Source organism: Rhamphochromis longiceps, linkage group LG23 (assembly GCF_057381845.1).
Source record: "Rhamphochromis longiceps isolate RC_006_pf linkage group LG23, R_longiceps_female_GT1.1, whole genome shotgun sequence".
Lineage (NCBI taxonomy): Eukaryota > Metazoa > Chordata > Actinopteri > Cichliformes > Cichlidae > Rhamphochromis > Rhamphochromis longiceps.
The window spans coordinates 43,183,298-43,327,476 of record NC_140578.1 but is presented as its reverse complement, the minus strand read 5'-3'; the positions used below and the strand labels follow the sequence as shown (position 1 = coordinate 43,327,476).

Genomic DNA, 144,179 nt, shown 5'->3' with positions numbered 1-144,179 from the left:
CGAACTTAAGAACTATAACTTTAATGCATCCTAATGTATTTCCGGAGCCCTATCCCGAACGATTATCGCCAGAAAACAGGTCAGTAGAAATGTTAAATACTATTTGTGATAAGGAAAGTAGGCTGATTAAAAAGTCCTGTAAAAAATATATGATAGAATGTCGTGATGTGACCAATCGCATGCTACCACTATGGAAAAAAGGACCCGAGCCAGACGTAAATGCTTTAAATCAAGCCAGTGTAGGCTCTAGTAAATCCACTGCAGAAAAAACTAGCCTTATATGCCCATCCGTTCAACCTACGGCTCCGCCGCCTTATGATGAAAAAACAGAATTAATAGCTGCTGCGGCGGCTGCACGTCATCAGCGCGTATATCCTGATATAACAGCAAAATCCCAAAGGAGTGAGGAAGGCACTGAAATGACACCTAAATCAGAAGAAGATGACTGGTTTAACCTAGATCAAAGACAGGAACGAGAAAACACTGAACGAGAAAGAGAGTTACAGGAACATAAAAAGCAAACAAAACAGTTAATGGCAGAGTGTGAGGAAATCATGAAAGATCCTTTAACTGAACGTACGGAAGCTGAACTGCAGCAAGCCGTTTCCGTCATAGATAATCATGTTCAGCGCCACACTAGAGTAGCGAATGGTTTGACTGTGCCAAAAGCAATAACTAACACCAGAAATTTAATAAGGAACTACTTAAAGCAGAAAAAAGAGGAAAAAACTCAAGAGGGCCCCCACAAAAACACCCGTTATAAAGAAAAGCAGGGATCACAATTTAATGACGTCAGCACCTCCCTCCCGTTCATGATAATAGGGGACATGTGTTGCATTCAACCCCCTAAAATTTCAGAGTTAGCAGCAACCATTAAAGAACTTCCCGATCCTCTACAAAATCCTACAGCCTTTGTTTCTGCATTACAGAGAAGTACCAGATACCACCACTTGGGTGGGCCTGACTATAGATATATATTATGTCAACGAATTCCAGGTGTGACTGAATCTCAGCTTATTGAAGAAGTAGAGGAACTAGACCCTAAAAATGACCAAGCAGCCAACACCACCTCGTTTTTGTGGATAAATGATGACAAAATCACAGCCTTTTTTCAAAATCTAAAGAGATTTCTGCTCACAATGTCTAGAGATAAAATTGATTTAAATGCAGTAACCATGTGTAAGCAAAAGCCAGATGAATCCATTCTAGTTTTTATGAAACGTTTCACACACTGCTGGACTAATGAGGCATGCATGCCTGAAGGAGGAAATGATCAGATTTTCATAACAACATTCTTAAACAATATTCATCCAGAATGTTCACAACTATTGAAGCTGACTGCCACTGATAATCTCTATGACATGAAAATAAAGAACTTTATCACACTTGTCAAAACAAAAGCTGGTGCAGATCTTTTCCCCAACAGCACGAAGGCTAAAAGTGTTAAGATGATGTTGAATTTTGATGTTGAAGGCTCAGAGGAAAGTGAAAAAATGATGTATGCAGGGGCCCCGTCCCCTCAACAAGCGCAGCAGGGAGATTTCAGAAGGAAAGATAGGAGTGGAGACGTATGTTTTTATTGTGGAAAAATAGGACACTGGAGGAGGGAATGCAAATCAGCAGCACATAGGTCTCAACCACAAAACACAGGACCAGCTCCTGCCACTAGGCGTCAGCAGAGCTCTTACAGACAAGGTAACTGGCAACGCAGACAGGAATCACATCAAAATAATGGCCCCTTTGCACTTAGGGAGCAACCTTATAATCCACATTTTAATCCCCACCCATATGATAACGAAAGACTGGACCAACCATAGGGAGGCCCAGGTGAAGATGAGGGACAGTGTGAAGCACTACACACGATGCTGCATTTGCAATTGTCCCGTAACACAGAAAGCTTGCCCATGTTAGATATAGAGATAGGTGAAAAGACTTATTCCTTTTTAGTTGACAGTGGAGCCACTAAAAGTTCACTGTCTGGAAAATTCTATAGTGGGCCTGTTTCCTCTGTGTGCATCAACACCATGGGAATAAACGGAACTCTAGTGCAATGCCCCAAAACTCATTCTCTAAAAACACGCTGGGGCCCAAAACCAGATGAAATTACATATCATCCATTCATAATTATTCCAAACTCGCCTGTGAATCTATTAGGCAGAGATTTAATGGCAAAAATGAACTTGTGTATTTCATTTAACACAAAGGGTGAAATGTTTGCAGATACTGATAACAGCTATGTTTTCTCTGCCCTATGCACCGACACCATGGAGAAGGAACAGCCTCTGTGTCAGCTGGACGCCTCAGCGGAGAATGAACTCAATATCCATCTGACTGGTATCCCACGTCACACTCTGTGTCAAAAACATGTGCAAACACCGTTACCAGGTAGCCCCATGCCTGCACTGCAAATTATCTGGTGCTTGCCATGATTTAAAATCTTATTTTTAGACAGGCCAGATTATTTGCCTTGTTTTAAAAAAGATTTACTTGTTTCTAAGTCTGGATTTTAGATAATAAACTTAAATCGAGAATAACCATATAATTGTGTCTATATTAGTACAGAAATCCAGAAATGGGAAGAATAACTCTTAAAATAGCCTACATTAGGTCTCTCACCAGATGTCTCTCAAAATATCACTTGTTTCAAGATAGAGTGACAAACTCAATTTGCTTGATTTAGGAAATTCACACAAGGCATCTGTTGAAAATATTATTTATTCAAAATCATGTCTGACTTCAAAGTTGTACATATAAAGGAAAGAAATTAACCACAATTTATGATACAAATCACATTTCAAAGACAGCTGTTTGTCACAGCATGCCAGCATTATGTGGTACAACATTGACATTGGTTTAGGGAACATTTAATGACTGTCAACTGATATCATCACAAACTACACTAAGCCAATACTTGGTGCAACCCTAATCTTAAGGGTGATTTCTATGGGAAATAATATCAGAAAGACTGTATTTGATTGGAACAAACACACTGTCCTTAAAACTAATAGAAAAGTATGAAGTGTAATCAATGAGCTCATGGGCTAATTCTGTAGCTTGAGCAACAATGGGCACAGTTACTTCATATGCCAATAAGTCTTCATTTAAATTCAAAGTTTCATAGCGTTGGTACTCAAAAGCAATAAAAGATGAGTCAATCAAAAAGATATCCTTTATCAGTCCAAACACAGGGAAAGTGCCATCCACATCTGCAATAATCATGGACTTCCCAGCAATGTATTTATTGCCATTTAGAACATACCATTTCACTGAGACAACAGACTGCATGACATCTATTCCAAAAAATTCTTTAATTTTTTTCCTAACATATTCATTATTTTTAACAGCTGATACTGGCCCGGATTCCTTTTCTTTCGCAAAAATAGGATGTTCAGTGCCTATTTCATTTTGACAACACTCAAGAAATTGATTGTGGTTTGCTAGGGATTTACAAACATTTTTAAAATTTAACTTAGAAGCCCACTGTTTAAAATAGGAGTGCTTTGCCTCAAAGCGCATGCACATACTCCTTATTAAAGGTCCAAGGGATAAGATTTGACTGGGAAGATGCAACATATAATGTTGCTTAGGTATTATATTGGCTTCGGGAAAAAGTTGCTTGAACTGATACAGGTGTTCTTCAATCATATTTCTCAGTTGCAATACAGTTTGTAAAGAAATAATGGGAGCAAGAACTATTTGAACTATCATAATTAACTTTCTAATAAATACAACATACTCACTCTCCACACCATACAAAAGAAAAAGTAATATTTTTAAAAGAATTAGCATCTGTCCACAAGACTGTTTCAATTTGTTGTCGTTAGCCGCTAAAGTGCCAAAGCTAATAGGACATGGTTTATCCCGTATTTCAAGAGGTGAGTAAGGAAAATTTTGAATGTCTGAATTAAACTTGTCTAATTCCAATTGTCCTGAGAGAATTAGGTGTTTTAATACAAATTTAACTTCCATTGATGCAACACCTTCAAAAATAACATGCATTATGTCCTGTGGAGTTTGTTTGATCAGGTCAAATGCAGGAACATCAACTAGTCTGCTTCTTCTATTAATTCCATAAGTAGTTTTGAGGGACGCTTTCAATAAATCTGTGCTTGCTTTATCTATTTCAAAACACTGCCTGATATGTTTCTCCAGAGTTCTTTGAACAAACTTCTTCTCCTCAAAAACACTTTGCATATCATCAAAGTTGCATTCACAGTGTCTACATTTGCTATAAGCAAAACCAATCCCTTCTTTAAAGCCAGCAATCTCATGCTGGGCTAGCGTGTCTCCGCAAATGGCTATAACAGCACCAAACAATTCAATTTCACCATTTGACATTTCAATCCTTACACCATTGTAAAGCAGTGATAGATCTTGAAGTATTCTTTTCAGTACAACATCAATACCCCACTGAGAAATGTCACTTGCTTTAGCAATAGCAAGAAGTCGTATTGCAGCTAACTTTGACCTAAATTTTGGATCAATATTTCCTAAAGTATAATAAAACATGACCAATTTGTTTGCAGAAGCATGGGACCCTAAGGGGTTACATATTTCAATTTCATCTGTGTACAGTATTAATTGCAATGCATTTGGCCTCTGAGAAAACAAGGGGTGAGATGTAAAGAGGGACCCGTCTCTAAAATCATAGAAGAATCCCTCTCTGCTTCTTTGTGGTGCAGTGTTCAACATGGTAAAGATTCTCTCATTAGTCATTAACTGCTTTAGACTTTCAATTAATGGTACATAGTAAAAACTTTTGTTCCTTAAGGACATGACCCTTGAAAGACCTTGCTTTACCCAACATATCTTCTGGGATACTACTACTTCCTCTGCGTTGACTGGACAGAACATTTCCCCTATGGCTCTACACTGTCCATATGCAATGGTGGAGAAAGGATCCATGAATTTATCAAATGTAGCCAAAGCCTCATCTTGAAGCTGAGTGGTTCCCTCGGCATTATCTTCAAACACTGTCTTCATTCTTTCCTTGAGCGTATCCAAAAGAACAGCCTGATACTGTTGCACTCCTGAGATGATATGTTTGACCGTTCTCTGTGAAAACATTTGAAACAAAAGTAACTTATTCTGCATTTATATTAAAAAAAAAATTCTGAATTCCATTATGAACAAGTAAGACATTGATTGCCTTATGTAATGTATTGATCCATTAAGACTATAACATACCTGTGATAAGTGGCACTGTTCTTGAACACTGATAGCAAAAGCTGCAGCAGATCTGGTAATATCGTGTCTGGTAAAGGATGTTTTAGCAACAGCTTCTTCCTTTAGAGCAGAAAAACAAAGTTAGTCCAAACTCCTGGCCAATTATAGAAATTCTTACATAACAGGTATAATCAGTTACACCTAATGATTGGTCCATTAAAAAACAAAGTGCATGACAGTGATTAGTGTTACAGTTGTGAATATTCAATATAATATAAGATAATATAATATTCATTCTTTGGAATAAAGAAAAAAAATGGAAAAGAAATCAAAGACAAAGAAACAATAAAAAAGGGGTTGTCCATTGTTTTGATGAGGCTAGGGATTGGATTCATGAGAATGAGATTTTATCTTTTTAAATAATGAATTTTTGTTCGCACTTAGATATTAGTTTCTTTACATGTTTGTTGTATTTATTAAATTATTTATGTATTTTTAAATCACGTAATTTAGATTTGCACTTAGAATTTATGTTAGTATTAGTATATGGATATATTTTATTGTATGCATTTATTAATTTATTTAATTTTCAAAAAAATCATTCTTATCCATGTTTTGGCAGTATTTCTGACCAACAGATTTTTTTACAGTGCTTCCAAATACTCTGTGTCTTACCTGAAACTGTAATTCCTACGAGATACCCAAATTGCTGTCACATTGAACGATTTAAACGCGCTGAGAGTGTCTTTGATGCAAACTTCACCAGGAGACATGCCAGCCGCAGAGTGTGTGCCTTCTCCGGCTGCAGCATAGCCTGTACTATCTACACTGAACTGCTATTCTGTTTATTTGTTTTTCATTTCATCCTGCAGGATGAAATTGTGATTTAAAATCCAACCATGGTGGAAATCGCTTGTAACAGTTTGAAGAACAATATCTAGCGGTATAATATCGCGAGATCTCGTTAAATTTCTCTTGATTAAAAATGGAGAAAATGATTAAAAGTAATATAGGACCAAATACGAGGAGTTAGACATAGCTAAATTTGTCATCAGAAGCCACACTACATTTTATTTAGTTTAACACTTACCGCGCTCGGGCTGTCAACAACCTGAGGCTCCTGCACTTCAGGCCAAGATCCACCAGTTGATATTTCCACGGTGCTGGTTGTTGTTGCAGTACTACAGTTGGCAAAGACTGAAACACCAAAATTTTCCGATCCTAAAGAGTGGGATGTTGGGGGGATCCTCCATCCTCTTGGTGGGCTTCCATTCGTCAAATACAGAGGGTGCGTCCGTTTAATGTGGCGAAAGAATGAGTTAAAAACTCTGAAATCTTGTTCACAGCCATCTATTCCACAGTAAACCCAAAAATCCTGCCTTCGACCATGAGCTGCATTTATGTGGCTAAGGAGCACCTTCAGAGTTAAAGAAACAAAGATAAAACAGATCATACATCTCCAGAGCGCCATGGTGAACTGTTTTCGCGCAGTAGCAATGCAGCTTTACTTTACCGCTCTCCACTGAAGGCCACAGATGAGAGTGTGGGACCATGGGAAAGGTAGGCAATTTTAAAAATATATGCATCCTTAATTATCCAATTTTTCAGGTTTAAATTACATCAGTTATATTTATTTTTAGGCAATAAGTGTTTAAGACTGAATTTATATTTTTATTTTCTTTTTTTTTTACTTAAAAAAAATTAAATATAAATAATTTTCTGCATGCGCATTCTCAGTTCCTGTCGTGAAGTTACTTTCACGCGGGACAAACTCTTTTCCCCTGCTTTGTTAACCATCAGGACCGTTAGGAAGATCAAAATTATTTATCTAAACAAAGTGAACAGTAATTTAAGGATGGTAACATTAAGTTGATTTGAAAAATACTATGGTACAACGGTGTTATTAAGATAAAGTCGTGTTTTGTGAGGGCTGCTGCTAGTTAGCAATCTAGCTAATGTGTTAACTTTAGCTAAATGTTCTTATTTAAGCCGTAGGATATTTCCAGGTACTGTGAGTGGAGGCTTTGGAACCGAACTAGAGAACTGCTGTCACGGCATGGACAACTTTGACGATGCCATACTGTCTGTGTTGCAGGGTAAGTCTTATTTTTCAGTTATTTTGGTACGTTAGCTAAGCAGCCTTAGCATCTGTTAGCATCATTTCTGAAACTTGGAGCTAGGATTGCACTCTACTCTGAACTTTATCCACATTATAGCCTTGAGCTGTCTTTGCCAAAATAGACTTGGAACATCATTCTTGAAGACACCCAAAAATAGTTTTATTGCATTCCCAAATATTTGATAAACTGTTTTAAGTTTGACATTTTATCCTGTTAATATTACTTATTGCTAAAATACATTTATTGACAAAAAATGACCTCAATATGTAATAAGCCACGCCCAGGAAAAGAGAAATAAATATCACTTTTGAAGTTGTTTTTCTCTTTTACAGCTGCGAATATTGATGAGGAAACTTTGAGGAGCTTTACCCGGGATGACCTAAAGGATCTTTTTCCGGGCCATGAAAATTTCTTCCGTAGAAAGAAGATTTGGGATTTTATCAGCCAAAAGGTAAATACACATTATACCACTAAGAAGATGATTACTGTCCATATTGTCTAGCATTAATTTGCCTAATTGTGTATTTTTGTTTATATCCCACAACTGTTATAGTTTAAGAGTACTGACCAAGATGCCAACACTTTCCATCGAAGCGAGAGTAACCCCTTAGGCTTTGATGTGTCACAATGTCAGCCTCAAACTTCCACTCCCATTTCCTACACTGCTGACAAAAAAATGAAAATGCCAGACCCACCAGAGTATGTGGTGTATACAGATTCAGAGTTGGACATGGTGCGCAGTCAGTACTTTGCATTGCTCCACAGTGGAAAGGAAAAGGACTGTAGGATGTCGAAGGAGCTATGTTGCAGACTTGTAAGGAACACCGTCACCAGCATGGTTGCAATCCTCCGTGCTAGTCCCATGGGGAAAGAAGTAACATACCCCTCCAAACTCGAAATGAGAGCAATGTCGCAGAAGATTGTCGACTATTACCCCATGTTACGTGATGCTGACACACACATGCCATACGTAAGTCATTCTTTACCCACTACAATATCTAAAATTGAGTGAGATAATAAAATGATGTACAAAAATATATTATTTTACCACAGCTGACCATCTACACCAAACTGTACAAACGACTCCAAAATATGAAGTCTCCAAGGAAGAGGCAGGGCTCCATGCCACAACGAGGCAGGCCCAGGAAGACTCTTTTCAGCTCAGATGACACAGACTATGGGACTGAAGGTGACCTAAGTGGTGAAGCAAGTGGTTCAAGTGACTATACCATACTTCTTGAGAGCAATGATGACCTCAGTGAGGATAACTCAAATGCAGGTGTGTACTTTGGTCTGCTGTACTAATGACTTTTGGACATCTAAAACTTCAAAGAGACCACCTGCCCTCAGTTTTCTGTTCAGAGTGCATCACAAGATTTATACAGTGTTGAGTATTTTCCTTAACTTTCTAGGTATTCCCTGTTATTACATTCTGTTCATCTTCTGTTTTTTCCTCAGAGAAAGAATCCCAATTGCCGCTACCCTCCACTGTACCAACTACGTCAAACAATACTACCCTGGCTTTACCACTATTATCCAAGTCAGCCTCATGCTCTGCACCCAGGGCTGATAGTGGTTTGGCATTAACTCGAGTTGGTGTGTAAAATCAACATATGATAGATCCCTCATTCCAGTTTGCCAGTTAGCCATAGTAAGTATTTTAACACTTTGTGTTGTAATGGGTGTTACTCAGTGCTGATTATTTACACATGTAAATCCTCATGCTGGTCACATCTATCATGCCTTATCACAGTGTTTCTGTCATAGATCAAATTACCTAAAATATTTTTATCCATCAGCTCATAATCACTGTTCACACTGATGTGAACGATATACACAGTAAACAACCTTTACCTTATTTTCACCACAGTTTTATTCACGGGCATCTTAAACTGTCGTTTTAATATTTGATTCTGTTCAAACTAACAATTAACATAAATCCATGATCATTATAAGAAAAGGACACAAAGGGAAATGATCAGGACATATAGGGTCAGTTAATTACTCAAACATATTTAACCTAAACATTAATTCTCAGAAATATTATACTTAAAAACAACCATGCAACTAGAAATGACTGATTAGAAAAATCTGAATTTTGTGAAGTCTAGTTACACCATGTCTTACAATTGCTCTTTGCTTTCCCTAGCAGACCATGACAGCCTGAAGATGCAGGCAAGACATTACAAAACCTTGAGCAACATGTACAGGAAACCCAATGCAAAACCCAACCAAAGTGACGTTGCTCAAATTTTGGACCTGGAGTTTGAGGCCAGACGAACTTTTATTGACGCAGATATTACAAGGGAAGAAGACAGGCCCAGAAAAATATTTGAAGCATACCCATGCTTCAAAGACATACAAAATGTAAGTTCAACTACCTTCAGTTAAATTCCTTGCTTTCTCTGGATAGGTTTAGTTAGTTCTTGACTAACTGAGCACAACTTTGTCATAGGCGATGGATGAACTGCGTCGCATCATTGGTGGCTCCAACTGCAAATACATAGATCAAATGAAGGGTCGATGGGCAGAGTTTTGTTCGAAAGTGCAGTTCTATGGCATTTGGAAGAAGGTCCTGAAACCTCCTCTCCCCTTGGATGTACGTGGAGGTAAGTGGCCTTTTCATACATTAAATCCACACATCAGATATGTTCGGATTGCTTTGTTGAGATACTTTTCTCTGTTCACAGTGGATTTTACTGTCACTCTCTTCAATGCACTTCCATCTCTTTTTCCTTCAAAAACTACACCACCAAAGCGGCTGGGAAGTGCCAGTGAGGCTCTCCTTCATATCCTCAAGGTGAGAACAGCTGCAATACCAGCCACTGTAACTTGTACTCCATTTACTTGTATTGTTATTATTAATATTATTATTTTGCTTTTCCTGCTTAATAAGAGTAGGTCGAAGTTCAATTCAGCAGGGATTAAATTACTCCTTATTCAGGATTTCTTAATTGTTATTCAAAACCTACTCCAGAGAGGCAGCACAGAGCAAAAGCACATTGCAGTTAGGATACAAGTAGAAGCAGTAAAATGATATATTTAAAAAGGCCTTCAAAAACTAGAATATGTAACAAAGTTAAAAGAAATTGTTTTAAAAAACAAATGAGAAAAAAAGCACAAATAGACATGATAAAAATGCTGCAAATTAGAGAAAATTCATGCTCAGAATTAATACATTTCCAAAATTTCATATTTATGTAAGTCAGATATTTTACATTTATTTCTTCTATTCCAACAGTAAATCAGTTGGAGCATTCTAAACTCTTGATATTGCTATTTGTGTCTTAAGCTGTTTGGATGCACAGCAACCCTTTCATTTAAAATCTTGAAGAATTTGTCCTTTTTTTGTGCTTTTCTAGCCGGGTGAAGATGCAATGCTATACCTGGAGAAGCGGCCTCTCTCCTCCCCAGTGCTGCTTTTTGATGGAACAACCAGCATTGTTGCTGTAGGAAACATACCAGTGACCACTCTCCCCTTGGAGGATTTCTGGGAAGGAATGTTGGTGTTGATGGCATATTACTACACCTTGCACTTAACATACCCAAAATGTGTTGCAACGGTCCTCTCTGTCATACAAACTGAGGTAATCACTGATGCCATCCATGATCAAGATGCCACTAGTGCATATAAGAAAGCAATAGCTGAGTGGAAGTCGTTCTTTGAAAAATAGGTGAATACCAAGCAGGATTTTATCAGGTCATTTGCAGTTTGTTTAGTTTTGTAGTACGTTTGTACAACTTTGTTCCTAATTTGCCTAGCAATGTCCTGAGAAACGGCTTTACTTAAGATGCTTTACAAATGAAAGTTGTTGTTTTTTTTTCTTAGTGACACTTTACCTGAGGCATGTAAAGTTTTAAGTCAGTAATGCCATTATTTATAACATTGTGAGACTATGTGACTGTCACAAAAGTTTAAGGCCAAAACTGTAATTTTTTTTCTGTGTTTAGGCCTTTTAAAGGGTTGATTTAGACTTTTAGGGATTGTGCAGCAGCCCTATTTTGTTTAAAAAAAAAAGGATTTTGTTCTCATGAGAGAAATAAATGTTGGCATATCACTCTTGTCCTGGTTGTGATTTCAGTAGAAGCCAAGGAGTAGGAAAAAGGTCTGTTTTAAGGTTTTTTTGCCTGGATTTAATATTGATTCGGCTCTATTTTAAGATAAGCCAACCTGAATCAAGAAACAAATTAATCATATTTCACTAATATTGAGTAGTTTTTCATAGTATTAGAACTATTTTTCTCGTTGCAGTGCATTCATTTGCTGCAAGTAAGAATTCAAAACATAAAAAAAGACTGTAATTTAGCATATTTAACTAATATTTGGGACTTGATATCAAGTAATTTTATCTTAAATTGAGCTCTTTAAAGCTTATTTTAACCCTCTTCAATTCTCAAATGTGTTCTTTTATTTCTGGATTAAAAAATCTTATTTCAAGATTTCTTATTAAGTAAAATAAACTTGCTGCATGGACAGATAATTTCACTTGTTTTCAGTGCTTTTTGTATCAAATGTAGTATTTTTTTCCTAAATATAGACTAGCCATTTTTGCAGTGTGGAAGCCACATATTTGTTTCTCTCACACTGTTCAACAACATGATAACTGCTCACACCAGTGAAGGCCAAACAGTGGTTTTGTCACATAACTCAGACATAGGCTATGACATCACTGCACCATGTCGACACATAGATCTAACCTACCCCATACACTGTACTATCTCTGCTGTCACATTGCCAGCTGAATATCAAAACATGACATTATGGTCAAGAGGTGAGAATGATGTAGGATTTATTGACTGTACACCTTATCATGCTCAGCTGAAAAACAACAAGCCGGTATATGTCAAGCAATATCCCATTTCCGCTGAAAAAGCCGCAGCCTTAGACATCATCATAGGAGATTTATTGACAGCTGGAGTAATAAAGCCCACAGTATCTCCATATAACACTCCTGTCAATCCTGTGCCAAAGCCTAACAAACCTGGCGTATGGCGTTTCACACAAGACTTAAGGCAAGTTAATGCAGTCATTATGCCTCTACCTCCTCTTGTCCCAGATGTTCCCAGCATACTGACAGGTATTCCAGCAACAGCTACACATTTTACTGTGGTGGATTTGTGCTCCGCCTTTTTCTCAGTACCTGTGCATGAAGACACACAGCCGATATTTGCTTTTACACATAGAGATAAGCAGTACACATGGACTCGCTTACCCCAAGGCATGGTAGACAGCCCTGCGGCTTTCTCAATGGTGGTACGTGCTACCCTGGATGGCTTCACTCCTCCAGAGGGCTGTACTCTGATCCAGTATGTAGATGATCTCCTCCTCTGTGCTGAAAGTGAAAAACTATGTCAAACTGCCACACACATGCTACTCCAGCACCTCCAACAGACTGGCCACAAAGCATCAGCAAAGAAAATGCAGTACTGTCAGACTTCTGTTCAATATTTGGGATTTACACTGTCTCACGGACAACGTTCTATGACTACAGACAGGGTCAAAGCTGTGACCTCTGTCCCTAAGCCCACTACACAGAAGGAAATGCTGTCCTTCCTAGGCATGGTGAACTATTGCAGACAGTGGATACCAGACTGTTCTTTTCATGACCACATTCTGCGTGAATGCTGCAAAAAAGACAAGCCTCCTCGAATACTGTGGTCCACAGAAATGACTGCCTCTTTCAATGCATTACAGGGAGCGCTGACCTCCGCCCCTTGTTTGGGTCTGCCTGACTACCACTTACCGTTCCACCTGTACGTCACAGAGAACGGCACAACCTGCGCAGGTGTATTGGCCCAAGAGCATGGCTGTGGCTACCGTCCAGTAGCCTTCTACTCAAAGGTGCTGCCAGCAGTAGTTCAGGGGATGCCGGCCTGCCTGAGAGCAGTAGCAGCTTGCTCTATCATGATAAGGGACTGCGAGAAGCTCACACTCTCACATGACACTATTCTACACACCAATCACCAGGTCACGACCATTCTAGCAAACATAACTACACAACACATGACCGCACAACGTCGCTCAGGTTATGAAGCTACACTGACTTCAACAGCAAATCTCACTATAAAAGCAAGCAGCACACCCAATTCGCCAGCACACTTACTCATTCGTATGCTGTGTTCCTCTGACCGACAGGATGGTTCAGACGACCCTGACGATCATGATTGTATGACACGTATACAGGAATCCACAGCACCACGCCCAGACTTAGAGCAGACACCAATCCCAGACTCAGTCATTGTTTATGTGGACGGGTCCTGTTCAAAACCAAATGACAACTCATTTCTTTGTGGCTATTCGGTGGTGACATTGCCTGACATCATACTAGAGGCTCACTCATTACCATTTCACTCAGCACAAAAAGCAGAGCTCATGGCTTTAATACGCGCCTGTGAGTTACATGTGGATAAGCGGGTAACAATTTACACTGATAGCCGTTATGCATTCGGTGTGGTGCATGACTTTGGCACATTGTGGAGACAAAGAGGATTTAGATCTGCTGATGGAAAATCGATCGCTAATTCTGACCTTGTTCAAAGACTTTTGCAGGCTATACAGCTGCCATCGGCAATTGCAGTTGTTAAAACGAAGGGGCACAGCACGGCTGACACAGACGAAGCAGTGGGAAATGCTCTTGCAGACGTAACCGCGAAAGCAGCTGCTGCCTCACAGCAACCACCCAGAAGGGAAGTATTATCTTTGCCTTTACAGCTGCCACTTGTCACGCTCCCAGACTATTTAGAAACAAATGTTGATCTAAAATTCATACAAGAGCAAGCCTCTGCCTTAGATTACACTTACTGGGAAAGTAATGATTGTACCTTAGATAACAGAGACGGCTTATACAAAAACCTTGAGGGTTTGATTGCCCTCCCATCTTCACTACTGCCAATCCTTGTCCGCCATTTTCACGGTGTGAGTCATGTCGGACAAAGAGGGGTAATAGGAGCAATAAAATCAAGATTTGTAATCGAGAAAACATCACACGCAGTAAAACGCATATTAGCAACCTGTCTAACATGTGCACGAACTAATGTAGGAAAACCAAAAGCAAAACATCAGCATTTACCACAACCAGATTTCCCATTTCATACATTACAAATTGATTTTACACACATGCCAGCACAAGGAAGCATCAAGTACTTACTGGTAATAGTGGACCAATTTAGTAAATGGGTAGAAGCTTACCCAACATCAAAAGAAACTGCAGAAGTAGTCTGTCAAAAGTTGTGCAATGAAATAATACCCAGATTTGGAATACCTCACCAAATTAACAGTGATAGAGGACCTTCATTCACATCAGAAGTAATTCAAAAGTGTGCTAAAACTCTAGCAATAGACTGGAAATATCATGTGCCATACCATCCTCAGAGTTCAGGAGTTGTAGAAAGAATGAATAGGACCATAAAAAATCGCCTGACTAAAGCAATGATAGAAACAGGAATGACCTGGATCAAACTACTTCCTCAAATCCTCTGCGAGATTAGAATGACTCCATCCGCAGCAACCAAATTATCTCCATTTGAAATAATCATGGGAAGACCGTTTCCAACACCATGGTCAGCCTCCAGAGGGGCACCGCTATTGGAAGGGGACATAGACACTGCATTGTCTGACTATGTTCATAACCTGGTAGAAACACTGAATAATAACTATCAGAAAGTTTGTCTCTCTCAGCCTCTCCCTTCCATAGATCCAACCCATCCGTGGAAACCAGGAGATGCGGTATTGGTAAAGTTGCTAAAACCAAGGGCACTCGGGGAGGCCGCGTGTTCCAGCCCCCAGACTGTACTTGCAGTGACGAGAACCAGCATCCTAACAGACGGACAACCTCAGTGGATTCATGCCAGCAGGGTTAAGACCAGCCCCACCAAACCACCTAAGGCGTCGGATCAAGTAGATGACGTCTCCGGCGAGCCAGCGCCCGGATTCAATACACCTACAGATGACGACTCAGGCGAGCCAGCGCCCGGATTCAATACACCTACACACACACAATCACTGATTAACACACAACGCCGGAAAGAGCCAAGACTCAGAAAGCCCTTTGATCCCCCACCTGAACAACAACAAGGTACTCGAACATCCAGCAGGAACAGAAAGCCTAGAGTACCACACAATGTCTAACCTGATAAAGATAGACTCGTTTCATCCTGATAATGGAGAAAATGAAATGCCCATTGTCATCACACGACGCTTATACGGTGTCTCTCGAACCTGGGACCAGGCCAGGAGACGACTAAAGAACTGTCTTTTTTATATATTTAGGTTATTAATCATATCTACTGCATTAACCTTAGGATTTTTATTTACTATTTCGTATTGTAAAGTGCAACCCTGTTCACATTTCTGCAAGCCACATTTTGCTGACAATACCTCATGCTCCACTTGGCAAGACACCCACCTAGTACTAGAGATGGACCGATCCGATATTACGTATCGGTATCGGTCCGATACTGACCTAAATTACTGGATCGGATATCGGAGAAAAATAAAAAATGTAATCCGATCCATTAAATATCACGAAAGCACCTCACAAAACTTGCAACACACCGTAACTCACCTCAGGTTAGCACGTCGGAGCAGTATGCATCACGTGATAGAGCGGCTGTGGCATGCGGGACCTGTGGTGGTCTGGATAGCATGTGGAGCTTCGCTAGCAACCCGGCATTTCATCTCCGACAAAGTTATCCCGAGAGAAGTAAAGCAAGTGTGTAAGTCCATCTCTGAATGTTTGTAAAGCATTCCTGCGTTAAGCTTAACAAGCGACTGCCTCTTCTTGCTGCTACTTCAATCATGAAACTGCTTAACGATCAGCTGATCGGCTTTTCTGTCGTGAGTCCGTGTCTCTAGTTTGCTTTTGGCCCACTTTGCACCAGAAAGAGGAAACCAGCGGCTGAACAACAGCAGCACGTTTAAGCTTGATCAGCTGTTGTTAGAATTTATTTAATATTACTTTCTACTCGAGGATCTTTTTCTACGTAGCTGACGGCTGGTAACTGTGCAGGGGCGGATCTAGCAAAGTTTAGCCAGGGGGGCCGATAGGGCATTAACAGGGAAAAGGGGGCACAAAGACATACTTTTCTTTCTTATGCTCATTTAAAATGTCTAGCTTTTAATAAATAATTATCTGACAGCCAAAGTTTTAATTTGATGCAAAATGAATAGAAGTCAATTACTGTATATAGTAACTATTAAGTCTAATATATATACCCTAGTAAGCTATAGTACTTTTTCCTTTGGGAAGGTACCATCTGTGCAGTCTGCAATTTTGTTGAAGAAAGATGTTGAATCTATTTAATATTTCTTGAAAAAGAATTTATTTCTGTGCATTTTTTTTCACACTGCATCAAATTAAGGTTGATTATGTCGATTAAGCATCATGAGGTGGAGTGTGAGGGGTGGTTCCCTATTTTTTATTTATTTATTTTTGTTGTTGCTGGGAGTTGGAACCCTATTAGTTAGGTTGCTTAATATTTATGCTAAGTACTCTTTAAAATACCAGAATAGGGAGGATGGTGTAGGTTTAAGTTTATTAGATTGATCAGTATTGCTGTACTATGAAATATATTTTTTTGCATATAGGTATAACAGAATAGCTTTAGTGTAGTTGTTGTTTTAAACTTGAGTATGAACTTATACAAAATGCAGCAAGATATTTAAAAAACAGTTTTGTTGATTAAAAAACACTATATCGGATTCATATCGGTATCGGCAGATATCCAAATTTATGATATCGGTATCGGTATCGGACATAAAAAAGTGGTATCGTGCCATCTCTACCTAGTACACTCGTCACGTTCTCTAAAATCAGTAGAAAGCAACACAGACACCACCAATAAACCATCTTATGCACCCCCTAGAACAGGAACTAACGCCTGGTATGACAATGCCAGAATAGCCGCTCGTGACTTAGTAAACAGTAACTGTTATGTCTGTTCAAAGGGTAATCCAGAACAGGTCATAGTGGGATATCCAATTTCAGGTTTTCCCTTAACAAAGATGCTATTCAAAAATGATAAAAAGGGGCCCTTAACAGTAACCCTGATTGAAGCGGTGCAAGTAGAACTAAGTCCTTTAGATTGTTTATTCATATACACAGGACAAGTCTCTAGTAAGGATGTTAGCATGATTAATGATTCTACCCACCCCTGCAACCAAATGAAGCGCCCCGAAGACCGCACTGAACCTCTTTCGCCCCCAACACAGGTGCGCCATCACCCAAATATCTTGATGACATGCATACACCGACCAAAACTTGAAAACATAAATTATGACACACAAAACTATACGTTCTTTTCTGACTCTCCAGGAGCACGCTGTAACGAAACATGGCTAGCAGCGAGTGTTGACAGGACACAATATAAACATATGTTTTCTTATATATATGCATATATAAGTACGCATTCAGATAACTCAACAATCCTGCATTCGCCCAACACACTAAACGACTCGTACTGGGGAGGCATATTAAAAGGCTTTACAGCTTCGCGCCTGACCAGACCAATCCCACATGCTTATTGGATGTGCAATAATACTCTTAGATTAGCCTTACCTGTTAATTGGACCGGTACCTGCGGTCTAGTAACTTTAGCTCAAGAACTACTGATACAACAAACCTCGGATCTGCCTGTATCCAGCAGACGGACGGAACGCTCCGCTTATTCACATAACGTTTACATAGATGCTATAGGAGTTCCACGCGGGATACCAAATGAATTAAAGGCACAAGGAGAAATATCAGCAGGGTTTGTCTCAATACTACCGTGGATACAGGTAAACAAAAATGTAGGCTGGATCAATTATGTTTATTACAATCAGCAAAGACTTACTAATTTGACCAATACGGCCCTTAAAGCCCTAGGAGAACAGATGTCTGCTGCCTCCTTAATGACCATGCAAAATAGAATGGCCTTAGATATGCTGTTAGCTGAGAAAGGAGGTGTTTGTGCTATGTTTGAAGATGTTTGTTGTACTTTTATTCCCAATAATACCGCCCCTGACGGTTCATTTACACAAGCTATGAATAAACTTGAAGCATTGCAGATAGAATTAAGAGCCAATACAGGTCACGGTCAGTGGCTAGACAAGTGGATGCAGGACACGTTTGGAAAATGGAAGGAACTCATTGTAGCCTTTGTAACAGTTGTAGCATGTATTATTTTGTTTTTGATGATTATTGCCTGTTGTGTGATACCCTGTGTACGCTCAATGATAACCCGTATAGCTACTAGTACAGCTACTTCAATGTATTTGCAATTAGCACAAATTGATCCTGAGGATGTGCCAGATGTTACCAATGATGTTCCTGATGTGTATATTGAACATTAGGTTGTGAACTATTACATTTTATGATTTGCTTTTTATATTATGTTATTACATTTGTGATTTTTCCTTTCTATTTGAGTTATTATTTTTTTTAAAAATAATAATAAAAAAAGAGTGGAACTGTTAGGTATTTTAGTACCATGGGAGCATTTACTGGATATTGTTTTATAGTGACATTATACAGGAAAACTCTGTCATTCAACAAGGTTGAAATACCACAGAGATCACTCCCTCAGCTACATTAGTTTCTTAATCTTTTAGACGCCTGTTGAAGGCCAAATGGTTTGTTTCAGATTTCACTAATGAAAGAACTCTTCGTTTTGTGCCTTGAAAATATGTCGCTGAGATAATCACAATTGTAGCTGAACTAATAAACTACACAAAGGATGCTTCTTCACCCAAGGGCAGGAAGACGCTGCCTTATCTTGGTCTGTACTGGTTTAAACTGATAAATCTGCTGTCTCATGAATTTTACCCTCTATATAAACTGTTGTACTTGTGAATAAAGTTGAGTCACTTTGGGAAGACAATCTAAAGCAGTCTCTGTTTTCTTGTTCTCCCAAGCTGCTCCCGAGCTGCTCGTACTAACACGCTGAATGGCATGCTTGAATATTACTTGAGAATATATTTGACTGTGTTACAGACTAAGGGACATTCTCTGCTGATAGGTGAAGGTACATTCTCTGCTGATAGACGTCCACGCCTCGGAGGAAGCCGATCCACGGAGTAGGCCCTGGAAACAGTTTCCTTCAGAGACTATTTTTGCTGTAGTAATTCAAAGATGATATAGATGTAGAGAAAGTAAAAGGAAACATCACATTTCAATAAATGAGAATTCGCTGTATGTTAAACATCATGTCTAGAATGAACACTTTTTATCCTTCCAAAAATAATTATCATTATTAAGAGAGAAGATAATATAAATGTAGATGTTCTTACTTGATTTTTCTCTGTTTGAATGTGAATAGTGTTACACTAATGCTGACATCCTTTCTTATCAACGTGGCTGCTTAAGGTCAGGAACATCTGGAGTGTCTGTACCTGAAAATCCCAACGGTTTGGTGAGCAATTTATTGCTACGATCTACAGCAGCTAGTTAAAAGTTTGCAGAAATGTAGTTTTTTACCATCAGGGCCTTATGAGCCTTTGACTTTATGACTTTCTGTGTCGTTTCTGGGATGCTTAGAACTCAAATTGCACTGCTGGAAATAGTTTATTTTGATGATTAATTTTGCATTATAATATTTATTTTTGTTTTTCCTGCATTATATAAAAATTGGTGTATTTCAGAAATAAAACTATGAAGACACTCAAAATAAATTTCCTGTGGTGGGAAACTATTTTGTGCAACTATTTTGTATTTACAGTTTTGAGAGATAAGCCTCTTAAATTTCTCTAACTAGAAATATATGTTCAAAAACAAAAACGATTTTCAATTTTTTGGTAGTTTATTGCATTTTTTTGCAATTTATGTAATTACTGTGCACTTAATGCAGACATATTATTAGAATTTGGGCTATAATGGTTGTATTGATGTATATCAACTTGAAATGCTCCCAAAAATGGCACTACAGCATGTAAAAATATAATATGAGCTCTGGCAGACTTGGTAAAACATGTACATTTATGTTTTAGGATGTTAACTACTTATATAGATAATTACAGATTAGTGTTATAATACTATTAGTGCCAACTTCAGTGTCCTTTATTTTGTGAAGAAGCTCTTACAGAAATGAGCAGAAACATTAAATAATCCAGGCAACAGATGGAGAGATTTAAAGATCAATAGAGTGTGTGGGTAGACCGGGTTGAACTTGATTAATACCTAAAATATTTCACTTTTCTAAAGGATGACGATGAGCCAGATCAGCCCTATACAAACCTTCAGCAGCCATCGAGTGATTCCTACCAGACTATCATCTCAGTGAACCATCAACACGACAACAAGACACGCTCAGCAAGAAGCACAGGAACTGTGGGAGTGGATAATAAAGCTCTATGAAACATTTTAAAGTATATAAAACTTTAGGTGACATACTAATATAATAATATTCATATATTATAATAAACGTCCATCTTTTCACACTGGATAGTTGTTTCCCAGTAATGGAGACCATTCAGTCATAATACTCCAACTCAGGCTCTCAGATTTAATACAATACAAACACAATAAACTGTGGCAAACATGACTCTTTGTATCAGACTAGTTTTGTTTTTGAACAAACATCTCATCATAATTTGAACACAATGTCCATCCAGATAAACAGAGAGATCAGTCTGGCTTAAACAATGTTGGTGGTTTACCTTCTACTGTCCTTCCACTTTTATGCACTTCTATTTTAGACATAGTAAAAGTTTCAGTGTAGACACAAGAGGTGAAATAAGGAGGGTGCAAGTCTTCCTGCTTTCACTATAGTCTACCTCACACTGTCAGCCACAGTTACTTCCTCACCAGCATGACTGCACGGAAACTCTGCTTTCTCCTGCTTCTGCTTGTGGTTTTTAGCAGTGAAGGTAAATATATATAATTAAAAAAGAAAAGCTGTAAAGCCAGGTGTTTAAGAAGAAAGCTTTAGTTAGGTTAGTGAAATAATATATGTGATTGATTTTCCCACAACAACAAATATATAGAAACTATAATCCCGATTTTGTTTCATTTTAACTGGAACAATTTATAGAGACTCTTGTGAAGACAATTGGAAAGAAACCCGATTCCACTCAAATATGCAGCAAAACAACTCTGAATATTACTGTGATGATACTGTGTGAGATCAGCACAGAGAGGAGCCGAGGAGAACAGCGTCGTCTGCTCTATCGTTACGACCGAGGCTTTATTCATGGCTGTGACTCCAGGTTCACACTGATCAAAGAAAATGAGACTGTGTTTCTCCACCTGCTCAACTTAACATCTGAAGACAGTGGGAACTACACCTGTGAGTGTGGATTTCGTGGTGGATTGTATGTTCTCCATCTCAGTGTGACTGTGAGAGGTAAAAACATTTTCTATTTATACCCACACCGCAGATTCAAGGTGGATGTTTGGAACTGCGTTAACACTTTCTTTTCTGTCATACATGGTTTGAGGTCGTCATTCCCGCCTGCAGCGGATTAATGAAAGGTTTCAGTCAGGAGATGAACATCTGGAATGTTTTTAAGCTCTTCTTCTGGCTAATTTGTTTAAAATTTCATTATAAAACTGCTCCAATCACAACTTTGGTGTTATTTCATCAGTGAAATGTTTGAATGATGCAATTGTAACTCTAATGTAATGAAAAGATAAACATGTTTTCCACTTTAATATAACAGGCTAATGCAAATTTCGTGACTTTTCATGTTTTCAAAATGAAGTTTTTTTGTGTGTGTGGCAACATTCAACAGACGATGGAGATTCTTCTGGCATGAAGTTCATGGCTACAGTTCCCATCATTTCTGCTGCTGCTTCACTCATCAGTGTGGCTGTGATAACCTGTGGTTACAGCCTGAGGAGAAATCCTCGCAGGTGAAAACTTTTACTGACGCACTTAAACTCATGAAATGACCCTTTGAAATCACTTGAGCACATTACTGCATACAGCAGCCACTGTGGTGTTCAAAGTATCTCATAGGTTCTTTTCAAACACCACACATTAGTTGTAGACATAGCTAGTCTTGTTTTTGAGGTATTTTTCACCCCATGACCTCTGATGTTTTTATCCTAACAGAGAAAACAGATCAGGTCTAACTAACTTAACAGGATCTGAAACTCGCCAGATGTTTGTGAGTTTTCCATAGTTCTGTTTTACACTTAATTGTGCCGAGGCTGCAGTGCATTATGTCTGTGTTTTAAGCTGCACTTTAATTAAATGTAAATGACAGTGTAAATTGTTGTTTAGGACAAAGAGGACCGCTACATGAGCCTTCATCGGCAAAACATCGATGTCTACCAAACTATCTCCTCCGGTCGCCTTCATCATGATGCTGAGGCCGCTGCATGTCACAGTCATGTACAATAATAATCAGAGATGGAGTTTTTACCCTGACTACGTGATCTATAAAACTATGATGCTAGACATGCTATCTATAAAAGACACTGACATTTTAACTTGCCAGCATCATGTGTACTGTTAGTTTGTTTTGCACTGAAAAAAGAGAAAAATATTAACGTCCAGTAAAACTTGTAATGATGTTGTGAATGAATTGCCTTAATTCATGGCTTTTAACACCATTTAATTTCTGTTTTTTATCTGGTTTGAACGTTGAAAATCCTGCCACTTGGCTCTGTGGCCTCTGCCACCATTATGGTTTTTGCTATACTGGTCCACTTGATAGTCATATTTGATGATGATTTTACTTTATTTTGAGTCATTAGAATCAGAACGGGGGTCAGGAAAGAAGAAAAAAGATAAGCTGGGGAGAAAGTTAACAGAAGAAGAGGGAAAAATAGAGAAGAAGAGAAATAGATGGAGAGGAAGAGAGAAAAAATACTGAAAATCTATTTCATCATCTGCTGAAAAACACAAGGAAAAACCAACACAGTGGGGAACCCACAGCAACAACCAATAATATGCAGTAAGTAGGCTAGTAAGTAGTAGTAAATAATAGATATTAAATGTTACTGAGCAGCAAATGGGCCCAGAGGGCCGAGACCTGAGGGCACCCCACCCGCAGCACAGGCCCAACAGAGCCAGGGGGCCGGGCCCCACCGAGCAGCCGCCCAGAGTGAGCCACTAAACACAGAGAACCACTAATGCACTGTGGGTGGGGGCACCAGCTACTGGCAGGAAGTGTGGTGGGGGGAAATAATACGTGACTATTTTTATGTGGAGTGGAATTAAACTGCCATAGAATATGCTTGTGGTGGATTTGACTCAACACAAGCGTATTGTCAAAGTGTTCTTTGGCATGCATCGAGACAGTTTCTCAGATACTGAAGTGACTTGAGCAGAGCCAGTTAAAGCCTACTGTGCTTGAGTGGGCAGCTCAAGTTTCCACGTGGAAGGTTTAGTGAGACAAAGACAGGAAGTTAAAGCTGCTGACTAATAATCTGCAGGTTCCTGATTTGAGTCTCTGTTAAGAGGATGGTGTCTCTGAGATAATTGCTTTTGTGCATCGATAAATAAACAGGGAAATAAATGAATAGAAAAAAGCATCCGAGCGGATGTGCACCGATGGTGTGCCCACTGGTCTTAAAGTGCCTTTGCGCCCCTTACCATTTATGGAGGTCCCATTTGGGCACATTGGCATGGACCTATAGTGTACATGGATGTTGCTTTGTATTAGTTCTGGTATATTATACAACACAATAACATGATGCAGTGCTGCTGTGCACCATTTCTGCAAAGAGTGTGGTGCAAGCAAGGAAGATAAGATAACTCTTGCACAGTCATACCTAGTACAATAATACAACAAATTTGGAAACTGTCCCACCATAACACAATCATTTAGATACAATATTGGACTTTGTTTACATGTAACTGCACAAATAGAATTTAGAAATGTAATTATTGACAAGAGTGAACAACCACTTATAATGTAATCTACAGCTGTGACCAAACAGCTAGATAGAGAATCAGAAGTGTTGTGTTTTCTACAAAGTTTGCTGTTTCAGTGAGAGTCATATGTCATATCATTTCAAACAGTGGCGATCCAGAAATGTTGTACAAACGAGTAAGACTAACTATAGACTTTAGCCAAAGTTGTTAAGTTAGCTAAAGTGTTGGGATTGTGTGTAAGGCATAAATAAACCTAAAATGCAATGTTTTGGACGTTCTTTGGCACATTTCCCTACTGTAGGGGTCTCTGCAAGCATACGGGGCTCTGAGAGGGAACAAGATGACAACGAGGAATTCTACTGGAAACAGTCGATCATGTCTGTCAAAGCTGAATTCAGGGCAAACTAGGCTAAATTAGTGTTTTTAGCTAACAGCTACAGTAAGCATAAAAGTGACTGTTGGGCTATTATTTGTTAACAGGGGCGATTTTAGCCCATTTTTGGGGTGCTTTGGTTCATTTTTGGGGTGCTTTGGTTCATTTTTGGGGTGCTTTGGTTCATTTTTGGGGTGCTTTGGTTCATTTTTGGGGTGCTTCAGCACTTACTTACTTTTTTTTGACAATATTTCCTGTTTGTGTGACACACTACTAAAAATATAAAAGGCAGAACTTGGTTGAGAGGTAACATTTTAACAACAAAAGTATCCATAATATTTTTTAATATTTTGTAATAATTTATTTGTAATAATTTATTCTGTTTCAGGAGTGTTTTTATGCATCTGTATTATATTATACAAACACATTAAAAGTGAATCTCTGTCCAAAATATGCACTCAGTTTACTTCTTACTCACTATGAGCATCATTCATTATTCTCCTCCAGTAATTAAGGTTAGGATATGTATTTTTTTTATTCCAATCCATTCTTCTTTGGCAGCATTTAAATAACCTTGATCAGAATTGATGGTTTTGTTACAGACTTTTCAAAAAAGTGTTTTGCTTTTCTTTCACAAATGTGGGATTAAATTGTTAAAAAGTACAAAACAGTGATGGCATGTTTTGTGACGAGGACCCAGGCACAGAGAGACTTGATGGATTTAATAATCTTTTGATTTAATAAAGAAATTTGCAGACTTGCACAGAGATGGTAAAATTATGATGACTGATAAAGGAGGCGAAGACAACATGAGGACAGGGAGGATGCAGGGACAGAGACGGGGAAGAAGTCTCATTGTGACGAGTAAAGTGTATCTTGGCTGGCTGGGCAGCTCTCTGGGTGCTCAGCCCCCCGAAGCTCTGATCCTAGAATCCTCCTTGAATTGTGTTAATACAGTATGTCAAAATGAAAACATAACTGTACAGGGTGGGCCAGTTATATGGATACACCGTAATAACATGGGAATGGTTGGTGATATTAGAGTCCTGTTTGTGGCACATTAGTATATGTGAGGGGGCAAACTCCTCAAGTTCGGTGGTGACCATGGTGACCATTTAGAAGTCGGCCATCTGATACCAAATGATACCAAAGAAGGTAAAGTAAATAATTTTTAAAGGTAAATGTAGAGGAAACATCAAACGTTGTCACGGCTGGGGCAGCAGTCGTGTGGTGGAGTGAATGAGGACCAAGATGCAGACGGCGGTGGAGATGCGAGTGGAGATTTATTTACAGTGAAAATAACAAAGGTGAGGGAAGAAGTGAACATCAACCTAAACTGGGAAGAACTAACAGACAAAGCAGAAAACATGAGGGCAGCAGGGAAACACAGAGATGACACGAAGAAGGCAGAGAGACGTGGAGAAACACCGATGGACACGGAGACTTTTCACCTGTTCCTTTTGTTTGAAGTGGCCGAACTTGGCCACAGTAGGACGTGGTCTCCCGGTCGCAGCCCGCATGGGGCCGATGCGATGCACTCTATCAAAGGCCATGTTCTTCACCGTGTCCTCCAGCAGCTTCAGGTGGGTTTTGATGAAGTTTTTGCACTCTGAGCCTTCTTCATCACAAGATCCTGGAAGCACTGATCAATGTAATCTTGGAGAGCCTCTAAACTCTCCCCGTTGTTCTCCAGGGTGTTGGAGATGATTTAGACAAATGTTGTTAGTTTGAAGACTATTGATAAGTGTATTTGGTAATACTGAAGCTTAAAGGAATTTGTTCAATTCTAAACTACCGTTCGCTTTAATTTTCCGCCAAAATCTCCGGCGTCTGACGTCAGTTACAACATGAGTCGCTTACCTCTGTCACTCTGAAGTCACATTGAGTTTTCCTCACTGACTGTTTCAGACAGGATTGTGGGAGCAACACAAAAAGCAGCTTCAGCTGGAAACACACAGTTTAGTGTCTTTGCTGCTCGCTTTAAGTCACAATAAACAGGAAACTCATTGTGTCTCATGTCAGAATCAAATCACTCATATACAGGAAAGGAAGAGGCGGAGCTTATTTCCTGCAGGGAGCGGTTAGCAGTCTGTGTCTTTCTCATTTCTGACTCCTAAACAGCTGAAAAACACAGGCTGTTATTGGCTGGCTGACACTGGGATTAATGTCCTTGAAGCCAGCAGTCTTTAATGTCCAGGTTCAGAACGGGCAGGTGAAAAACAGTCCTTTATGTCCTCTGATGTTCAATAAACTGTCCTGATTACTGAGGGAGCAGAGAAAGTGTCTCCATCACTCACCACAGCTGGATGCTCTGAAATCCTGGAATCCAGCTGTGGAGAGGAGCGCCGGCGGCGTGGACGCAGTTTAGTAATCAGGGAACGGGAGACAGGAGGGAAACACAGCTGGGACCAATTACACACACGAGACAGGAAACAGTAACACAGGACTGTCAAAGTAAAACAGGAAATATAACACAGAGTCCAAAGTAAGGAGACGTGGGACACAGTGAAGACACAGAAACAGAAACCAGAACTATAATCACAAAACAAACTCAGAAACATAAAGAGTGAATCAGCTGATTCAGTGTTTGTGACAAAAACATGGATCCTGGTTAATAACTTTTGTTTGTTTCTGTATTATTTTGTGTATCGTTCTTATGAGCTGTTGTTTTGTCAGTGAAATATTATTTCATTGTTTTAAGCTTTTTGTTGACTTTGAAGTGCTTAAGTTGATATTTTTGAACATTTAATTTGTTCGATTATTGTCGAGTCGATAAAACTGTCAAACGCACAGCTGCTTCCAGCACGGCCGGAGGAGAGGTGGCCGAGCAGACGCACAACACACACAGCTCACAGGTTTGCATTTCTATATATTGCAGATGTTGCAGAAATTGAGAGTAAAGAACTCAGAGATCCAGCGCTGTCTCCTGCCCCTTATTTATACACCACAACACAACGACAGGCGTAACTCACACAAACGGGTAACATGAGGCTCAGATGCTTTGGACGTGTTCACATATACTGGACACAGAATGATGAAGATGGAGCTGCAGGAAGGAGGAAAAGAGGAAAAACACAGAAAAGATTCACAGATGTGGTGAAAAAGGACACGACAGCTTCTGTTTGTTAGTTTGGTTTTTCTTTATTTGGTAAAGATTCAGAAATAAAGAGAAGATCACATGTTTGAATATTATATTAACGTTCTGTAATTACAACAAGTTGTAAAATCTTTCCAGAGTGAGACAGAGACTGTGCAGAGACTGTAGAAGGACAGAGCAGCAGCAGAGCAGTCCAGATACACTGATGATCCTCTATCAGATCCAGAGGGACACACAGGGGTGATGCTGGACTCTACATTGTGTCTGACAGTGGAGCTGTTCTCAGAGCAGTTCACTCTGCAGCACTGACAGTCATCTGCACTTCATTCCTCTGTCAGTCACTGCTGGATGAAGCTCTCCTCTCCACCTCCCAGTAACATGGCCCAGTCAGAGCGTCTCTACACACAAGCTGCTGCTGCTTCAACCTCTCTGGATCATCAGGACACAGCTGCTCCTCTCTCAGCACACACACCGTCCTGTTTACCATCATGGCCTCCACCTGCAGAGAGAAGGAGGAAGAGCAGAGGAGATAAACGAGTGTTTCCAGAGACTCTTCATCAGCTGTCAGTCAGTGATGCAGCACATCCAGTATAAAGAGCAGCAGGGACGTCAGTGCTGGGACTGTACTAGGACTCATTGTTGCTTCACTTTTTCTAATCTTTGGATTTTTATTGAAGTTGCTGAAAATGTTTTTCCCTCCTAGTTTGAGTTTGGACTTTCATTCATTAGAAGAACCTTGGTGTGTCCACTCTGAGCTCTGTAGGAACCCCAACAACAAGCCCAACAATCCAGATGGACGGTTCCAGCTGTTAACTGGAGGAATTCCATCCAAACATCTGCTCTCACTAAATTCTTCCTCACCTACAGACTGTGTTCTTCACTGCTTTAAACTTGGAAATCAATGCAGTCATTGGTCTGCGTGCTGCTTTGTTCAGAGAGCTGATTGGCTGTTGACAGTGTTTGATCAGAGCGTGTGACCATAAGGGTGAGAAACAGGAAGTGTTTGTGTCCAATCCTGAAGCCTGTCACCGTTCTCCTCTCACAGCTTCACTGAGAAGCTGCAGCTTTACAGGAAACACTGGATCTTTGTTTCATACTGACTGTGTTTAGTACAATGCTGCTGACAGCACCACCCACTCACTCCATCACTCTACTGACCCCAGAGTCTCCAGTCTGTAGTCTGGACTCTGCTGAAGATCAGACAGCTGCTTCACATCTGGATCCTTCAGGTTGTTGTAGTACAGCTCCAGCTCTCTCAGATGGGAGGGGTTGGACTTCAGTGCTGCTGCCAGATAATCACAGCTGATCTTTGACAAACCACATCTCTTCAATCTGTATAAAGAATGAAAGATGTAAGTTTATTAGACAAAGTGCTTGAAATCATTCAGTGTTTCATCATCTGTTCAGAGCTGAAGAAGGTTCAGAATGTAGAAGTTTAGAAAATGGAAACTCCAAACAGCTGAAGCCAACAGGAAGCAGCTTCAAACAGGAAACTGTGCAGAGTTTCAGACTATATGTCCTGATGCAGCCAGTTGGATTTTGGAGATTTGAATCTCTGTTCTGTGACTAAGTCCTTGAATCATTTCTTCCAGTTGGTCCAACAAGACAGACTAAGTATTGGACATGTGTTGTGGCTCCATCAGGGGAGCTTCTAAATGTGATGTGATGGCCCCTCTGGGTCTGTCAGGTCACAGCACTGAAGAGAGCTCAAACTGGGCACACAGCTGTTCCAGTCTGGACCAAAGACTCTATACTGGGACTGAGGGACTGCTTTGACTGCACCCACTGGGACTTTTGAAAGGCTCATGTTCTCACTTAGATCATCGATTTCTACTGACATTTCTTTCTGGGAAAAATGGGGATTACTTTGGAAACAGGAAGTATTTTCCCCAATAAGCAGCCCTGGATTAGTAAATCACTCCAACATGTTCTCAGGCAGAAGAAGCTGTCTTGTTATGAGGGAGAGAAGAAAAAGATTGAGGCACAGAAACCTGTTGAAAGAGAGATAAAGCAGCTAAAATCAGGTGTAAAAGTAAAGCAGAGGATGAGCTGAATAAAGGACACTCAAGGCTGGCTTGGAAAGGAATGAAGTCAATACACATATATCCCCCCACACACATACACACACACACACACATACACACACGCGCACACTTAAAGAGTAAAAATTGGGCTGGGCTCGCATGAGCCAAGTGAGGAAACACTATAACAGGGAGCCGTCTGCACCGGGAGCCGGTCACAGACCGCAGCCTCCAGGCTGGGCACACAGCAGGAGGGAGGCAAAGGAGCCCCCCAGCCAGGCTGAGAGGACACCCAGAGACCCAGCAGCCACGGTCAATCACAGCCCCGGTGCAGAGAGCGCCCTCCGAGGAAACACTGGAGATATGACGCAATACGATATACACAGGGTAAAATGATAAAATAAATAAGAACAGGATACAATATAAATATAAATATAAATGGAGTAAGAAGATTAAAAAATGAATAAGAATAAAATCAAATCCTAAAATTCTAAATCCTAAATTAATAATAGAATAACAGGATAGAATAAATAAGCATAAAATAAATAAACGCTAAATAAAAGCTAAATTAAAAAGGTGAATGTGATGCTGAATCAGCAGAAGACTTGGACTCATTTGATTCCAGCTTTGATATCATTGATTTCAATGAAGAGCTTTGTGATTGTAGCAAAGGGCTGGTAGCTCTGAGAGTCCCACTGATGAGGTGTTTGTGTGGAAATCTCTTAGTGGGACCAAAGAGAGAAAAAGCCCTGGTCCTGATGCTGTGGGAGGGAAATGATTGAAGTGTGCTGTGAGGAACTGACTGGGAGATTTTCACACATTTTCCAGTCCTCCTGGGAACAACAGGAAGTTCCCAGCATATGGAAACAAAGGTTAAGTGTCCTATGGCACTCAGTGATGATGGTGCTGTGGCCCCACCACCTCCACCTCTTTGTAAAGGAACTAACTGTAATCTGAAGCTTCAAATGGAACTAAGACTTCCTCCACTAGGTGGCAGTGTCTGATGAGAAAGTGTTAGTGGAGCTGGCCTGGAGTCAGAAACAGGAAGATGCAGGATTTGGGCTGAAATGGGCAAAAGTGGTTAGCACTAGTGCCTTAGAGCAAGAAGGTTGTAGGTTGAAGCTTGTTGGTCAGCTGGGCCTTTCTGTGGAGGTTGGATGTTCTCCCACAGTCCAATGAAATGCTGCTTAGGTTCATTGGTGCTTCTACATTGGCTGTAGGTGTGGATGTGAGGGAGTGCTTCTCTGTCGCTCTCTGTTGGCCCTGTGATGGACTGCTCACCTGTGCAGGTGGACCACGCCTCTTGCCCTATGACAGCTAGGGCACAGGCTGCAGCCCTGTGAGCCTAAGCTGAATAAACAGTTAGCAAAAATGATCCATAGATGGCCTGAAATCCCCCAGTTAGCAGTTTGGTAGATAGCTATGACATGCTAATCCCATCCAGCAGCTGTATTCTACCTGTAAGCTGATCCCTGCTGAGCCAAAGCACTTTTTCATATACAAATTACAACCTTTAATAGAAACCTATTGGTCAGCATCTTATTAGCCTGCTGTTAGCTTCATTCCACAGAAAACTGAGAGAAACTAACAGAGTTGATAAAGAATAAAGAGAAATGTGCTGATTTAAAGCCTTTGAAGTGCTTCAGATGATCTCTGTCCACTTCTGTCCACTCATTCATTCATGTAAGCTTTCTAATGCAGCTTTGATCTTCACAGTCTGCTTGATGAAACTCATTCTAACCCTGAATGTCAGAGTGTTCCTCCTTCTCTTTCCCATCATTCATGCTGGCAGTGGAGGAGATTTGGATGTTGGACTGTGTTTTGGGTGATGTGTGTATGTTTGTGTTGGACTGCTGTCTGTAAAGCAAACGCACATTTTGCTTTGGATTTCAGTGTCAGACAGACTTTAAGGTGCAATGAAGAGTTTGAGAGTTTCACAGTGAATTTTCCAGTGGAGGATTTTTCTTCTTCTTTGAAGGTTTGAAATGTGAACATTGTTCTGCTGCAGTCAATGGACTAAACCAGAGAAGAAGAAAACAGACTTTACCATGAAGATCCTCAGTGTGGATCAGTATAATATCAGCCTGATGTCTGCAGTTTAGTGTCAGCACAACTTTCACATCATATTCATCTCAGCACAACTAAAACATGCTGACTGACCTCAGAGTTTCAAGTTTACATCCTGGACTCTCCAGGAAACCACACAGATGCTTCACTCCTGGATCCTGCAGCTTGTTGTTCTTATTCAAAGACAAGGAGTCATTACTCAGGTCCAGCTGTCTCAGATGGGAGGGGTTGGACTTCAGTGCTGCTGCCAGATAATCACAGCTGATCTCTGACAAATCACAGCTCTCCAATCTGTATAAAGAATGAAAGATGTAAGTTTATTAGACAAAGTGCTTGAAATCATTCAGTGTTTCATCATCTGTTCAGAGCTGAAGAAGGTTCAGAATGTAGAAGTTTAGAAAATGGAAACTCCAAACAGCTGAAGCCAACAGGAAGCAGCTTCAAACAAACACAACAAGAGAAAAAACTCTGAATGTTTCACATTAAAGTCGTACATTTCTCATAAAAACAGGACAAAGACTTGAAAAAGTCGTGTTTTTCCTTCCAGGAACCACATGGCTTCACTTTTAAAGGTGAAGTGTGACAGAAATGGACATATTTGAAGTCCAACACCTTTTTCCAGTCACATTATTAAAGCAGACAAACTACAAGCTCATTTTCATTCCAACAAGTCATCTTCTGACCTGGACTAACAACACTGGTCTCTATGTGCAGCTGGCTGTGAGACCAGTGCTCAGGGAGCGTCTACAAAGTGCAACACTGAAAGAACATCACACACTCATTTGCTTCCAGCACTTTCACACAAACATCTACTGTCATTATTGTCACCAAACTCTGTGGATCCTTTATTGCAAATTCAAATGGGATCAAATGGTCAGACAAAAGAGGGTTATGAGGAAATATGATGAAATGTTGTGTATTAGCAGCAACTTATTGAATCTTTTTCCTCAGAAACCAAACAAAATGATTGACAAACATGTTTTTACAAACTCAGTGTTGGACTTGGATCAGCAGGATAAGCTGATGTTTAAAGGCATTTGAGTCTCGCTGTATGAGAGTCCAGTTCTTACTCAATATTTATGGATGATGTTCTTTCAGTGTTGCACTTTGTAGACGCTCCCTGAGCCTCACAGCCAGCTGCGCATGGACCAGCTGACATTACCCAGCATTAGAGGCGGCTGTAACAAATTCATGTTCCCATTTAAATGGTTTTAATTTGAATAAAACGATGTTGATTCATTCAATCCTGAATCGATGTTTAATATAAATGTATTTTGCCAGAATCTCAGGTTAAAGCTCACAAACTATTTCAACAAGCAGCAAACAGCTAAAACAGTAAATGAGAGCAGCTAAACACACAAAGATGGAAACACAGAGCGTGGATCGTTCACTCGACGGCACGTACACGGACACGCCGTCGGGGCTGAAAGTGGACAGCTCACAGATCCTGAAGCTGCAGGTTTCATCTGTCTCCAACCAAAACTGAGTGAAGCAGCAGCAAAAGAAGATCCAAACTCTGCTTCACGTTTGATCAATATGCTCATGAATTCTCTCTGACTTTGGCTGTTCCTGCCTGCACAGCTCTCTCTCTCTCAGTGTACTCCAAGAACAGCTTCAAACATCTGTTTCTGCATCATTCACTGTTTATTAGCCACCAGTCTGCTGTTGTGTTCAGTGCTGTCGGCCTCTGACAGTAAAGCCTCATTTCTGCTGTTCCATGGAAACTTTTTAAAATGATGACAGATTACAAACTCTCAGCTGTGTCTGTAATCAAACCTCTGTAACTTTGCTTCACTTCAGCAGCATCAGCTCATGTTCACATGTTGCTTCATGGTTTGCTTCAGTTTTTGATCGACTGCAGAATATTTTGAAGGTTATCTGCTATAAAAAGCCAGAAGAGGAAAATCTGCTTCATGTGTTTCTGTTTGATCCTCAGTGACTTTGACACAAAGGCCTCTGCTGTGATGATCACACCTCTGATCAAGTCTCACAGTGTCACAACTGATAAATGATCAGAGTTAGAATATTTCTGACTGTCTGCTGTGTGCCGTGACCTTTGACCCTCTAAAGACAGTCAGCTGTGGATTATTCATTGTTGTGTCTGATACTTAGAACTGTGAGGAAGAAGCTACACAGTTAATCAGGGTCCCCTCTCTCTGAATCAGGAAAGGTGGGCAGGCCGCGTGTGGGCCGCGGGCCATACGTTGAGTATCACTGTTTGAAATGTGAACATTGTTCTGCTGCAGTCAATGGACTAAACCAGAGAAGAAGAAAACAGACTTTACCATGAAGATCCTCAGTGTGGATCAGTATAATATCAGCCTGATGTCTGCAGTTTAGTGTCAGCACAACTTTCACATCATATTCATCTCAGCACAACTAAAACATGCTGACTGACCTCAGAGTTTCAAGTTTACATCCTGGACTCTCCAGGAAACCACACAGATGCTTCACTCCTGGATCCTGCAGCTTGTTCTTATTCAAAGACAAGGAGTCATTACTCAGGTCCAGCTGTCTCAGATGGGAGGGGTTGGACTTCAGTGCTGCTGCCAGATAATCACAGCTGATATCTGACAAACCACAGTTCTTCAAGCTGTATAAAGAATGAAAGATGTAAGTTTATTAGACAAAGAGCTTGAAATCATTCAGTGTTTCATCATCTGTTCAGAGCTGAAGAAGCTTCAGAATGTAGAAGTTTAGAAAATGGAAACTCCAAACAGCTGAAGCCAACAGGAAGCAGCTTCAAACAAACACAACAAGAGAAAAAACTCTGAATGTTTCACATTAAAGTCGTACATTTATCATAAAAACAGGACAAAGACTTGAAAAAGTCGTGTTTTTCCTTCCAGGAACCACATGGCTTCACTTTTAAAGGTGAAGTGTGACAGAAATGGACATATTGAAATCAATGATATCAAAGCTGGAATCAAATGAGTCCAAGTCTTCTGCTGATTCAGCATCACATTCATCTTTGCTCCTTGTTCTGCATTCCCACCATAAATATAAAGAGGCAAAACTCACATTTTCCAAAATCCTCTTTAAGCTTCGACAATAAAGGAAGATAGTTTTATACAAGTCTTTGTGGTTTTCTTGTCACCCAGATGCCCGAGTACTTAAACTTGTTATAGCTGGGTTTAAAAGGGGCTAAAATACACAAAACTCCCCAGTTGTCGTACAGATAGACTTTGCCTCGCTCTTCCCAAAATTGACATTATATCCAGAAATTGTCCCAAATTCCTTAAGTATGCATTAAGGTGACCTTGAGGCTCTTAAAAGCGCCTATAAATAAAACGTATTATTATTATTATTATTGTAAGTCTATCCAAAAGTTTGCGGAGGCTGTTCGATGGGTTGGAAATAAATAAAATCATGTCGTCGGCATAAAGAGAGACTTCATGTTCGATACCCCCTCGATGTTTTCCCTCAACACCAACACATTGTCTCAGAGCAACAGCTAGCGGTTCAATGGCAAAAAGGAGACAGAGGGCATCCCTGTCCTGGAGGGCAGATTATTGTTAGTCTGGACGGCTGTTAGAGGGGAGCAATACAATACTTTTATCCAAGATACAAAATTAAAGACACATTTTTTAAGCGTATAAAAAAAAATCCCATCTCACCCGATCCAACGCCTTTTCTGCGTCAAGCCAAATTACAGTTTCCAATGTATCACCTTTAACATGGGTATAAATGATATTTAATAGAGCTCTAATGTTCAAAAAAGAGTGCCTAATAAAACCCGTCTGGTGAAATAATGGAGGACAAATACTTGTGTAAGCGACGGGCCAACACTTGAGCCAGGATCTTGGTGTCTGTGTTGAACAAAGATATTAAACGACATGAACGACAATCTAAATGGTCTTTTTCCTGTTTTACAGTTAAACACATCACTGCTTGATGCATTGTTGGAGGCAACGACTGTGAGAGGAAGGATTCTTCAAAAGTTGATTTTAACAGTGAATTCAGTCGGTCAGAAAACTTTATGAAAAAATCAGATGGATACCCGTCGGGGCAGCAGATTTTCCAGACTGCATGCTCCGTACGGCCGTTTCAATTCCAACATTAGAGACAGGTTCCTCCAGACTAGCGATCGCATCTTCTCCCAAGGAGGGAATATAAAACACCTTATTGAAATCATTGTGGATCTCAAGGATAGTTTGGTTGTCTGTAGACCTTATTCCCTGGTCATTGTAGATCTCAAGGATAGTTGGTTAGCTGTTCTTAGTCGTAGCTGGTGAGCTGATAACTCGCCTGTTTTTTCTCCATGTCCATAAGCGTAGCTGCAACTTTGACTCAGCTTGTTTTGTAGATATGAGATTGTATTCAGTTTGTCATTGTAACCGCTGTGTATATAATACAGGCTCAGGAGAGTGGCTGCACACAGCATGTAGTTTAGTCATTTCATCAGCTAACTGAGAGAGGCGCTCGGTCCCTATTTTATTCCAACCGCCCCCAACATGTCCGGCTGGATAACCACTGCTCATCTACCATCACAATGAACACCGGTGTACCACAAGGCTGTGTGATGAGCCCTTTCCTCTACTCCCTCTTCACCCACGACTGCAGACCTGCTGATGGTTCCAACACCATCATTAAGTTTGCAGATGACACCACGGTGATTGGCCTCATCAGTGACAACGATGAGGCCGCCTACAGGGAGGAGATGGATCGTCTGGCTGAGTGGTGCGACAGAAACAACCTGCTGCTTAACACTGAGAAGACCAAGGAGCTCATCGTGGACTACAGGAGGAATGCTGACCCACATCCACCCATCCACATTAAGGGGACAGCTGTGGAGCGTGTGAGCAGCTTCAAGTTCCTGGGAGTCCACATCTCCGAGGATCTCATCTGGACGACCAACTGCTCCAAGCTGGTCAAGAAGGCTCACCAGCGCCTCTTCTTCTTGAGGACTCTGAGGAAGAACCACCTGTCCTCAGACATCCTGGTGAACTTCTATCGTTGCACCATCGAGAGCATCCTGACCAACTGTATAACAGTCTGGTACGGGAACTGCTCTGCCTCGGACCGGAAGGCGTTGCAGAGGGTCGTGAAAACTGCCCAGCGCATCGCCGGAGCACCACTTCCTGCCATAAAGGACATCTACAGGAAGCGGTGTCTGAAAAGGGCTGGGAAAATCATCAAAGACCCCAGTCACCCATCACATGGACTCTTCACCCTCCTGCCCTCCGGGAGGCGCTACAGGAGCCTCCGAACTAAGACCACCAGGTACCGGAACAGCTTCTTCCCCACAGCTGTCAGACTCCTGAACTCTGCCTCCTGACATCTGACCCACGTTAAACTCATGGACTGAACATACACACACCCACAATGGACAACTGTACCCTCAAACACACAATAATAACATGGACTGAACCACCACTCACAACCACCAGCACTTTATATAGCCTCTGTAGGAATTATCCACACATCTCACTTATCTTAACTGCACTACTGTATAGCTCTGTGTAAATAATCATTCTGTACATTCGATAATCTTTAATCCTACAACTGTTTACAACTTGCATAGTTCCCATTTCTGTATAGCTGTATATCCCAGATTCTGTAAAGTTATTTATTTCATATTCTGTATAGTTTTCCATATTTATATCCTGTTCATATTCTGTACATAGCTTGTACTCACTACAGCCTGTACATACTTATAGTTATAGAATATTCACAACATACTTCATACCGTGTACATTATAACATACCATAATAGACCCATTTCTGTAATATACTCACATATCTATATTATTGCTAATATATATTGTAATATATCTATGTCACTAAAGCACTTCTGGATGGATGCAAACTGCATTTCGTTGCCCTGTACCTGTGCATGTGCAATGACAATAAAGTTGAATTCTATTCTAATTCTATTCTATTCTATTCTGTTTGGCACAAAATGAAATTATTTGGCCTCTCAGATGCTTTTAGAGATTCCCAAATGACTGATGATGACATCTCTGGGGTCTGATTGATAGAAAAAAAATCTCTTTGAGACCTTTTGTAACTGACAAACTCTTCATCTGCTAACAACACTGAGTTGAATCTCCATGGCTGATAGTTGGAGCAGGCATCAGGAATACACATTGAAAAAACAAGAGGAGAAATCACCAGAGTCTTATAATCACATTCTGTAACTAAAGGGAGACGTTTTTCTATACAAATATATGTTTTATGGACATTAGAAAAAAAAAGAGTATTGATGTGAAGCAGGATTATGAAATCTCCATACATCAGCCAGCCCATAATGATCAAGAAAGCTCTGAATGACGCATGCTGAGTTTGGACTAAGTGTACTTTTGTGTGAACTGTGGTCCATAGCAGATAATGAGCAGTTTAGGTCTCCCTCAAAGATGATATTGTGTGATGACATATTGGGGAGCCGCGCAAAGACATTAGTGAAAAATCTGTGGTCGTCCCAATTAGAGGCGTAGATATTTGCTAAGATCAAAGGAAAACCATAAACTATATTTTCTGCAATTAAAATCCTGTAATTTTCTCATAAATCGACAGTGCGGCTTATGGATGAATTCTGGTTGTGCTTACTGACCTCGAACCAATTTTATGTGGTACACGGCGCTCAGAAACCTTTCAAAAGATGTTTTGGTACGACTTTACTAAGCTACGAGGCTGCACCGCTTGATGGATTGTTGGAGCATTACAGCTACGAGGAGCCTCGCGGAGTGATACGTACTCTGCTTCAACGTAATATTACTGTATTGAGTGTGTATAAGGACCATAAATGGCACCTGTTACATTCGCGCTGTCTTCTCTGCATCTTTCCCCTTTTCCTCTGGTAGAGTCGGACTCATCCAGAGGAAACATTCCTGTTTACCCTCAACTTTCTCAAGATGTTTGTCCACTCCTGACTCGGTTACAAAGAGGATTTCAAACTCCAGGCTGTCAGTCACGCAGTAGAACCTGGGAACAGAGCAGCTGCTTGTTATTATGCTCAGCGTCTGTTTACATTTTGACTGCACGATTGTGAGCTGTTTGTTATGCACAAACACAACATTGTTTTCTTTTATTTATGGAGCATTATTATTTAATAAATGCTGATCATTTATTCCTGAGTAATTGTTTCATGTACATCTACGCTGTATGTTAATAAATGTGCCTGTGTGAGATTTGGGACACAGCTTTGACTAAGAACTCTCTTTTTGTTCGTACTTTCTGGCTTTAAAAATATCGAGATATATATCGTATATCGCCATCCAGCTAAAGAATATCGAGATATGAATTTAGGGTCATATCGCCCAGTCGTAATATTGCAATAGGTTGTCCGTTAAACTCAAGCGGGGCTTGGGCCCTGGCACGGCGTAGCCACACAATCCTGGTAGTAGTGACGCTCGGCTATGACGGCGTGCGGGTTACCAGCTGGCTTTCTCAGGATAGGGCTCCTGTGTGAGCGGTCGACAATAACGTCTTTATCCATACCCAGCACTTCACGTAGTAGCACGGATACGGCCGTGGAGGAGCTCGAGTCCAGGCCCTTTGGGATCCCTATGATGTGGATGTTAGCTCTCCGCTTCCTGCCTTCATCACATTTATCCTTCAGGTCAGACAGCTCCTCCTTCATACTCTCTACTGTAGACTGCAGGGTGGTCACCTCATCGCTCCACATTGACAGCCCATCCTCAGCTTCTTTCACTGTAACCTTTACTCCATCAACTTCGCCGCACGTCGTGTGAGTGTAAACCACTACAACATGTAGACGGCCGTCTGCAGGCTGGATGTAGCACCACCGCAGAGACGTGCTGCAGCTCTGTTTAGTTACCCAGCTGACAGCAGAGGCTGTAGTTTACTGTTACCAACATGGAAAACTGAAGCTTCATCAGATGGAGCTACAGAGCTGGAGAACAAAGGAGACTGAGAGGCCAGAATGATGTGGGAGGAAACATCAAGAGCCTGTTTGAAAGGAGACACATGTGGATGCTGTGCCAGTCTGTGGTCTGTCAGAAGTCAGCTGAGTCACACTGCAAGAAGCTGCAGAATCTCAGAGGAGGAGATTTGGAAGTGTTTGTGGGACAAACTGGACTCAAAGAAAGAAGATGTTTGTGAAGTCTTTGGTGGAGGTGAGCAGTGTGAAGCAGAACACATGCAGATGAATCAGGAGGGAACAAACTGAGTGGGCGGAGCTGTCTGAGCCCCGCCCACACAAACACAGCTCTCTGAATCAGTAAAGGTGGGCAGGCCGCGTGTGGGCCGCGGGCCATACGTTGAGTATCACTGTTTGAAATGTGAACATTGTTCTGCTGCAGTCAATGGACTAAACCAGAGAAGAAGAAAACAGACTTTACCATGAAGATCCTCAGTGTGGATCAGTATAATATCAGCCTGATGTCTGCAGTTTAGTGTCAGCACAACTTTCACATCATATTCATCTCAGCACAACTAAAACATGCTGACTGACCTCAGAGTTTCAAGTTTACATCCTGGACTCTCCAGGAAACCACACAGATGCTTCACTCCTGGATCCTGCAGCTTGTTGTTGTCGCTCAGCACCAGCTGTCTCAGATGGGAGGGGTTGGACTTCAGTGCTGCTGCCAGATAATCACAGCTGATCTTTGACAAACCACAGCTCTTCAATCTGTATAAAGAATGAAAGATGTAAGTTTATTAGACAAAGTGCTTGAAATCATTCAGTGTTTCATCATCTGTTCAGAGCTGAAGAAGGTTCAGAATGTAGAAGTTTAGAAAATGGAAACTCCAAACAGCTGAAGCCAACAGGAAGCAGCTTCAAACAAACACAACAAGAGAAAAAACTCTGAATGTTTCACATTAAAGTCGAACATTTCTCATAAAAACAGGACAAAGACTTGAAAAAGTCGTGTTTTTCCTTCCAGGAACCACATGGCTTCACTTTTAAAGGTGAAGTGTGACAGAAATGGACATATTTGAAGTCCAACACCTTTTTCCAGTCACATTATTAAAGCAGACAAACTACAAGCTCATTTTCATTGCAACAAGTCATCTTCTGACCTGGACTAACAACACTGGTCTCTATGTGCAGCTGGCTGTGAGACCAGTGCTCAGGGAGCGTCTACAAAGTGCAACACTGAAAGAACATCACACACTCATTTGCTTCCAGCACTTTCACACAAACATCTACTGTCATTATTGTCACCAAACTCTGTGGATCCTTTATTGCAAATTCAAATGGGATCAAATGGTCAGACAAAAGAGGGTTATGAGGAAATATGATGAAATGTTGTGTATTAGCAGCAACTTATTGAATCATTTTCCTCAGAAACCAAACAAAATGATTGACAAACATGTTTTTACAAACTCAGTGTTGGACTTGGATCAGCAGGATAAGCTGATGTTTAAAGGCATTTGAGTCTCGCTGTATGAGAGTCCAGTTATTACTCAATATTTATGGATGATGTTCTTTCAGTGTTGCACTTTGTCGACGCTCCCTGAGCCTCACAGCCAGCTGCACATGGACCAGCTGACATTACCCAGCATTAGAGGCGGCTGTAAAAAATTCATGTTCCCATTTAAATGGTTTTAATTTGAATAAAACGATGTTGATTCATTCAATCCTGAATCGATGTTTAATATAAATGTATTTTGCCAGAATCTCAGGTTAAAGCTCACAAACTATTTCAACAAGCAGCAAACAGCTAAAACAGTAAATGAGAGCAGCTAAACACACAAAGATGGAAACACAGAGCGTGGATCGTTCACTCGACGGCACGTACACGGACACGCCGTCGGGGCTGAAAGTGGACAGCTCACAGATCCTGAAGCTGCAGGTTTCATCTGTCTCCAACCAAAACTGAGTGAAGCAGCAGCAAAAGAAGATCCAAACTCTGCTTCACGTTTGATCAATATGCTCATGAATTCTCTCTGACTTTGGCTGTTCCTGCCTGCACAGCTCTCTCTCTCTCAGTGTACTCCAAGAACAGCTTCAAACATCTGTTTCTGCATCATTCACTGTTTATTAGCCACCAGTCTGCTGTTGTGTTCAGTGCTGTCGGCCTCTGACAGTAAAGCCTCATTTCTGCTGTTCCATGGAAACTTTTTAAAATGATGACAGATTACAAACTCTCAGCTGTGTCTGTAATCAAACCTCTGTAACTTTGCTTCACTTCAGCAGCATCAGCTCATGTTCACATGTTGCTTCATGGTTTGCTTCAGTTTTTGATCGACTGCAGAATATTTTGAAGGTTATCTGCTATAAAAAGCCAGAAGAGGAAAATCTGCTTCATGTGTTTCTGTTTGATCCTCAGTGACTTTGACACAAAGGCCTCTGCTGTGATGATCACACCTCTGATCAAGTCTCACAGTGTCACAACTGATAAATGATCAGAGTTAGAATATTTCTGACTGTCTGCTGTGTGCCGTGACCTTTGACCTGCTAAAGACAGTCAGCTGTGGATTATTCATTGTTGTGTCTGATACTTAGAACTGTGAGGAAGAAGCTACACAGTTAATCAGGGTCCCCTCTCTCTGAATCAGGAAAGGTGGGCAGGCCGCGTGTGGGCCGCGGGCCATACGTTGAGTATCACTGTTTGAAATGTGAACATTGTTCTGCTGCAGTCAATGGACTAAACCAGAGAAGAAGAAAACAGACTTTACCATGAAGATCCTCAGTGTGGATCAGTATAATATCAGCCTGATGTCTGCAGTTTAGTGTCAGCACAACTTTCACATCATATTCATCTCAGCACAACTAAAACATGCTGACTGACCTCAGAGTTTCAAGTTTACATCCTGGACTCTCCAGGAAACCACACAGATGCTTCACTCCTGAATCCTGCAGATTGTTCTTATTCAAAGACAAGGAGTCATTACTCAGGTCCAGCTGTCTCAGATGGGAGGGGTTGGACTTCAGTGCTGCTGCCAGATAATCACAGCTGATCTCTGACAAACCACAGTTCCTCAATCTGTATAAAGAATGAAAGATGTAAGTTTATTAGACAAAGTGCTTGAAATCATTCAGTGTTTCATCATCTGTTCAGAGCTGAAGAAGGTTCAGAATGTAGAAGTTTAGAAAATGGAAACTCCAAACAGCTGAAGCCAACAGGAAGCAGCTTCAAACAAACACAACAAGAGAAAAAACTCTGAATGTTTCACATTAAAGTCGTACATTTATCATAAAAACAGGACAAAGACTTGAAAAAGTCGTGTTTTTCCTTCCAGGAACCACATGGCTTCACTTTTAAAGGTGAAGTGTGACAGAAATGGACATATTGAAATCAATGATATCAAAGCTGGAATCAAATGAGTCCAAGTCTTCTGCTGATTCAGCATCACATTCATCTTTGCTCCTTGTTCTGCATCCCCACCATAAATATAAAGAGGCAAAACTCACATTTTCCAAAATCCTCTTTAAGCTTCGACAATAAAGGAAGATAGTTTTATACAAGTCTTTGTGGTTTTCTTGTCACCCAGATGCCCGAGTACTTAAACTTCTTATAGCTGGGTTTAAAAGGGGCTAAAATACACAAAACTCCCCAGTTGTCGTACAGATAGACTTTGCCTCGCTCTTCCCAAAATTCACTTTATATCCAGAAATTGTCCCAAATTCCTTAAGTATGCATTAAGGTGACCTTGAGGCTCTTAAAGGCGCATATAAATAAAACGTATTATTATTATTATTATTGTAAGTCTATCCAAAAGTTTGCGGAGGCTGTTCGATGGGTTGGAAATAAATAAAATCATGTCGTCGGCATAAAGAGAGACTTCATGTTCGATACCCCCTCGATGTTTTCCCTCAACACCAACACATTGTCTCAGAGCAACAGCTAGCGGTTCAATGGCAAAAAGGAGACAGAGGGCATCCCTGTCCTGGGGGGCAGATTATTGTTAGTCTGGACGGCTGTTAGAGGGGAGCAATACAATACTTTTATCCAAGATACAAAATTAAAGCCACATTTTTTAAGCGTATAAAAAAAAATCCCATCTCACTTGATCCAACGCCTTTTCTGCGTCAAGCCAAATTACAGTTTCCAATGTATCACCTTTAACATGGGTATAAATGATATTTAATAGAGCTCTAATGTTCAAAAAAGAGTGCCTAATAAAGCCCGTCTGGTGAAATAATGGAGGACAAATACTTGTGTAAGCGACGGGCCAACACTTGAGCCAGGATCTTGGTGTCTGTGTTGAACAAAGATATTAAACGACATGAACGACAATCTAAATGGTCTTTTTCCTGTTTTACAATTAAACACATCACTGCTTGATGCATTGTTGGAGGCAACGACTGTGAGAGGAAGGATTCTTCAAAAGTTGATTTTAACAGTGAATTCAGTCGGTCAGAAAACTTTATGAAAAAATCAGATGGATACCCGTCGGGGCAGCAGATTTTCCAGACTGCATGCTCCGTACGGCCGTTTCAATTCCAACATTAGAGACAGGTTCCTCCAGACTAGCGATCGCATCTTCTCCCAAGGAGGGAATATCAAACACCTTATTGAAATCATTGTGGATCTCAAGGATAGTTTGGTTGTCTGTAGACCTTATTCCCTGGTCATTGTAGATCTCAAGGATAGTTGGTTAGCTGTTCTTAGTCGTAGCTGGTGAGCTGATAACTCGCCTGTTTTTTCTCCATGTTCATAAGCGTAGCTGCAACTTTGACTCAGCCTGTTTTGTAGATATGAGATTGTATTCAGTTTGTCATTGTAACCGCTGTGTATATAATACAGGCTCAGGAGAGTGGCTGCACACAGCATGTAGTTTAGTGTCACGGTCACAGTGGCTGACCGTATGGAGAGTGTGTGGAGGACTCAGGCGCAGACACTGGTGCAGCCATGAAACTGAGTTTTGAACGAAAAGCGTGCCTTTATTTCGGCTGAAGACATCAAACAAGGCAGAATCACAGTGAAGAGAACTAAACTGGGGAACTAATACTATAATAAGTCATGAAGACACAGAAAGCTATGGCTAAGAATACAAAAGACTGGGCATGAAAATATGGAGGGTGGGAACACAGATGACGCGACACAGAGACTAAATACACATGAGGGATGATCAAGTTCCAAACATTAAAACTGTCAAACCTGCAGGGGGGATTGGCTGTTCCAAACCTGAAATATTATTTCTGGGCAGCTCAGATGAGACCCCTGACTGTATGGGTGCGGGATTTGTCTGAAACTCAGTGGCTAAACATTGAGAAGACAATGTGCGAAAGATCATTGGAATCCCTGCTTTGTTCTAACATTTCAATTAAAAATGTGCATATGGGGGAACGGACGAGGGTCACACTAAAGATTTGGCGTAGAATCAAACAATCATTTGGTCTTCCAAAAGAAATTTCAATGTTATCAAGGCTCTCCTCCCTGCAGGGTTTTTCTCCTATTGTGGAAGACTCTGGCTTCAGAGCATGGTCACATAGCAGGCTTCATAAACTTTGTCATGTTGTGAGGAATGGGCACCTGAGCTCATTTGAACAGTTGAGGTCAGTTTCGGCTTCCTTCTTCTGACTTTTTTAGATTTCTGCAGCTAAGAAGCTTTTTGACAAAACATAAAGAATGGAGGCAAGTTTTGGAGCCCTCACCCATTGAGGAAATATTTCTAAAAACATTTCAAAGTAATTCCTCCCCAAAATTAATCACTCATTTTTATAACACATTTATGAGTTTCAATACAAATGCAACTTTGGATATTAAGGCAAGGTGGGAAGCTGAGACTGGCACTCAAATCTCAGAGGACACCTGGGAAGAGGTGTTCGGTGAAGCCCATCTGGTGACTAATTCTGGGCTGTGGAGAGAATTTAAATGGAAGGTGGTCATGAGATATTTTAGAACCCCAGAGATAATGGCCAAAATGAAGCCTACAAATCCTGACACCTGCTGGCGAAATTGTGGTACTTCTTTAGGAACCCTATCACATATATTGTGGTCATGCCCAAAAATCTGCCCACTTTGGAATGACATATTTAAAGTTCTCAGTACAGTTTTCCAACAACCATTAACAAAAGACCAACAGTTAGCCATTTTAGGAGTCTTACCAAAGGGTGTTGCGGGAAACAATAAAACGTATCTCTTAAGAATCTTACAGCAGCACTAAAGTGTATCACTATTAAATGGCTGAATCTTGACCCACCTTCATATAATATGTGGATTGATAAAGCAAGAGAAATTTACCAGATGGAGGAAATAACATCTGCTCTGCAGATTCAGAGAGAATTGTTTACTGAGCGTTGGCGACCCATACATGCTTTACTGTTTCAATAATTTAGCATAGGTCTGTTTCGTTTTGTCCATTTACGGCTAAGTTTGTCACATGTTATTTAATATTACATAAAGTTTTTGTTTTGTTTTCTTTTTGCTATGTTGTTGTCTGTTTGTTTGTTTGCTTGGGTTTTGTTTTGTGCTTCCTAATTGCAGTTCTTATTTTAATCTAGATTTCTGCATTGCAGTTCCTGTAACTGTCCTACTTGTGAACATTGACAAGTACAAGTTGCAATGTTGTAAATTATAATAAAAATTGAGTTAAAAAAAAAAGAACATTAAAGTCGTACATTTCTCATAAAAACAGGACAAAGACTTGAAAAAGTCGTGTTTTTCCTTCCAGGAACCACATGGCTTCACTTTTAAAGGTGAAGTGTGACAGAAATGGACATATTTGAAGTCCAACACCTTTTTCCAGTCACATTATTAAAGCAGAAAAACTACAAGCTCATTTTCATTCCAACAAGTCATCTTCTGACCTGGACTAACAACACTGGTCTCTATGTGCAGCTGGCTGTGAGACCAGTGCTCAGGGAGCGTCTACAAAGTGCAACACTGAACGAACATCACACACTCATTTGCTTCCAGCACTTTCACACAAACATCTACTGTCATTATTGTCACCAAACTCTGTGGATCCTTTATTGCAAATTCAAATGGGATCAAATGGTCAGACAAAAGAGGGTTATGAGGAAATATGATGAAATGTTGTGTATTAGCAGCAAGTTATTGAATCTTTTCCCTCAGAAACCAAACAAAATGATTGACAAACATGTTTTTACAAACTCAGTGTTGGACTTGGATCAGCAGGATAAGCTGATGTTTAAAGGCATTTGAGTCTCGCTGTATGAGAGTCCAGTTCTTACTCAATATTTATGGATGATGTTCTTTCAGTGTTGCACTTTGTCGACGCTCCCTGAGCCTCACAGCCAGCTGCACATGGACCAGCTGACATTACCCAGCATTAGAGGCGGCTGTAAAAAATTCATGTTCCCATTTAAATGGTTTTAATTTGAATAAAACGATGTTGATTCATTCAATCCTGAATCGATGTTTAATATAAATGTATTTTGCCAGAATCTCAGGTTAAAGCTCACAAACTATTTCAACAAGCAGCAAACAGATAAAACAGTAAATGAGAGCAGCTAAACACACAAAGATGGAAACACAGAGCGTGGATCGTTCACTCGACGGCACGTACACGGACACGCCGTCGGGGCTGAAAGTGGACAGCTCACAGATCCTGAAGCTGCAGGTTTCATCTGTCTCCAACCAAAACTGAGTGAAGCAGCAGCAAAAGAAGATCCAAACTCTGCTTCACGTTTGATCAATATGCTCATGAATTCTCTCTGACTTTGGCTGTTCCTGCCTGCACAGCTCTCTCTCTCTCAGTGTACTCCAAGAACAGCTTCAAACATCTGTTTCTGCATCATTCACTGTTTATTAGCCACCAGTCTGCTGTTGTGTTCAGTGCTGTCGGCCTCTGACAGTAAAGCCTCATTTCTGCTGCTCAACACTGAAGAAATGTAAACTTTTCAAAATGATGACAAATTGGAAAACACCTAAACTCAGGAGATGTAACCCTTCTCTCTGGGGCGGAGGGAAGCGGACCATCTCTTTGATTAGAGCTGTGTCTCTAATCAAAGCAGAGATGGAACGATGCCACGTTTTATGTCCGATATCGATATGAATCCAATATAGTCGATTTTATGATCAAACGTTTTTTTTTAATATCTTGCTGCATTTTGTATAAGTTCATACTCAAGTTTAAAAAATCTAAACACTAAAGCTGTTCTGTTATACCTGTCTGCAAAAACACACTGCAGCCAAAACATTAGACAATACTGATCTTTTTATTTAAACTTTTTCCAGAACTTTAAATCTAAGTATTTAAAGTAATATTCAAAAGTCATTTAAATCATTTTTATGCAGACTTCAAAAACTCTGGTTGTGAATAAAAGAAGTGCAACATCAGCACAAAATAATGTTTCTATTGAACAACTAACACAAACAGGTTGTAGAATGGAGCCTTTTATACTCACAGCTGAACAGAAACAACATCCAGAGTGGAAAACAGTGCAAATAACTGCAAACAGGCTTCATGACACTCATGTTTGATCAGATTCACTCCCTGCTCTCACACACCAACTCCAGACCTGCATTCATCTTTTCCCTCTGAACCCCCCAAACATACAAACCCTGAGCCACCACCATTGCCCTTTCACTGACTGCCCCACTCCACCATTTGACTCTTAGAACTGAAGACGCTTCTCTCATAAGAGGTGAAACATCTTCAAGGAAACTTAAAGAAGTCCAGACGCTTTTCTTTCCAAGCTTCTTAGACTATGATGACCTGGATGTCTGAGAACCTTCACAGACTGATTTTACAAGAACAACTTGTGTCAAAAATCCCTGGCAGTGCCTCTCTGTCACACACACAAATCACTACAGTTACAAATTTAATAACTTAAAAAGTAAAAAGACCACTTTTGAGCCGTGTCTTTTTGGCCATAACAAATACCAAAAGGACCGGAATTTAATAACATTAAAACCAAACAATAAATGAGCAAAGTAGTGCATGATAAATATAGACAAATACAAAGTGCAATATAGAAACACTGGGTAAAAAGAAATGAACAATTAAAAAGGAGGATAACAGATGTGAGCAGTAGTTAAACAGTAGAAATAAATATATAATAAACAAACAAAAATAGATAATAAATGAAAGCCAGGTCTGAAAGGTGAGTTTGGCTTTAAAAGCATGAAAACACACTGCTGTCTTCAGGAAGGCTGCTCCAGTAACAGAAAGTCATCTACATGTGGGTTTAGTTCTGACTTTAGGGACAAGTAAAAAAATAAAATAAAATAAAAACATCTGTCCAGACAACCTGACAGTCAAAAATATAAACTCAGGAACTTAAAAGGAAAATTGTGCTGACTTTGAACGTCCGCATCAAGATAAACTTACAGATTTAAGAGTCAAAAAGTGTCAAAACGTCTGTATCCTTACCTGAGAGTTTCAAGTTTACAGTCAGGACTCTTTAGTCCAACACACAGCAAATCCAATTCTGAATCCTGCAGCTTGTTCGAGCTCAGGTCCAGCTCTCTCAGATGATTGGATGGGGAGCTGAGAATTTCAGACAAAGCTTCAAAGCTTCTTTTTGAGAGTTTACAATCTCTCAGCCTGAGGAAGAATAACAATGGAGACATATTATTTTATTCATCTAGCATTATTAAACATATTTGTTCATAGATTCACTTACAGCACTTTCTTGGATGCTTTGACCACTGGCAGCAGCTTCAAAAATGCCTCCTCTGAACGGGAGTATTTCTCCAGGTTGAACTCATCCAGATCTGATGACAGTAAGATGAAGACCAGAGCCGACCACTGAGCAGGAGACAGTTGATCTGTGGAGAGACGTCCTGATCTCAGGGACTGTTGGATCTCCTCCACTAGAGAACGATCATCCAGTTCATTCAGACAGTGGAGCAGGTTGATGCTTTTCTCTGCAGACAGTTTCCCACTGAGCTTCTTCTTGATGTAGTGAACTGTTTCCTGATTGGTCTGTGAGCTACTTCCTGTCTGTGTCAGCATGCATAGGAGATCCTGATTGGTCTGCAGTGAAAGACCCAGGAGGAAGCGGAGGAACAAGTCCAGGTGTCCATTTGGACTCTTTAAGGCTTTGTCCACAGCACTCTGGTAGAAGTCTTTTACAGTAAGTGTTTTCTGGAAGATTTTAAAGAGAGGAGATTGTTTCTTAAGCAGGTTGACTCCAGAGTTGATGAAGGTCAGATAGACATGAAGAGCAGCAAAGAACTCCTGAATGCTCAGATGGACGAAACAGTAAACAACGTTGTTGAACATGTGACACTCATCAGCTTTAAAGATCTGTGTGAACACTCCTGAGTACACTGAGGCTGCTCTGATATCGATGCCACACTCTGTCAGGTCTGATTCATAGAAGATCAGGTTTCCTTTCTGCAGCTGATCAAAGGCCAGTTTTCCCAGAGACTCAATGATCTTCCTGCATGACTCTGTCTCAGCTCCTCCATCATACTTGATGTCCTTCGTTTTTAGGTGAAATAGCACAAGACGTAGGTAGAGCTCTGTGAGAGTCTTAGGCAGATCTTTGCTCTCTTTGTTCTTCATGACAAACTCCAGAACTGTAGCAGTGATCCAGCAGAAGACTGGGATGTGGCACATGATGTGGAGGCTTCGTGATGTCTTGATGTGGGAGATGATGCTGCTGGCCTGCTCCGAATCTCTGAATCTCTTCCTGAAGTACTCCTCCTTCTGTGGGTCAGTGAACCCTCTGACCTCTGTCACCACGCCAACACAGTCAGGAGGGATCTGATTGGCTGCTGCAGGTCGTGTGGTTATCCAGAGGCGAGCAGAGGGAAGCAGTTTCCCCCTGATGAGGTTTATCAGCAGCACATCCACTGAGGTGGACTTTCTAGGGTCAGTCAGGATTGTAGTTTTGTGGAAGTCCAGAGGAGGTCGACACTCATCCAGACCATCAAAGATGAACACAACCTGGAAGTCTTCAAAGATGTAGATTCCTGCTTTTTTGGTTTCAGTAAAGAAGTGATGAACAAGTTCCACCAAGCTGCACTTTTCCTCTTTCAGCAGATTCAGCTCTCTGAAAGTGAATGGAAACATGAACTGGATGTCCTGGTTGGCTTTGTCTTCAGCCCAGTCCAGGGTGAACTTCTGTGTTAGGACTGTTTTCCCAATGCCAGCCACTCCCATTGTCAGCACTGTTCTGATTGGTTTATCTCTTCCAGGTGGGAGTTTAAAGATGTCTTCTTGTCTGATGGTTGTTTCTGGTCTGTCTGGTTTCCTGGATGCTGTTTCAATCTGTCTGACCTCATGTTCATCATTGACCTCTGCAGTCCCTCCCCCTGTGATGTAGAGCTCTGTGTAGATCTGACTCAGGAGGGTCGGGTTTTCTGTTGTAGAAATCCCCTCGAGCACACACTGGAACTTCTGCTTCAGGTCTGACTTGAGTTTGAGCTGACACTCAGTGAGAATCTCTGCATGAATAAACAGCAAATGACACAAATGAGAAAACTGCATTCTGGTTACTGTGGTTATGTGTTCAGTTCACTGGACTCTTGGTGTCATGATCCGGGTGAGTCTGAGTAACTTTCCACAGCATCAGCTCTCCTCGCCTGGGTGGAGCCCTCCTCACTCCTCCGTGCTCCTCACCTGTTGCCAATTACTCCGGCAGTATTTATGAGCAGCACTCACAATGAACCTTCTCCAGATTGTGTGCTTAGCACAGTCAGTTCTCTGCCTCACATTTTGTCTTGTGCTCCTCAGCTTGTTTCGCGTAACCCTCTTTTCCTGTTCCCTAGTCGGCACCTGGATATATCTTCCAACTCTCGCCATAAGTCACGCCTCAGGATTCTGGCCTGCCACTGCTGGGAAAACTCACTCTTGCAAACTGCCATCCTCACCTGCCTGCCTCCCTGTGCACCCACATCTCACTCTGTACCCAGATTTAATTCATCTCCTCCTCCAGCTGATCTCCACCTGCAGCCACGTAACACCTCTTAGTTTTTAAATCTTGGACTCATTCACTACACTGTGGACCACTCTGATTATTATCTCCTTTGTTCCAGTGATCCTGGATAGTTTCTATTCGCCCGATTCTGCCCCTGTTGTTCCTTTGACCTGCCTCAGCTTATGTTCTGGCCTCAGCTCTGCACTTCTCATAATACCTCGCTTGCTGTTGAATTTAGCCGTGATTCAGCTTTCTCCGTCAAGAAATCTAGTAAAATACATTTCTGTTAAAAGTCACTCAGCCTCCGTTTTTTGGTTCTGTGCTTGACTCCATTCCTTTTCATGAGCCATTGAGCCCTGACACTTGGGTTATAACTGAGGGCAGGTTTTATAGAGACACATTTGATTTAATTGTGTTTATTTATACAGCACCAAATCAATACTAGCAACATTTCACATATTACATAAACAACAATATGGAGCCAGTAATGAATAAATATGTAGAATAAATGAAAGAATTTCAAGTATAAAAGTTTTTTTTATTAATTCCTCCAAATAACAACAACAGTCACCCCAATGTGCTTTATATTGTAAGATAAAGAACCTACAATAATACAACAGAAAAAACCCCAACTATCTTTTTGGGTCCTGAAAACTGAAGGCTCTGCCTCCCATTCTACTTTTAAATACTCTGTGAACAACAAGTAGGCCTGCAGAGCGAGAGCGAAGTGCTCTAATAGGGGGATATGGTACTACAAGGTCATTAAGATAAGATGGGGCCTGATTATTTAAGACCTTGTATGTGAGGAGCAGGATTTTGAATTCAATTCTGGATTTAACAGGAAGTCGATACAGGAGAAATCTGCTCTCTCTTTCTAGTCCCTGTCAGGACTCTTGCTGCAGCATTTTGGATTAACTGAAGCCTTTTCAGCGAGTTTTTAGGACTTGCTGATAATAATGAATTACAGTCGTCCAGCCTTGACGTAATAAATGCATAAACTTGTCACGGCTGGGGCAGCAGTCGTGCGGTGGAGTTAAATGAGGACCCAAGTTGCAGACAGTGGTGGAGATGCGAGTGAGGTTTTATTTACAGTGAACAAACCAAGGTGAGGGCAGAACTAAACATAAACCTAAACTGGAAAAACTACAGTGGCTTGCAAAAGTATTCGGCCCCCTTGAACTTTTCCACATTTTGTCACATTACAGCCACAAACATGAATCAATGTTAGTGGAATTCCAGGTGAAAGACCAACACAAAGTGGTGCACACGTGAGAAGTGGAACGAAAATCATACATCATTCCAAACATTTTGTACAAATAAATAACTGCAAAGTGGGGTGTGCGTAATTATTCAGCCCCCTGAGTCAATACTTTGTAGAACCAGCTTTTGCTGCAGTTCCAGCTGCCAGTCTTTTAGGGTCTGTCTCTACCAGCTTTGCACATCTACAGACTGAAATTCTTGCCCATTCTTCTTTGCAAAACAGCTCCAGCTCAGGCAGATTAGATGGGCAGCGTTTGTGAACAGCAGTTTTCAGATCTTGCCACAGATTCTGGATTGGATTTAGATCTGGACTTTGACTGGGCCATTCTAACACATGGACATGTTTTGTTTTAAACCATTCCATTGTTGCCCTGGCTTTATGTTCAGGGTCGTTGTCCTGCTGGAAGGGGAACCTCCGCCCCAGTCTCAAGTCTTTTGCAGACTCCAAGAGGTTTTCTTCCAAGATTGCCCTGTATTTGGCTCCATCCATCTTCCCATCAACTCTGACCAGCTTCCCTGTCCCTGCTGAAGAGAAGCACCCCCAGAGCATGATGCTGCCACCACCATATTTGACAGTGGGGATGGTGTGTTCAGAGTCATGTGCAGTGTTAGTTTTCCACCACACATAGCGTTTTGCATTTTGAACAATAAGTTCCATTTTGGTCTCATCTGACCTGAGCACCTTCTTCCACATGTTTGCTGTGTCCCCCACATGGCTTGTGGCAAACTGCAAACGGGACTTCTTATGGTTTTCTGTTAACAATGGCTTTCTTCTTGCCACTCTTCCATAAAGGCCAACTTTGTGCAGTGCACGACTAATAATTGTCCTATGGACAGATTCCCCCACCTGAGCTGTAGATCTCTGCAGCTCGTCCAGAGTCACCATGGGCCTCTTGGCTGCATTTCGGATCAGCACTCTCCTTGTTCGGCCTTGTTCGATTACACACAGGTGCACTCTATTTAGTCATTAGCACTCATCAGGCAACGTCTATGTGCAACTGACTGCACTCAAACCAAAGGGGGCTGAATAATTACGCACACCCCACTTTGCAGTTATTTATTTGTAAAAAATGTTTGGAGTCATGTATGATTCTCATTCCACTTCTCACGTGTACACCGCTTTGTGTTGGTCTTTCACCTGGAATTCAAATAAAACTGATTCATGTTTGTGGCTGTAATGTGACAAAATGTGGAAAAGTTCAAGGGGGCCGAATACTTTTGCCACTGTAACAGACAAACCTGAAAACACAAGGACAGCGGGGAATACACAGAGATGACACAAAGAAGGCTGGATAGAGAGACGAGTAGTAACACTGATTAACACAGTAATGCAGACGACACAACGAGGAACACAGGCAGACACATACTATAAATACACACAAGGTAATGAGGGAATGACACACAGGAGGGGAGCACAGCTGATCCTAATTCACAAGACGAGACACAAACCTTCAAAGTAAAACAGGAAACAGACTGTTTTACAACACAAACTCGGGGACACGAACAGAACACAGAGGAAAGACACAGGTAGAGATCAACCTAAGAACTAATACAAAATCAGAATTAACACAAAGTACACAAGGTGATACCAAAAATGAAACAAAACGCTGAACGACCCAGGACCATGACAGAACTAGTTTTTCAGCGTCACTCTGAGACAGGATATTTCTAACTTTAGAGATGTTGCACAAATGGAAGAAAGCAGTCTTGCATATTTGTTTAATATGTGCGTTGAAGGACATGTCCTGGTCAAAAATGACTCCAAGGTTCCTCACAGCGTTACTGGAGGCCAAGGTAATGCCATCCAGAGTAAGAATCTGCTTAGATACCATATTTCTAAGATTTTCAGGGCCGAGTACAATAACCTCAGTTTGATCTGAATTAAGAAGCAGAAAGTTAGCGGCCATCCAGGTCTTTATGTCTTTAAGACGTTCCTGCAGTTTAACTAATCGGTGTGTGTTATCTGACTTCATGGACAGATGGAGCTGGGTATCATCTGCATAGCAGTGTAAATGTATGCTATGTCTTCTAATGATGCTGCCTAAGGGAAGCTTGGTAACGGGAGCGTTGCCAGCAGAAGGCTGAAGTGGAATCTCCCAGAAAGCTGCAGAAGAAAAAACATGAGCTGAGATGGTGGATTTCAGTCAAATAAGGAGAACTGTGGCTTTCCTCCAACCTTTGACCAATCACCTTAGTGTCCTGTTTATCAACCATAATAAAAAGCATTTACTGTGTGGGCATTTTTTTGTTTGGGTCTCCAAACAGCAGAAAGAAATGGCAGCCATTTTTTTAACTTTACCTTCAACTGGTAAATAGATTTAAGAGAAAGCACTTTGATCATATTTGTGACGTGTCCCAAACTGTTGTTGTCGCCTCATTTATGTTGATAAAACAGCTCTAAAACCAATCTGACAATATAAATCTGTAAAATGGGCAGAAAACCTGCTGCTGGTCCCATTTTAATCAAACCAACCCAAAGAGCAGATATTCATGTGTGTACACAGGAGGTTATTTGTGCAGATGCATAAAACACAAACTGTTGGCTTTCTGCAGTCTCTCACTCCTGAAAGTGTTGGCAAGTGTTTTGGATTTATTATTTATATAGATTTTAATGGCACCTGTGTAATGTTAACTAAGGTTTTTATTGTTTATGTATTTTTTGTTTAGTCATTCCCTGACTTACCTGTGGGTTCTGGGATGGTTTTATTTAAATTCTCCAACAGATCATTCTTGTTTATCCTCCCCAAAAGATTTTTAGCAACTTCAAAAGTGTTGATAGAGTAGGTATCAAACATCAGATCCACTATGTTCGTCCTCTCTGCATTCTCCAGTTTACTCACTGGGATTGCTGGTAAACCTTCTACAGACCCGTTCTTCAGATGCCACTTAAATTTTTCAAAGTCATCACGTCCCAAATCCTCCAAAGTCCCCAGAAGGATTTCTTTAGGTGTCGTCATCTTTTACCCTGTAAGGACCCGATAAACAAAGACTGTAACAACAGCTGGAGAGGTAATTGTCTGATTTATCAGAATTTAACTTGATTCTAACAGCAGTTCATCACAATAAATTTCTTAGGCTCAGAATGCAACAAAATTGCACATGAAGAAGCACATAGAGAAGTATCCAAGTAACACTTTGCTACAATATAAAACAAACTATTATAAATAAAGAAAATATATAAACTAAATATATACACTACCCGTCAAACGTTTTAGAACAGCCCAATTTTTCCAGTGTTTTTGTCACGGTTTGCGAGCCGTGTGTAAATTATTAAAGGACCCTTTATGCAGGCAGCTCAGATGCAAGTGAGTTTATTCATCACATGGTGATACAAACAGAAATGGCGAAGGTGAGCATGGAAACTAAGCAAAAACCTAAACTGGGAAAACTAACAGTACAAGAATATGAAGAATTACACGAAGGGAAGACGAAAACACGGAACACAAGGGGTGGGAGCAAAGCACCACAACACATCACTATATAGTAGTGATGGGTCCAGCAACACTGATGCACCGACGCTTGTATCAAGCTCACAGAGCGAAACCTGTATCGGTGCGTGTGTCGCTTTAAGAAAAAGTCACGTGATCGATACAGCTGCTGTATCGCTCATTACCAACGCGCTAAACTGTGTTTAAAAGGTACCGCATCTGCATCTGTCAATGGGATGAGTCGCCACCAAAAAACCCCCCAAAAAACCAAAATTACTCTCGCAAAGATAAAAAAAAAAAAAAAAAAACATCTCTCCATAACAAAATTGAGCTTGAAAGAAAAAAAAATGTTTCTGCTGTGTGGGATCATTTTGATCTTTTAACTGCAAATAAGGGAATAGTTTGTCTGTCTTTGTTTCAGTGTAATCTATCAGAATAGGAAAAACAGCAATGTGACTTGCAGTGTAAATTATTTATTTTCTATTCTGCTGAGCTTTGTTACACAATCAAAAGCACCTCCTCAGTGTTCAGGCATTACAGAACCAAACATGAAAATGAGGAGACAAACACACCGAGAATGAACACAGGTCGGCCTATATTGACACTGAACTGCTTTATCATCATTTTTTAATTAACATGCGTTTTATTATTTTGAAATCAAGCACCTAGGAAGTCTGTTCTGGACCATGCAGTCCTGAGTTTTATTATAACGGACTGCCAACCCCTTAGTATTGTGGAGAGTGTCGGAGAGAAACATTCCAAGATCAGAGGATCCTTTAACGTACTGGGGGAACAGGAAGACATCTTATCTGAACCTTTTCCACCTGGCTTTACAGTTTTTGTGTACCCCAGCTTCATCTGTGCCTCTGAATTTTCCAAAGCTGGGGAAATGCACCTTAGAACACACATGCATCAACACTACAATGAGCGGGCGGAGGGAGGTTTTGGAGTCTTCTCACACCCCCGTTCTCTGCGACAGGCACGTGCAGAGGGGGGGGCTAGAGGGGCTTGAGCACCCGCCCCTTTCCTGATGGGTGCCCAAGGTGCCCTTTTGTTGAGGCAACTTTTTTAAAAAAAAAAAAGTATTCTTTTTTTTTAATGTGTGCGTGCGTGCGGAGTCCTGTCTGTGCCCTTCAACAATAATATTTAACTATTAATCACAGTTTTGCTAAATAAAAGGATCTGGCTTGCATCAGTCACATGATCACATTTAACCAATGATCGCCCTCGACGGCAGAACGCGCTGGTTACGAGCCGGGAACGAGCTCACAAAGAGCACGCGCATTTTTTTGCGGTCCGGAGCTGTAAGAGAAACACAAGTTAACTCAGAGACACAGACTGATGCGACAAACCCAGTAAGTAGGTGTACAGCGTACACTGTAGTGTGTAGCACACAGGAGTATTAGCTTATTACGTACACGTTGGTAAGCTGTCTTGTGGCAATTTGACGAACTGAAACAAACGAGCGTGCTGTGTGTGCAACAGCGTGACAAACATTACCTGTCCTTTTATTAACTGCACATGTAGTGCTGGTCATAGCTGCTGGCTACCTGTGTAAGGCTGTCATGGGTCTGTAGCTCTGTCACCGTTTTAGTGAACATATTTAGTTTTAAAGTAAGTTACAGAGCATTTCCTGCCCTTCTGGGGGGATTATATTTCACTAAAAAACGATCTAATATGCATGTCCACATAATTATGCATTATTATAATTATAATATATTAAAAACACGCTGTATTTTAAAGAACATACATTAAGATGCAGATTATATTAGATTTATATTTTAAATAAGACAAAATTTGGATTTTACAGCAGTAAAATGATTGTATCTCTATACATGTAATAAGCTTTGCCCTGCACAGAGTGGATAGTGAAACAAATGCAATCATCATAAATACATTATTTCATATTTATTACTTCCCCCTCCTCATTGCTTTATTATTGTAGCTCTAGTAATAAATAATAATGTAAGGATTCTGGATCAGCACCATGATGCCCATAGTATATACAGTATTCTGAAGAAGGTCTAAAATGTCAGTGTGTTGCACCAAAATATTTAAGTAATTATCAGTTTTAGTTCTTAGAGTGTACCTCAAAGCACACTGTGTTCTGTTGATCTTATGTGCTGCACAATAATGTTTAATATTTAGTATTTACTGTTATATTACTATATATCATTGTGATGTTGTTTATTGTATTGCTCTCGTTTTCTTCTGCTTGTTTTCTTTTTTCTTTCTCAACAGGTGATCCAGGTGATTGATGTATGTGTGTGTGTGTATATATATATATATATATATTTATTTATTTTTTTGTCTGCTTATTTAGTTGGTTTTTGTTTTTTTGCCCTTTATCCCTGTCCCAGGACACAGCTGGGAGTGATTGACAAGATGAGACAGAGGAAACGCAAACTAAACACACTGACATGAGACACGGACCTTCACCACAAAGCAGTAAATACATAGACTGAGGCTACGTCCACACGTACACGGGTATTTTTGAGAACGGAGATTTTCCGTTTTTGTTTTCAAAAATAATCCCGTCCACACGTAAAGGCAGAAATGAAGGAAAACACTGCTAGGAACATGCCAAAGCAACAGGTGGAGATATATTCCTAACCGTGCAGAAATGCTGGCCAATCAGAAGTCTAGAAGCCTCGGTGGGAAAAAGTAAACAAAGCTGGGGCATAGAAGGAGAACCAAGTCGTATGTGTGGAGGGACAGTAACTGTGTGTATATGTAATCATTTAAACACTGCAGAAAGTACAATTAACACTAATAGTATAATAATAGTACCTGAATTGTACGGAGCCCCTCTGATGACATGGTCCAAAAATAAATAAATTGTGGCCACAAAATACCCTCGAAATACTATTTTCGAGAGCACGAAATGGGTATAACGTGGCAACGAATTACGCATTTGTGGCAACATCATATTGATACAATTCCTGGACAGCTGCGTAGAGACACAAGCATGAGAGTAGGCTAAACCTATACACCGTGGACAGAGACGGTATGAGTGAGTTTTATTTTAGGCTGGGAATGAGCTACAATGCATTTTGAAAAGCCTGCAATGCAAGGAACCATTATTACGGAGAGACATTTAAACAGGATACTGAGAGCCCAGTTGCTTTACAGGACCTGGACGCCGGGATAGATTTTATTGTCAACCAACTGCAAGGGCCTGGGAAGGATCACGGTTATTGGTCAAGTGTTTCGTGCCCACAAATTAGCATTTCGTGCGCACGAAGTAGTATTTTGTGGCCACAATTGATTTATTTTTTGGACCATGTCATCAGAGGGGCTCCGAAGAATTGGGATACAGCCTCTGAGATAGAAAGTGTGCGACCGTGAACTCGACTCTCTTTATGACACATACACACACAGACACACACACAGACACTTGTTTTCAGATTTTAGTGAGGACACCAAAAAGCCTCAAAAATATCCTCAAACTCGTGAGGACGGCCATTTTGTGGGACTCTATTAGCCCACATAGTAGCATACCAACTCTTTGTCCTCACAAACATGTCTAAACAGGTACACACACACACAAACACACACACAAACAGGTTTGTCAGGTTCCTCGGCTCGTTCTCTGCGTTCAGTCCATTGAAGGTGATTATTGAGCCAATCACAGCTACAGAGCTCACTGTGACTCTTCTTCTCTCTACAGTCACACAAACAAACACACTCAGAGACTCTGACAGCAAAACTACAACAATGTGGTGTTAACACTCACCCTGCCTCAGCTCCACCGTCCTCCTGCTGCTCTGACGGAGGCTCAGCTGTTTCTCTTCCTGTTCCCACCTGCTCGGGTGGCTCCTCCCCTCTGCAGTTACAGGAAATCAGGTGTGTGTGTCTCTTGTTGAGACTGGTTCTTCCTGCTCTCTATCATCACATTGGGTGTTTCCAAATTCAGGGAGAGGATGCTTCGAATGCCACATTTGTAGGAAATTGTATCACATGGACGCGACGAAGGCTGTTCAAATTTGAAGTCTTCCAAATGCGTCCTTCATTTCCCTGAATTTGAAGGATGGGTCAGGTGTGTCCTTTGTGGCCCAACATATCCCAGGATTCATTGCGGGCCATACAGGAGATATTTTTCTGATAATGATAGTGATCGAAGTGGGAGTTAATGCAGGAGACGAACACTTTCAAATGTAAGTATATGAAAATCTGGTGGTGCAAAAGTTTTTATAGCGGGTGTGTTGTTAGGCTCTGGGCATCTGCATAGACATGTTCTTTTTTTGAGAATGTGAGGACAAACTTGAAAGAGAGACACTGTGAGAGTGGACACATCCACACTGCTGCTGCATCTGTGCTCACCACGATGGCCTCCTTCAGAGAGATGGAGGACTCACTCTGTCTTCTGGCTGATGTAAGTGTTCAGCTTTGAACAGCTGTCGTTCCAGCTGCTTTTAACTTTGTAGTTTCACATTTGTACAGACTTTATATTTTTTATAGACGTGTCATAAACCAGTCCTTAAATCATTTTCATTATCACAGATACAGTCTACACTCTGCATCATGAGCTGGTCAATATCGCAAAAGTTGTAATTCGTTTCATGTTTCATGTAAACTGCTCTGAGGTCACAGTGACACCAGCAGATGTAGTTGCAGCCTCTCTGTCCCCACCATCCCGGCCCACGTAGACCGCAAAGGCCGGGTCCTCCGAAGGATGCAGCCGACGAATTGGGACACAGCTCATGTCTGACAGCAGTTTGAAGAGGAAATGGATTCTGTTCTGTTCTTCACTCATCACCTACCTGACAGCTGACACCTCACACCTGTTTCTCAGCTGCAGGTCAGACAGAAGGACACACAGAGGATGGAGGGAAGGAGGATGGATCTGCTAGTCTGAAAGTTGGTATGTCAGTTTCTGGTCAAGTTTTTGTTCAACAGGAAACATAAACAGAAGCAGGATTCATACCAGCCTCCACTTGAACAGCAGCCTGCTTAAACTGTCTGCGTGTCTCTAGCTGATCTCTGTCTCCTGCTGATGTCACAACGTCTCCGTTTTATTTGAACACTGGAGGTGAAGATGGCAGATTGTTGGCTAAAATGGATGTCTGTGGCATCCTGCATTTAATGTTCAGCATCTTTGTGAAAAACCCTTTAAAAGTTGTTTAACATGTCCAAAAATCCAAAACTGTTACAGATTACAAAGATGTTGTTTCTATGAGCTCAGGCTGTACTTGCTAGTTCACATTTCGGTAGTAATGTTGATGATGAGGATCATTATTTGTCATTGCTTTAGTTTTTATTCCACTGTTTCAAGGACATGCACTTAGTAGGGACAGCGGACTGGACAGGTCTTCAGTCTGTCTCGCTCTAAGACAGCTGGATTAGGCTCCAGCGCCCCCGCGACCCTGAAAAGGATCAGCAGAAGTGGATGGATGGAGGGTCAGTTTGTCAACATTAGAAAAACAAACATACTACCTGCCTTAAATGTGAAATGGACGGGCTTTATGTTTGCTCGTTGTTTGCTAAAGAGACTTTTCTGCAGCATTTCTCTCCCGACTTCTTTGTAGCACCTTTCACTGTCACACATTTGATCTTTACAGCAGGGCTGTGCCATATCATATACCATACTATAGAATTTTGACATAGTAGCTATATAATGTTACTCCTACTTTATAGATCTCCATCACCCGATCCTCCGAAAACCTCTTGGAGTTGGCAGCACTCGACTGAGCCATTTTGTGCAGAAGAAGATTAAAATGATGCTTTAAACTCCAGATGTTATCTGAGCTCAGATCCTAAAGCCAGACCTCTGCATCTTCATTCTTGTGGAAAAGCAGAGCAGATGTTGTTTTCAGGAGGATGCTGCTATAATGGCTTTAGTTCCTTGCAGGTAATTATGACGACAGCGGAAGCAGCAGGAACAACAAACAGCCCAAACTAACAGACAAAATATTAATGAAAGTCCAACCCAATCTCCTCCATCCCCGTATCCTCCACTATTTGCATCTTCATCTGTGAAACCTGCAGAGCAGAAACAGTGTGTGGACAAAGTTAGCCGGTATGCAGACATGTTTGCTTTTGTTACAGGAGTTTGAAACACATCTGCAGCTCATTCAGAGGCTTTGGGGCCGTACACACTTCATTTTAAATCAGTACAGCCGATCTCACAGCTGCTGGATGTTTCTTTGAATCATAAGAACATTAAGACAAACAAGATGATCATGAAAATCATATTAATGATTGATTTGGCCTACGTTTGATGCTGAACTGCAGTAGCTCCTGACATTGTGCTTTTATTTCGTCTGGATTAGTTTGCAGCACTGCTGCACAGTTTACATTAAAGTGCACTTTTGCAGAGCAGACGACCCCCTGCACGACTGATGGGGTGAACCAAGGCCCTGCATCAGACAAAGAAGCATTATTTCAACTGTGAGTCATGCAAAGCAGCTCTAGTAGAGTCCTGTAAATGAACAGACTGGATCCCTGTAACGTACCACCTCAGTGACCAGTGGAAACATTCAAATGTTCAGGTAGTCATCCTAACTGACTTGGGGTTTCTGCCAGTGTGTTACAAGTGAAGCAGCTCGCCTGGTCTACACACTGGGACTCGTTTCTTTAAATCACCATTAATACAGTTTCAGCTGCTGACACATTCACTAGTGGGTAGTAATTAAAGCATGCTGCACCACTCATGAGTGCTATCATTCAGCACTCTCATTCATTTGTCTTAAAGCTGGTAATTAAACTCCCTGATGCCTCACTCTGTCTCACTCTTTTCTGTGTGTGAGAGAAAGAAGATGCAGCTGTGTTTCTAACAGCTGCTCTGGAGGAAGCCCTGCAACTCTAGAATCTCACCTGAGTCTGTGCCTGTGAGCTTGATGGAGTGCCTGAACTCCTTGATGACTCTCTCACCACAGATGCTGTGGTTGGTTGGTTCACTCACTATGTATTAACAGACCTCTCTGCATTGAATCATATCTGTTATTAATCTCTGTCTCGCTTCCACAGCATGTCTTCATCCTGTCTTCCTTCTCTCACCCCAACCGGTCAGCAGATGGCCCCGCCCCTCCCTGAGCCTGGTTCTGCTGGAGGTTTACGTTGAAACCAAGCACACCATTGTTTTTCTTGTGACATTACCAATAAGTTTGATGTGTCACATGGCCCTCTTCCTATTGAAAAAACAAAAGTTGTATCCAAGATGGCCGACTTCTAAATGGCCACCATGGTCACCACCCATCTTGAGGAGTTTGCCCCTCACATATACTAATGTGCCACAAACAGGACTTTAATATCACCAACCATTCCCATGTTATTACGGTGTATCCATATAAATGGCCCACCCTGTACTTACATTATAACCAATCCGCTCCTTTATCCCCACTTAAAATATTTTTACTGAACTATTGTAATATTTGCTGCCATTGCTGCTGTCCTCTTGGCCAACTTACTCTTACAAAAGACATGTTTAATGTTAATGAGATTTTTTTTTTAACTAAATAAATAAAGGTTATATAAAAGTCGCTGCCAAAAACTGATCGCGGCTTCTACCTTGTTACACGAATGTTGTTTGTGGCTCAAGATGACTTTATGTCATCCATGAGGGAAGCATTTGACATATGTTTCACATATTATAGCCCAACAAGTTACTTATAGCAGTTTAAATACGAGCAATCACTTTTTGGCAAATACCACAAATCAGTTTTTGGCAGACAATCACTTTTTGGCACAACACCGGTGTCTAGCAGGTTTTATATTTTAGAAAGTTTAAAGCTCAGCTTAATAGAAGTAGTGTGGTCGTGAGTTTTGCAGAAACAAATTTGTGCAAACCTCAATGAAGTGAAGCAACATTATAAAGAAGAGTGAGCCTAAATGACTCCCCAATGATGTGAGAGACTGATAGTCATACAGAAAACAATGACTTTGAGCTGTTGCTGCTAAACGTGCTTCTACAAGCAACTGAATCTTGGAGTGCACTTTGGTTTGTCTGCTCATAAATTGGTGGTTGATGATGATAAATGAACTTCTGAACTGGTTTAACATCAGTGCAGTGGCTGGTCCATTCCTTGATGTATATGTCAACGTTCAAAATGAGCCATTTAAATCAGCTGAAATCCAAGTTAGGCATGTTTCCCTTTGTTGTTGTTGTTCTTGACACGAGTGCTTCAGTTATTTTCTCATCAGTATGTTAGGACAGAAAGGATTCTGTTGTGGATTTATGATCATCTCACGTGTGTCCATCTTTCAAACTCTTAGATTGTGTAGACATTAATGCAGCTGTCAGACTGTAGGCCAGTTTCTTTGCACTGTAAGCATTGATTGGATGCTACTGTAGCAATCAGTGCTTACACAAAACGTCCCTGCGTAAACCCTCAGACACACAACAAACAGATCAATAGTATCTGAAATTCAGAGTACGGATCTTTTTACACATTTCTCACAGAAAATCACCTAAATCGCTTTCGTGTGAGATGCACATCATGTTTGCCTCATAAAGACTTGCCCTGTATGTATTCATTTCTTTTGACTTTCACGTGGAATTGTCACCTAATATAACAGGTCCATCAGTAAATGGTGTCTATCTTCAGTTTCTGTCTCCTAGACTTTGTCCCTGTCAGGTTACAGCTGAATAGATAGTCATATCATGCAGAGACTGCATCGTACTATAATGCTCGTATGATCGCGTTTGTCATAAGTGGACTGGTCTTGTTGAAACTTTGCAGAAACCTTGCCCAGTAAACTGTGAGTGCTAACATTTCTATGGCATATGCAAATACTTTAGACAAATCCCACAGTTGTCTATATTTGTATATTTGACAGTTTAATGAAGCATTTAGAAATCAAAGGTCAGATTAAAATGCTGGATCACAATAGAATGTGATATCACACAATACAATATTTTTAATATCACACACAGCATGAAAGTTTGCTAGTGTATATTATAAAAATATTACAGTATGTTGGTATAACTTTATCCCCTCCTAGTTTTTAAGATACAAATTTTGGCCCACACTGATTTGTGATCATATTCCTCTGTCCACTAAATGAAGATGGAGGCTCTGCTCTTTATTTCTGTGTTTCTCTGGAGAATCCTGGTAACATGATGGCTTTCTGTCTCTAAACACACACGAGCTTAACTCCGAATGAACATGATCAGAGTTCATTGAACCAACTCTGATCAGTCTTTTCTAAGGGTTTCAAGCCTTTCTTGTTCGAGCCTCTCTTTGTTGTTGCTACAGTTATGTGTAATTATTAATAGTATTGCAGATGTTAGCCTCTGCCTGCAGTGTTGATGTGGGTAAAGGCTTTAACCATGGATTAGCGGCAGGTCCCAGCTTGTAAATTGTGGAGCATTAATGCCCACTCCAGCTCCTATAACCAAATATAAACAGTTGGGATGAGAGTTAGCTCAAGCCACTACAACAGCCAGCAAGAATGATCTGTTCATGCTAGCATTAACAGTGCCTATACACATAGCGACACACGGGGGAGGGGCCTAACTAATAACCAAGATGACTACAGGCTTGGAGGTGCTAAAAGTCAGATATACCAGGAGCAGTTTGGGCTTTAGAACAAATTTTGTGTAATTATAACAATATGTAATTTAGGACCTGGTTACATATGATGCTGCTGATTTTTTAAATCTAATTTTTACGTTGCATTAATTTCTTTTTGTCAGACAGGGAATCAAACAAGTTCTGTTTTCTCGAATGAATCCCACTGTTATTTGTTTGTCCTACCAACAGGGATGTTTACATGGTATTCATGACTGCTGCACCTGATGACTTTCACAGCTTGAGGACTGCAAACATTTCCCAACAAGACATGAGTGGTGGGGTGATCGTTGGTATTCCTGATCAGGTGAGGATCTGTTCCCATCAAACCACCAAAACCAGTTGTTCAGGATGTTTACAGGATGAAGAATCCCCAGTTATTCTTTGTGGTTGGAATGTGCTTACATATGGCTGTGTGTGATTCTGGCTTACTTTAGGGTCAGAGCAGTTGGTATGTGGAGCAAATACTGACACAGTCAGAGTGGGCAAACCAGCAATAGGCTTGTTGTCATACCTGGAAGTCTGAAAGCTCCTGATGCTGGATGGTCTTTCTAGTTTTTAATGACAGGTCGTCTAACAAAGCTTCCATGAGGTGCTATAATGGAGACTGTCCTTTTCAAGGAGTTTCTCATGTCTTATCCTACTTTTTTCTTTTTTTAATTAACAGGAGTGAGAATTTGAAATCCTCTATATTGACATGATTACATTTCTTCTATTAAATGAGAAGTACATTTTGAACACAGTACAGTGAACACAATATCCAAGAAGCTAAATCTGGTGAAATGGTTTCTTTAGCTGTCAGCTTGAAAGGCTGATTGGGGTATTTTTGTCACCTTGCATGCGGGGTGACAACAGCAACACAAAAGGGTAATTATATTCCATTAAATCTGAGCCATATTATATTCAGTATATTTATTTTAATTTCAGTAAATGTTTTTATTTAAATGACATGTTTCAGTGAGATAAATGTGTTATTTCAAGGTCGTTGCATCATTTTTGCAATATATATATATATATATATATATATATATATAATCCACATAATTTCCTTAGGGATTATTAAAGTAATCTGATTCTGATTATTCACTTTAAATATGAATACCACACCAGACAGCTCATATTATTCAGAAGGCACCTTTATTGCTTCAATGCAAATTAGAAGGTGATTAGCAGCCAGATGCTGCTAATCCACTGTATTTGAATAATTGCTCATCAGCATATGTGAGCAGCTCTATAAAAGCAAACATTTTGGCAGTTTTCTGGTCTGGAGTATTCAGGTGTTTGTTAACACAATGTCATAATGTTCCCAGGAACTGATGACCCAGAAAATTCACCCCAGGGTCAAACTGTGCAGTGGTCAGAAAAAGCTCAAAAATCCAGAAGCTACATCTCAGACTCTACAGGCCTCAGTAAGCAAGTTAAATGTTAGAGGCCATGACAATTAGAAAAAGTTTGAATAAGTGTGGCTTGTTTGGAAGGGTTGCAAGGAGAAAGTCTCTGCTCTCTAAAAACAGCATGACAGCATGGCTGCAAGTTTAGTAGCAAATTTGCAAAGCATAACAGCACAAACACCGCATACCAGCTGTTAGCATGGTGGTGAAGGGGTGATGATTTGAGCTTGTCTTGCAGCTACAGAACCTGGGCCCTTGCAGTCATTGAGTTTTCCATGAAGTCCCTTGTATACCAAGTAGTCTACAGTCAAAACTGAGTTTTGGTAATGCAGCAGGACAAAGATCCCAAGCACATCAGCAGAGCTACAACAGAATCAAGGTGTTGCAATGACCAGGTCACAGTCCACACCTCAACCTGAAAAACAGTGCTGGGAACTTAAGAGGGCTTTACATAAACAATACCACAAACCTCAATGAACTGACGAAACGATGTAAAGAAACGTCAGGCGAATGGAGACTAAGAGTCATACAGAAACAATTTGGTGACGCTACTGCTGCTAAAAGGTGGCTCTGCAAGCTACTCACTCATGTACAGTGCTTAGTTTTTCAGAGTACTCTATAGATTCCCATGAAAACACTCTTTTCCACATGACTGTATGTCAGATAAAAGAGATACGATCTGTGAAGAGGATTCTGAGAAGAGAAAACATCTGGGGACCTGTCCCGAAAAGTTCATTTTGTTCATCTGGGCGTAGAGTTTTCAGTAGCAGGAACGCTCTGTCACTCATCCGAGTTCGACTTCAGACTTCTTCTGTCTCAGCTCAGTGCAGGTTTCCCCAACCTTTGTTTGAATTTAGACTTTACATATTGTCCAATTTCAGCAAGGGAACTGAAAAGTGTGCTGAGGATAAATGATCAATTAGGCAGATGTAAATGAACAACAGCTGCAGGCTGGTGGCTCTGACATCACACCTGATGGACACCTAGAAGGCTAGATTCAATTGTTTTGGAGTTTCTGAAGACCGTCTATGACTCTGGGGTGACATCAATCATCTTTTATGGTGTGTTCTGCTGGGACAGCTGGGGCTTCCCTCTTTCCCCTGCTGGGATGGGCACGCACACGTCGCTGAGATGTGTGGTCTCAGGTAACTGGTACTGCTGGAGGCTGCAGGTGACATAGTCATACTATACCAGTGTAATAACTGAAATAACACAAATAGAAATGAATAAATAAACAGATAACATAGTCACATGAACAAGAGGAGCCTATAGAGATTCTAAGTAGCTGATCTTGCAAAAGCAAAATGTGTTCTGCACCACAATGCATTCAGGTCACAATTCTGATTGCAAAAGCTGGCAGATAGGACAGGATATTAAAAATAAAACAAAAACCCACCTCCCACCACATGCAGGTCATCCTAGCAGCACTGAGCAGCTCCTACAGTGACACGCTGCTGCAACAACAGTGTGCGAGGAGAAATTTCAGATATCTTTCCAGCTGCTGTCAGACTCTACAATAGAGTCTTAGTGCCCACTTTAAAATTAGGTGTATACAACATCAGGGGAATAACAACACGTGATATATTACACCGTGCCATTATTTACTTAACAAAAACTAAGCCAAAAGGCAGTTTCTGTACTTTTTTCACAAATGTCAATATTTTATTAATTTACTTATTTTTAAAACATGTGGTTTATTGAATTGAAAAAAAAAATAGCTGCAATTGTTGTAACGCGAGCTATGAAAGACAACCTGCATCTGCAGCTGTGGTCACTGGTCCTCACATCATGTTTGCAGCATGTTCTGAACCACAAACAGAGCAGTGCTAACTGGTGGGCTAGTGATGTAGACACTGATGCTAGTTAATTTAAGGTGGGGCTGCTGAAATGTTTAAAAGCTGAAGCCCCCAAAGTTTTACTTGTCTGTGACACAAATGAGCTCCAACCTGCTCAGGTAGAATTTAACAACAGCTGAGCTGCACTAGACCTGGTCTCTGCTCATCTTGACTCCTCGTTTGGTAAGAACTTTTTATTTGTATATTTAAAATCTTTTATAGACAACAGGCTTATTTTGAATAACTCGATCTCCTGCCACACTTATACTCACATTCACTAACCAGATATGGGCTTTAAAACATGCATCATCTGGGTTCTGTGACCATGAATATCGTGAATAAGAAATGTGCATGCACAGGCAGAGGCCTATCTTTTTTTATTTATGTTCAAATAATGTTCAATTTTAATTCCCCCTTTAGAGCATTTCATTTACTGAAGACATCTTCACCATCCGCTGTTCCAGACGACTGACTCGTGCCTGAACTCCTGCAGGTTAATCAACCAACCACTGATCAGTAAAGCAAAAAGTACGGTAAGTGTCCTCAGTTGGAAAAGTTTGCTTAAAAGTTTCACATCTTTATAATATAAATAATTATATTTAGCAAGAATGTTGTCATGACTGAGTGCAATGACCGTTTCCCTCTGTAAGGTTCAATGTGTGGATGCAAGTAGAGAAGTTGTCTTTAGATACACCTCATGAATAGGGGTGGGTTTTTATAATCGATTTATCGATTAAAATCGATTCTGGCTTGGATAACGTGAAATCAATCCATTAAAATCCTGAATTGATTTTTTTTAATATAAATTTATTTTGCCCAAAATGCCAGAATCTCTGGTGAAAGATCACAAACTTTCAACAACCACCAAACAGCTAAGACAGTAAATGAGAGCAGGAACACGGATTCTGCACAAAGACTTAAACACACAGCGCGGAGCGCGGATCAGAATCAGTTAGATGTCGCCTTTCTCACAGTCGGGGCTGAAAGCCGACAGCTCGCTGATTCTGATTTGTCGGCGGGTCCGCGCTTTGTGTTCACGCCCTTTTTGCGCTGATCATAAAGCTGTTAGTTTTATCTCTCTCCAAACAACATTGACTGAACCAGCAGCAAACGAAGCAGCAAACTACGCTTCACATAAACATCGTCATGAATTCACTCTGACTTTTGCTGTTTTGCTTCCACCACGATGCACAGCTCTCTCTCTATGTCTGTCTGTTGTCTTGCTTGTTACACAGAAGTCTACCGTTGTTTACAGGCTGTCAGCTGCTGTTTTACTTACTTCCGAAAAGAAAACCCAATTTCTGCCGTTCAATACTAAACAAATGTAAACTTTTTAAAATTATGCAAAATGCAAAACGCTTAGCCGTGTCTCTAATAAAACCGCGGTAATGTCAGAGGTAACGTTCATATGTTGATTAATGGTTTTCTTTCATTTTTGATGTACTGCAGAATATTTTTATAAAATCCCAGAACAGTAAAACCACCTTCATGTTTTTCTGTGTTTTATCTTCAGCTACTTTGACACAAAGGCATCTGCTGTGACGCTCACACCTCTGATAACGTCTTGTGTGTGTCAGCTTCCTTTTTATAGATACAATAAAATGTACTGTACTGATCTGAATTATAATATTTCTGACTGTCCAAATTTCCCAGATTCAAATCGAATCGAATCGTGGATCGAACTGATTCGGTACCTTGTGAATTGGAAGCGAATCGATTCTAGAAATCAGTGACGATACCCTGCCCTACTCATGAACTCATCAACTGAGAGTTAAAAAAATCATCAAATTTATTTAAATGACTTGTTGTTAATTTCCACTACTTTACATAAAAACTTCTGTCACATGGTAAATGGCCTGTATTTGTATAGCGCTTTTACTAGTCCCCCCTAGGGACCCCAAAGCGCTTTACACACCCAGTCATTCACACACTGGTGGAGGCAGCTACAGTTGTAGCCACAGCTGCCTTGGGGCAGACTGACAGAAGCGAGGCTGCCATATCGCGCCATCGACCCTTCTAGCCAACACCAGTAGGTGAAGTGTCTTGCCCAAGGACACAACAACCGAGACTGTCCGAGCCGGGGCTCGAACCGGCAACTTTCAGATTACAAGGCGAACTCCCAACTCTTGAGCCACGATCACCCCAAATGAGCTGCTATGCAGGCATATTCAAATATTTCTAAGATTATAAGGTCTTACCAGCAAACTCCACAATTTTATTTGTGTCTTCGTGAAAAAAGTCAAGTTTAATCTTGTGAATGTAAAAAATTATTAGGTAAAGCAGCCCCTTCATAATGTCTACATGCTACCAAATGTATGTAAATGATTACAATTTCCTGTTTTAAAAAAATCAAGTAATACTTTTAAAAATTACACAATATTATTGTTCAACATGTCCTCCGTGCCTCTCTGAAAAGTTTCAAAATATTTACTAAAGTAAAAATTAGACTGGTTTTGATATTGAATTTTTGGAAGCTGTTATATTGATATTGATTTTTTATTTTTATTTTATTTTATCATTTAATGATTTTAAAAGTCATCATTAAAAGGAATAAGAAAGTAATGACACATGTTTTTAGTTAGTTTCATTTACTTTAATTATTATTTTTTAAATGATCCTTGGCGCATATATTCCTTTCAGGCACTCTCCAATAACCTGCGGTCTTTACAGTGAAGACACGCAAACATCAACCTGGAACATAACTGTATGAAAATATATGATCCGTATTCGTCTTAGCTTCATAGTTACACTGTTTAAAATAGAATATTAAACCAAACAGCGGTAATTACCTGTCCAGCAGAGATTCGCTAGCTCTTGTTTCATTTCAAGCTCAGTTAAATTATTTCTTTCTGCTTTTCCTCATCAGCGATCTTCCGTCTTTTCTTTTCGACTTGTCTCTCAGTCCGCGCTTCCTGCTCAAGTAAGTCAGCCCCCTCCTCTGGCGCGCATGCTCTGCAGCGCATACCCGACGGGGTCTGCGCAGCGCGTGCACCACAGGTGTGGAGAAGTACTGATTAGTGCTCCAGTTTCAACATAAACGCTTCCAGAAAGCGAAACATGCTCCTTTTCAGACTAAAATATCAACGTTTCAAACCATACTCCAGGGTTTTTAGTTCACCGTTTACGAGGTTTAACAAGAAAATAAAAGACAAATCTGAATGTTTGAAAATGATTTGAAAAAATTCTGTAAAGAATGGATCAGAAATACTAAAATTATCCTTTTACTTAAATTTAGTTGCTTTATTCATTTGTTACATAAGTTAAACAAACTTATGTGGGTTTCTATATAAGTCAATAAAGAAACAAGAACAAACTGAGAGGTTCTGGAAGCGTGGAGTTCAGTTTGCAAATTTATCTAATGCAAAAAACATCTATGAATAAAACTTTTTTATTATTATTATTATTTTTTTTTATTTTTTTTTATTTTGAATAAATGAATAAAACTTTGTTGGCCAGCAACTTTTCAAAAAGACAAAAAAGAGAAAAGCTGGTCATAAAAAGAAGCTATTATCTGGGGGGAAATAATCATTTGATCCTCTGCTGAATTTGTAAGTTTGTTCACTTATATTAAATAATCAGTCTCTAATTTTTTTTTTAAAGTATTTTCATTTTGATGTAATGAGACAGAATATCAACCAAAATTGAATAAAAAATGTATTTGCTAAAATAAATGAATTGATTTATATGTCACTGAGTGAAGTAAGTATTTGATCTCAAACACAACTTAGTACTTGGTGGAGAAACCTTTATTGCCTAGCACTGCGGTAATATGTTTCTTGTAGTTGGTCACTGGGTTTGCTCACATCTCAGGAGGGATTTTTTTCCACTCCTCCTTCCACAAACTCTCTAAATTCTTTCGATTTCTTTGCTGCTGTTTGGTAACTTTAAGCTTCAGCTCCCTCCACAGATTTTCTTCAGGACTGAGGTTTGGAGACTGCCTTAGCCCCACTCCATGTCCTTGTGCTTCTTCTTTAGCCACACCTTTGTTGCATCAGTGGTATGTTTTAGGCCATTGTCATGCTGGAAGACCCATCGATGACACATCTTCAGTCTTTTGCCTGAGAGAAAGTGGTTCTTGTCCAAGATTTTGCAGTACATGGCTCCATCTACTGGCCGCCTCAGTGTGGTGAAGTCGTCTTGTATCCTTGGCAGAAAAACAGCCCCACAGTATAATGTTTCCACTTCTGTGCTTGACAGTGGGGATGATGTTCTGTGGGTTACACTCAGCATTTCTCTTCCTCCAAACAAAGTGGGCTCAGTTCATGCCACAGAACGCTTGTTGGGTTGTCGAGGATCAAAAACTTACTTCACTCAATTATATGCAAATCAGTGAAAAGAAATCATGTATTGTGTTTTTTTTCTGTTGGTGTTCATGTCTCTCTCCAGTAAAATAAAACATCCACAAAAAATAGAGACTGTTCATTTCTTCATAAGGGAACAAATTTACAAATTCAGCAGGGGATCAAATACTTACTTCTGCCACTACAGTGATGACGCTTTTGTTGCATTAAATTCTTGATCTGGAAAATGTTCCTGTTTTTCTCTCTCCAGGAAACAATGAGGATCATGTTTACCTGTTTGCTGCTTGTGCTGCCCTTTGTTACTGGACTCTCAAAACCAGCCAATCTTCAACCCAACCGAATTGAGAAGCGACTGAATGAAACAAATTATGAAAAGTTTAGACGACAGCATGTAGATGCCAAGATGAGCGTGAAAAAATGTGATACAGAAATGAAAAAAAAGAAAATATATGCTGATCGAAACAAATGTAAGGATGTTAACACATTCATCCTCAGTGATTACAAACAGGTCAAAGCCATTTGTAACGGTCAAGGAAGATATGATCAGACGAATGGCACGACAAAGAGTGTAGCAAAGTTTCGCATTGTTAGATGTGACCTAAAGAACAATGGAGCCAGGAAACCCAAATGTCAGTATAAAGGCACACTTCTCACTAACAGAATAGTTGTGGTCAAATGTGAAGGAAAGTTACCTGTGCACTATTGTGGTGATGAAATGACCTTTGAATCCAATAATGCAACTATAGGAAAAATCCCCATGCGATCTACTTCTGTACCCACAAATTTACATTTCTGAGATAACAAAAGAGCAACATTTATCATCAGCTCTAACTAAACGTCGCTGGAAACGTCTTCTTCATTATAAGTTTTTATTTGAGTCTGTCTTAGCAATAAGTATATACATTTTTTAACATGTGATCAACCTCTATTTCTTCACATGTTACATGAAATAACATAAAACTATTATTTCCTTCTGATGAGGGAATTTTATATTCATCCCACCAATACCGACATATTAATTGTACTGACTGTAGGATGCTGTGTAGAAATAATCTCTTAGATCCAGCTTGCTTCTAATAAAAAATTTTTTATCTGATCACAGAATAAGCATATAATAAATGTCACTTTTTGGTGTTTGTTGGTTTTTATATATTTATTTTTTAACATTTGGAGCATCACCAGTTACAAGACTCACAAGCTGACAAGTTCTTATTCAGCGCTTTGTCTCTTGTTTCTTTTGTTTTTAATGTCATCCAATTTTTTTGTTTTCATTTTGGCATGCGATTCATTTCTAAGACTTTTCTAAACGTCTAAACGTCGTTGCCATAACGGAGGGGGCTTGAGCATTTGCCCCTTTCCTCTTGGACGTCCCAAGAGCCCTGTTCTTGAGGCATTACTATTTTTTAATCTGTGTACATGTGCTGTCTGTGCCCCTCAACAATAACATTTAACTAATAACCCCAATTTTGCTAAATAAAAGGATCTGGCTTCCACTAGTCACATGATGCCCATTAACTAATTCTCGACTTTGACGGCAGAGGGCATTGGTTACGAGATCACAAAGAACATGCACATTTTTTGCCGCCTGGGTGGTGCGGAGCTGTAAGCGAAACACACAAAGTAATTGGGAGATGCAGACTGGTGCAACAAAAACCAGTAAGTAGGTGTAGAGCGTACACTGTAGTCTATAGCAGCGGTCCCCAACCCCCGGGCCACGGACCGGTACCAGGCCTTGAGTCGTTTGGTACCGGGTCAAGAGAGTTGAAGCTCGTACCGCACAGAAAAAATAAATAACTTACATTATTTCCGTTTTATTTATTATCCGACTCTGAACAGTGTTTTATTTGGAAAAAGACTGAATTCTCTCAGTTACTTCAGTCTATGACTGACTCTTGACGCATGTCAAGATACATTAGTTAATATTAAACCCACAAACTAGCAAAATTAGTAAAAAACAGATGTCTTTGGAGGGTTTCTTTGCAAAGGAAAAAAGGCCCAGTGAGGAGACAGAAGAAGAGTCTATGACAACTACTAAGAAAAAGAAAGCTGCATTTAACAGACAACAAGTGGATATATTGCAACAAGTGATTCCCATGCACCAAGCCCGCTCTGCATAATATATGTGGAGACCAGCTCTCCAATGAGGCAATGAAGCCTTCAAAACTGCTTCGTCACTTGGAGACATTAAAAAACAAGCCTTTGGACTAGTTTAAAAGAAAAAAGCAGGAACAACAGGGACAGAAGCCATTACTGAGGGCCTCCACAACAACAAATACAAGTGCACTGAGAGCATCATACTTGGTGGCTAACCGTATTGCTAAGGCTAAAAGGTCATTCACTATTGGTGAAGAATCGATCCTTCCTGCCACTAAAGACATTTGCTGTGAACTTTTCCCCTTAATATTGGTATGATCCCAGCTCAGGCACTGAGCGAGGGGGCGGGGCAGCTGCTGCCTGCGAGTGCGCTGTTGGAGAAGCGCAGCGAGGCAGACAGAGAACTGAAGTTTGACCAGGTTCCAAAGGAAATCATTCGTACTGTACAAATAATGTAAATATGACGGTGCATCACAAAAGATTGATATCAAACTGATCACTTGACCCATATTACGTTACTTGCTCTTCAAGTGAATCAACAAAAAGTGAAATGAAAAGCCGAACAACAACAATGCTGTTTCTTTAGAGAGTCTCAGCTTACATGTGTGTTTATTTCATATTTTCAGTTGTTTCCCTCCACGGCTAAATAAATCGGTTTCAGTTATGCACTGATATACAAGACTGGACATAAGGAGCTTCTTTCAAAGAAAAACTCTGGTAGATGTTATTTTATATATTATGCTTTGTATGTTGTTCAGTATATTTCTATGCAAAACAAAAGGAATTTCAATACACAGCAGTACATTCACAGTTGAAACCAGATATTTACATACACTTTATGGAAAACACAAGAACATTTTTTTACTGTACAACATCAATTTAGAGTAAACTTGTTTTGTTTTGCATAAATAAATATTGAAATATATTTTGAATTAGTTAAAGAGAGAGAGCTGTCTCTTTTTTATCACTTTCACCAAATTTAGGAGCACATATACACTAAGTTTATTGTTAATTAATAAGAAAACTCCAGACGATTCCATTCTGAGCTGAAGAAGCTTCTGATAGGTTGGTGGCACACCTGTGGATGCATATAAGGCAAAACACAGAGCCTGTTTCTTTGACATGGGAACATCAAGAGATGTCAACCAAAACACCTGGAAAAGAACTGTGGAGCTCCATAAGTGTGGCTCAGTTTGAATACAATTTGGTGCCATTTACAATTAAGAAATACAGACAGTTTCTCTCTTTACTCTTAAAGTTAACAAATATGTTTTTTATATTTATCAACATAAAAAATAAACATTTAGTCTGATTTGATGTTACAATTAAAAAAGTGTTTTTGTTTTTATCTGAAGAGTTTGTAAATATCTGGTTTCAACTGTATAGTTGATGATGTTGGTGTTTGGTTTGATTGTCAGCACAAAGAGGGAGAGAGAGGAGAACGAGGACAGAACAGATGAACAAGAGCAGGTGAGACACGCATGTTAGTCAAATGGTTGTTTACCAAAAGTATCAGCGTATCATAGGTCCTCATGTATCTCGTACCTAGTGTTTCTTTTTAGGTTTGTTATTTTTCAAATTCTATATTTATTAAGTTTTGCAGGCTTGTTTGCACAACAAGGTTAAATAATTATCTAAACTTTTCTGAATCTAAATAGTGGACTTTGGTAGAATTAAAAAATAAGTGTAGTGCAGGTCTATGATGATTTTTAGTGCTACTATCATCTAGCTCTGATTCTGGTTCTGTCTTGGTTAAATCCTAAGTAGTCCTGCTTCTGAACTGTTGTAGTCCTGTTTTAATTCCGGATCAGTTCTGGGTCTGGTTGAATTGGGGTTTAGTCCTCGTGTCTTGATACAGCCCCGACTTTGTTCTGCCTTGCTGCTTAATTAAAAAACTACTTTAAGGTGTCCTGCACATGTGATATATTTTTCCCTATATGAATATGAACTCAAAACAGAGCCAATTAATCTTTCAGTCATTTCTTCCCCCCCACCCCCCAAGTCCCAGATGCATACTACCCTTTAGGGCTAAGCCCCGGGTGTATCAAATGTCTGCCTCTGCTCTGCTCTACAACAGAATCACAAAGGTGTCTCCAATAAGCTGCAGAGATGATTGTTGTTTTAATTTTTTAACGGTACACAAGCAAAAAATTAGAAGAGAGGTCATGAAGTTTCTTACTAAACAGTAGCGCCCTCTGCAGTTTGTGTGTGGAAGTGCAAAAGCTTACGGCACCTGGTATTCCCAGGCAGTCTCCCATCCAAGTACTGACCAGGCCCGACCCTGCTTAGCTTCTGAGATCAGACGAGATCGGGCGCGTTCAGGGTGGTATGGCCGTAAGCGAAAGGTCAGCTCAGAAACGGCGTTTTTATACATGCTGTAATGACACATACACGCTTACGTTTTTGTTTTCTATATTTAAGTTAAAATGTCCAAACGACAAAAATGTTGGACTTCCAAATCGACCCAACACACCGTGTGCTCTCTGTCACTTTAACACTGTGCTGTAATCAACGAACATGTCTTCTTATCGTGATGTTACTGCGGGAAAAGCATTTTTGCAGCTCAATTTGAAGCTGCAGTTAATAACGAAGGTTTGCATGTTGTCGCTGTAACATATGAAGTTTAGCACAATAATATAGATCAAACTGTGAGACATTTGCCACCAATAAAAGGTCTTTTTCACAGCTTTGCTTTCGCTTACGGCCATACCACCCTGAACACGCCCGATCTCGTCTGATCTCGGAAGCTAAGCAGGGTCGGGCCTGGTTAGTACTTGGATAGGAGACCGCCTGGGAATACCAGGTGCTGTAAGCTTTTGCACTTCCACACACAAACTGCAGAGGGCGCTTCTGCTCCTGCTTGTGCTAAGAGGCATGAGAAGTTAACATTTATGGGTGATAAAATCCTTTTTCTATATTTTTAACATGAGAATATCAGTTTTCCATCTTGTGTTCCAGAGTAATCGGACAAAAGACAAACGTAGAACAAGGAAAAAAGAGGCCAAGTGTCTCACCTATAAAACAAAATAGAATAGAATAGAATAGAATTCAACTTTATTGTCATTGCACATGCACAGGTACAGGGCAACGAAATGCAGTTTGCATCCATCCAGAAGTTCTTTAGTGATATAGATATATTACAATATATATTAGCAATAATATAGATATGTGAGTATATTACAGAAATGGGTCTATTATGGTATGTTATAATGTACACGGTATGAAGTATGTTGTGAATATTCTATAACTATAAGTATGTACAGGCTGTAGTGAGTACAAGCTATGTACAGGATATGAACAGGATATAAATATGAAAAACTATACAGAATATGAAATAAATAACTTTACAGAATCTGGGATATACAGCTATACAGAAATGGGAACTATGCAAGTTGTAAACAGTTGTAGGATTAAAGATTATCGAATGTACAGAATGATTATTTACACAGAGCTATACAGTAGCTGAAAATTACTGTTTTCTGAATAGTCTCACACAGATAAACATTTGCAGGGAATACCTTTTCCTTCAAAACAAACGTGACAGACTGTGTTTTTCTTTACTGATTGTATTTGAGTAGAAACTCAGATTAAAATGGCATGAGTGCTCATAAAACGATTTAACTGTAAAAGTAGGTGTAGTGGATCACTTTGCATAGATGTAGATAAAAGTGCAGTAAGCAAAGACTACAGTGGTCATTGAGCAGCTGTTCCTATAATGTGAATCTGGGATAAAGGCAGAGATTATTTGTTTGCCTTTGTTTCCTGGTTCTTTCTTTCTTATCCAAATGGAAAAAGAGAGCATAAAAGTACTGTTTACAAGCAGCTTATCTATCTCATTGTGCCCACTATCATAAAATCTTGGTTGACTGAGCACTGAGCCATCTACCACTCGAAATTGAACCTGTGTGGGACAACAACAAAGTCCAGTATACTAAGTTTCAGTAATGTGGAGTTTTTTCTGTGGAAGATGTAAATCTAAATAGATGTCCTATTGTATGCATAATATACCACTGAAATGTATAAAACAACTTCTAAAAAAAATTTTCAATTTATTTTAGATTTTCTCAAATCCAAACAGTGCTAAAAGCATACACACAGTCAAATATTTTTCATACGAGGTGCTGAAGGTTCTGCAATGTTCTGTCAGTGCGCCCCAGGGCAGCTGTGGCTACAATGTAGCTGCCATTACCAGTGTGTGAATGTGTGAATGACTGAATGTAGTGTAAAGCTCTTTGGGGTCCTTGGGCACTAAGTAAAGCGCTGTACAAATACAGGCCATTTACTGTGCGTGTGTTTATGCTCAAGTGTATGAATAAATTAGTCAGTTTGAAACAGTTGCAATTTAAACAGTAGAAGAGTGGCACTATATTTATATATTTATAAAGAATTTCAAACAACAATTAATTGATGCTCAAAGCAGGTTTATTTAATTAATATCCAGATTTCCAATTAGTTCCGAATTGATTCAGCAGCAAATCACATCACCAGTCACTTCAAGGCTGTTTGTATTATTGTAAGGTAGACCCTACAATAAGACATACAGAGAACCCAACAATCATATGACCCCCTATGAGCAAGCACTTTGGCGACAGTGGGAAGGAAAAACTCCCTTTTTACAGGAAGAAACCTCCGGCAGAACCAGGCTCAGGTCGGGGCGGCCATCTGCTGCGACCGGTTGGGGTGAGAGACTGAAGACGTTTGTTGTAGGTCTGATTGAAGGACTGATGTGATGGTAAGTTGTCTGCTGCTCCGCTTTGAATATTGAGAGATTAGTTGATGGATTTCAAGCCAAATTGTGCCCAAGTTTAAGACCACATTCATTGGTTGTTTTTGTTGATGTTATTGTTTTGGGCTTTTTTTTCCACAAGAATTTCTAGCTCCCCTAGAATTCTGGCCACCCAAACGATGATTGCTGCTGAGAGAGCACAAGGTTTTGTCCCCCTGTACTATTCATGTCAGTGCAGGGGGTTCTCCTTGAGAGGCCAGGGTGGAAAAAGGGATGCTTCAGAACCTCCGAGGGTGTTATGCGCTGATTTGCATCCAAGGCCAACATTTCTTTGATTAGCCTTACAAATAATGTTTGGCCATTTTCCGGTCCTCGCCTAACCTTCAGCAGTTGTTCGAGGTCATCGAGACACTTAAGTTTTATATATCGAGTTTCTTTAGATCGATAATGTGTCTCGTATTGAAATTGTTCTTGGGTCTTAAATGTCCAGCGCTGTTTGTTGTAGTTATCCTCGATGAAATAGCTGTCAGTGTACAAGCCAGACTCTAGAAGATGATCTGGTAGCTGACCCTGGGTTTCAATTATGAATTTTAAAACATCATAATCGTCTTCCCCAGGATAGAGAGGCACCCCTGTAGCAAGCTCCACAGCTACCAGCCCCAGAGACCACATGTCGATTGCTTCGTGGTATGGAATGCCAAGCATAAGCTCAGGTGCACAATAACCAGTTGTCCCCACACGGTCACCAGGAATCACTGCAGAAGCAGGACATGCGAGGCCAAAGTCTATGAGTTTGACTTTGACGGGAGACTCAGTGCGGTTCACAACCATGATGTTTCCAGGTTTGAGGTCAGCATGCACTATTCCCACAGAACCCAGGTGGAACAGAGCATTTGCGAGCTGATGCAAAATTGGCCTGAGTTCTCTCATTGGGAGACCTCGGTTATTCCGGTCCCCAATGTAGTCCCACAGGCTTTGGTCGAGCAGTTCGAAATTCAAGCAAATGCGCTCTCCATCGAGGAAATAGCCGTTCCATTCGACAATGTTGCACCTGTCTGGATCCAAGCGTCGTAGCTGCTCCAGGATGAAAATTTCCAGTTTTGCCTGGAGCAGAATTTCAGGGTCGCTCTTGTTGACTTTAACAGCAACGGTTTTGTTGTTTTTTGTATCGCGACATCTGGTTACTAAACCAAAGCCTCCTTCTCCAAGGAAGGCCTCTACCACGTGGTGATCTCCTAAAATGGTCCCTTCCGTTATTTGAAGATCATCTTCAGAGGCAGATGGGTTGGCTGAGGTGTTGATGTCTCCTTTTTGAGGAAATTCAACTGAGTTTTGGAAACTGCAGCTGAATTTTTGCGATCCATGACTTTTCCAGCTTGAAGGCTGCTGAGAGAGCACAAGGTTTTGTCCCCCTGTACTATTCATGTCAGTGCAGGGGGTTCTCCTTGAGAGGCCAGGGTGGAAAAAGGGATGCTTCAGAACCTCCGAGGGTGTTATGCGCTGATTTGCATCCAAGTCCAACATTTCTTTGATTAGCCTCACAAATAATGTTTGGCCATTTTCCGGTCCTCGCCTAACTTTCAGCAGTTGTTCGAGGTCATCGAGACACTTAAGTTTTATCGATCGAGTTTCCTTGGATCGATAATCTGTCTCGTATTGAAATTGTTCTGGGGTCTTAAATGTCCAGCGCTGTTCGTTGTGGTTATCCTCGATGAAATAGCTGTCAGTGTACAAGCCAGACTCTAGGAGATGATCTGGTAGCTGACCCTGGGTTTCAATTATGAATTTCAAAACGTCATAATCGTCTTCCCCAGGATAGAGAGGCACCCCTGTAGCAAGCTCCACAGCTACCAGCCCTAGAGACCACATGTCAATTGCTTCATCATATGGAGTGCCAAGCATAATCTCAGGTGCACAATAACCAATTGTCCCCACACAGTCACCAGGAATCACTGCAGAGGTGTTACATGCGATGCCAAAGTCTATAAGTTTGACTCTGACTTGAGACTCACTGCGGTTCACAACCATGATGTTGACAGGTTTGAGGTCAGCATGCACTATTCCCACAGAACCCAGGTGGAATAGAGCATTTGCGAGCTGATGCAAAATTGGCCTGATTTCTCTCATTGGGAGACCTCGGTTATTCCGGTCCCCTATGTAGTCTGACAGGCTTTGGTCGAGGAGTTCGAAATTCAGGCAAATGCGCTCTGCATCGAGGAAATAGCCGTTCCATTCGACAATGTTGCACCTGTCTGGATCCAAGCGTCGTAGCTGCTCCAGGATGAAAATTTCCAGTTTTGCCTGGAGCAGAATTTCAGGGTCGCTTTTGTTGACTTTAATAGCAACAGTTTTGTTGTTTTTTGTATCGCGACATTTCGTTACAACACCAAAGCTTCCTTCTCCAAGGAAAGCCTCTACCACATGGTGATCTCCCAAAATGGTCCCTTTAGGTATTCCAAGCTCATCTGAGCCGAAGGCTGGGTTGGCTGACATGGTGTAATGTGTCTGTTTGCGCTGTAAATTGGTGAGAAACAAAACTGAACTTGTTTTGGTTTCTCTCGTAAATTGCTCTCAAAATTTCTCGAAAGGGTTTTAGTTGCTGCAGGTCAACGTCCGTTAAGCATAAAGTAACAGGTGAGCGCTCCTATTTATAGGTTTTGGAATCAAAGCAAAGTTATGACATCAGAAAGGATCAAAGCAAAGTTATCACGTCACAAGCGATCGAAGCGATTCTAATATGTGCGCATGCGCACATATGAGAAGCGATCGAAGGGGCACATATTAGAAGCGATGGAAGGGATTCTAATATGTGCGCATGCGCATACACGTGCTTGTTTGTGTAATATTGTTCACACTAAACTTGACCCTAATCAATTTAATATCAGTCAATCAAAGAAAATGTTAGTTTTGGAAAATTTTAAAATGACATAACTGACAGTTAAAACATTTTTTGTTCATGTATTTGTATTTGTATTGTCTTCGGGGTTTTTTTTGCATACCATGTCAAGCTTTTCTGTATATAGTCATGTCGTAGATTTCGGAGCAAACAAGAAATTGAATTGGATTTTAATATTGCAGTGCTTGGATTTCGGATTTGGTGCTTAAAACTTCTTGAAACTGTAACCGTATTTCATTCACCACAAAGAACTATCTGATTGAATAGTTTTCTTATCAGATAGAGAAATAAAACGAGTCGCAAAGTCTAAAAGCAACATTTGTCTGCCTGGGCTGTACCTCTGCACGTTAGTCTGTTTCAGTGTGTGACCCCCCCACCCCCTCCCTGATCAGTCGGGGGTGAGTGCGCTAATGTGCCTGGAGGCCGTTTTAATGAGTGTTTGCTGGAAAACGAAAAATACAAGAAGGATTTGTACGTTTTCACAACGGGGGAGTTGCGTAAGTACTAGTAAATAATTTTCTCGAGTGTGTACGTTACACATGTTATTTGTTTAAAATTGGTATTATTATTTTGCTAGCTAGCAAACTCGCGGGATAAAGGATTGAAGTGCACTCAGTGCGATACAATACGGTGGCGCTATTCTAACAGTTAGTTATTGCAGGGTAACTTGTAGAATATGCTGTGAATTGAACCAAGATTACACAGCAGTAGCAGTAATACGAGTTACTTCCCTCAAGTGAAAGCGTTAAACGTTAGCCCGATGCTTAACTAGCCAACGTCAGGCTTTCTGATTGAAGGCTAAAAGCGACGTTGTCACCAAGTAAACAGAATATTGATGATATTTTTGTGTATCGCTGCAGCCTTTTCAAGTATTAACCTGGTGTCTTTGGGAACAGCTTAGGGGGAAATGACGGTAATATGACTGAACCATATGGGAAGAAAGAATAGGCACTTTTTTGTGCTAGCGAAGTTTCCTGGCTTTCATTCAAAATCTGTTTATCATTAAACAATTGAAACATAATGGCTTCGAGCTGACATTGAGGCCTGTGGGGCACTATCAGCCACTGAGACAGTAGACAAGTGACTATTTCACACTTTAAGGCTGCCTGTTTATTTAAGGGAGATGAACAGTACATTCTAACTGTACATAATAATATCAATGATGATAGATTAAATAAATGGGTTTTTGAAAGACGCTTGTGCATTTTTAAAGTCTAAAGTGTTGAATTGATCTGAGTATGTCATGTGTTCAAAGCAGAGGTGGGACCAAGTCATTGTTTTGCAAGTCTCAAGTAAGTCTCAAGTCTTTATCCTCAAGTCTCAAGTCAAGTCTCAAGTAATGTCAGGCAAGTCAGAGTCGAGTCTCAAGTCACTGGTGTAAAAGTCCGAGTCAAGTCACAAGTCTGAAACTTTGAATTTCAAGTCCTTTCGAGTCTTTAAAAAAAACAAACGAAAAAATAATGTTGCAGTTATGCTAAATGTAAATATTAGACCATGTAATTTTAAAATCTGTGTTTTTCTCAACACATACAAAATAGTGAACTTAGAAAATATACACAAATTGTGAAATTGCACCTCTTTAAAATGCAGCTCAATTAAACTTAGCTCCAAGAATAATTTTCACCGACAGTTCTGAGATAAGCTGCATGTTATTCTTGGATGCGGTTGTAGGACCAGCTTTAAAATCGCATGACAAAAATATCATACACATTAAAAAAAACTGTATCACCAACGTAGCCTGGAAAACATTTGCTAGTTAGATGAAGTCAGCTATCTCATCTTAGCATATTTATATGCATATTTATAATTATACGGTTCTTGGAGTGAGTGCATACACTCATGAAGTTTAGTAACTTCCGGTCACTGCAACAAGCCCAGGTACAGTTTACCGACGGATGGGTGCAGGACCTTGAAATGCACCGTGTAGAACGAAAGACCATCGTACGTATCATAAGTTTACCAGTCTCACAAATCGTCTTCATAAATACACATTCGTTAACCGTTTATTAATATAACCTTTGAGCTCAACGGTAATTAATTAGTAGTGGAAATAATTTCTGGTAGCATCACAGAAATGTAGCAGTGACAATAATATTGTATGCTGTAATCGTACTGGACAATTAGTGATACAAAAACCCTGTTTTATCCTGTGAATAAAAGTATGTGTTTTTGTCAATGTACCATAATAACAGAAGCGAAACACAATATTGTGTCAGGACAATTCACTATTTATGCACAACAAACAAAGGAGCATAGCGCGACCATTTCTGTTCAGCGCCAGACTTGCTTGTAACCTATATCACTAATTATGTTATGAAAATGACGTATTAACTACAACAGCAGACTGACCTTCGTGTAAATGCTTGGAGCAGACTAACCTGTGAGCTGGAGTGTTCTAGGACGTTATATTTGATCTTTGAATGGCTGCAATCCAGTCGCCTCTTTGTTACTTCGGAAACATGGCTCGAACAATTTCTCTTCAACGACGTAATCCGATAACAACCGATCTCTTTACCCGTCGGCTTCCTGTGGCTGTCATGCGACCGGCTATTGCAGTTAATAATACAACAGCTTCTTGACATTTTTGTGTTTCTTTTTATCGCTGTGTGACTGATTTTAATTGAAAGCCTGCGTGCGCTAGTACCGCTTGCCACGAGTTCCCAGAATCCTTTGCGGTTCTACCCGTGAATGACGTCACATTTTCAATCTCCATATAATATGCATGTTAAATTTTATATTTGGGGTAAAATATCAAGTCTTTTCAAGTAAACCGGTTCAAGTCCAATTCAAGTCCCAAGTCATTGGTGTAAAAGTCCAAGTCAAGTCACAAGTCTTAGAACCTTTTTTCAAGTCAAGTCTAAAGTCATAAAATTAATGACTCGAGTCTGACTCGAGTCCAAGTCATGTGACTCGAGTCCACACCTCTGGTTCAAAGCCTCTCCCAGTCAGTGCTGTTCTCTATGCCTGTCTTACTCTACATGATGTTATTAGCACAAACACTTTAAAGGTGATAATTAGGTCTACAACAATAACACAGACTGCAATGTAGTTAAGCGTCTTACAGTTAGTTTTGAATGAATGAACTTAAAAAACAACACAAGCAAAGATCTGTCTCCTCCTGTTTTTTGTGTCACATAAGAAAGAAGCATCAATATCTGATGAGAAGACTTATTAATTTGGCCTTTCACGTGGTCTTACTCAGGTGATGCGAAGTGAAATATGCATCCTTTTTATGGTAATGTGCTGGAAAATGTTGAAAATGGACATTAAACGTGCTTACAAAGTGCTTGAATTTGACCCTGAAAGGTGTATGAAGCCAGAAAAAGTCACACTTGGAGTAAAAACCTCTCATAGCAAGTTAATCATATTCAATTGATTTGATGCTTTCAGCACAAAATTTAGCCACACAGTCAGGACAGCGTCTGATTTACCTTCATCGGTAAACGTGTTTATGCAGTACATAGTAACAGTGTGGCTGAGTCCTCTGGTTCAAATCAGTTCCAGTACATTTGGAGATGTAAGTCTTAACCTTTCACATGCATCGGGAAGGAAAAAACATTTGATCTTCACAGTACTGCCGAAGTGCAGCGATACATTGTGAAGTGCACATTTGCATTTGTCATACAGTACCGATCAAAAGTCTTGAACCACCCCCTTATTTTTTCGTGTTTTGCCAGGTCAGTCTGTGTTAACGGTGTTATTAACTGCATTCTTCAACTAAAGAAGTGAGAACAAATGATGTGGGCTTTTGTTTTTGTGCAATAGGCTGCAAGTAAATGTGTACAGATACAATTTAAAATTGGTTCTTTGTTAAGTTTTGTGGTCCTTTCCGTGACTTAGGTGTCTGTTTATGTTTGAATGTTTCAGAGATTAGTGTGAAGGGTCTTAACAGACAAAAAGTGGTCAAATACAAGCCCTGGATTAAAAATCAGAAACACTTTAAAAAGCCTGGAGAGCTATTCCTTAATACCACTTTAAAGATTACAGGGAAGTCCGGATCCCTGGAAGCAAATGAGGGATGGCTCAAGACTTTTGCACAGTGCTGTACATGTCATGTTCCCTGTTTTATAGCTCAGCTCAAACTGACACGTTCTCACTAACTGCTTCTCATTTTCTCCACAGTAAACTTTGACCACTTCCAGATACTGCGGGCCATCGGGAAAGGAAGCTTTGGAAAGGTAATGCAGCCTCCATTTTTCACGCCACTTGTATATTGTTTGCCCTTAATTACCCACCACGGTCGTCATCTCTAAAGAATCAGTGCAAGCGAAGCGAAATGTGCTGGGATTACACTTTAGTTCTCGTGTGCTGCTGTTATTTAATAACAGTTATAAATGCAGCTGATGTAATTATTTCTATAAAGTCAGTTAGAGGAGAGCCGATTTCTATTTCATCTCACTCAATCTAGGTGGGAATTTTGACCCCACGTCTCAATTTAATTACAGAGCACATTGAATGTCTGGATGAGACTTCAGTAATGAATTCAGGACTGTGTGTGTGTGTGTGTGAGATACACAATTGGGGCTGCAGAGATTGGAATAGTTTACCTTCATTTTAAATATCACTGCCCTGTGCACATTGTCGGCTTTAAAATTCAAACTTAAAGAGTTTGTAAGTAAACTGGCTGAGATGAGACAGACGATGCACCGGGTCCTCGTCTGAGTGCTGGCTTTCAGTTGTGCTGTTTCTCTTGCCCAGCCATGCACACACAGACACTGTGCTACACTTACACAGTGAGACCGATGCTCACAGAGACGTCCAGATACATTTTGTCCTTGCTGGAGGTCATCTTGTGTGTGTTTTTTGGCCCACTGTGGCCTCACACCGAGCTCCTGCTGTTTTTTGAACACTTTAACAGCTAACCACTTTTAGCTTCCTGTTGAACACACTTAAGTGGGGGAGGTGTTATTATTAGTGGGAAATGATTTGTGTATTTGTTGGATGCACCTCAGAGCAACAGGAAACATGACACGACACGCTCCAGTAACCTGCAGTCTTTACAGTGAGGACACACAAACATTAACCCTCTGCTCCTTACAGAAACTCTCTAAATCCTGTAAGTTTCTTGACTGCCACTTGGAAAGTTGAAACTTCAGCTCCCTCCACAGATTTTCTACAGTACTGATGTCTGGAGACTGACTAGACCACTCCGTGATCTTATAGCACTTCTCCATTAGTACATACTCAGATCAGCTTGCTGTGACTCATTTTCCATTACAATCAAGTACCACCTAATGTGCGTGGGGTCATTACAGCAAAGCGGCCCGATGTCCATGTTGTCATTTATGAGCAACACGAATGCCACAACAAAGGAAGACGTCGCAGCGATGATGTATCTGTGGCTTTTTGTCACACTTGGAAACCACGGTGTTGTGCAGCTATTTGCCTTGTTGCAGGGTTTTAAAAAAACTGCAGTTTTGATTTTAGTGAAAGACACCGTCTCATGACTCATTGAGTGCCGCGACTGACAAGCCAATCCGTGGCCTGCAGTCTGACGATGTCACATTTCCTGACTGCTTGGAACCCCGACTAAGTCGTCCTGTAGCCCACATCATAATGTTTCCATCTCTCTGCTTGACTGCAGGGATGCTATGTTTTGCATCACACTCCTATTTCAAAAGGTCAGTTAAAGCCACATAATTTCGTTTCATCTCCCCACAGCACTTTCTCCAAAGTCTTCCCTGAATCATTTAGATGTTCACTGGCACTTGAGATGGGCCTATACATGTTTCTCCTTGAACAGGTAGCTACCCTATGTTAGCCTAGCTTTCTATCACTGATGCTCTGTGTGTATGCTGCTGCCTCTCGTCTCGTGTTACTTAAAAAATTAACCCCACAGCTTCAATAACCGTATCTAAAAATCTCTCAGTGAAAGTTACGGTTGAAGGTTTGGAAACATTTTGGGGTAGCCAGTGTTAAATAGAGACAGTGCCACATTCTTTATCTAGTCATTGTAATGAAAGAAGCACATTAAAAACTATATGAGAGTTTGCTTTTAACAAGCATGTAATGAGTCTACTTAGTTTAGGTAGTCTTAGGGAGTCAAACTGAAGGTAGCATTTTGTGGATGTTTTCCCTGCTGCCCGATCCCATCAGTCTCTTAAAGCATCATTTTTTATGCGCCCTGGTGTGACAGAGGTTTCATGGCGCTACAGGTTACCTGAGCACATCAGGTATATTACGGTTGAAAACCAGTGCCCGGCCTTCCAGTGGGTGGTCGACCCCTCGTGCACAGCTCAGGAGTCTAAACAACCCAGCAGTTATGGACATGTGTGTTTTTGGTGTGCTGTCCCTCGTTCTCCCTGCTTGCAGGTGTGTGTGTGTGTGTGTGTGTGTGTGTGTGTGTGTGTGTGTGTGTGTGTGTGTGTGTGTGTGTGTGTGTGTGCGCCGGTGTTTCTGAGAGCACCTGTTTTCAGGCCTGGTGGGTGTGGCTAGGGCTGGGCGATATATTTCATTTTCATTCATTTCATTTATTTGTTCATTTTCAGGCACAACAAATACCTATATTGAACATAAAATGCACAAAACAATCACACATATCAGTTTTTTAAAAATATCGATATATTTTTATACGAGATATAAGATGTGACAATATCTTTTATATCGATATAGTCTATGTTACGTTATAATTATAGTTGTGGAGCCACAAGTTTGCCTCTCTTTCATCCACTTTTGTCTTTGCGCAACGTTCCTCCGCCTCGCCTCTCCTTCACTGATTATAACTCCCCCTCCTTCCCCATCGCTTCACCTGCAGGCAGCGACAAGATGGACATGGCAAATCTCCGTTAACGAGTTACTGCACATCGCCCCGTGCGTGGGGCTGGACGGCGTCAACGTGCTAACGAGCTAACCACGCTAATGAGCTAAACACGCTAACGCCATGCACAGCCTAAAATCCTTTCATTTTCTCAAAAGTTGACAGCGTGCCTTATGTATGAATTCTGGTTGTGCTTGATGACCGCAAACCGATTTTATGTGGAACACGGCGCTCAGCAATCTGTCCAAAAATGTTTTAGTTCGACTTTGGTAAGCTACGGAGCTGCACCGCTTGATGTATTGTCGGAGCATTACGGCTACCGTAGTCCGGAGTAGGGCTGGGCGATATGACCCAAAATTCATATCTTGATATTTTTTTAAAGCCATAAAGTAAGAACAAAAAGAGAGTTCTTAGTCAAAGCTGTGTCCCAGATGTCACACAGGCACTTTTATAACATAGAGCATAGATGTACATGAAAAAAACTACTCAAAAATAAATTATGAGCATTTATTAAATAATAATGCTCCATAAATAAAAGAAAACTATGTTGTTTTTGTCCATAACAAAAAGCTCACAATTGTGCAGTCAAAATGTAAACTAAAAGACGCTGAGCATAATAACATAGACAGATTTCAAAGCTGCTCTGTTCCCAACTTCTACTGCGTGACTGACAGCCTGGAGTTTGAAATCCGCTCCAGGTGGTTTTTATGGTCCTTTTACACACACAATACGGTTTTATTACGTTGAAGCACAGTACGTATCACTCCGCGAGGCTCCTCGGTAGCCGTAATGCTCCTACAATCCATCAAGCGGTGCAGCTCCGTAGCTTACCAAAGTCGTACTAAAACATTTTTTGACAGATTGCTGAGCGCCGTGTTCCACATAAAATCGGTTTGCGGTCATCAAGCACAACCAGAATTCATACATAAGGCGCGCTGTCAACTTTTGAGAAAATGAAAGGATTTTAGGCTGTGCATGGCGTTAGCGTGGTTAGCTCGCTAACACGTTGACGCCGTCCAGCCCCACGCACGGAGCGATGCGCAGTAACTCGTTAACGGAGATTTGCTGTCTTCATCTTGTCGCTGCCTGCAGGTGAAGCTATGGGGGAGGAGGAGGGGGGGTTGTGTTCAGTGAAGGAGAGGCGAGGCGGAGTAACGTTGTGTAGAGACAAAAGTGGACGAAAGAGAGGCAAACTTATAGCTATAGTTATAACGTATATATCGATATAAAAGATATGGTCACGTCTTATATCTCGTATAAAAATATATCGATATTTTTTAAAAACTCGATATATCGCCCAGCCCTAGTCTGTAGCCTGGCGGAGTGATACGTACTGTACTTCAACGTAATATTACCGTATTGTGTGTGTATAAGGACCATAAATGGCACCTGTAAGAGACACGGTTACGAAGCGGATTTCAAACTCCAGGCTGTCAGTCACACAGTAGAAGTTGGGAACAGAGCAGCTGTGAAATCTGTCATATTATTATGATCAGCGTCTTTTAGTTTACATTTTGACTGCACAATTGTGAGCTTTTTGTTATGCACAAAAACAACATAGTTTTCTTTTATTTATGGAGCATTATTATTTAATAAATGCTCATAATTTATTTTTGAGTAGTTTTTTTCATGTACATCTATGCTGTATGTAAATAAAAGTGCCTGTGTGACATCTGGGACACAGTGTGACTAAGAACTCTCTTTTTGTTCTTACTTTATGGCTTTAAAAAAAGTATTGAGATATATATCTTATATCGCCATCCAGCTAAAAAATATCGAGATATGAATTTTGGGTCATATCGCCCAGCACTAGGTGTGGCCCTGCCAGGTGGTTGGCCACACCTGAAGACCATCACACAGCTGATCAAGCCTTGTCGGAGGAGCTACTTAAGAATGCGGCGGCGCTCTCTCTGACGCTGGATCATTGCGTGACTTCACGTTAGTCTCTCGGCCAGTCAGTACGGATAGTCTGCCGCATTGTATGTGTCTTACGGCTGCCTGTTTGTTATCTCCCCAGGAGAAGCGTGGAGACGAGAGGGCAGCGAGCACGGGGTGCTCAGACACTGAGGAGCGGAGACAAGGAACACTAGCACTGGGAAGAGGACATTTCACGGGAGTCGGGAACGCACTGCGGATTTATTGTTATTTTCCATTCACTGTAAATAAACACACTGCTTGCATTCAGAGCTCCGTGCCTGGCTCCTCCTTCCTCACATCCCCACGGTTGACGCTGGCCAACCGTGACAAATTGTCACCATTCTGGGTCCGTTGGACCCAGTATTTTGAGTTTATTATGTTTTGGTTTATTTTTGCATTATGGATTGTTTTCTGATGTTCTGGTGCTTTGTTTATTATTATCATTATAGATCTGTTTCTGTTATTCTTGGTGAGGGATCAGTTCTTAGGTTTTGGGTTCTCATGTGTATTACAGTTTCTGTTCAGTGTCTAGTCTCTCTCAGTGTCATGTCTGCATCTGCTTTAGTAATTCTTGTTTCCTGTTTTATTGTGAAAGTCTTTGTCTTATGTTAGTGTGTGCAGCTTAGCTCCCCCGTCTCGTTAGCCCTGATCTCCCCCAGCTGTGTCTCCCTTCTGTTGCCCATTCCCTCATTACTACCCTGTGTATTTAAGCCCTGTGTTTTCCCATGCTCGGTGTCGTGACCCTCAGATCCTGCCTGTTTGTTCCAGTTAGTGGTTTCATGTTTGGTTTCTGTTTTGTTGGTGCCAGCAATAAAGCTGTGGTTTTCAGTAGAGATGGACCGATCCGATATTACGTATCGGTATCGGTCCGATACTGACCTAAATTACTGGATCGGATATCGGAGAAAAATAAAAAATGTAATCCGATCCATTAAATATCACAAAAGCACCTCACAAAACTTGCAACACGCCGTAACTCACCTCAGAACGTTAGCACGTCGAACAGTATGCATCACGTGAGCGGCTGTGGCATGCGGGACCTGTCGGTGGTCTGGATAGCATTTGGAGCTTCGCTAGCAACCCGGCATTTCATCTCCGACAAAGTTATCCCTGAGAGAAGTAAAGCAAGTGTGTAAGTCCATCTCTGAATGTTTGTAAAGCATTCCTGCGTTAAGCTTAACAAGCGACTGCCTCTTCTTGCTGCTACTTCAATCATGAAACTGCTTAAATGATCAGCTGATCGGCTTTTCTGTCGCGAGTCCGTCTCTCTGGTTTGCTTTTGGCCCACTTTGCACCAGAAAGAGGAAACCAGCGGCTGAACAACAGCAGCACGTTTAAGCTTGATCAGCTATTGTTAGAATGTATTTAATATTACTTTCTACTCGAGGATCTTTTTCTACGTAGCTGACGGCTGGTAACTTTGCAGGGGCGGATCTAGCAAAGTTTAGCCAGGGGGGCCGATAGGGCATGAACAGGGAAAAGGGGGCACAAAGACATACTTTTCTTTCTTATTCTCGTTTAAAATGTCGAGCTTTTAATAAATAATTATCTGACACCCAAAGTTTTAATTTGATGTAAAATGAATAGAAGTCAATTACTGTATATAGTAAGTATTAAGTCTAATATACCCTAGTAAGCTATAGTACTTTTTCCTTTGTGAAGGTACTATCTGTGCAGTCTGCAATTTTGTTGAAGAAAGATGTTGAATCTATTTAATATTTCTTGAAAAATAATTGATTTCTGTGCATTTTTTTTCACACTGCGTCAAATTAAGGTTGATTACGTCGATTAAGCATCATGAGGTGGAGCGTGAGGGGTGGTTCCCTATTTTTTATTTATTTATTTTTGTTGTTGCTGGGAGTTGGAACCCTATTAGTTAGGTTGCTTAATATTTATGCTAAGTACTCTTTAAAATACCAGAATAGGGAGGATGGTGTAGGTCTAAGTTTATTAGATTGATCAGTATTGCTGAACTATGAAAAAAAATTTTTTGCATACAGGTATAACAGAATAGCTTTAGTGTAGTTGTTGTTTTAAACTTGAGTATGAACTTATACAAAATGCAGCAAGATATTTAAAAAAAAAACCAGTTTTGTTGATTAAAAAACACTATATCGGATTCATATCGGTATCGGCAGATATCCAAATTTATGATATCGGTATCGGACATAAAAAAGTGGTATCGTGCCATCTCTAGTTTTCAGTTATGTTTCCGTCTGAGAGTCCTGCACTTGGATCCACATCTCCACCTGCCCGCACACAGAGCCCTGACACAAATACCTTTTCTTAGATTCATTATTAGTTCAACATTGACAAATAGTAGTTGACTAATATCAGGAGCCAAAAAGAAAACAAAAAACAAACTAAATAAATATTTCAGACGCTGAAAATAAATTATTACGGTTGTTTAAATTTGCTGTCAGCAAGTTAGGTCTAATACATGTAGTCAATCTAATGAATCAATATTACATGTAAAAAGTACAGAACTGAAAATAAAACTAAAATATAACGGTAAATGAACTGGTTCTTGTATAAAACGTTTCTACTCGCTACAACTTGCCTCATTCATGCACTCACTTTTTTCTATGCTTTTTCTCTGTAAGTGCTTTCTATCTAACATTAATACGCATTCATCCTCCCGATGGATGCATCGGAGAGCAACTTGGGGTTAGCATCTTGCCCAAGGATATTTGGCATGCAGGCTGGAGCAGAGGGGCATTGAACCAGCAACTTTCTGATTAGTAGGTTTCCTGCTCTACCTGAGCTACAGACACCCCAATTTGTGGTGCTCTGGAAACAACACGTTCTCATCCCAACAGGTAACGATGCTATGTGACAAATCATCGGTATGTGTAAATGTGTTTTTTGTTCTAATCATGAATCGCTTTGTAAAACAAGACCTGATAGGGTTAAAGTTAAAGTTATGGTTAGAGTTAATGTTAGGGATAGGGCTGGAATGGACGGCTGGAGCCTCTCCTCCAAGTGTGTGTTACTGCCGCGATCAGCATTCTGTTGTATGCTTTTCTCTGTAAGCGCTTCGAGCCTGTACTTTTTTGCTTTAGCTGAGTAATGAAGTTGAATCAGTACTTTAACTTTCACTGGAACAATAGTATTTTTACTTCTACTTAAGAATGTCTGATCTTTTGCCAACTCTGGCTGTCTCTCAGTCTTGGAATACCCACTTGTTGTCCAGCGGTGTCCTGGGAATATGGGAACTAGACAGACTGGGGAAACAATGGGAGGAGACACAAAGATGGAATCACTTTTACCATCTTTTATGTATTTGCTGGTCGTCTTATTTCTTCTATTTTGCAAGCACAGTGTTGCAATCATTGTCTTTGTGGTACAATGACACAGGTAGAATGCAGGTGTTTTCATGTAACACGATGCCAGAAAGATGAGTAATGTGTTTTGAAGAGAAGATAAAACATCATGTTTGAACAAAGATAAGCAGCAGACACGTCTGTGTGTGAGTTATACAGGTTCAGTAAGAAGGTAATATGTCTGCAGAATTTGTAATTCTTATGAAGATATTGCTTGTACAATAAATAAAATCCCTTTAACTTCTTCTGGAGAGTGTCTTTATATATTTAGTCATTTTGGGGCGATCCTTTATTTAGTAGTAACTCTAGTCGGGGATATATATCAGAGTTTACTTTCAGATATGAGCATTGTGTTTCCTGTGGATGAATGAATGAATTATTTATTTATGTAATTTTTGAAAGACTGGCTCATGTAAAATCTCTGAAAGTATGACACAGCTCTCCTGTTACACTTTATGGACACCTGAGCTTCACCATGAGGGCCTGTCTTTATTCACTGAAATCCACTTTTATAATGAATTCACAGTAATCACTGACACCTTCAGAGCATTACATTCATTAAAGACGTCTTCTACACCTACTCTTCCAGACGACCGACACATACTTCAACCACTGCAGGTTAACCAGCCACTCATCAGTAAAGCAAAAACTAAATGTAAATGTCCTCATGTGGAAAAGACTGAAACACAACTCCCACATATCACTAATGTAACAGATCCATTTAGGGAGAGTGAGAACACTAGGCTGGATGTGTTTTAATGCAGGAACATTCATCATGTCTTGAGTTCAACAAATCATTTACATTGAATATGTGAGCTGGATGGTTACACGATACAATGTGATTGTCAACAATAACTGCAATGAACGCTGGTTTGAGGGCGGAGTCAAGGAGGCCATTTACGTGAAAAGGGAAAGACCCTCTCTGAATCAAGGAGGGGGCCTAAGGGTACATCTGTCACCATCTTACAATACGAAGCTGTAAAAAAGTAATTATAAAAAAGCATTTTTGTAGCTGAATGTTACTGGATAGCTGTTTCATCTGTAACACATCAAAATAACCTGCTAAGGTTTAATAGGCTATAAGGAACACACTCACTTCCTGAGCCCTGGGCAATAAGAGACGTTTTGTGTTTTATAATTTATTGATATGTTTGATCCTTTCTGACCTGCGTTAATGAAGCAGTCATTAGAGCACCATGTCCGCTATAATATTTCTGTAGTTTGATGCTTGAGTCGTTGCAGACTTGTTGAAACTCCCTCACCCGTCAAAGCAGCGTCTGTGTTATTCGAGTCCAGCAGATGGCAGTGTTTCACTGTCTGACGGCTGTCTGAAGCTTCAGCTGGTTTATCCGTTTGCTATGTTTGCCATGTTACAGTGGGGAGGAAAAACTCCTTTTTAACAGGAATATCTAGACATGAGTGATTACTGCAGTGGGGCACTATCTGTGCTATCTATAAGAAATGTTAGCAACAATAAAACTCTGAGGATCAGGGCTCCATTTCACTCCAGTGTTCAGTGGCATTTTAAAAGAGTGAATACCGACGCTGAATGTCTTTGTAAAGCAAAAGCACTTTGTTAGCCTTTACAGAGCAAAGCTATGGATCAATGTGCAGTGAAGAAAAATCGAGGTGGCCAGTCTGTCCTTTCCTAACCAATCACAGAGCTCCTTACATTGTTGCGCTGGAGAATAACTAAATATAATATAAAGATGATATTGAAAATAATCTTTTGTAGAGTCACTACTTAGTGGGCAGAGGACAGTTATCACTTTGCTGGATGCTTTAAAGTCGCATGTTCTGTATTTGCTGTATGCAGATTAACAGGATATTAACAGATTAACAGCTTTCATTAGACTTCATATGATAATCAGATAAGATAGAACTTTATTAATCCCTTGGGTGGGTTCCTCTGGGAAATTCGGTTTCCAAAAGCACAGCACCGACAGAAGTTACAGTTACAGAATGTTATATATATACATACATACATACACACACATATATAAATACAGAGACAAATATAAATAAAAATAAAATATACGAAGGGGATAAATAGAATAAATAGGAATAAAAAATAAAAATACAAGTGAATTGCACATTTCAAGTATTGAGGTCTATTTGCACCATTGACTATTAACAAAAGTATTGCACAAAGGTATTGTACAGTGAGGTGAAGAGGCACTACAGCTTAGTTGTTCCCCCCTCCTTTGTCCTCCTGTTTCCCCTCCCTCTCCCCTCCAGAGTGGAGTTAAACAGTCTGATGGCGTGTGGGACAAAGGAGTTTTTAAGTCTGTTAGTTCTTGTCTTGGGGAGAAGCAACCTGTCACTGAACAGACTCTTCTGATTGTTTATGGCCGTGTGCAGAGCAGCATTGTTCATAATGTCCAGCAGTTTTTTTAATGTCCTTTTCTCTGCCACTGTCACCAGAGTGTCCAGCTTCATGCCGACCACAGAGCTAGCCCTCCTGATCAGTTTCTCCAGCCTGCGTGAGTCCTTCTTTGCTGTGCTGCTCCCCCAGCACACCACAGCATAGAAAAGTACTCCAGCAACCACCGACTGGTAAAACATCCTCAGGAGCTTCCTGCAGATGTTAAAAGACCTCAGCCTCCTGAGGAAGTACAGTCGGCTTTGGGCTTTTTTATACAGGTGCTCTGTGTTGCATGACCAGTCCAGTTTATTGTCCACCCACAGCCCGAGGTACTTGTACTTGTTGACCACCTCCTCCCCCTTTATCTGAACCGGCAGTGGACCTTCTCTGGACCTCCCGAAGTCCACAACCAGTTCCTTGGTCTTTGAGGTGTTGAGTTGCAGGTGGTTTGTGCAACTCAACACCTCAACAGTGAAGTGTTTCTCTTTCAGTGTTTATTCTTGGACATGGATATGCATATACATGGATTTTATTAAAATATGAAATTATTGTGTAAATAACGCTACATGTTAGATCAAAAGTTAGTAGAATTACAAAGGGTTTGTAGATTGTAAATGCAAAATGAGTTTGATTAGCCTGTAGAAACACAAAAGAGAGTAACAGGAAGTGTGTGTGTGACAGGACCTTTGCATGCCTATAGAAGGAGTGAGCACCCAGAGAGAAAAACAGAAGAGACAGACTCTAGCCAGATGAAGCAATGGAGGCTTTAAGAAAAGACATGAAAATGATATTAATGGTATGGTTTAGTGTGTTAATATAGGCCACAAATAGATAAAGGTGGACTTTCCTCAACCTAGAATTTTGAGCATAGCAGCAAAACCATAGATTTAACATAATTGGGAAAAAACAAGCCAAAGTTTGGCTTAAAATTTTACAGCTTGACCTCCCACTTGTCCCGATCCTGAGAAGAAGCTCAAAGGACAGTCAATCTCCTGATGAAGACCAACAGAGCATCGTGAACCTGAAGAATTAACAGCAGGCTGGTAAGAACACTGTGACATAACTGTTTAAAGGCATTGAATGTGATATTTTGCCTGGCTGGGACTTAATCTACAAGGAAAATACTGAAAGGAAACGGAGAAGAAACAGATTGTGTTTGCTGGAGATTTAAGACAACAAAGGACACTTTGAGAAGGGTACAGGGGCCAGTGGGAAGGTGAAGCCCAGAGGAGTATAATTGGGTTGAAATTGAAGCCTGAAAAAGGCCCAACAGAGACTGTACTTCCTGAGAATTCTCAGGAGGAATAACATCACACAGAGACTGCTGGTGTCCTTCTACAGAGCCACCATTGAGAGTGTTCTAACTTACTGCATATGTATTTGGTACACTAGCTGCACAGGGGCTCAGAGGAAAGCACTCCAAGGGATCATTAACACCGCCCAAAAGATCACTGGCTGCCCTCTCCCCACACTGGACGTTCTACACAACGCCCACTGTTTTAAAAAGGCCCAAAACATCATAAAAGACACCTCACATCCTGGCCACTCCCTGTTCGAACTGTTGCCCTCAGGCAGACGGTACAGGGCAATCAGAGCAAGGACTAATAGACTCAAACACAGTTGTTATCCAACTGCAATAACACATCTGAATACTACAAAAAAAATGTCCATCACGCCACTCTTGTGTTAATCTATGCACGGTCTGAAGCATGTGTGTGGGAATGTATGTGAATGTTTTACTGTTACATCTTATTAGTATTTTAAGTATTCTATCTATTTTATTTATTGAATTTTATTGTTTTATTTATATTTTGATATTGCTAGGGATGATGCAATGATCGGGGACCATTCTTCATTTCGTTGTTCTCGTGACAATGACAATAAAGTTTCTGATTCTGATTCTGAACTCATGATGGTGTTTAGAGATGTCCACCAGAGCACAACAAAGAGTCTCTTGCAGATTAAACCCAGGCGATAAGGTCCATACCAAGTACTCCTAATGACGCCAACAGTTTGCAAAATCGCTGAGAGGCCCTTTTGGATCCACCAGAGCCATTGCAAAAAAGTGGAAGTGAGTGACAGCATAACCTAAAAGACACCACCACCCCGACTCTTTGGTGATCTACAGGTGAAGGGAGGGCTGATTGGGTATATCCCGCCTTCTACTTCTCACCTGTAGTCTACTCACCAGAGAAATCGGTGTGTCTGGTCATCATGAAGATTATTCTGTTTACCACCTTGGCCCTGCTGCTTACAGCATGGACTCTGATGCACTTAATGGATCAAGAAGCCAACTTGTATAGAAGGACATGGACATATGACAATTCACACCTGGTCGAAGTGACACAGGACCACATCCATCCCTGGATGAACAACGCCTGATACAGATATATATGCTCACACATGCCTACTACAACGCAGCATGCTATATTATATGGCAAACCTATGAATATGACTCAAGTGACATGCGCAGCAAGCTTTGCCAATCTAGATTATCAATATTCAGGAATTGTCCTAAACCACAGCGACCCCCTGACTATGGGACTATCGTTTTGGGCTGTTTTTAAATGCATCGACCACCATCAACAAAGAGCAACTTCTCCTCACACTTGTCCAGCTGTCAAACTCTGAAAGAGTTACAGTTTCACCACTGAGCACTTTGAATGGTTATTCTTTTATTTAAAAGCACTTATTCTAGCTGCATCATCAATACGACAAAAACTGTGACTTCAACAAAAATGTATCTAAACATATTTAGGGGGAAATGTTCCTACACCCCTCATGTAAACGTTACACCTCCAAAAGGGAGAAATAATCAGAATAAGGCGTAATCATTGTCTTGATAATAATGACCATGAAAATGAAACTAGGCCTACCTTTAGTTCAGCACACTCAGTGTTGCATAAAGACATGCGAACATGCCATCATCCATTCTGGAGCCTACTTTTAAAAAGAGCGAGCTGTTTATTCTGGCTGAGTAGCAAACAGAACCAACCATGAAAACCTAAACTGGGAAAACACTTGGAAACCTTGAACACTGGGAATATGGAGACACAGGGGGTAGGTGAACAGGCACTCTGACAAAGGACAGAGGAAAACAGAGACAATATATATAAGACAAGAAGTAACACAGACACCCTTTTCGGTGACAAAAAAGAGAAAATATCCAGTGAAAGGCAGTTCTCTTGGAAAAACTGCCTTATTGATGTCAACGGTCAGAGAAAAATGTCTGATAGGAAGGCAACCGTAGCTCATACAACCATTTGTTGCAACCAAAGAATGCAGAAGAGCGTTTTGGTCAGCTAAGAACAGGAAATTGAAGCTACAGTTCTCAAAATTTGACATGAGAAGATTGGATAAATGTTGCCTGGTCTGATGAGTCTTGATTTCTGCTCTGACATGCAGATGGTCGGGTCAGAATTTGGCATAAATAGCATGAAAGGATGGATCCATGCTGCCTTATGTCAGCTGTGCAGACTAGTGGTGGTGGTGTCACTGTGGGGGGGAGGGGCGGTATTTTCTTGCTGAAACGTTACATTGTGTGTGTGTGTGTGTGTGTGTGTGTGTGTGTGTGTGTGTGTGTGTGTGTGTGTGTGTGTGTGAGAGAGAGAGAGAGAACAACTTGAAACAAACTGCAGCAATAAGGGCAAACTAGTGCACAGTTATGTTTACGTGAGCGTTATTTTGTATGCATTTGTACAGTTCCATAACTGTGAGAATACATTGATAGCATTTAACTCTAGTAACAGGCATTTGTACCAGTAAGCATGAAAAAGTAGGGAAAAGAACTAGTATGTAAGCACTGACTAGTACTGTAAAGTATATGTGTATATAGGTCAATCGTGGCTCAAGAGTTCGCAGTTCATCCTGTAATTGGAAGGTTGCCAGATTGAGCCCCGCCTCCGACAGTCTCGGTCGTTGTGTCCCGGGGCAAGACACTTCACCCGTTGCCTACTGGTGGTGGTCAGAGGGCCCGGTGGCGCCAGTGTCCGGCAGCCTCGCCTCTGTCAGTGCGCCCCAGGGCAGCTGTGGCTACAATGTAGCTGCCATCACCAGTGTGTGAATGTGTGAATGACTGAATGTAGTGTAAAGCTCTTTGGGGTCCTTGGGCACTAAGTAAAGCGCTGTACAAATACAGGCCATTTACTGTGCGTGTGTTTATGCTCAAGTGTATGAATAAATTAGTCAGTTTTAAACAGTTGCAATTTAAACAGTAGAAGAGTGGCACTATATTTATATATTTATAAAGAATTTCAAACAACAATTAATTGATGCTCAAAGCAGGTTTATTTAATTAATATCCAGATTTCCAATTAGTTCCGAATTGATTCAGCAGCAAATCACATCACCAGTCACTTCAAGGCTGTATGTATTATTGTAAGGTAGACCCTACAATAAGACATACAGAGAACCCAACAATCATATGACCCCCTATGAGCAAGCACTTTGGCGACAGTGGGAAGGAAAAACTCCCTTTTTACAGGAAGAAACCTCCGGCAGAACCAGGCTCAGGTTGGGGCGGCCATCTGCTGCGACCGGTTGGGGTGAGAGACTGAAGACGTTTGTTGTAGGTCTGATTGAAGGACTGATGTGATGGTAAGTTGTCTGCTGCTCCGCTTTGAATATTGAGAGATTAGTTGATGGATTTCAAGCCAAATTGTGCCCAAGTTTAAGACCACATTCATTGGTTGTTTTTGTTGATGTTATTGTTTTGGGCTTTTTTTCCACAAGAATTTCTAGCTCCCCTAGAATTCTGGCCACCCAAACGATGATTGCTGCTGAGAGAGCACAAGGTTTTGTCCCCCTGTACTATTCATGTCAGTGCAGGGGGTTCTCCTTGAGAGGCCAGGGTGGAAAAAGGGATGCTTCAGAACCTCCAAGGGTGTTATGCGCTGATTTGCATCCAAGGCCAACATTTCTTTGATTAGCCTTACAAATAATGATTGGCCATTTTCCGGTCCTCGCCTAACCTTCAGCAGTTGTTCGAGGTCATCGAGACACTTAAGTTTTATATATCGAGTTTCCTTGGATCGATAATGTGTCTCGTATTGAAATTGTTCTGGGGTCTTAAATGTCCAGCGCTGTTTGTTGTAGTTATCCTCGATGAAGTAGCAGTCAGTGTACAAGCCAGACTCTAGGAGATGATCTGGTAGCTGACCCTGGGTTTCAATTATGAATTTCAAAACATCATAATCGTCTTCCCCAGGATAGAGAGGCACCCCTGTAGCAAGCTCCACAGCTACCAGCCCCAGAGACCACATGTCGATTGCTTTGTCGTATGGAATGCCAAGCATAACCTCAGGTGCACAATAACCAGTTGTCCCCACACAGTCACCAGGAATCACTGCAGAAGCAGGACATGCGAGGCCAAAGTCTATGAGTTTGACTGTGACGGGAGACTCAGTGCGGTTCACAACCATGATGTTGACAGGTTTGAGGTCAGCATGCACTATTCCCACAGAACCCAGGTGGAACAGAGCATTTGCGAGCTGATGCAAAGTTGGCCTGAGTTCTCTCATTGGGAGACCTCGGTTATTCCGGTCCCCAATGTAGTCCCACAGGCTTTGGTCGAGCAGTTCGAAATTCAAGCAAATGCGCTCTCCATCGAGGAAATAGCCGTTCCATTCGACAATGTTGCACCTGTCTGGATCCAAGCGTCGTAGCTGCTCCAGGATGAAAATTTCCAGTTTTGCCTGGAGCAGAATTTCAGGGTCGCTCTTGTTGACTTTAATAGCAACGGTTTTGTTGTTTTTTGTATCGCGACATCTGGTTACTAAACCAAAGCCTCCTTCTCCAAGGAAGGCCTCTACCACGTGGTGATCTCCTAAAATGGTCCCTTCCGTTATTTGAAGATCATCTTCAGAGGCAGATGGGTTGGCTGAGGTGTTGATGTCTCCTTTTTGAGGAAATTCAACTGAGTTTTGGAAACTGCAGCTGAATTTTTGTGATCCATGACTTTTCCAGCTTGAAGGCTGCTGAGAGAGCACAAGGAGTTCTCCCCCTGTACTATTCATGTCAGTGCAGGGGGTTCTCCTTGAGAGGCCAGGGTGGAAAAAGGGATGCTTCAGAACCTCTGAGGGTGTTATGCGCTGATTTGCATCCAAGGCCAACATTTCTTTGATTAGCCTTACAAATAATGATTGGCCATTTTCCGATCCTCGCCTAACTTTCAGCAGTTGTTCGAGGTCATCGAGACACTTAAGTTTTATCGATCGAGTTTCCTTGGATCGATAATCTGTCTCGTATTGAAATTGTTCTGGGGTCTTAAATGTCCAGCGCTGTTTGTTGTAGTTATCCTCGATGAAGTAGCTGTCAGTGTACAAGCCAGACTCTAGGAGATGATCTGGTAGCTGACCCTGGGTTTCAATTATGAATTTCAAAACGTCATAATCGTCTTCCCCAGGATAGAGAGGCACCCCTGTAGCAAGCTCCACAGCTACCAGCCCCAGAGACCACATGTCAATTGCTTCATCATATGGAGTGCCAAGCATAATCTCAGGTGCACAATAACCAATTGTCCCCACACAGTCACCAGGAATCACTGCAGAGGTGTTACATGCGATGCCAAAGTCTATAAGTTTGACTCTGACTTGAGACTCACTGCGGTTCACAACCATGATGTTGACAGGTTTGAGGTCAGCATGCACTATTCCCACAGAACCCAGGTGGAATAGAGCATTTGCGAGCTGATGCAAAATTGGCCTGATTTCTCTCATTGGGAGACCTTGGTTATTCCGATCCCCTATGTAGTCTGACAGGCTTTGGTCGAGGAGTTCGAAATTCAAGCAAATGCGCTCTCCATCGAGGAAATAGCCGTTCCATTCCACAATGTTGCACCTGTCTGGATCCAAGCGTCGTAGCTGCTCCAGGATGAAAATTTCCAGTTTTGCCTGGAGCAGAATTTCAGGGTCGCTTTTGTTGACTTTAACAGCAACAGTTTTGTTGTTTTTTGTATCGCGACATTTCGTTACAACACCAAAGCTTCCTTCTCCAAGGAAAGCCTCCACCATGTGGTGATCTCCCAAAATGGTCCCTTTAGATATTCCAAGCTCATCTGAGCCGAAGGATGGGTTGGCTGACATGGTGTAATGTGTCTGTTTGCGCTGTGAATTGGTGAGAAACAAAACTGAACTTGTTTTGGTTTCTCTCGTAAATTGCTCTCAAATCTTCTCAAAAGGGTTTTAGTTGCTGCAGGTCAACGTCCGTTAAGCATAAAGTAACAGGTGAGCGCTCCTATTTATAGGTTTTGGAATCAAAGCAAAGTTATGACATCAGAAAGGATCAAAGCAAAGTTATCACGTCACAAGCGATCGAAGCGATTCTAATATGTGCGCATGCGCACATATGAGAAGCGATCGAAGGGGCACATATTAGAAGCGATGGAAGGGATTCTAATATGTGCGCATGCGCATACACGTGCTTGTTTGTGTAATATTGTTCACACTAAACTTGACCCTAATCAATTTAATATCAGTCAATCAAAGAAAATGTTAGTTTTGGAAAATTTTAAAATGACATAACTGACAGTTAAAACATTTTTTGTTCATGTATTTGTATTGTCTTCGGGGTTTTTTTTGCATACCATGTCAAGCTTTTCTGTATATAGTCATGTCATGTAGATTTCGGAGCAAACAAGAAATTGAATTGGATTTTAATATTGCAGTGCTTGGATTTCGGATTTGGTGCTTAAAACTTCTTGAAACTGTAACCGTATTTCATTCACCACAAAGAACTATCTGATTGAATAGTTTTCTTATCAGATAGAGAAATAAAACGAGTCGCAAAGTCTAAAAGCAACATTTCTCTGCCTGGGCTGTACCTCTGCACGTTAGTCTGTTTCAATGTGTGACCCCCCACCCCCTCCCTGATCAGTCGGGGGTGAGTGCGCTAATGTGCCTGGAGGCCGTTTTAATGAGTGTTTGCTGGAAAACGAAAAATACAAGAAGGATTTGTACGTTTTCACAACGGGGGAGTTGCGTAAGTACTAGTAAATAATTTTCTCGAGTGTGTACGTTACACATGTTATTTGTTTAAAATTGGTATTATTATTTTGCTAGCTAGCAAACTCGCGGGATAAAGGATTGAAGTGCACTCAGTGCGATACAATACGGTGGCGCTATTCTAACAGTTAGTTATTGCAGGGTAACTTGTAGAATATGCTGTGAATTGAACCAAGATTACACAGCAGTAGCAGTAATACGAGTTACTTCCCTCAAGTGAAAGCGTTAAACGTTAGCCCGATGCTTAACTAGCCAACGTCAGGCTTTCTGATTGAAGGCTAAAAGCGACGTTGTCACCAAGTAAACAGAATATTGATGATATTTTTGTGTATCGCTGCAGCCTTTTCAAGTATTAACCTGGTGTCTTTGGGAACAGCTTAGGGGGAAATGACGGTAATATGACTGAACCATATGGGAAGAAAGAATAGGCACTTTTTGTGCTAGCGAAGTTTCCTGGCTTTCATTCAAAATCTGTTTATCATTAAACAATTGAAACATAATGGCTTCGAGCTGACATTGAGGCCTGTGGGGCACTATCAGCCACTGAGACAGTAGACAAGTGACTATTTCACACTTTAAGGCTGCCTGTTTATTTAAGGGAGATGAACAGTACATTCTAACTGTACATAATAATATCAATGATGATAGATTAAATAAATGGGTTTTTGAAAGACGCTTGTGCATTTTTAAAGTCTAAAGTGTTGAATTGATCTGAGTATGTCATCTGTTCAAAGCCTCTCCCAGTCAGTGCTGTTCTCTATGCCTGTCTTACTCTACATGATGTTATTAGCACAAACACTTTAAAGGTGATAATTAGGTCTACAACAATAACACAGACTGCAATGTAGTTAAGCGTCTTACAGTTAGTTTTGAATGAATGAACTTAAAAAACAACACAAGCAAAGATCTGTCTCCTCCTGTTTTTTGTGTCACATAAGAAAGAAGCATCAATATCTGATGAGAAGACTTATTAATTTGGCCTTTCACGTGGTCTTACTCAGGTGATGCGAAGTGAAATATGCATCCTTTTTATGGTAATGTGCTGGAAAATGTTGAAAATGGACATTAAACGTGCTTACAAAGTGCTTGAATTTGACCCTGAAAGGTGTATGAAGCCAGAAAAAGTCACACTTGGAGTAAAAACCTCTCATAGCAAGTTAATCATATTCAATTGATTTGATGCTTTCAGCACAAAATTTAGCCACACAGTCAGGACAGCGTCTGATTTACCTTCATCGGTAAACGTGTTTATGCAGTACATAGTAACAGTGTGGCTGAGTCCTCTGGTTCAAATCAGTTCCAGTACATTTGGAGATGTAAGTCTTAACCTTTCACATGCATCGGGAAGGAAAAAACATTTGATCTTCACAGTACTGCCGAAGTGCAGCGATACATTGTGAAGTGCACATTTGCATTTGTCATACAGTACCGAGCAAAAGTCTTGAACCACCCCCTTATTTTTTCGTGTTTTGCCAGGTCAGTCTGTGTTAACGGTGTTATTAACTGCATTCTTCAACTAAAGAAGTGAGAACAAATGATGTGGGGTTTTGTTTTTTTGCAATAGGCTGCAAGTAAATGTGTACAGATACAATTTAAAATTGGTTCTTTGTTAAGTTTTGTGGTCCTTTCCGTGACTTAGGTGTCTGTTTATGTTTGAATGTTTCAGAGATTAGTGTGAAGGGTCTTAACAGACAAAAAGTGGTCAAATACAAGCCCTGGATTAAAAATCAGAAACACTTTAAAAAGCCTGGAGAGCTATTCCTTAATACCACTTTAAAGATTACAGGGAAGTCCGGATCCCTGGAAGCAAATGAGGGATGGCTCAAGACTTTTGCACAGTGCTGTACATGTCATGTTCCCTGTTTTATAGCTCAGCTCAAACTGACACGTTCTCACTAACTGCTTCTCATTTTCTCCACAGTAAACTTTGACCACTTCCAGATACTGCGGGTCATCGGGAAAGGAAGCTTTGGAAAGGTAATGCAGCCTCCATTTTTCACGCCACTTGTATATTGTTTGCCCTTAATTACCCACCACGGTCGTCATCTCTAAAGAATCAGTGCAAGCGAAGCGAAATGTGCTGGGATTACACTTTAGTTCTCGTGTGCTGCTGTTATTTAATAACAGTTATAAATGCAGCTTCTGTAATTATTTCTATAAAGTCAGTTAGAGGAGAGCCGATTTCTATTTCATCTCACTCAATCTAGGTGGGAATTTTGACCCCACGTCTCAATTTAATTACAGAGCACATTGAATGTCTGGATGAGACTTCAGTAATGAATTCAGGACTGTGTGTGTGTGTGTGTGTGTGTGTGTGAGATACACAATTGGGGCTGCAGAGATTGGAATAGTTTACCTTCATTTTAAATATCACTGCCCTGTGCACATTGTCGGCTTTAAAATTCAAACTTAAAGAGTTTGTAAGTAAACTGGCTGAGATGAGACAGACGATGCACCGGGTCCTCGTCTGAGTGCTGGCTTTCAGTTGTGCTGTCTCTCTTGCCCAGCCATGCACACACAGACACTGTGCTACACTTACACAGTGAGACAGATGCTCACAGAGACGTCCAGATACATTTTGTCCTTGCTGGAGGTCATCTTGTGTTTTTTGGCCCACTGTGGCCTCACACCGAGCTCCTGCTGTTTTTTGAACACTTTAACAGCTAACAACTTTTAGCTTCCTGTTGAACACACTTAAGTGGGGGAGGTGTTATTATTAGTGGTAAATGAATTGTGTATTTGTTGGATGCACCTCAGAGCAACAGGAAACATGACACGACACGCTCCAGTAACCTGCAGTCTTTACAGTGAGGACACACAAACATTAACCCTCTGCTCCTTACAGAAACTCTCTAAATCCTGTAAGTTTCTTGACTGCCACTTGGAAAGTTGAAACTTCAGCTCCCTCCACAGATTTTCTACAGTACTGATGTCTGGAGACTGACTAGACCACTCCGTGATCTTATAGCACTTCTCCATTAGTACATACTCAGATCAGCTTGCTGTGACTCATTTTCCATTACAATCAAGTACCACCTAATGTGCGTGGGGTCATTACAGCAAAGCGGCCCGATGTCCATGTTGTCATTTATGAGCAACACGAATGCCACAACAAAGGAAGACGTCGCAGCGATGATGTATCTGTGGCTTTTTGTCACACTTGGAAACCACGGTGTTGTGCAGCTATTTGCCTTGTTGCAGGGTTTTAAAAAAACTGCAGTTTTGATTTTAGTGAAAGACACCGTCTCATGACTCATTGAGTGCCGCGACTGACAAGCCAATCCGTGGCCTGCAGTCTGACGATGTCACATTTCCTGACTGCTTGGAACCCCGACTAAGTCGTCCTGTAGCCCACATCATAATGTTTCCATCTCTCTGCTTGACTGCGGGGATGCTATTTTTTGCATCACACTCCTATTTCAAAAGGTCAGTTAAAGCCACATAATTGGAATTTCGTTTCATCTCCCCACAGCACTTTCTCCAAAGTCTTCCCTGAATCATTTAGATGTTCACTGGCACTTGAGATGGGCCTATACATGTTTCTCCTTGAACAGGTAGCTACCCTATGTTAGCCTAGCTTTCTATCACTGATGCTCTGTGTGTATGCTGCTGCCTCTCGTCTCGTGTTACTTAAAAAATTAATCCCACAGCTTCAATAACCGTATCTAAAAATCTCTCAGTGAAAGTTACGGTTGTAGGTTTGGAAACATTTTGGGGTAGCCAGTGTTAAATAGAGACAGTGCCACATTCTTTATCTAGTCATTGTAATGAAAGAAGCACATTAAAAACTATATGAGAGTTTGCTTTTAACAAGCATGTAATGACTCTACTTAAAAACTGAAGGTAGCATTTTGTGGATGTTTTCCCTGCTGCCCGATCCCATCAGTCTCTTAAAGCATCATTTTTTATGCGCCCTGGTGTGACAGTGGTTTCATGGCGCTACAGGTTACCTGAGCACATCAGGTATATTACGGTTGAAAACCAGTGCCCGGCCTTCCAGTGGGTGGTCGACCCCTCGTGCACAGCTCAGGAGTCTAAACGACCCAGCAGTTATGGACATGTGTGTTTTTGGTGTGCTGTCCCTCGTTCTCCCTGCTTGCAGGTGTGTGTGTGTGTGTGTGTGTGTGTGTGTGTGTGTGTGTGTGTGTGTGTGTGTGTGTGTGTGTGGATGCCGGCGTTTCTGAGAGCACCTGTTTACAGGCACCTTCAGGCCTGGTGGGTGTGGCCCTGCCACCCTTCTCCAAATCTGTGCCCCTACCTGGCCCCCCCAACAAAAATTTTCTAGACACGCTACTGGAAACAAACACGTTCTCATCCCAACAGGTAACGATGCTATGTGACAAATCATCAGTATGTGTAAATGTGTTTTTTGTTCTAATCATGAATCGCTTTGTAAAACAAGACCTGATAGGGTTAAGGTTAAAGTTACGGTTAGAGTTAATGTTAGGGATAGGGCTGGAATGGACGGCTGGAGCCTCTCCTCCAAGTGTGTGTTACTGCCGCGAACAGCATTCTGTTGTATTCTGTTGTATGCGTTTCTCTGTAAGCGCTTCGAGCCTGTACTTTTTTTGCTTTAGCTGAGTAATGAAGTTGAATCAGTACTTTAAGTTTCACTGGAACAATAGTATTTTTACTTCTACTTAAGAATGTCTGATCTTTTGCCAACTCTGGCTGTCTCTCAGTCTTGGAATACCCACTTGTTGTCCAGCGGTGTCCTGGGAATATGGGGAACTAGACAGACTGGGGAAACAATGGGAGGAGACACAAAGATGGAATCACTTTTACCATCTTTTATGTATTTGCTGGTCGTTGTGGGCGGGTGGGTGTATGGGGGCGCAGGGTGCCGCCGGTGCGTCGAGCCACCTGGGGGGCTCTTCAACTGGTGAGGGAGGTTGTCACATCTTGCAGGAGCTTTCCTCTCTTCAGGAACTCTCTGCAGGAGGGGGAGATACAGGAGAGGTGGAGGAAGATCTCAGCCTGGGCGTCTATTGTCTTATGTAGTCTGGAAGATGAGTGGATGGTGGGGTGGGTGCAGTTTTCTCTGTGGTGGGGTTGGGTGGACTGTCCCGGGCTCTGTGCGGCCGGGCAGCGCTGCTGCACTGGGCCCCGGCCCGGATGGGCCTGGGCCCCCTTTCCCTAGCGGGTCGCGGAGTATGGGGGTGCCTACTGGGGTCAGCGGGGGAGCTGGCCCCAGGGAGGGGTCACTTGCCCCTCCCTTCCTTCCCTCCCCATCTCCAGCTGCCTCCCTCTTCCCGCTCCACCACAACCACCCACACATGCAGGGACTTGGAGTAGGGGTGTGTCACTAGGGTGCAGAGGAGGCATCCCCCCCTCTGTCCCCTTCTGGCTGCCTCTGCCTCAATTTTATCTCACAACTTAGACATTCACATTACTCACACTCTCATTACACATACATATAGGATCTTGGGGGTGGGCACGCTGCACGGAATCCAAGTTACCATCAGGGTGTACACCTCACCCCTGGCGTCATTGCCCACCTCTCAATTTTAAATACACGTAGACATTGAGGGCTAGCAGGAGGGACCATGCACTTACCTGCTGCTCTCTGGCAGGTAGCTCCATGCCATCCTGGGTTTTAAATGCACCTTAGAACACATCGGGCGTGTTCAGGGTGGTATCACAGCATGTTTAAAAAGGCTGTTTCTGTGCTCTTCTCTCGCTTACGGCCATACCACCCTGAACACGCCCGATCTCGTCTGATCTCGGAAGCTAAGCAGGGTCGGGCCTGGTCAGTACTTGGATGGGAGACCGCCTGGGAATACCAGGTGCTGTAAGCTTTTGCACTTCCACACACAAAGTGCAGAGAGCGCTGCTGCTCATGTTTATGCTCACAGGCATGAAAAGTTAGATTTCTGGGTAATAAAATCTTTTTTCTATCTTTTTAACATGAGAATATTATATTTCCATCTTGTCTTAAACAGTAATCAGATTAATGATGAGATAAAAGTAGAACAAGGAAAGAATAGGCCATGTATCTCACGTTTAAAAAAATTGATGTTTTCTGAAAAATCTCACACAGATAAACATTTACAGGAAATTACTTTTCCTTCAAAACAAACATCAAAGAGTCTGTGGTTTTCTTTATTGATTGTACTTGAGTAGAAGCTATAATGGAAAATTTCTATTATTCTCATTCAAAGTGTTTAAGTTCTTAAAAGCATATGCTTAGTTCTGACACTATAATAGACTGTTCAGTGGAAGTTTCTAAACTAGATGAACTTATTTCAGCCCCAGTAGTTGAAGAAGACACCTCCCTATTGCATGAATAATATACCACTGAAATTTATAAAACAGCTTTCAAAAACAAGTTTGAATTTATTTTGGATTTTCTCAAATCCACACAGTGCCAAAAGCATACACACAGTCAATTCTTTTCATGTGAGGTGCTGAAGGTTCTGCACCTCATAACTCAACAAGCCCTATTAACTTCTCATTAGTGATCATGGCCGACTACAAGTGTTAGTTTCTCTTCGCAGCGTAAAAAGGATCAGCTTGAAAGCACTTGTTGGATTGACCAATATTTAGAACAACAGAAAGTCCAAGGAACTCACTGTAAACCATTTTAAGCCATTTTTATACACTTACAGATTCGGTTCAAATAATCGTTTGTAATTACAAGTTGTTTGGATATGTTACCACTTGGCCAAGGACTGGAAGAAGACCAAAGAGTCCCCCTTAGATCAGTGGGAATTTGTTATTACTGTGAACTGAGGATCCCAACCCCTTCTGGAAAGAAAGCTTTCTGGGCAGACTAGACTATGACTGAGCTATATGGCCACAATGACAACAGTATGTTTGATGTATCAAAGGTGATCCTTTGAAATCTGAGAACACTGTACCAGATGTTAAGCCTGGTGGTGGTAGGATCATGCTCCGGGGCTGATTTGCCGGATGGAATAATGAAGGAGGAGGACTAGTAAAGTGAGTTTACAATCAACCATTGAAACTGATCATCAGAGATAGAAAACTTCTATATTTAGTGCTACTCCAAATCCTCAACCTCGACTTATTAGTAAAAGAAAACAAATTTCATAATATAATATGTTCTGATGACATTCAGTTGGATCTGATTTACACATCAGAGGCTTGGTCAAGTAAATGAACATGAAATATACAGAATAAAAAACTGCATGAGAAAATATTCAATACATGACTTTCCGTGAAGCCGTGCTGTCACAACCATCAGATGACACTGCATCACAGAATTTTCGCTAACCACTTTCTTCTTTTCATGACCACAACTCAGCACCTTATGAGTGTTTGCAGCTTGGTAATGCATATAATTTTGGCTGTCATGCTGCATTCCCCCCCCACCCCCCCACCCCCACCACCCAATAGGAAATTGAAGTTGTGTTTTATTTACATTTTTCCTTAGAAGATGCAGTTTTTACTGTTTCTTCTTGCACTAAAGGTGATTTTCAAAACTGGTATGTAGTTTGGCGTCCGCATTTCTGACCCAAACTGAAACGAGACTCAGTGAGGGTTTGATGTCATCTTAAATCAATCACGTGATTTGGATGCTTTGTCTGTAGACTCTAGAGGGTGATACGTTCTCAGTTTATTGCTTCACACCAGACAGCCTCCTGTAATTCAGAAAGCAACTTTAATGCTTCAATACAAATGAAGAAGATAATTATCTTCTTCATTTGTAATAGCAGCCAGATGCTGCTAATGAACTGCACTTGATTAACTGTTTATCAGCAAGTGTGAGCACCTTTACGAAAGCATAATATTTGACAGTTAACACAATTATCATAATCTTCCCAGGAATCATGTCCCAGAAAATTCACGCCAAGGTCAAACTGTGCAATGGTCAGAAAAAGCTCAAAAATCCAAGATTATATGTCAGACTCTACAGGCCTCAGTTGGCATGTTAAATATTAAAGTCCATGACAGTACAATTAGAAAAAGGTTGAATAAGTGTGGCTTGGTTGGAAGGGTTGCAAAGAGAAAGTCTGCATGGATGCAAGTTTGGTAGTAAAGTTGCAATCTCATACCAGCTGTCAACATATAAACACATAAATAAATGTCAGAAACTTCAATGATGTGAAGAAACAATGTAAAGAAGAGTGAGCCAAACATCCTTGTGAAACACTGATAGTCATACAGAAACAATTTGGTGACACTATTGCTGCTAAAAGGTAAATGACTGAATCCTGGAGTGTTCTTAGTTTTTCAGAGTATGCAATAGATTTCTATGAAAACAATCTTTTCCACATGACTGTATGTTTGTTTGTTTTCTTCTGACTGTGCTATGAGGATTAAGTTATGAATCTCTTAACAGTGCAGCAGCAGCTTGAGAATGCTGCTTGGTTAATGGGACGTCTTAAAAGACCTGGTCAAATGTCTTACTGGAAATGTTTGATATCTTCAGTCAGCTCAGTGCAGGTTTCCCCAACCTGTGTTTGAATTCAGACTTTACATGACAGCATTGACTTGCTGCTTAATTAAAAAAAAAAAAACTAGTTCAAGGTGTCCTGCATATATAATACAGTGGTCCCTTGCTATAACGCGGCCTCGCTGTGTCGCAGTTTGGTTTTTGCAATTTTACATGCTTTTTTTTTTTTTTTTTTTTACAGCGCATTGTGTTCTGCGTCTTGATCAGCTGTCAAATTTACTTAAATCTTCGATCGCTAGCAGTGTGACTCTGAAGTGCTGTACTGTATGTTTGTAAGTTTTCTCACCAACAAACACAATAATTTGATTTCATTCTGTAATACTGGACTTATTTTTCTACGAAGGTTTTAACTGTGATTGCAGCCATTCCCCAACTCTCTGTGAATGGTACTCATGGCTGTTGATCAGTCGGCTGGTTTCAGTCATTATGCAAATGTACTGTTTATAAGATTGAGGAAACCTGCAGTCAGCTGAGACTGAAGAAGTCACTTGGATGAGTGACGAAACGTTTCTCCCACAAATTGCTACGTCCAGATGAACAGAATCAACTTTTGGAGGTTCCCTGTGCTTTGTTTGGCCTATTGTCATGGCGGGAGGGGACGTGGCCCCCCCTCACGTGACATCACGCTCCAAAGCCCTATAAGATGTCTGGCTCCGCCTCTGCTCAGTCGGCTAGTGCCTGAGCTCGGATCATAGCAAAATTAGGGGGAATTTAGGACTGTGCGCTATGTGCTTCGAATATTGTGTGTAGTTTTTTGTTTTATATAGTTGTCAGTCAGGCAACTAACTATGAAACAAATTACACTCCAAAAGACCCCGGGCTTCTGAAACAACAACCCGGGCTTAAGCCCAGTAAGCCACCTCCCGCTCCGCTGATGTCGTGAACACAGCAGAACTGAGGCAAGTGAACTAAGAGGTTATTTATTATTAATGACTGAACAGGGATGGCCAGTTTTCTCCCTAATATTATAATGCTAATGTATATCAGAGAGCTGTTAATAGAACTGAGTCTGTTAATAGAATTAAAAGCATATTAAAAACAAAAATGTAACTTTGTTGGAGTCATTTCAAATTGAGAGACATGGTCATCATTAACTAGGGATGCAATGATACACAAAATTCACGGTTCGGTTCGATACTTTGGTGTCACAGTTCGATATTTTTTCAATGCAAAAAGAGAGTTTATTACAGAGAAATGGCTCTTTTCAAAATAAAAGCTATACTATACGCTTCTTCTGGGCTATATTCTCAGCAGCATATTAAACATATCAGGTCCCCATAAGGAGAATCCTGTGCTAACGGCTGTCTAAATGACTCAGGTAAAGTTTGTAGCATGCGTGCTTGTTGTTTTTGTCTGCTTCCACTTGTCTTTGCACTAGGATGATGTCGGCGTAAATGTGCAGTCATATTCGTTGTGTTCCCACTAGTGCTGTCAGCGTTAACCTTGTTAAAATGACATTAACGCCATAACGCTGCAAATCTCCGTTAACGAGTTACCGTGGATCGACCCGTGCGTGGGGCTGGACGGCGTCAAAATGTTAACACGCTAACTGCGCTAACGCACTAGTTCCCACCAATTGAGCATTGCGTGGCACATCCGACATACTGTTTTACTTTTGTCCATGATGCGCTTACCATCTGGGTCATGCTTCACATGAAAACCGAGATAGTTCCAAATGCCAGATCTCAATGACGGTGGGGGAGGTTCAATTTCGGGTAGCGTGAGGCAGTTGCCATGTTGCAACGAGCTGAGCTTCTGTCTTGCTAGCTTGCGCTGCACTCAGTGGATCTACACTCGACAGTGCAGCCTAGGCGGAGTAGTCGAACACAGATCCACTGAGTGCTCAACACAGACAGCATCGTCAGAAGAAAAGTTGATAAAATAAATTAAAAATGTTGAATTGTTCGATACATATGCATACCGAACCAAAAGCACTGTATCGAACGGTTCAATATCAATACGAGTATTGTTGCACCCCTATCATTAACATCACAGGGTGCTTTTGCATAGAAACACATAAACAAGCACCAAATACAGAGCCATTTATTCTTTTTGTTGTCAAAGACAAAAGTGGACGAAAGAGAGACAAAATTGTGGCTCCACAAGTATAATTATAATGTAAAATAGACAATATTGATGTAAACGATATTGTCACATCTCATATCTCGTATAAAAATATATCGATATATTTAAAAACTCGATATATCGCCCAGCCCTACTGCTGAAAGTTCTTTGTTAGTTGTCTCTGCTTATTCCCACACATGGAGCAGATAGAAATCCAATGCAGTCCAGATGAACTCCAGCACTAACTCAGACCTCAGCACTAAGACAAAATCTGTAGCTCCTCTCTTCATCAATGATTTTAAAACCAGTGAGTGTTTGTGGTTTTACAAGAGCTTTGTTTTAAGTATAAAAAAATTCTCTGGAGCAGCAACTTGGTTTTTTTTGTAGATTATTTATTGAATGCTGAAAGACAAGCAATGTCTGTGATCTGAGAGAACAGGATGAACAGCCGGTTAGAAAAAAATGTCAGAATGTAATGTTTACTTATGCAAGTGAGACAAGAAAGTCAAAAGTTCTTTCAATAACTCTTGTGATTGTGGTATTATTCCACATTCACTTACAAACAATTCTTCCATATTTCCTTAATAATAATATTCCCATTATTGTTTATGCAAACTTTACAAAGTCTTAAGAATTCCAAATCTGAAGAAATCCAAAGCAACATCATGAAACAATGATAGAAAGATCACAGTGAGTACAGAGCAGCTCTCAAATCAACAGCAGCATTGCAAGTGTACAGGTTGAAGAACATGGCCGATTTCCACACATGCAATTTCAATATGCTTCTTTATCTTTACGCCTTTGTATTTTCTTTTGTCATATTGCAGTGTGCAGTGCAAAAGCTCCATCTCTTCAGAGCTTCTATAAAGATTGTCATTTTTATAAACACGTTGTTCTTCTTTACAAATATCTTTGACCTTTTTAAAAGTGCTAAAGATGAAGGTGTTTCTTTTTTTTTTTATCTTTACCATTAACATCTTTGATCTTCCGGTCTTCTATTAGTTTATCACATGACTCTTCTGTGTCGATGATATGCTGGTTTATGAAGTTGTCAACACGTTTGTCAACACGTTCGTCAACACTTTCTTGTGCTGATCTGCTAGAAGAAACAGACGACATTTTTGTGTCTGGTTCGATGATACGCTGATTTTTGACCTTCTTAACATGTTCGTAATCCACACAGAGCACAGTGACAGAGAGCACCACCAGCAAGAAAATGGAGAGCTTCATATTTCTATTTTGAAGACAAAAAAAGAACACTGATAAGAGTAAGTAAAGTAGTCAGTTTGTTTGTTTCTGAAACGTTTTACCATTTGAACATGCTTACACATTAAAACACATTTAAAATACACATTTAATACAACAAACTGGATGATCCCAGTTGGATGAACCAAAACAACAACTGGTAAAGATGTATTACTTTTACCTCTTTCTTCAGTTAGCAGAGTGATTTGTTGTGCAGTGCAGTGTTTGGTGGGAGTCGGCTCTCTGACGCAGGGATCAATGAAGATCTTCAGGGAAGGAAATTCTCTGAAATGTCAGATTAATTGCTATAAGTTAATAAACTAAATGGTTGAATGAACAGCAGCTGCATGTAAGATCAGTTTGAATGAAGATGAATATTTGTTTAAACAGAAATTATGTAAAGTTGACTGTATATGATACATGCAAGTAAAATATGAAAAATAGTAATGTTAGGAAAGTAAACAGTCAACATGCATCTAAAAGCTGACATGTTTTTTTGGAACAAACGAAGTGAAGCAGCCAAATACTTGTGAGCAATTTGGAGGATCCGCCCACCTGCTGCACCTGAACCAGTTGACTGGCACTCTAATTTCCTAGCTCCAGGTTTTACTTCCACTGTATTATTCTGTCTGGTGTGTTTCTGCCATGTCTGCCACATCTATTGGAGCTCACAATAGAAACTTCAAATATTTAGGTGTTGAGGTCAGTTGGCCTGTTTACAATGTTGACAACAGCAAATAGAACTTTTTTAAAACTTTGTTTTTCTCTACTTGTGTTACAGAAGATTATAAGATAACATATTATATTCATTATAATTATAATTTAAGTTTAAATAAAGTTTTAATTTCTTTATATTTTTTATTTTATTAGTAATGAGGTTTGTTTAGCTTTGCACCAAAATAGATTGTAGAAATAGGCTTTAAAATGTACTCAAGTACATTTTAGAGATTTTATTTTCCTCACTTTTGAGTAAAGAAGTTGAATCTCAAAGTTTACTAGACTAATTTTAACCCAAGCATATGTACTTGTACTTAAATGATAAAAATATGTGTTTTACCACATCTGCACTCATGAGAAATTGGACAAACTAACATCTTTTTAAATATAAAAATTGTTTTTAATACTCGGATGAAAAAGTTAATCGTGACCTGAAGTTTTATTACACTCAAGTAAAAGGTTATGCAAAAGTAAAGAGACATAAAATCAAAGTTAAAATATAACAAGTCTGAAGACTGACCTGTGTCAAGCTGGGGATCACTCAAAAAGGACCACGAAAGAAAGCCAAGGGACAAGAGTAAAAAAGATCAGTGATTTCCATGTCAGCCCTTTTTATACTACACAACTGCCTTAGCCATAAATAGATTCAGCGCACATAGCAGCAGCTTAGCAACCACATTTCCTGTCAACTTTGTGTCTTTGAGCCCATATATGGCATATATACATCAACATGAAGCGCTACACAAACATGACTACAAAAAAACCCAATTTATAAGCTGTTTGTCTGCACAGCCAAATATGTAAAGATATGAGTCTCTGTCTGTGTACAGTTTTACACATGTTTGGTTTAATACTTAATAGCACAAGGTCATGAACTGTTAATTAATGCACCAAACATAATAAATATTACATGAAGTTGATTAATAAAAATGTTCCTTGTAATTATGTTACTTTAATTTTACAGGAAATGTGTACTACCCATTTTTTTTGTGAATGTAGTGGCGTAAAGTTCCCATCTGGTCAGCTGGTCAAAATAGAACATGTTTGCAAAAGTGCTCTGATGTTTTTGGAGCTCACAGCTCCGGTGTTCCAGCTAAAATGTTTTTTACGTTAACCGGTTAGATTTGTGTGTTCCACATTTTGCATCCGCAGATTCTCATTTGCGTGTTGGGAAGCTGGGACGAGCTTCCCAACGTTCTACAAGTTGGGCCTCCATCGCTTGTGTCCAGATCACACACTGCACTGCCATACTACTTTGTTTTTTTCATTTCCATTTCTGTGTTTGTGCGTGTGCAGTGTGACAGGTTGTGTTAAATTGGCTCGTGGCACCGCTTCAACGGTGCGATACCCTCATGAGGGGCGACCAGAATTTCTAACAGGTTTGAAATTCTGGTCGCAATTATATGATTGCTGATCGGGAGCTGGTCATGAGGTGTTAATTGCTTCTCGTTACCCCAACCTACTCGATGCATGACACACGACTAAGGTGAAACTTGGGCCGATTCCCAAAACGGTTGCTCGACTGAAAATTCATCTTAAATTGGGCCAAAAATCCCACAATCTGGCCCAATTTTTGCTAACCACTTTGACCAGCTTTAGATCAGAGGGAATTTGTCATTACTGTGAACTGAGAGGATCCCAACCACAAATAGCCATTTGCTTCTGGAAAGAAAGCTTTATGGGCAGACTAGACTATGACTGAGCTATATGGCCACAATGACAACAGTATGTTTGATGTATCAAAGGTGATCCTTTGAAATCTGAGAACACTGTGCCAGATGTTAAGCCTGGTGGTGGAAGGATCATGCTCCGGGGCTGTTTTGCTACCAGTGGCACTGATCACAAAATGGATGGAATAATGAAGGAGGAGGACTACTAAAGTGAGTTTACAACCCATAATTGCAACTGACCTTCAGAGGTAGAAAACTTCTATATTCAATGTTACGCCAAATCCTCAACTTATTAGTAAAAGAAAACAAATTTCATTATATAATGTCAAGAGATGCATTCTAAGACACTTCTTCAGCTGAGAATCAGAGAGGAGAAACACACAGTTTTACTTGTTGCTTAGCAAAGGCAGCTCTGAGCTCTCGCACGAGAGTGAAGGTTCAGGGACTCGCAACTCTGAGACTGCCCTGGTCTTTATTTATACATCAGTGGGTGTTTGTTCCTTACATTGGAATGTGGAGGGGTGTGTGTGTGTGTGTGTGTGTGTGTGTGTGTGTGTGTGTGTGTGTGTGTCAGAGTGTGACCCCATAAACAACTTCCCTTAACCTGCTGGTCTGGAAAATCCAACAGTTCATCTATAAGTAAAAAAGGCACTTAGACTCAAACTGACATAGCTACGTTTATCCTACCGTAAAACAATAAAAGAAGGTACAACCTTTCCCATGCTCCCAGGATGTGGGTGTGAATGCCAGAGCACTCTGGAATGCACACAAAGCCTTTGCAGACTATTAAGGATCGCACATCCTATCACTACCATTTGCAAACTTATATTATTAAAAGATTATACTGACAATTTTCTATTGACATATAATGTCATGGTCCTGCGGCCATGACTGAGTGACTTTGTGTTTGTGTCCCTTATTGTTATTATTCTCTTTATTATTCATGGGCTGTTTTGGGATGGTTTGTGTTTTGGGATTTTAGATACTGGGTTCTGGGTTTGTGCTCCCTCTGTTGGTCCCTGGTGTTAGTGTTCCCCTGTCTCGTCAGGTTAATCAGGTCCAGCTGTTTCCCCCACCTGTGTGTGATTTCCCAGTGTCTCTTTGTGTACTTATAGTGTGTGATTTCCTCTGCTCCTCGTCGCGTCGTCTGTGTTCATACCTGGTGTAATCCCCTGCGTGCTCTCCCTGCTGTTCTCCCCTCATGCTCAGGTTTGCTATTTCTTTGTGTAGTTTCTCCCAGTTAGTTCATCCTTAGTTCTGTTTTACCATCCCCACTTTATATTTGATATTGTCAATAAATCACCCTCACACCTGAATAAGTGCTGCGTTTTGAGTCCTCCTTCCACTTTCCACACGGCCGCTGCCCCGGACCGTGACATATAATATGTTCTGATGACATTCAGTTGGATCTGATTTACACATCAGAGGCTTGGTCAAGTGAATGAACATGAAATTTAGAGAAGAAAAAACTGCATGAGAAAATATTCAAAATGTGACTTTCCGTGAAGCCGTGCTGTCACACTGTGGTTAGACTGAGGGTTTGTCAACCGTCAGATGACAATGCATCACAGAATTTTTGCTAACCACTTTGTTCTTTTCATGACCACAACTCAACACCTTGCAACCTGGTAATGCACCGTGTGCCAAAACTGTGAACAACTGAATCTATTCTGAGAGCAGAAGAAACTTCTATGAATGCAATAACTCTAGATGTTATCACGCTAACTACATATGTTATAATGCAATCTTTGTGTAATTTAAAACTCCGAAGTCAAGGTTATAAATGGCAGTTTTTGATTACTTTAGAGTTTATTTATATATTTCACTTTTACAAACTGCTTATCTTGCCTTGTTTGGTGTCTTTTTTTTTTTTTTTTTAGCACAGCCGCAGCATATATTTGCCTCCACTCCAATAACTTCCCCTTTCCTCAGCAACCAAATGCCACACTCTGGCATATAATTTTGTGAATGCCTGACATGCTGCATTTTTTTCCCAATAGGAAGAGTCATGTTTTATTTCAAAGTTTTTTGGGGGTTTTTCTATCCTTAGATAAAACAGTTTTTATTATTTCTTCCTGCACTCAAGCTGATGACAGTATTTGCGAAAATGCATGGGCTACATTATCTTTCACAACTCTGGTTTTACTTGATCCATCAGCACAATTTAAACACTTTTATGTAGTTTGAAGTCTGCACTTCTTACCCAAATTGAAACAAGACTCAGTAAATGTTTGAAGTAATCTTAACTTGATCATGTGATTTGGATGCTCCAGCTTGTCTGTAGACTCTCGAGGGTAATATGTTCCCCCCTTTATTAATTCTAACCAACTTCACTGCAATTCACAAATTGTTTTACCAGCAAGTGAGCGCACCTCTATGAAATCATACATTTTGGCAGTTTGCTGGTCTGGAGTATTCAGCTATGTGTCATAATCACAATGTCATAATCTTCCCAGCAAATTCACCCCAGGGTCAAACTGTGCAGTGCTCAGAAAAAGCTCAAAAATCCAGGAGCTACATCTCCGACTCTACAGGCCTCAGTTAGCATGTTAAATGTTAAAGTCCATGACAGTACAATTAGAAAAGAGTTGAATAAGTGCAGCTTGTTTGGAAGGGTTGCAAGGAGACAGTCTCTCCTCTCTAAAAAGAGCATGACGGCATGGCTGCAAATTTGTTAACAAAGTTGCAAAGAATACCAGCACAAACACCTCATACCAGCTGTCAACACGTGGTGAAGGGGTGATGATTTGAGCTTGTTTTGCAGCTACAGAACCTGGGCCCTTGCAGTCATTGAGTTTTCCATGAACTCCCCTGTTTACCAAGTACTCTATAGTCAAAAATGTGTTTGGGTCACACAGCAGGGTAACGTTCCCAGAATGACTGAAAAAGACAAGATTCAAGGTGTTGCAATAACCCGCTCACAGTCCAGACCTCAACTTAAAATTCAGTGCAGGGAACTTAAGATAGCTGTACTTAAACAAATGTCACAAACTTCAATGATCTGAAGAAACAATGTAAAGAAGAGTGAGCCAAACGTCCTTGTGAAACACTGATAGTCATACAGAAACAATTTGGTGACGCTGTTGCTGCTAAAAGGTGGCTCTATAAATGACTGAATCCTGGAGTGTTCTTAGTTTTTCAGAGTATGCTATAGATTTCTATGAAAACACTCTTTTTCACATGACTGTATGTTTGTTTGTTTTCTTGTGACTGTGCTATGAGGATTAAGTTATGATTTTCTTAACAGTGCAGCGGAATTTGAATTAAGACTTTACATGTTGTCCAGTCAATTAGGCAGATGTAAATGAACAACAGCTAGATGCTGGAGGCTCTGACATCACACCTGATGGAGACCCTGGAGAGCTGGTCCTTGCTGATCTTCGGCCCCAGGTGAGCTCACTGCTGAACCCCTTTCAGTTCACCTACTACACCAACATTACGGTAGATGATGCTCTCATCCACCTCTGACATCAATCCCTTGCCTGGAAATTGTTTGGAGCACTGTGAGAATCATGTCCTTTGATTTCTCCAGTGCTTTAACACCATTATGCCGACAATCCTGAAGGACAGGCTGGGTTACACAGGTGTGGACCATCACCACATGGACCCTGGTGAGTCTTACCTCATGAGTCGTTCGTGAACGAAACGGCTGTTAGGACCGGATCTTTGAAGTGAACGACGCGAGCCGGCTCCTTATTGGGAGCCATGTTTTTTTTTTTTTTTTCTTTCTCTCACCCTCTCTCTCGCACTTTTTTCCACTTCGCTTCGTACGTGAGCCTTGTGCTTTGCGCTGGGATGAGGGGGGAGGGGCGGTAGTTACACTCAGTAGCACAGGAACAGAGCGGGAGGGAGAGAGAGAGAGAGAGCCAGGGACAACAAGGTCACATTAGAAAGGTATAGTAATCATCCACAACTATTTTCAGTTGCAGATGATAAAGGATTCAGAAAGTTTATTCATGCAGGCCTACAGTGGGGCAAAAAAGTATTTAGTCAGCCACCGATTGTGCAAGTTCCCCCACTTAAAATGATGACAGAGGTCAGTAATTTGCACCAGAGGTACACTTCAACTGTGAGAGACAGAATGTGAAAAAAAAATCCATGAATTCACATGGTAGGATTTGTAAAGAATTTATTCGTAAATCAGGGTGGAAAATAAGTATTTGGTCACCTCAAACAAGGAAAATCTCTGGCTCTCACAGACCTGTAACGTCTTCTGTAAGAAGCTTTTCTGTCCCCCACTCGTTACCTGTATGAATGGCACCTGTTTGAACTCATCATCTGTATAAAAGACACCTGTCCACAGCCTCAAACAGTCAGACTCCAAACTCCGCCATGGCCAAGACCAAAGAGCTTTCGAAGGACACCAGGAAAAGTATTGTAGACCTGCACCAGGCTGGGAAGAGTGAATCTACAATAGGCAAGCAGCTTGGTGTGAAAAAAATCAACTGTGGGAGCAATCATCAGAAAATGGAAGACATACAAGACCACTGATAATCTCCCTCGATCTGGGGCTCCACGCAAGATCTCATCCCGTGGGGTCAAAATGATCATGAGAATGGTGAGCAAAGATCCCAGAACCACACGGGGGGACCTGGTGAATGACCTGCAGAGAGCTGGGACCAAAGTAACAAAGGTCACCATCAGTAATTCAATTCAATTCAATTTTATTTATATAGCGCCAAATCACAACAAAAGTCGCCTCAAGGCGCTTCATAGATACAGAGAAAAACCCAACAATCATATGACCCCCTATGAGCAAGCACTTTGGCGACAGTGGGAGTTGGCTAAAATAAGAATTAGCCAGTTGCACTTTAAAGTAATATAACCAACATATCGCCACAGTTATCTACCTGGATATTCTTCAGAGCATGCTTTCTTGCATGTGACAACAAGAGACCTCTCGGTTGTCTGGTGGAGCATTTAGCGCCTCGCTACATGTTTCCAAATCGGCATTTCTTCTCAGTGAAAGCTGTCCTAGAGAAGTAAAGCAAGTTTGTAAGTTTCTCTCTCAATGTTTGTAACGCATTCCCACGTTAAGCTTAACAACCGATATATGGAGCGACTGCCGCGCCTCCTCTCCCCCTCCCTCTCCTGCTGCTACTTCAATCATGAAACTAATCAATGATCAGCTGATCGCAAGTTCCGTCTCTCTTGTTTGTTTCCCACTTTGCGCCAGAAAGAGGAAACCAGCAGATAAACCACAGCAGCACGTTTAAGCTTGATAAGCTGTTGTTAGAATTTATTTAATATTACTTTAATGCCTAATGCTATAAGTAGCTGACAGCTGGTAACTGTGCAGGGGCGGGTCTAGCACGGTTTTGCCAGGGGGCCAGCTGGGGCATTAACAGGGAAAAGGGGGGCACAAAGAAATACTTTTCTTTCTTATTCTCGTTTAAAATGTCTCGCTTTTAATAAATAATTATCTGAATCTTATAACCAAAGTTTTTATCTAACGTAAAATGTATAGAAATCTAATATTGTATATAGTAACTATTAAGTCTAATATATACTAGAGATGGCACGATACCACTTTTTTATGTCCGATACCGATATCATAAATTTGGATATCTGCCGATACCGATATGAATCCGATATAGTGTTTTTTAATCAACAAAACTGTTTTTTAAATATCTTGCTGCATTTTGTATAAGTTCATACTCAAGTTTAAAACAACAACTACACTAAAGCTATTCTGTTATACCTGTATGCAAAAAAAAAAATATTTCATAGTTCAGCAATACTGATCAATCTAATAAACTTAAACCTACACCATCCTCCCTATTCTGGTATTTTAAAGAGTACTTAGCATAAATATTAAGCAACCTAACTAATAGGGTTCCAACTCCCAGCAACAACAAAAATAAATAAATAAAAAATAGGGAACCACCCCTCACGCTCCACCTCATGATGCTTAATCGACGTAATCAACCTTAATTTGACGCAGTGTGGAAAAAAAATGCACAGAAATCAATTATTTTTCAAGAAATATTAAATAGATTCAACATCTTTCTTCAACAAAATTGCAGACTGCACAGATGGTACCTTCCCAAAGGAAAAAGTACTATAACTTACTAGGGTATATTAGACTTAACAGTTACTATATGCAGTAATGGACTTCTATACATTTTGCATCAAATTAAAACTTTGGGTGTCAGATAATTATTTATTAAAAGCTAGACATTTTAAATGAGAATAAGAAAGAAAAGTATGTCTTTGTGCCCCCTTTTCCCTGTTAATGCCCTATCTGCCCCCCTGGCTAAACTTTGCTAGATGCGCCCCTGCACAGTTACCAGCGTCAGCTACGTAGAAAAAGATCCTGGTGTAGAAAGTAATATTAAATAAATTCTAACAACAGCTGATCAAGCTTAAACGTGCTGCTGTTGTTCAGCCGCTGGTTTCCTCTTTCTGGTGCAAAGTGGGCCAAAAGCAAACCAGAGAGACGGACTCGCGACAGAAAAGCCGATCAGCTGATCATTGATCAGTTTCATGATTGAAGTAGCAGCCGGAGAGCGAGAGGCAGTCGCTCGTTAAGCTTAACGCAGGAATGCTTTACAAACATTCAGAGATGGACTTACACACTTGCTTTACTTCTCTCAGGGATAACTTTGTCGGAGATGAAATGCCGGGTTGCTAGCGAAGCTCCAAATGCTATCCAGACCACCGACAGGTCCATGCCACAGCTGCTCTATCACGTGATGCATACTGCTCCGACGTGCTAACGTTCTGAGGTGAGTTACGGCGTGTTGCAAGTTTTGTGAGGTGCTTTCGTGATATTTAATGGATCGGATTACATTTTTTATTTTTCTCCGATATCCGATCCAGTAATTTAGGTCAGTATCGGACCGATACCGATACGTAATATCGGATCGGTCCATCTCTAATATATACCCTAGTAAGTTATAGTACTTTTTCCTTTGGGAAGATACCATCTGTGCAGTCTGCAGTTCTGTTGAAGAAAGATGTTGAATCTATTTAATTGTTGTTGAAAAATAATTGATTTCTGTGCATTTTTTTTAAATACATGCATTAAATTAAAGTCGATTATGTCGATTAAGCATCACGAGGCAGAGGGTGGGCGATGGTTCCCTTTAGTTGTTTTTTTGCTGGGAGTTTGCAACCCTATTAGTTAGGTTGTTTAATATTTCTGCTAAGTACTCTTTAAAATACCAGAATAGGGAGGATGGTGCAGGTTTAAGTTTATTAGATTGATCAGTGTTGCTGAACTATGAAATATTTTGGGTGCAGTGTGTTTTTTGCATACAGGTATAACTGAATAACTTTAATGTTTTATTTTTTAAAACTTGAGTATGAACTTATACAAAATAAAGAAAGATATTTAAAAAAAACTGTTTTATTGATTATAAAAATACGCTGTATTGGATTCATATCGATACTGGACACAAAAAAGTGGTATCGTGCGTTCTCTAGTCCATACAGGAGAGAACCAGAAACTAAAGAAACTAAATTGCGTGTTTACCTTTATGTTGACATCAGTGTCTGTTTTTTTTATTATTATTATTTCAGCATTTCAGCATCTCAAAATATTTTTTAGATAAAAGCAGTCAAAATATTTTTTTTAACAGATGAATCATTAAAGGATGGCAATTTCTAAAATGGTAACCAAAAGACCCGTGTGTTTTCTCTTTTGAATAATAATAATTATTGCTCATTAATAAGAAAACTATTTCTAATCCAATTCAATTTTCGAACAATGAATAAAATACTTTATGACTAAAATGATGAATAACTGCAACCCTAGAATAAACACATTTTAGAGAAACTTGTGATTTTTGAGATGATGCAGTTTTAATTTGATAGTTTTTCCCCTTTGGTAACTTTGCTGTCCTCGCCCTGAGTTCCTTAGTTTCACCAGCTAGACAGCGAGATAACGATGCTCCAATAACCAGACTTATTTTCCTTTCTGCGCTGATTTATTGAAGAATGGCCTCTGACCATTGCCTTCTCTTTGACCATCGTAAAACTGAAAGTACAAAATACTGTATTAGCTAACTAACATTGTAAACTAGCTTGTTACACTCTTACTGCAAGCTAACAGTAGATTACAGCTCAGCATTCAATACCATCGTTCCCTCGAAGCTGGACAGGAAACTGCAGGATCTAGGACTGAGCAGCTCCCTCTGCAGCTGGATCCTTAGCTTCCTGTCTGATAGACGCCAAGTGGTCAGACTGGGCAGCATCACCTCATCCCCCATCACACTGAACACTGGTGCACCACAGGGGTGTGTACTGAGCCCTCTCCTGTACTCACTCTACACCTATGACTGCACAGCCACTAACAACTCCAACATCATTGTGAAGTTTGCGGACGACACTACAGTGGTGGGTCTTATCACCAACAGTGATGAGACGGCTTACAGGGAGGAGGTCAGCGCCCTGACCCACTGGTGTCAAGACAACCATCTCACCCTCAACGTCGCAAAGACAAAGGAGTTGATAGTGGACTTCCGGAGGTGCAGAGAAGTACACACCCCCATCACCATCAACGGCGCTGCTGTGGAGAGTGAGCAGCTTCCGGTTCCTTGGAGTACATCTGGCTGAGGATCTTACGTGGTCAGTACACACAAACAAAACAGTGAAGAAGGCGCAGCAGCGCCTCTTCTTTCTCAGGAGACTGAAAAGATTCGGCATGAGCCCCCGCATCCTCAGGACCTTCTATCACTGTGCCATTGAGAGCATCCTCACTGGATGCATCACCACCTGGTACGGCAACAGCACCGCCTACAACTGCAAAGCTCTCCAGCGAGTAGTGCGGTGTTCTGAACGGATAATTGGAGGTGAGCTTCCCTCCCTCCAAGACATCTACAGGAAGCGCTGCCTGAGGAAAGCGGGGAGGACCATCAAGGACTCCAGTCCCCCCAGCCATCAACTGTTCAGACTACTTCCATCAGGAAGGAGGTTCTGCAGCATCCGGTCCCCAACCAGCAGACTGAGAGACAGCTTCTTCCACCAGGCCATCAGACTGCTGGACACTTCATAGACACCTCACCTTCACTACTGGAACTTTAACATTATGCACTCCACACTGTATATAAATGCCACTTGTTTTGCACATGTCCAACTACCAACCTCTGTATATTTTATTTATTGTTTACTCTATTTAATTTGTAAAATATGTACACACGCGCACGTAGAAAAACATATTTAGTATACACATCCAGTAATGCATGTACTATTATATATTGTACATATATTTATTAGTCTCAGATTTAGCCGTTCTTATATTTTGCTTGTTTTACGTTATTGTATTTTTGCACACCTCTGTTGCTTGTGAAGCTCGCAAACAAGAATTTCACTGACATGTACTGTACCAGTGTACCTGCACATGTGATGTGACAATCAAAGTGATTTGATTTGATAACAAGATAAAACTTTCAAATGTACAAATTATCGTACCATTTTTACACAAAACAAAAGATAATAATTATTTTATCGTCACTCATACTTACAGACATATCTTGTCCAAGGCAACAACATTTTAAGGTCCATATCAGCTTAGAACGATAACTTTCCGCCATCTTTGATTTTTTCACCTTCTCATTGTTCCTTTCCCAAAGTAGTCAAACCCATATTACAAAGCAGCCACTAGAGGGAGCTCTAGGGCCGTTTGCAACCATAATATCCAGTTTACCTTATAAAAGGCAGAACAGTAACTATAGTGTTTGCAATAAATGGAGACATTTAAAAACAGAAAGCTATCATCTACTGTGATTCAAGTGTATAAACTAAACCACATAAAATGGCTTAAACTGAATATGGTCACGTTTTATTTTTTGTGTGGCCATTACTGCATTTTAATGGTGTTATAGATGCTGTCGAGGCTAAGCCTACATTTAAAGCCACTGAGCTGTTTGTTGGCAGGTTAATGCAATGTCACTGGTATGAATAAACGTATTAAACTTAGTTCAATAACTGAAACCATACTTATCTTGTCCTTTAGATTCTTTATTCCAACACAATTTAACATAACAGCGCAGCGGTCACAATCTGTTTGCTCCTTCCCAACAACAACACACCTGCTGCTAATGACCTATCTACCTTAAATAGACACACCATATGTAACACAAAAGGTGACCCCTAGTGGCATACATGAGGTACCCACACAAAAATGGCTCCTACAGATACTGAGCACAAATATGAGTACAGAGAATTTCCAGCAAGCTTTTAATACTGTCACAAAAAGGTCTAGAGGGATTTATCAGCATCATCCTGTCAAACTGGTTTTATGGTGGTTTTGATGAGAACAGATTATAGCTTGATCAAGAAGACCAACCGTCGAAGTCCTGTTGGGAAACCTTTGCACTTTTTCAAGGTGTGAGTATCATCAAGTGTAGCAGTGATGTCCTCATTGGTCGTTGACACAGTTGACAACTTGTTTGAGGGATGAAATTGTGGCGTTTTGGTCAGAAAGTTTATACTTGTAAATCAGACTGCAGAAATATTTCTGAAAATGTAGTGGTTTGTTTGTTTGTGGTTTGTTTGTTTGTGGTTTGTTTGTTTGTGGTTTGTTTGTTCATGTTTTTTGTTTGTTTTTATTTCAAATATCTTATAACAAGATGAAACTACAATTGTAAACGCAATTTGGTTTTTTTGGTTTTTTCTCAAACTTAAGTAACTGAAACCTTTCATTGAACTACAGCAGAAACAGATTGGAAATGCCAAGTTATTCTAACACTAGTGGACTTGTTAAACAAAACATTTGTTTCACTTCTTTCTCAACATGCAGCACCATTAAGAACAGTGGACCAGCATAGTTGGTCTGCATGAGCACACTTACTGCAACAGTTGTACATGCTGAAACTGGTTGCTGGCAGCTGATGTGAAGAAATGTCTGGACACATCAAAAGTTTTCTTTTTCATTTTCTTCCTCCCTTGGATAACATACACATGGCAAATAAAAACATGTAACTAGGGTGACGTGAAGTGTGTATCATCAGATTTAACTAAAATATAATGAGGCTGTCCATCTGTGAAGTAATTGTTCCTTCAAAAACCACTGTGACAACAGATTTTATTTCATTCATTTGATGGTTTTCTATTCTGTATACTGGAACTTTTTAATAGCCCCCCTGTCCACACATCCTTGACATGAGACTTTCTGCAGAGTTGCACATGATGAATGCACACAAAACTTAAAGTGTTGCTGTCATATTTTTTTGGATGTGGTTTGTTGTCATAATCAAGAACGTGTCTTATTTTTTTATTTGTTTTGTTGCTGATCGGCCATTGGACTGCTGAGCCTGCAGTGAACAGCCAGTCACTGACTCTTGATGCTAGAGCAAGGACAACTGAGCTCGCTCGCTCTCTCTCTCTCTCTCTCTCTCTCTCTCTCTCTCTTTTAAATAAATAATACGTTCGAGCTGTTTATGTTTTTGACTTGTTATGGACTATGACTGGCAATGGGAGGGCTGGCGGACTCATATTATGGAGGTGGAGGGTAGACACATTTTGTGTGCAAGAGACCACATACTACAGTGGTGATTGACACAGACTTCAATGGACATTTAGGTGAAGGGAACAGAGGTTATGAGGTGTTGGGTAGGTGTGGTGTTTAGGAGAGAAATCTAGAAAGACAGATGTGGGGCAGATTTTCCAAGTGGAAATGGCCGTGGTGCACACATACTTCAAGAACAGGGAGGAACTTGTAGAAATATATGAAAGTGGAGGAAGCTGCACACAGGGCAACTAAATATTATGCAGAAGGTGAAATCAAAAAGACAGGAGACAAGGAGGTGTCAGGGAGAATGCAGCTATGCAGCATCAAATGGTAGTTTGAAGGATGAGTTTGGACATCAAGAAGAGGAAGTGAGTGAAGGCAGAGACATGCAGGAGTATAAACAGGCTCTGGGTAGTAGGGAAGACTTACCAGATGGCTGGGATAGTACAGCTTTATTGAGATAAACTGCCAAGAAGGGGTTTGACGTCTTCTCTGCACAGAAGAAAGGGAAAAAAGAAAAGTGATTTTGAAAGTATTTGAAGGAAGAGATTTACAAAGAAAAAGAAGTGTAGTTAGCGAAATGAAGAAAATAGACCAAGAAACTGGGAGGCTAGGCATGTAGCAGAAAGAGGTGACAAAGGAAAAGGCTCAGTGCCACGTATGTGAAGCTGGACCCCAAGGAAATGAGGGAATGAGACTTGCTAGGCAGAGAGTGAGTTTGAATGGATGTTCAAACCCCCAAAAAAAAGATATATTCACATAACATAGATTGAAAGAAGCTGCAGGTGGCACAGCAGCTTTAATGTCTTCCAGACAGGAAGTTTTGGAAAGAAATATCATCATTTCCCAGATTTTACTATCTTAGTGTTCTGTAACAAAATCACTGTTGTGCGCATGGTGTTAGAGATGATGATGATTACAAAAAAACTTAATGTGCTAGTCGTGCTTTTCTTGAGGGATTTGTCCTTCGACCAGTTTTCATGTCATTGGAATCATTTGTATTCACTGATTCTGGCACTTATTTCATCAAACCAAACTCCAAGTAAATACTTTCGGATTTTTGGTTTTGTCAAACGAACTAATGTAAAGAATGCCTGGCTGTGCACTACACCACGCAGTGGGAATTTGTCTTCTCCAGTTAAATTCAGGATTAACTTGCTTTATAACACAGACCTCAAAAGTAACCGTTATAACCCCAAACACAAGAAAATGTGATCTACAGCACAGTGAGAACTGGCAACGCTTATCTGGAGGGGTCAGAGTGAATGAACTGGACACCTGTAGAAGCAGGATTTGATTTCCACTGATTTCCTTTCCGATCCGATACCAAGTAAAATTCAGGCTGGTATCGACGATACTGATCTGATACCGATACTCTGAACAAAAACTTATTTTTTTTACTCTATCTTTTATTTTATCTCAAATTATAGCGTCGTAATGATCACAGGACATCAGATTACTTGTTCTTATCACTTAATGATGCAGAATTATCATATAGAAATGAAAAACCTGAAGTTGTGGCTATTTGTTGCCTGCCTGCAGCATTAAAGGACTCCGTGAGAGACGTCTGTCTCGCCCTGGCAGCACCTCTCCCTCTCCTCCTCTTCAGTTCGCCTCAACATACGCTCGTCATATTCTGTGATATGATTCACTCTGAGGTGTTTGACCAGGTCAGCGGTGTTACCACAACACCTCACATTCTTGCCACATGTATGGCAAACCACGTCTCAGCTGTTCGTGGAGGTAAAATACGTCTGCACATGACTCTGTTTACGCTCAGCCATTGTTGTGAGTGTGCACGCCAAGGGGCCGGACACAATGACGGGTATCGGAGGAATCGATATTTCAGTATCGATCCACACATCACTAGTTGAGATACGTTTTAAACTGGTCCAAAAAACAAATGCATATTTTACCGAACCACTGTTCCTTGACTAAGGTGGATAACGTGATGAGGTCAAGGAAGGGTGTGACGGAGATTTGATTGAAAAACTTTGTCGTCCGTTAAAGTTTCACGTTGGCTTTTTCATCTTGAAAGCCCTCTCTGCTCGTGTCCAACCCGTGTGAACAATCACAGATGTGAGAAATGTAAACAAACCGTCCGCAGAACGCTGATCAGGTTATTTTAAGCGCAAGAAAACAAAAACGTTGCGCTCACCGTCGGCGTCACGGACGAGGCCTGGGGGTCCGGGCCCGTCCACAAAGGTCATTGTAACACAAATCATACGATTGCTAATGAAAATGCTATAAAGCTACATCGCAGATAAGTCTCTGGAGTAACAATCAAGGCCATGTTAGTTATTTGATGAATAGTATCTGTGCCACTCATGGCGCATGACTGAGGAGGACGTTGACCTCTGCAAGTCAGGAAAGTCTGCTGCTCATTGTATAAATATGAGATTTTTTTCAAAAACCAGCCAGCCATCATCTCGGGAGGCTGACTCCAAAGTACCATCTCACTTCAAACTTGCAAAACAAGTCGAGTCGATGCGAGCGCACTGCTTGTTTCTAGTTAGTCTTTAAGGATGACAGCATTAGTCTGCTCCTTTGTATGAAATAAAGTGAGTCGAGTCCATGTGGTCTGGCACCCACCCACATTTCTCTGCTAGTGATCCATGAGGACTCCACCTTGTTGCCAGTTCTCTTGTGTGGAAGCTTCAGGAAATGACAGCTTCACTCTGACGTGTGTGAGCTGTGTGAGGTCTGTGGTTAGAAGTTTACAGTGTTTGCTCTTTGTGTCGTCTGTAATATGCTCTATGGCTTTAAAAAAATGGCCACATGTTTCTGTAGCTGAATTTGTCCATCTCTGACCTTCTGAGACTGTATTTTCAAATAGGGACGTTCTGACTTTTCTTCACCTTGTACTTCATTCTGCAAATGTTTTATACTCTATTAGAGTTATTACATTATTCTGTTATGCTATAAAATCAACCCCCATATAAGATCGTACTTAAGAAATACATTTAAAAAACCTTCCTGTCCAAATAACCCAAGTTATCTAGAAGAAATAAAAACTGCACCGCAAACCAAACTCAGGTGTTCGACCTGTTGAGCTCGGGAAACTAACTGGTGTTTCATTTTAGTGAGTGCTTTGTTAGATTCCTTCATTTGAACCAAATGAAGTTGATTAAAGTTGATGCATTGATGTGTTTGAAGTGTTTTGTTAGTTGCGATGGATCTCCTGCTGTCTTTTTTCCTCATTATTAAAAGAGGATTTCTTTGAATTTCAAACATCCATTTCCTGTTTATCTGGTCCCGGGTCACAGGTGCAGCAGTCTAAGCAGAGAATCCCAGACCTCCCTAAACAACCACTTCCTCCAGCATATCCAGGACAATACTGAGGCATTCCCAGGCCTGCTGAGAGATATAACCTCTCTAGTGTGTCCTGGGTCTGCCCTGGAGACTCCTCCTCATGGGACAGGCCCCAAACACCTCACCCAGGATATTTTTAATTAAAACATCACAAATAAGTCGTCAGGTCTGATGGTCACATTTGTGAGATTCAACCACCATAAAGCAGAGATCACACAGGACACACTGTGTAACCCTCAGCTCAGGTGTGTTCAGGACATTTGCTTGGAAGAAGCCGTCTGTGGATAAATCCTGCTCTCCACCTCAGCTGTCAGGTTTATCCAGAGAACGGCCGTCCTGACTTCCAGCAGCCCCACAGTCCTCGTTTCTAATAAACTGGCATCACTGAAATGAACTGTCTGCCTCGCTGTTCAATAATCTGCTCTTTGCCAATTTCCCAGCAGAAGCTTCCACTCATATCAGCATTTTTCTGTGATTCTCACATGAACTAAACATAAAAAGCTGAAGCCAACCTCAGAGTTCCCCGTAGTGAGGAAGAGTTTCCTCTGAGCCACAGCTGAGTTTGATGCGTCCACAAAGGAAGACTGACGGGAGGACAGACTCTGGGAGAAAGGCAGATATTAAAAGATATGAATACAAAGTACGCTGCAACAAACAGGACAGCAGATTATGAAGAGCGGTTAGACCTTCATGTGTCAGTCATTGAAATGTGATCAAAGTTACCTGTTTGACATCCTGATAGAAGAAAATCAGCTTCTTGGATCCGTTTGCAGCAAAGAATTCATGGATCAGACTGAACTGGAAGAATCAGACATTAATGACTCAAAGGTTCAACTCTGAGGAAGGATCACGTCTCTGAACTTACTCTGTCATCAGAGACGATGGCGTCTTCCACCGCCGCCTCCTCCAGGCTGCCGGCGTCGGCCAGCCTGCTCATCAGGTATTTATGTCGGGCATCCAGAGCTGCCCGCCGTTCCTCCTTCACGGCTCTCGCCTGTTTGGCTACTTCTCTCCTCGCCTCATTGGACAGCAGCATCGTCCTTTTACCAGACACCTGCATAAAATCCTCAGCAGGCTGGGTAAGCTTGCGTGAGCTCTCTGTGGAGGCTGTTGCAGCTGAGATGGCTCACCCGAGCGGTGCAAACTTAGTTACCTTCAAGGCTCCAGAGTCAGCTGAGGTCAGCAGCTCAGCCTCTGGGGAGGTTACAATCCCTGGAACAGCCAGGTCTCTACAACCAGAAACAGTCTTTGCATGTGCAGCTTCAGAACAAGACTTGAAGTTCCAGTTAGTGTCCGATGTCCCAGAAACACTCAGGTGCTCACTGAGCAATCTCTTGAGGCCAACACTCAGAAAATCAAACAGTCTTTGAGCCTTTGTGGGAACATTTATCGTCTCTGCTGGAAACATCTGGGAGATGCAGCCTTAACACACTGGGCTTCACAAGTCCTTGGAGGCAGCTCACTAAACTCAGGGATGCAGACAAAATCAGCACTTGCAGGAACACAATGTGCCCTCTCACAATGAGCTTGGAAGCATAAACTGAGTTTTCCTCACTGACTGTTTCAGACAGGATTGTGGGAGCAACACAAAAAGCAGCTTCAGCTGGAAACACACAGTTTAGTGTCTTTGCTGCTCGCTTTAAGTCACAATAAACAGGAAACTCATTGTGTCTCATGTCAGAATCAAATCACTCATATACAGGAAAGGAAGAGGCGGAGCTTATTTCCTGCAGGGAGAGGTTAGCAGTCTGTGTCTTTCTCATTTCTGACTCCTAAAGAGCTGAAAAACACAGGCTGTTATTGGCTGGCTGACACTGGGATTAATGTCCTTGAAGCCAGCAGTCTTTAATGTCCAGCTTCAGAACGGGCAGGTGAAAAACAGTCCTTTATGTCCTCTGATGTTCAATAAACTGTCCTGATTACTGAGGGAGCAGAGAAAGTGTCTCCATCACTCACCACAGCTGGATGCTCTGAAATCCTGGAATCCAGCTGTGGAGAGGAGCGCCGGCGGCGTGGACGCAGTTTAGTAATCAGGGAACGGGAGACAGGAGGGAAACACAGCTGGGACCAATTACACACACGAGACAGGAAACAGTAACACAGGACTGTCAAAGTAAAACAGGAAATATAACACAGAGTCCAAAGTAAGGAGACGTGGGACACAGTGAAGACACAGAAACAGAAACCAGAACTATAATCACAAAACAAACTCAGAAACATAAAGAGTGAATCAGCTGATTCAGTGTTTGTGACAAAAACATGGATCCTGGTTAATAACTTTTATTTGTTTGTTTCTGTATTATTTTGTGTATCGTTCTTATGAGCTGTTGTTTTGTCAGTGAAATATTATTTCATTGTTTTAAGCTTTTTGTTGACTTTGAAGTGCTTAAGTTGATATTTTTGAACATTTAATTTGTTCGATTATTGTCGAGTCGATAAAACTGTCAAACGCACAGCTGCTTCCAGCATGGCCGGAGGAGAGGTGGCCGAGCAGACGCACAACACACACAGCTCACAGGTTTGCATTTCTAGATATTGCAGATGTTGCAGAAATTGAGAGTAAAGAACTCAGAGATCCAGCGCTGTCTCCTGCCCCTTATTTATACACCACAACACAACGACAGGCGTAACTCACACAAACGGGTAACATGAGGCTCAGATGCTTTGGACGTGTTCACATATACTGGACACAGAATGATGAAGATGGAGCTGCATGAAGGAGGAAAAGAGGAAAAACACAGAAAAGATTCACAGATGTGGTGAAAAAGGACACGACAGCTTCTGTTTGTTAGTTTGGTTTTTCTTTATTTGGTAAAGATTCAGAAATAAAGAGAAGATCACATGTTTGAATATTATATTAACGTTCTGTAATTACAACAAGTTGTAAAATCTTTCCAGAGTGAGACAGAGACTGTGCAGAGACTGTAGAAGGACAGAGCAGCAGCAGAGCAGTCCAGATACACTGATGATCCTCTGTCAGATCCAGAGGGACACACAGGGCTGATGCTGGACTCTACATTGTGTCTGACAGTGGAGCTGTTCTCAGAGCAGTTCACTCTGCAGCACTGACAGTCATCTGCACTTCATTCCTCTGTCAGTCACTGCTGGATGAAGCTCTCCTCTCCACCTCCCAGTAACATGGCCCAGTCAGAGCGTCTCTACACACAAGCTGCTGCTGCTTCAACCTCTCTGGATCATCAGGACACAGCTGCTCCTCTCTCAGCACACACACCGTCCTGTTTAACACTACCACGACCTCCACCTGCAGAGAGAAGGAGGAAGAGCAGAGGAGATAAACGAGTGTTTCCAGAGACTCTTCATCAGCTGTCAGTCAGTGATGCAGCACATCCAGTATAAAGAGCAGCAGGGACGTCAGTGCTGGGACTGTACTAGGACTCATTGTTGCTTCACTTTTTCTAATCTTTGGATTTTTATTGAAGTTGCTGAAAATGTTTTTCCCTCCTAGTTTGAGTTTGGACTTTCATTCATTAGAAGAACCTTGGTGTGTCCACTCTGAGCTCTGTAGGAACCCCAACAACAAGCCCAACAATCCAGATGGACGGTTCCAGCTGTTAACTGGAGGAATTCCATCCAAACATCTGCTCTCACTAAATTCTTCCTCACCTACAGACTGTGTTCTTCACTGCTTTAAACTTGGAAATCAATGCAGTCATTGGTCTGCGTGCTGCTTTGTTCAGAGAGCTGATTGGCTGTTGACAGTGTTTGATCAGAGCGTGTCAGCCGTTACTATGGTGACCATAAAGGTGAGAAACAGGAAGTGTTTGTGTCCAATCCTGAAGCCTGTCACCGTTCTCCTCTCACAGCTTCACTGAGAAGCTGCAGCTTTACAGGAAACACTGGATCTTTGTTTCATACTGACTGTGTTTAGTACAATACTGCTGACAGCACCACCCACTCACTCCATCACTCTACTTACTGCAGAGTCTCCAGTCTGTAGTCTGGACTCTGCTCAAGATCAGACAGCTGCTTCACATCTGGATCCTTCAGGTAGTTGTAGTTCAGGTTCAGCTGTCTCAGATGGGAGGGGTTGGACTTCAGTGCTGCTGCCAGATAATCACAGCTGATCTTTGACAAACCACAGTCCATCAATCTGTATAAAGAATGAAAGATGTAAGTTTATTAGACAAAGTGCTTGAAATCATTCAGTGTTTCATCATCTGTTCAGAGCTGAAGAAGGTTCAGAATGTAGAAGTTTAGAAAATGGAAACTCCAAACAGCTGAAGCCAACAGGAAGCAGCTTCAAACAAACACAACAAGAGAAAAAACTCTGAATGTTTCACATTAAAGTCGTACATTTCTCATAAAAACAGGACAAAGACTTGAAAAAGTCGTGTTTTTCCTTCCAGGAACCACATGGCTTCACTTTTAAAGGTGAAGTGTGACAGAAATGGACATATTTGAAGTCCAACACCTTTTTCCAGTCACATTATTAAAGCAGACAAACTACAAGCTCATTTTCATTCCAACAAGTCATCTTCTGACCTGGACTAACAACACTGGTCTCTATGTGCAGCTGGCTGTGAGACCAGTGCTCAGGGAGCGTCTACAAAGTGCAACACTGAAAGAACATCACACACTCATTTGCTTCCAGCACTTTCACACAAACATCTACTGTCATTATTGTCACCAAACTCTGTGGATCCTTTATTGCAAATTCAAATGGGATCAAATGGTCAGACAAAAGAGGGTTATGAGGAAATATGATGAAATGTTGTGTATTAGCAGCAAGTTATTGAATCTTTTTCCTCAGAAACCAAACAAAATGATTGACAAACATGTTTTTACAAACTCAGTGTTGGACTTGGATCAGCAGGATAAGCTGATGTTTAAAGGCATTTGAGTCTCGCTGTATGAGAGTCCAGTTCTTACTCAATATTTATGGATGATGTTCTTTCAGTGTTGCACTTTGTAGACGCTCCCTGAGCCTCACAGCCAGCTGCACATGGACCAGCTGACATTACCCAGCATTAGAGGCGGCTGTAAAAAATTCATGTTCCCATTTAAATGGTTTTAATTTGAATAAAACGATGTTGATTCATTCAATCCTGAATCGATGTTTCATATAAATGTATTTTGCCAGAATCTCAGGTTAAAGCTCACAAACTATTTCAACAAGCAGCAAACAGCTAAAACAGTAAATGAGAGCAGCTAAACACACAAAGATGGAAACACAGAGCGTGGATCGTTCACTCGACGGCACGTACACGGACACGCCGTCGGGGCTGAAAGTGGACAGCTCACAGATCCTGAAGCTGCAGGTTTCATCTGTCTCCAACCAAAACTGAGTGAAGCAGCAGCAAAAGAAGATCCAAACTCTGCTTCACGTTTGATCAATATGCTCATGAATTCTCTCTGACTTTGGCTGTTCCTGCCTGCACAGCTCTCTCTCTCTCAGTGTACTCCAAGAACAGCTTCAAACATCTGTTTCTGCATCATTCACTGTTTATTAGCCACCAGTCTGCTGTTGTGTTCAGTGCTGTCGGCCTCTGACAGTAAAGCCTCATTTCTGCTGTTCCATGGAAACTTTTTAAAATGATGACAGATTACAAACTCTCAGCTGTGTCTGTAATCAAACCTCTGTAACTTTGCTTCACTTCAGCAGCATCAGCTCATGTTCACATGTTGCTTCATGGTTTGCTTCAGTTTTTGATCGACTGCAGAATATTTTGAAGGTTATCTGCTATAAAAAGCCAGAAGAGGAAAATCTGCTTCATGTGTTTCTGTTTGATCCTCAGTGACTTTGACACAAAGGCCTCTGCTGTGATGATCACACCTCTGATCAAGTCTCACAGTGTCACAACTGATAAATGATCAGAGTTAGAATATTTCTGACTGTCTGCTGTGTGCCGTGACCTTTGACCTGCTAAAGACAGTCAGCTGTGGATTATTCATTGTTGTGTCTGATACTTAGAACTGTGAGGAAGAAGCTACACAGTTAATCAGGGTCCCCTCTCTCTGAATCAGGAAAGGTGGGCAGGCCGCGTGTGGGCCGCGGGCCATACGTTGAGTATCACTGTTTGAAATGTGAACATTGTTCTGCTGCAGTCAATGGACTAAACCAGAGAAGAAGAAAACAGACTTTACCATGAAGATCCTCAGTGTGGATCAGTATAATATCAGCCTGATGTCTGCAGTTTAGTGTCAGCACAACTTTCACATCATATTCATCTCAGCACAACTAAAACATGCTGACTGACCTCAGAGTTTCAAGTTTACATCCTGGACTCTCCAGGAAACCACACAGATGCTTCACTCCTGGATCCTGCAGCTTGTAGTTGTTGGTCAAAAACCAGGAGTACTCATTACTCAGGTCCAGCTGTCTCAGATGGGAGGGGTTGGACTTCAGCGCTGCTGCCAGATAATCACAGCTGATCTCTGACAAACCACAGTCCATCAATCTGTATAAAGAATGAAAGATGTAAGTTTATTAGACAAAGTGCTTGAAATCATTCAGTGTTTCATCATCTGTTCAGAGCTGAAGAAGGTTCAGAATGTAGAAGTTTAGAAAATGGAAACTCCAAACAGCTGAAGCCAACAGGAAGCAGCTTCAAACAAACACAACAAGAGAAAAAACTCTGAATGTTTCACATTAAAGTCGAACATTTCTCATAAAAACAGGACAAAGACTTGAAAAAGTCGTGTTTTTCCTTCCAGGAACCACATGGCTTCACTTTTAAAGGTGAAGTGTGACAGAAATGGACATATTTGAAGTCCAACACCTTTTTCCAGTCACATTATTAAAGCAGACAAACTACAAGCTCATTTTCATTCCAACAAGTCATCTTCTGACCTGGACTAACAACACTGGTCTCTATGTGCAGCTGGCTGTGAGACCAGTGCTCAGGGAGCGTCTACAAAGTGCAACACTGAAAGAACATCACACACTCATTTGCTTCCAGCACTTTCACACAAACATCTACTGTCATTATTGTCACCAAACTCTGTGGATCCTTTATTGCAAATTCAAATGGGATCAAATGGTCAGACAAAAGAGGCTTATGAGGAAATATGATGAAATGTTGTGTATTAGCAGCAAGTTATTGAATCTTTTTCCTCAGAAACCAAACAAAATGATTGACAAACATGTTTTTACAAACTCAGTGTTGGACTTGGATCAGCAGGATAAGCTGATGTTTAAAGGCATTTGAGTCTCGCTGTATGAGAGTCCAGTTCTTACTCAATATTTATGGATGATGTTCTTTCAGTGTTGCACTTTGTAGACGCTCCCTGAGCCTCACAGCCAGCTGCACATGGACCAGCTGACATTACCCAGCATTAGAGGCGGCTGTAAAAAATTCATGTTCCCATTTAAATGGTTTTAATTTGAATAAAATGATGTTGATTCATTCAATCCTGAATCGATGTTTAATATAAATGTATTTTGCCAGAATCTCAGGTTAAAGCTCACAAACTATTTCAACAAGCAGCAAACAGCTAAAACAGTAAATGAGAGCAGCTAAACACACAAAGATGGAAACACAGAGCGTGGATCGTTCACTCGACGGCACGTACACGGACACGCCGTCGGGGCTGAAAGTGGACAGCTCACAGATCCTGAAGCTGCAGGTTTCATCTGTCTCCAACCAAAACTGAGTGAAGCAGCAGCAAAAGAAGATCCAAACTCTGCTTCACGTTTGATCAATATGCTCATGAATTCTCTCTGACTTTGGCTGTTCCTGCCTGCACAGCTCTCTCTCTCTCAGTGTACTCCAAGAACAGCTTCAAACATCTGTTTCTGCATCATTCACTGTTTATTAGCCACCAGTCTGCTGTTGTGTTCAGTGCTGTCGGCCTCTGACAGTAAAGCCTCATTTCTGCTGTTCCATGGAAACTTTTTAAAATGATGACAGATTACAAACTCTCAGCTGTGTCTGTAATCAAACCTCTGTAACTTTGCTTCACTTCAGCAGCATCAGCTCATGTTCACATGTTGCTTCATGGTTTTCATGGTTGATTCACCTCATTTTTTTAAAAATGACCTCTGACAGGAAAGCCTCATTTCTGCTGCTCAACACTGAAGAAATGTAAACTTTCAAAACGATGACAAATTGGAAAACACAGAGCTGTGTCTCTTTTTTTTTTTGTGTGTCCCGTTTGGATCTTTAGCCATCAGAATTGTTGTCTTAAGGCCAAGAAAGATGCCAAGCGGATTTATTTTACCAAGTGGATCATCATGGCCTTTCCATATTGGTCCATTTGATTGACCTTTATTATAATTATGAATTTATTTTATTTTCGGTTGCTACAAACGGGACAGACATGACTGGGGGACAGGACAGGGAGAAAGAATGAAAGAAAGAGAGGGAGAGAAAAAAAGAAAACCAAAGGGGAGAAGAGACGGTGAGAAAGGGGGGAAGAAAAAAAGAAAAACAAACAAAACACCTGGATCACCTGTATGGAGAAAAAAAAACAGAAGAGAAAGCAAGCAACATAATAAAAACAGCACCATCACAATAAACTAGCTAGTAGTAGATAACAGTAGATACTAAATAATAAACGATATTGTGCAGCACGCAAGATAGACAGCGCACAATGTGCTTAGAGGCAGCAGCCTTAAAGGTGTAGTCCGCGTCTGTGAACACCCATGTGTACACCTGTGTGCACACCTGTGTGGATCAGCATGCTTGTATTCCAAAGGTTTCTCCATGTAACGATCTGCTAGGGAGTGTGGGGAGCCATAGCCCCGTCCACCAGGGTATGAAGCAGGTATGGAGGAGATCCAGGCCCCAGATATCCAGAGGCCCCAGAGTACAAGGACCCGAGGAGGACCACCAAAAGGGGGGGAATCGCCAATCGGCCACCAGGAGTGAGCCGGTACATACATGAGCGCCCAGCCCCAGACGACAAGGACCACCAACACACCAACGTCTGAGGGCATCAGCCACCGGCAGGGAGTGTGGTGAGGGGAGATAGGCCTCCGTACTTTGGAGGGCCTGAGATGTACCCAGAGAGGTGGAGTCTAAGACCCAACCTGACACATAGACAGGCGCACGCGGACACAAACGTGCATTCCCACCCCATATGCACAACCAAATACTCGGCACTCACCCAACGTGTAGACAGACACAAATAGAAACTGCACAGACCGTCGCACTCCCCAAACATACTCTATATCCCAAGTCCAGGTACCCCCGCCCTCAGAGGGGCAAGCCGCACCTAAACCCAGGAGATGTAACCCTTCTCTCTGGGGTGGAGGCAAGCGGACCACCTCTTTGATTAGAGCTGTGTCTCTAGTCAAAGCAGAGATGGAACGATGCCACTTTTTATGTCCGATATCGATATGAATCCAATATAGTCGATTTTATAATCAAACGTTTTTTTAATATCTTGCTGCATTTTGTATAAGTTCATACTCAAGTTTAAAAAATCTAAACACTAAAGCTGTTCAGTTATACCTGTCTGCAAAAACACACTGCAGCCAAAACATTAGACAATACTGATCTTTGTATTTTGATGCGGACGTCAAAAACTCTTTGGTTGTGAATAAAAGAAGTGCAACATCAGCACAAAATAATGTTTCTATTGAACAACTAACACAAACAGGTTGTAGAATGGAGCCTTTTATACTCACAGCTGAACAGAAACAACATCCAGAGTGGAAAACAGTGCAAATAACTGCAAACAGGCTTCATGACACTCATGTTTGATCAGGATGGATGTCAGTGTGAGCTGTTTCTATCACATTTAACCTCACAATCAATTTGGTCTCATTTCTATACAAAACTTAACACAAGTATGAAAAAAGTGTTTTTGATTGTTTTGTTTTTTGAACCATGAAACTGTTTAACAACACAGTTTGTTTCAAAGTCAAACTTGAGTCTGTCCATCGTTCGGTCAGACTGAGCAATGACAGCACACAGACGTAGACAACAGCTCTCTCAAACACCAAACTCAGGTCCTGTTGATGCTGATATACAGTGACACAGTTACATGGGTGATTCATCCTTTTAACTTTATCTTTAAACAGCTGCAGCTGTCACTGACAGCGCATGTGGTACTTTAACCTTTGGACTGTTTTCATCAGTTAATTATGGAGTTACTACAAAGAGTGAAACTATAGGATGATCTGTCTGCTGTCACTGGGTGGTGCTGAGGTCTGAATCTGAGGACGGCTCCTGTAGTCACAACAAGAAC

The 144,179-nt window shown here is 40.9% G+C and overlaps 4 protein-coding genes, 5 long non-coding RNA genes and 3 other non-coding genes across 25 annotated transcripts; 5 read left to right on the top strand and 7 right to left on the bottom strand.

Annotated features, from left to right (window-relative positions):
- Positions 1-2,938: 2,938 nt before the first annotated feature.
- Positions 2,939-6,389, bottom strand: LOC146642749 (uncharacterized). The gene is made up of 3 exons (XR_014909518.1): positions 6,257-6,389; positions 5,188-5,286; positions 2,939-5,055 (listed from the first exon to the last, which is right to left on the bottom strand). It is a non-coding gene; the product is annotated as an uncharacterized LOC146642749 (long non-coding RNA).
- A 208-nt stretch (positions 6,390-6,597) lies between these two features.
- Positions 6,598-11,250, top strand: LOC146642748 (uncharacterized). The gene is made up of 10 exons (XM_085397248.1): positions 6,598-6,726; positions 7,173-7,262; positions 7,619-7,737; positions 7,840-8,256; positions 8,340-8,565; positions 8,745-8,882; positions 9,436-9,653; positions 9,742-9,895; positions 9,977-10,086; positions 10,649-11,250. The coding sequence occupies exons 1-10, from the start codon at positions 6,702-6,704 to the stop codon at positions 10,958-10,960; spliced, it is 1,809 nt and encodes a 602-aa protein (XP_085253374.1). The 5' UTR covers positions 6,598-6,701; the 3' UTR covers positions 10,961-11,250.
- A 28,093-nt stretch (positions 11,251-39,343) lies between these two features.
- LOC146642747 (NLR family CARD domain-containing protein 3-like) lies at positions 39,344-59,898 on the bottom strand. Of its 3 annotated transcripts, none has more exons than XM_085397225.1 (5): positions 59,762-59,898; positions 55,281-55,562; positions 49,094-50,864; positions 48,841-49,014; positions 39,344-40,237 (listed from the first exon to the last, which is right to left on the bottom strand). In XM_085397225.1, the coding sequence occupies exons 2-5, from the start codon at positions 55,552-55,554 to the stop codon at positions 40,042-40,044; spliced, it is 2,415 nt and encodes an 804-aa protein (XP_085253351.1). In that variant the 5' UTR covers positions 55,555-55,562; positions 59,762-59,898; the 3' UTR covers positions 39,344-40,041. The 3 variants fall into 3 exon arrangements, with proteins under 3 accessions (XP_085253351.1, XP_085253353.1, XP_085253352.1); XM_085397226.1 differs by lacking the exon at positions 39,344-40,237 and adding an exon at positions 48,428-48,665; XM_085397227.1 differs by lacking the exon at positions 39,344-40,237 and having other exon boundaries at positions 48,427-49,014.
- On the top strand, positions 55,729-71,482 carry LOC146642746 (uncharacterized). Of its 10 annotated transcripts, none has more exons than XR_014909494.1 (6): positions 55,729-57,380; positions 58,386-58,512; positions 59,696-60,400; positions 60,821-60,889; positions 61,301-65,844; positions 69,184-71,482. It is a non-coding gene; the product is annotated as an uncharacterized LOC146642746 (long non-coding RNA). The 10 variants fall into 10 exon arrangements; XR_014909495.1 differs by having other exon boundaries at positions 60,675-60,889; XR_014909492.1 differs by having other exon boundaries at positions 60,675-61,425; positions 61,663-65,844.
- On the bottom strand, positions 65,855-71,881 carry LOC146642745 (uncharacterized). Its single transcript, XR_014909516.1, has 3 exons — positions 71,553-71,881; positions 68,325-68,382; positions 65,855-68,130 (listed from the first exon to the last, which is right to left on the bottom strand). It is a non-coding gene; the product is annotated as an uncharacterized LOC146642745 (long non-coding RNA).
- A 5,498-nt stretch (positions 71,882-77,379) lies between these two features.
- On the bottom strand, positions 77,380-77,498 carry LOC146642744 (5S ribosomal RNA). Its single transcript, XR_014909879.1, has one exon. It is a non-coding gene; the product is annotated as a 5S ribosomal RNA (ribosomal RNA).
- A 356-nt stretch (positions 77,499-77,854) lies between these two features.
- On the top strand, positions 77,855-77,973 carry LOC146642743 (5S ribosomal RNA). Its single transcript, XR_014909875.1, has one exon. It is a non-coding gene; the product is annotated as a 5S ribosomal RNA (ribosomal RNA).
- A 2,067-nt stretch (positions 77,974-80,040) lies between these two features.
- On the bottom strand, positions 80,041-82,377 carry LOC146642742 (uncharacterized). Its single transcript, XM_085399319.1, has one exon. The coding sequence runs from the start codon at positions 82,375-82,377 to the stop codon at positions 80,041-80,043; it is 2,337 nt and encodes a 778-aa protein (XP_085255445.1).
- Positions 82,378-101,887: 19,510 nt separating this feature from the next.
- LOC146642741 (uncharacterized) lies at positions 101,888-104,498 on the bottom strand. Its single transcript, XM_085399318.1, has one exon. It carries the CDS (start codon positions 104,222-104,224, stop codon positions 101,888-101,890), a length of 2,337 nt encoding a protein of 778 aa, XP_085255444.1. The 5' UTR covers positions 104,225-104,498.
- A 508-nt stretch (positions 104,499-105,006) lies between these two features.
- LOC146642738 (uncharacterized) lies at positions 105,007-122,855 on the top strand. 3 transcript variants are annotated; one of them, XR_014909745.1, is made up of 4 exons: positions 105,007-105,119; positions 107,064-107,119; positions 122,544-122,647; positions 122,790-122,855. It is a non-coding gene; the product is annotated as an uncharacterized LOC146642738 (long non-coding RNA). The 3 variants fall into 3 exon arrangements; XR_014909746.1 differs by adding an exon at positions 116,809-116,893 and having other exon boundaries at positions 122,544-122,820; XR_014909744.1 differs by having other exon boundaries at positions 122,544-122,820.
- Positions 110,822-110,940, top strand: LOC146642740 (5S ribosomal RNA). Its single transcript, XR_014909849.1, has one exon. It is a non-coding gene; the product is annotated as a 5S ribosomal RNA (ribosomal RNA).
- On the bottom strand, positions 115,641-121,028 carry LOC146642739 (uncharacterized). The gene is made up of 3 exons (XR_014909747.1): positions 118,108-121,028; positions 117,052-117,155; positions 115,641-116,859 (listed from the first exon to the last, which is right to left on the bottom strand). It is a non-coding gene; the product is annotated as an uncharacterized LOC146642739 (long non-coding RNA).
- Positions 122,856-144,179: the final 21,324 nt, after the last annotated feature.

Coding starts and splice junctions, on each gene's coding strand:
- LOC146642742 (XM_085399319.1), bottom strand. CDS start 82,377: ATGTCAGCCAACCCAGCCTTCGGCTCAGATGAGCTTGGAATACCTAAA.
- LOC146642747 (XM_085397225.1), bottom strand. CDS start 55,554: ATGACGACACCTAAAGAAATCCTTCTGGGGACTTTGGAGGATTTGGGA. Junction 50,865..55,280: donor AACCATCCCAGAACCCACAG/GTAAGTCAGGGA, acceptor TTATTCATGCAG/AGATTCTCACTGAGTGTCAG. Junction 49,015..49,093: donor AAAGCATCCAAGAAAGTGCT/GTAAGTGAATCT, acceptor ATTCTTCCTCAG/GCTGAGAGATTGTAAACTCT.
- LOC146642741 (XM_085399318.1), bottom strand. CDS start 104,224: ATGTCAGCCAACCCATCCTTCGGCTCAGATGAGCTTGGAATATCTAAA.
- LOC146642748 (XM_085397248.1), top strand. CDS start 6,702: ATGAGAGTGTGGGACCATGGGAAAG. Junction 6,727..7,172: donor AGTGTGGGACCATGGGAAAG/GTAGGCAATTTT, acceptor GGATATTTCCAG/GTACTGTGAGTGGAGGCTTT. Junction 7,263..7,618: donor CATACTGTCTGTGTTGCAGG/GTAAGTCTTATT, acceptor TCTCTTTTACAG/CTGCGAATATTGATGAGGAA.